General features: G+C 35.8%; 2 protein-coding genes and 1 long non-coding RNA gene across 5 annotated transcripts; 2 read left to right on the forward strand and 1 right to left on the reverse strand.

Annotated features, from left to right (window-relative positions):
- Nucleotides 1–42978: 42978 nt before the first annotated feature.
- Nucleotides 42979–55512, reverse strand: LOC121418159 (DNA-dependent metalloprotease SPRTN-like). Its single transcript, XM_041611880.1, has 8 exons — nucleotides 55446–55512; nucleotides 51237–51377; nucleotides 50298–50490; nucleotides 49138–49246; nucleotides 48302–48346; nucleotides 46343–46417; nucleotides 45639–45903; nucleotides 42979–44991 (listed from the first exon to the last, which is right to left on the reverse strand). Exons 2-8 carry the CDS (start codon nucleotides 51310–51312, stop codon nucleotides 43589–43591), a joined length of 2166 nt encoding a protein of 721 aa, XP_041467814.1. The 5' UTR covers nucleotides 51313–51377; nucleotides 55446–55512; the 3' UTR covers nucleotides 42979–43588.
- A 6732-nt stretch (nucleotides 55513–62244) lies between these two features.
- Nucleotides 62245–68600, forward strand: LOC121418160. Of its 2 annotated transcripts, XR_005970428.1 has the most exons (5): nucleotides 62245–62546; nucleotides 64836–64919; nucleotides 65185–65394; nucleotides 66374–67960; nucleotides 68259–68600. It is a non-coding gene; the product is annotated as an uncharacterized LOC121418160 (long non-coding RNA). The 2 variants fall into 2 exon arrangements; XR_005970427.1 differs by having other exon boundaries at nucleotides 66374–68600.
- Nucleotides 68601–74988: 6388 nt separating this feature from the next.
- On the forward strand, nucleotides 74989–92008 carry LOC121418161 (signal recognition particle 14 kDa protein-like). Of its 2 annotated transcripts, XM_041611882.1 has the most exons (6): nucleotides 75010–75134; nucleotides 77831–77986; nucleotides 81781–81853; nucleotides 83232–83353; nucleotides 84336–84368; nucleotides 89090–92008. In XM_041611882.1, the coding sequence occupies exons 2-6, from the start codon at nucleotides 77969–77971 to the stop codon at nucleotides 89183–89185; spliced, it is 342 nt and encodes a 113-aa protein (XP_041467816.1). In that variant the 5' UTR covers nucleotides 75010–75134; nucleotides 77831–77968; the 3' UTR covers nucleotides 89186–92008. The 2 variants fall into 2 exon arrangements, with proteins under 2 accessions (XP_041467815.1, XP_041467816.1); XM_041611881.1 differs by lacking the exon at nucleotides 77831–77986 and having other exon boundaries at nucleotides 74989–75134.
- The last annotated feature ends 47049 nt before the right edge of the window (nucleotides 92009–139057 follow it).

A 139057-nucleotide genomic window follows, 5' to 3' on the forward strand; every position in this document is an offset into this window, starting at 1 on the left:
TTTTCAAGGGAACGATTATTTCGAAGATGGGAGAAACACATACTTTTAAAAAGCAAAATCACGCCCCTCCCCCGAGAAAACAACATCATTTTTTAGATATTGCTATATTCTAATAAAACATTGATAACAGAAAAATATGATTCAAAGACAAAGAGATAGAGATGCTAAGGAAAGAGTGGACATACTAAAAACATGTTAAACACAATTATTTTTCGCAATTCTGAATCTGTGCAGAACACACATACTTCTGAAATTGTTTATGGATATAAATGATAAAGAGACAGTAAAAGCAAATAATGTCAGATAAAGAAAATAAGGATGTATTTGGAATAATATGCAATGAAAAGAGGCAGAGTGTAAAAAGCAGGGATGGAATGTGGAAGCATGAAAAGAAGAGAGTAAAAAGAAAACAGAGCTGTGCATGCTTCGAATAAGACGGTATCCATAAATAAAAATAATTCCGTGATGAATTCTGGAACGAGTTTCTCTAATGCGTTGTTCAATTTCGTGACTCGCAAGGATCTATCTTATTGCAATCCGATATTTGCTAGGGGATTCGAGAAAAAAAAGGTGGATGTCCTTGTGCATTTCTTATAAGAATCTTTGGAATTGACTGGTTCGAGATTGATGATGAATTATGTTTTCAATATGCTGGAGAGATTCGCGTGATATAAAATAAATTGAAATAAAGCGACAGCGTAAATGTAACGACATCCAATATAAAATGCTCATGTATAACATTATTTTGAAAGCTAAATCATTCTCTCTTTGTTCTCACGCAAAGCACAAAACGATTCTCAAACAATAAAGTTAATTTATCATCACCCTTACCCCACTTACACACACACACACGCACGCACACACACAACCAGGGTTGTCACATCTTCCCCTGGTTTAAAACATAACTATTTCTTCATATCCCGTAGTAATACGTGGGAAGGCAAGTCGTCCTCGTAAGCAGTAAATGCAGACATGACGCAGATGACGTTCCCGTGAAAAGAGCCCCCTGGTCAACACAACCAGACCAGTTGGTTAAAGGTAGGAGGGTTGCCTCCCTCATTATCGCTCATTATTCTAATTATCGACTCATTATTCTTTTAAATTGGAATGGTAATAAACAAAACCTAATCAGTTGCTTGGCAGGGAGAAAAAGCCTTCCAGGAATGTTGTGATTTCACATCCAATCCATACAATAACTCTCAATGTTTTAATCGAGTTTCTCACAATCATGGGTAGCGACGCCAGAGGCGGTGGAGAGAGTCAAAATTATTCCCTAATTCGACTCTCAGTCGTGAATAAATTATTTTCAGTCACGCCTCACATATCCTTAAGCGCAAATAGTTCACCTGTAAAAGAAAACATTAGTATTCCTTACAAAAAACATAGTGACCTGTTTCAAGGGGAGCACCAAGATTCGACGGCAAAACAAACTAAACATAGCTCAGCTCCCCATGTTAGTATTCTCATATTTGCCGATATTCCATTTATGGTGTCTTTGTAACAACACAAAATACCGAAGAAAATTATAAAGCATTACTAATAAATTAAATAGAATCACATTCTATTCCTGATGTCTCTGATAGGATGAATTAAGTATCTTTATGAAAAAAATGGGGCAAGATGGGGGAAGAGAGGGGGTAACTAAACAAAAGGAATCGAATTTCGGGGTTTAAGTAGGGTATTGTGTGGGAGGGTGAGGGAGGATGTGCGCGTAAAACACCAATCAAAATTTACTTTAAAACAAAACAAAGATCACAATGTACCTTTAAAATATATATATATATATATAATTCAATTACTATACACTCGTCATATGAGATGTCACAAAACTTATTATAAAAGTCCAATGTTATTTACATCAAAAATTCATTTTTATTTATTTCATGCAAGATGAAAAAAACAATGTATTATGCTTTAATTATTGGAGGGTTGTGCAGGGAATCGAACCCTGGACTTTTCCAATATATAGTCGGGTGTCTTCGACCACTCGACCACGGCACCTAAGTAGTATATTCAATATTCACATAACTGAATTTCTATACTAAACCTCACATAGATACCTCCCCGACTCCAGCTGCAAAACTTTATGTCCTACGGCATCCCCCTCCCCCGAAAATACACACAAGAATGCACCGAAATCTGTATTCTCATCATAGAGGTAGCCAGCCCCCCCCCCCCTTCGATCTCATCATCACTATCACGACCATTATACGCGCCGACGACGCCACGAGTGCATTGCCATTTTCTTTCAAGCCCGGCCAAGTGCTCGTTACGCCATTAGTACGGTTGAGTAATATCTTCAAGCCATCAACAATGGATACCATGTTTGATTAAATTTTCCTGTTTGTTTTCTGCGGTCCCGTGAGTGGCCTCCCTCTTCATTTACATTTAGGGCTCTAGTCATGCTTAGTTAGCTGTATAGACTTGATATATCGACCATAGACTTGCTTGTTATCAGCCCTTACAGAAGAAGTTGAGCTCTGCTAAACATGTCTGCCGGCGATTTTGAATATATTCACTTCCTTCCAGCTAGCGCCTGTTAGTACTACTATCAATTTAGATAATTTTCCTTAATTCCAATACAGACGACTCATTTTTATCTTTATACGCATTAACAAAAATGTAATATAAATTGTTAATTGTACAGCGATGTACAATTCATATTCATACCAACATGTCAAATACTTGCCAAGCTACCAGTATAATTCCTATTCCAACATGTCCAAAAAGGAAAATTATGTCGCTTAGAATTAATTATTCATCAATTCATGAGAATGCGTAATTGCATCCGGTAGCTTTGGTGTGTGTGTTTTAAATAATGTATCACATCATTTTCATAACGTTTGGGAGCTCTTCGTATAGTTTGCAGCCGAACATTAGTAGCATGGAACAATTATCCAAGTTTGGACTCGACCTCCTCTCATAAACAAGCGGAGCTTTAAATTTTCATATCGGCACTGAAGTGAGTGCCGTCACCATCGCCGCCACGACTGAAGCCACCCGGCGCCGCCGACGTCGGAAAAGATACGCCTTTATTAATTATGTCGTATAGCCCAATATACAGGCGAGAAAAAACTCAACATTCGAGAATGAACATTTAGCATTACATGGAATGGTAAAATCGAATTTTGCGCAACGTATATTCTCGTCATGTAATGAATAATTCTCAACATAAGCATGGTTCCCCGCACATACTACTTGACTGCAGTAGGCAGTGGCTAGCCTCATCAACGAGCCATCATTTGGTTATTTTCATGAATATTTATTGTATTTTGAAGAGTAAACAGAGTTTTGGAGCAGTAATTTCAAAAGAAGTAAACTCTTCAAGAAATGACACACAACAACTAAAAAAAAGTGATTGTAATTTGTAAACAATTTCCCCCAGAAGTCAATCGTGGCTTTAACGATTCTGAAGGACTCGTTATCTTTTCAACGGGGAATGTTCCCTAAGCTAAGTGCTAAACTGTATTCAAGCAAAGCAAATAAATTGTCGCTATAATATTAATGGACCGTAAAGTAAGAGAAACATCGATTCCGCTATTAGAGAGCTAATTGATTTCTACACTGAATACGATTATGACAACAGCCATCCCAGGCTATTAACTTAATTCAAATCTAATAGTTTGCCGCAATTATCAGCAAACATTTTGTGCATCGCTTTGAACGCATACATTAGGCGATATGATTTTCAATTGTTGTTTATTCAGAAGTCAGCTCAGCACACCTCTTTGTGAGAGAAATTATCTTTTGAATTTTTCAAGAAAGGAGGGATTTCATTTCATCCAATGTCTGGGTCCCCCCCCCCCCTCAAAATCCAATCACTTTCACATTAACGCTTTAAGAAAGCGGAGGCCTTATCGAGTTTTTCTTTGATCGGTTGTATGTAATTCACATTACATCCTAGCTTTCCCAAACTTTAAGGTAGGTTAATTTTTTATCCATTGACACTTTCAACAGTGGTTGGCTAATTAACAATGGGGTTTTGAAAAAAAAAACGGGGGGCATTGCCCAGGCCTTTGGTTCAGCCCTCCTACTCCTTTCAACATTTCGCACTACCTGACCAGGGACGTGAGAGGGATAGACGAAGTAGTGAGAAATATACATAGCGGGTTACGAAACGTGGCATTATCTAAATAATAATGAATATATATAATTGTAATTTTCAACACCATTGTAATAAGCATGATACAATTACTGGCCTGTGGTTGAAATGGATAAAAATCAACGAGGCTTTGGAGGGTAATGGAAAAGTATTCCCCATTTTTGGTCAAAATGAATTTCAATAGAACATTTCGTTGTGGCCATCCATCTATAGATACGACATGATTAATATTGACTGTGAGTATGCAAAGTCGAACCTGTCGTGGACCGGACATTGTCCTACAAGTAATAATCATTATCGATGCGTTTAATGAGTTAAGTAACCACGGATAATTTTTATAATCATATCAATCACTCTCCCGCACACTCATTCACAGTTAGGTCATATTTTATCATGTTTCGATTATCATATGACTCGAGATACTCGTTAATAACGATGTCTTGTCAAATTGGGAAAACGCTACAGCACCAGTCATAAACGGTCTTTTCTCTTTTAAAATGTATGCAATAATTCAACATCGGCAAGGACTATTGTGTTTATAAAAGATATAAAGATGAACAGCTAGAAAGCGGACAGTGGACTACAGCTGCCCCTCCTCTTCCCCATTTTAAGGACAATTACTTACAATACAATACACTGTAAAAACTGTGGTGTTACAACTGACAACAGTTGGTGTTAATAGAGGACCACACCCTGAGGTGTTAAAACTACACCCTAGAGATTGAACATAACACCAAAGAGTGTAAATATAACAACCAAAGGTGTTGTAATAACACCACCAATTTAACACCGGTGTAAAACAACTGGTATGGTCCTCTATGTACACCGGTTAACACCACAGTTTTTGCTGGGTATAAAGAACTGAAAGAGTACAAATTTAACAGTCCTAACAGCAGTTCTAATGATTGTATTATTTGTTGCACTTCTCATTGCTAGTCAGATAATCAGATATTAAGACCGAACGAATTAATTATCCTTTATACGGGGCATCCTGGATGAAAAGTGCACTCATCGTAATGGATTAGGCATGTAAACCGCCATTGGGAAAACTGTAAAAGTATTATGTATACAATTTTCTTACATGTATAACAAATCGTGATGTTAATAAGGCTTCCATAAGCATTGAAATCATTCGCATTTGAACCCTATTTGAGAAAATAAAATGTTACTCAAATAAAATAGTTTAAAGAATATTACTTTCATTGAATATGATAATCATAATTAGTCCTCTCCTAATTTGAGTAAAAACGTATGTGTGACGGTACTGGCATCATGTTTGTCAAACCCTGTACAACACAAGTCACATGATCGCTTGTTCTGCCATGTCAGAAATCAGGCGTCAATTCTATACCATTCTTGTATTGGGTTTCGGATTTTAACCCGCAGGAATCTAGTCATTGGTCTCATGTTCAAGGTAATACTTTACGTTACCATGGTTACAGTCACATCAACAAAACCGACTCAAAACCGACCGATGGTTTGTCATTCGAAATAGCGTGATGTCTTTGATCGGTCTGGAGACAGTTTCGTTGGTGAGACTGTATCATTACCTGGAATACCCAGAAATAGGATGAGCATTGCAAGGTACGTCAGGAGAAAGAGAGAACGAGGAAAAAACTCAATGCATGACAAGAAACACGAGACATTGCAAAGTTGCAGCACACCGTGATCCGATTGCTAAATTTTAGTTACCCATTTTAATAAATGCTTTAAATCTTGAGTGGACATGGTAGAGACTTTTTACACGATTGGGTTGGGGATAAATAGCATTTTTGGTACGTCACGATTGTTCAACACTGGCAAGAAAGCTGGGTTGAGCGGTAAACGGCATTACATAATGGAGTGACGAAATACAACATGGACGCTTGGAAAGGAGATAAGTTGCAATGTTGATGAGAACCTTGATAATGGCTGTGATCCGCTTGAAAAATTTGCAACCCTCTTTATATATTTTTTTTTAATCTTGAGTGAAACTTGTGGAAATGCCGACTTAAATAAAATCATTATGGGGTGAGTGATGAACGAGGTTATTAGTGTAAGACGTCACGGTCACTTTGACCCAGACAAGAAAGCCGAGAAGTGGTAATAATGAATAAATGATGTGCATCGTGATCCGATTGTGCTTTTTTTTAGCCTACTGGGATATTTATTAATTTTGACTAATCATGGTGGAGGTGAGTTTATACATGATTGGGGAGGGGATGGCACGGGAATGAGAGATAAATGATAAATTGGATGGAGAGTTGAACGTCGTCACTGTTGCTTTTACCCTGACAAGAAAGCAGAGAAGTTTTCATATCTGATCTGGTTCTGATTATTACACATTGTAATGATTTTTTTTTTAATTGAGTAGACATGGTACCACTTTTGGTTCCATGAAATTTGCTCCGGCGACGATTGCTCCCATCAAAATGTGCACGTTGAGCCAATCATAAAATCTGACCTCCAAACTAAATAAACCCTATACTTTTCTTTACCTTAACCTGACCTAAAAACACTATTACAATCCTACATCTAACCGTAGGCCCTCTGAAATATTAGGACCTGAGCGAATGTCGTGTCACCACCATGTGCACGGCCACGCTTTTTTTTTTTGGGGGGGGGGGTAAAGATGAAAAATATTTGATACGTGGCAAAAGGGGGGGGTATAAAAGGGGGTTAGTTAGTTAGTTAATAGGTTTATGGCGAGAAAATGCAAATGTATCAAGAGATAGGCGACATTCAACAAGATTAAGCAGACAAATGTAATATCTTGACGAGATAATGCATCAAGTTACAACTAAATTTATTCCAAAGAATTCTAACTTGTCGACGTATATCCCCACGTCTTCCTCAGGAATACACGATAAACGAACAATGTCAAGTTATTGAATAACTGATGCAATATTATTCGCGATTATATTCAATCGCAAGCACGACTTTCTACATAATGGTGGAGATGTTAAGGGATTGGATGGTGACAGGCGACACGGTCGCTTTCTTGAAAGAAAGTTTGTGAGAGACGTGTCTTCAGACTATAGATCGACAGTAAACAAGATCGGTAAGATAAAGAAAGAATGTTTGTCCAACTCTTATACTTGACCTCTATGTTTACACTCCGATTAAACTCTGTATAACACAAAGTAATAAATATTGAGCCTCGTATTTCCTTCGGCCCTGGCCTGAGCAGCAAATGATGGTGCTACTTTTGCTATTTTCATCCACTTTTTTTCCAGGTGATTGGTAACCCTATTCAACCACGTCCTTTTTCAATATGGACACTAAATCTGTAACTGCCACCAGCAATATCTTTTATAAGATTTAGAAAGAATAATGCCATGTACGGGATTTCTGAACTTCTAACTCCTTTATGGACTTTCACTTTTTCAAATGCAGGACAGTGTCACCCTTTTGCAAATAGTACAGACAGCCATGACAGAAGTTAAGGAAAACACACTTAAAGTGTCACTTTCTATCAAATTGAGGACCACCGATCGGAAGTACGCATGCGCAGAACATATGTGTTCCAAGATGCTGAGTATCTGAGAATGAAGAACATGCGGTGAATTGTTGGTATTTGAATGTATTCAGACTTAAATATCACAATAAAAGGGAAACTATTCTAGGATGAAGCCATTACCATACTTTTCAGAACAGTAAATACCTAGTATATGGAAATGAAAAACAAAAAAGTTATAGGCCGGAGGGATCATAGCCCAGATGTTAATGAATTATAATTTTTTTCCATTGCGGGACTGTTTTGGATTGTTTGTTTGTCTTTGCTTCGGTTTGTTCGTTGTTTGCAGGGGGATGCTTGGCATGAAATATAACACTACAGGTAGACACCCACTTCTGTCGATTGCATTTTCTCCACAAAATAAATGCATCTATAATAACTTTATGATGATCATAATGACATCTTCAATCATTTTCCTCCACGTCATTTTTCATTCCTCTTCTAGTTTTACTTGAGGTGAAAGAATGTTCTATTATTGAAATCGACGTACTTCTATCCAAATGTGAAAATCCACTTCACGACACTTAAATTCAATTTCAAATTCATTCACATCTCTTAAAAACAGGATACAATGCATTGAGAACCAAATAAATGCAATAAAATAAAACAATGACAATTGTAAAATTTAGACAAAATAACAAGAAACATGAATGTGTGAGGAAAGTAGCAAAAAAGTCATTGGCCTATCAAGGCTACTCACTGATTCACACTCATTTCTGATACTTATATAAAACAAAACAAAATCTTCCAATCAACTTTCGAGATTGCAAAAAAAAATCAAACCAATATGTTCCAAGCAAATATAATACTTAAAAAAAAGATAAACGATTTATAAATGCAGAATATAAGTTTTGCAAATGTATCTGTAATGGCCGAAATGTCATCCATATTTATATATTTCTCTTGATATCGACATGTTGATACAGGGAAACGTTATAATAATCGGGCAATCCATCTCATTTCTTCTTCTTTTTTTCTTAATTTACCCCATATTTGTGTATTTTAATTCCATACCGACAATAGTTTTCCATTGTTTGCAATCATCACTTAAATGTCATGTTTCTAAATCAAGATGCGTATAGCGTATTTCTTACATCTGTTCAATTTCTGCGAATGACGTCACTGCTGTGTGGCTGCACTGCGCTTTTACAAAAGGGAATGAAGATTTATTGTAGAGCAACGTCATAACATACGGTAAATCTTGATTTCTTTCGACCAAGCACAATTCGTTTACACAGTATTTGAGGAGGTAGGGCAAAATGGCGTGGATGCTCATATCGGAAGGACAGATTTTACAAATAATGAATGTTTATTTATATAGGCCTACCTGAGGTGTTTTAATCACTGCTACAACTATAATCATAATAACGCTTTTATTTTACCTGTGAACTGCATGGGGAAATTAAGAATGTCGGAAAATAAAAATTATATGGTTTCACTGGTGATATTTCTTTTCGCTAAAACATACACGAATTGGCCCTATAATATTGGGGCAGTCTCCAAAATATCAACTCATAACCCATCACCTGCAGCATTTGTTCTAGAATTCCAAAACAAGTAGTTCTTTATCTTTTTTCTACAGAACAAACAGCAACATTGACGCCGCGTGTCATCGTGTCATTTTGTAGAATAATGTAATTGGCATAAGCCGTGAGATACATAAACCGTCCCATGGGTGATAAAGTTTTATTTTTTCAGCTTGCCTGATTCAGTCGACACTGTCCCCAACGACACCAAATACGAAGTGTCTCACGCGTCATTACTTTGCTCCAATTTGCTTTTCTTTGCGTGTGTTTTTAGTCGCGATCTTTATTTCCCCAAAAAAGGACAATCTCCAGAGACTGTGCCATTTAAATCAGATTGATACCTTCTACAATGTAAACTGAATGTCGTCAGGTGTCGTAGTTTGTGGCTTCTTCTGTTGGCTCCTTTTTCAGAGTTTGGGGGTTCGAGTCAAACTTAGTAATAACATCTTTCGGCACTGCACCGATCTACAGTTGCCTTCTCCATCGTACCAGATCTTACATGGGTACCTAGAATCATACGAAATCTCTGAAATGAGAGGTGTGTCATTGTGAAATTATGCCTGGCGTGAGTGATATGGTAATGAAATATATGTAATATTACACGCTACAAAAATGTAAATACTTTTACTGCATGCTATCATACTTTCATGCTGGATTCGATTTCTCGAAAAAAAATCAACTTTCTAGTCTTATGCGATGAAATTTATTTTCACGATTATACGTGTCTGAAATGTTTACAGTAATAATACCGTTTACCAGTGACAGAAGTAAAGCAAGCGAGATCAATATATCTCCGTCATCACTGGCTTTGATTTTCCCATCAAGATCTATAACTTCGCAACTCTGTAACCAAAACCCAACTGCAAGTCCATGTCAACAGTGGGTAAAAAAGTTACAATCATTTGAAAATATCATTGTAACGCTTCACATTACCATGAATAGAGACCCTTGCTAAAGAAATAGTTTAAATAGCAGTCTCTCGATCCTTGGGTATTAACAATGCATTAGCAGGCTAGTGTACTTTTGGCGGAAATATTGTGGCAGACCTGATATTACTGTACTTTAAAAGTAAATTATTCTATTAACAAAAATATGCATTACTGAAGTACAAAAAAATAAGAGTTTACAGCCATGTCTTTCATACATCACATGTACTTGGTAGCAACAAAATGTGGGTGCCCAGGGTTACATCCTGGACCCGCTATGTTTTTTTTTCTATATTGACAATTTAATTTAACTTATGCAAGTTGTATGTTAGAAATGAACAGACACTGCTTACATCCACGGTCCAGAAATGTTGTTGCCGTATGCTCTTGATGTTTTTTTTTTCTTGTCGATGTTCAAGAAGGGAAATACTTAAGTTTCACAAGAGAAAGCATGATGGGATCTATTTCAATGGGCATTGGATACAAACAATTGCATCCACAAGACGGATGATGAGAATGATAACGATGACATATTGTATGAAAACAAACTAAAAAAAAAATTATTTTGTATCTAAAGTAATTTCAAACTTCATAGTTTTTATTCAAATTTTGAAATACGCTTCACATTCTTTATCTTAGATTCCATTCAATTGTTAGCAGAATTGTATGTATATAAAAAGGTCAAAATTTCGGAACTTCGTTCAGCCCCATAGGCCATGTCTGTCCACCTCAAAATTGTTGGTTCGTAACGCTACTGCTGACGAGGCTTGTATACGTAGCTGTATACAAAACATGCATACAGCGACAATGCAACTGCCGCTTAATACCTCAGTCACTACGGCGTCCGTAAGGCGAGTGGAAAACAAACGTTTTATCATGATTAGTATATACCAGCTACAATTATAGGTGGTTTGAGTAAAAAATGAACAAAACGGTTGTTTTCGACTCGTCGTACGGCTGTCGTAGAACAAATGCGACTGAGTTGTAAATGTCGAAGTTTGGATAAGGCACGAGGCGAATGCCACAAAAGACAAGGATGAAATGAGTAAATAAAACGAATTATAACTTGTTTGGATAACTTTTCTACAATTTAATCAAAACTATTTTCAGCAAAGACGCCAGACCTTATCAATACAGTAATTCAATCATTTTTTCTGTGCAAACCACTTGTTAAAATTTATGCAATTGCTTATTATTTTCTCGTAAAATATTGTTCTCTGAGCTCTCTCTCTCTCTTTCTCTGTCTCTCTCTGTCTTTAAATGCAAAGTTAGAATAGAATGATTATATAATGGGCCTTTTAATATCTCTCTTTCTATCTCTCTCAATATATTTTTGAACAAAATATGTTGGTATAGTTTATATCCAAGCAAAAATTATATTTGATAAAAAGAACAAAGCTGTTTTTAATTACTATTATTCAAGTACAGCAATGACTAGTTTAACATCTACTATAGATTTCTATACAAAATATTTCATCAAAATTGATTTTACTTACAATTTTCTAAACAAAAGTGGTGCAGAAACAGTAAAAAGCTACGTTTTCACTCATAGATCTTTTCACAAGCCTTAGAACATACAAAAGAGCATAAAAAGTAACTTACTAAACAAAAAGAAAAACTAACGAATCTATCAACACTACTCTAATTCGCCACCCGCCGATATTAAAAAAAGAAACAATGTTTGAAATCCCAACAAAAAACCAACATAATATATCAAGATAAAATGCAGTTCGTCAACAAATCAATCTTATATGAAAGAAAGTTGAAGATTTATATAGTCAACCTACACTCTCACTGAAAAGCGAAAGTACTATTAGGCTACACTCTTAAAAGGTTGGGCAACATACTGTCCACACAACAAAAGGTTATTTAACTTTATCCAATTCTGGGTAGTTTTAAACCAACAATTTGTTCTTTTGGGTTAAAACTACACAGTATTGGTTGAAATTACCCAGAGTTGGACATTTTTTAACCAATTAATGTGCGGACAGAACGGTTGCCCAACATTTAAAGAATGTATACTTTCTGTTTATTCGTATACTGTAATGCATGTAGAATCATAGTTTACAAGTATTCAAATTACTGTTTTAAAAAAATCAGTAAAACAGACTAATGTATGACAATATTTTGTTTCAAAATAAAACAGCACCACCCACAAAAATAACAATCAATTTTTTTCGTAATCAAGAAAATTAGTAAATAAGCCCGGATTTATTTTACCTTAAAGTTACTCAATATCTACTGTAGATCACAAAAGAAAGGTATTTTCCCATCTGTAATAATCATTTCCGTCAGTTACGGAAGAACTTAAGATTTTTATGGACCAACGTTTCCAATATAAAAAATATATAAGTAAACTTTTCAAATTGGCATTATGTTCATCGGTGTTAAATTGTCACCTATTTTGACAAGTAATAATCCGACCTTGATTTGAAAATGAAAATGTAACTAAAATAAATGCAAGAATAGCACCCACTTACCCAATGTCTACTTGGCAATTTCCTGAAGATCAGCATAAATATTTTCGACATTTCTGATTCGTAAATCGATACAATATCCTAATAAAAAAGATGAAGATTTCATTCATTTTGCATCGATTAAAAAAATGCATGCATTGATGCGTATTGCTGCATTAGTGTTTTGACAAGTTATGGTAATATTTTTTCAGACATTGACAGGTAATATCCCTCAAATGCACGCAAGCAACAAGTGTCAAGCAAATTTGATTCTAGCAAAAACAAATTTAAAAAAATTTGGAATTATACCCGCAAGAATGATGATAAACTCGATCGTTTAACATCTAACGTAGATCGATAACAAACATTTCTAATTTCCTGACTTGTGATTATCATTGGAATCTTCAAATAATAAAGATTTTGAAGTTTCCGTAAGCTACACTGTATGAATGCCACTCTCACAGGAGATGACATGTGTAAACTATTCACCCCCCCCCCCCCGGATATTTTCCACGTATTCAAACACAGGGAGCAGATGAATTTCAGGAAAGGGCGAAGGTGGATAAGTATGATTACACTTTAAGGATATGAGTCAAGTAACAAAAGCTTTTGAACATTTTCCTCATTTAGAACAGACTCACATCTAAGCCATCATCAATTTCCAATCCATCCCTACACCCCATAGTTTTAAATCAGCACATCGGCAGAAGTAGGTCTATTCAGACAAAACCTGTACATTGCTGACATGTATTCAGATTTTACCATCACTATTACCACCTACATTTTTTGCAATTAATCATATTATTATGCATTATACTACTATTATAAACCTCACATACCGCCCTTTCACACGGTAAAAAAAAATCATAATTTGAATGCTGATTCCTGTGAAAAATAAGGCTAATGACGAATTTTAGCACGTGTGAAACAAAACAAGAACATGATTAGAATCACGAACGCTAATCACAATCACGAATTCAAATTATACTCCGGAGATGAAATCCAGTTACGGTACGAATTTTGCGTGTGAATGGCTTGTTCTCAAAAACATCTTTTGGGGGCGGAGCTTACGTGACCTTTCAAGCACTTCCGTAGAATTGTCATGCACATTCGTAGTTAGTATTTGCGATGCAGTGCTTTGATTGACAAGTCACCAAGGACACGCCTTCGCTCGGGAATTCGAATTCAAATCACATTTTTCGAGTGAGCGTGTGAAAGGTCCGATGATTTTAGAGACGAATTTCAATCATTATATGATTCAAGAAAAGTTAGGGCACGCGCCCTTTTCAATCCTTCAGATTGTGAGATTCATGAGAGTGTGTTTTGTATTCTCTTAACGTTAATGGAAATTCAATGAATGACGCATCTGCCAAAGGCAAAAGGAATACAAAAATTGTGAGGGTTTTTTTTTCCTCTCCTCCCTCCAAAGACTGACTAACTGCTTCTGGCTAGGTCAATGACTATCGACACCGTGGGGTATAGTTAGACAATGCAATTTCGCAAGCACTTGTGATCCCCGACGGAATTATTTTATTTTTGAAATGCCCGGAATGGATAAAAAAAAAAGATAAAGAACGGGCGAGCAAGAATACGATGAGAGACGCGAGAGTGGGAATAAGCGAGGGTGCTCAGGTATTCAGATAAAATAGCGAGCTTAGGCAAGGATTTGTAGAGACGATACGAGAGAAAACACAAAAGTAGGACAAGGCGTGCACAAAAGAGAGCTAGAGGCAGAGGCCAACATGGACTACATCATGGACATTGCATAATGAACATTTTTTTTAATATTATGGTTGTTATTTTGTCTTGTTTGTGTAACTAACTTGTGTTTATGAGATTTGCAATCAGCTAATAATCATTTGTAAATTTTGGGATTTATTTTAATTTGCTATTATAAAAACAGGAATATAAAAAAAACATTAAATAGGAATATTATCTTTCGATACAGGGATATTGCTTTGTGTAAGGGGAATTTACAATGGTATATTTAATTTTGGAGCCGAATTTCCAATTTCTTCATCAAAGTTTCAACTATATACAAGTGGGGACAGTGCCTGTCAACTCCATCCCAATGGTTGGCGCTGTGAGTGAATAGGCGATGATGGGGATGGGGGGAGGGCGCGCAGGGACAGGGAAACTAATACCCCCCCCCCATGTTGGGCTTCTTTAACGGTGCCAGGTAAAAATGGCAGAGGTAATAATGGCAGAGGTAAAAATGGCAGAGGTAAAAATGGCAGAGGTAAAAATGGCAGAGGTAAAAATGGCAGAGGTAAAAATGGCAAAGGTAAAAATGGCAGAGGTAAAAATGGCAGAGGTAAAATTGGCAGAGGTAAAAATGGCAAAGGTAAAAATGGCAGAGGTAAAAATGGCAGAGGTAAAAATGATAAAGATAGGCTACATTATGATTATCATCCATGACCGGATTCTTGTCGACGAAATGGGCTATAAAAACTGATTAAATATTATGTTGTTTTTCATCATTTAAGATCTAAACTCAATCATTTTCTTGCCAAAATGATTTCAATTAGTGACTGCGCGATGAAAGGATCTTAAGCTCGTAAGCAGAACAACGCTTTACATACAAACCCAACGATTTTTAAAATGTAAACACCAATGTGTGCAGCCACTAACCCTCTGAAACGAACAAGTTCGGGTCTACGTCGAACTACTTTCATAATTTAAACTGGATTAAAAAAAATAACTGAACATTCTGTAATAAAAGTATTTTTTTAAATTTCCATATCATGATGGATCATGATGAATAGATCCGCCAGTGATGTCACTGGCGGATCCATGGGGCACATGCAGCTGGCCCGTGGCCCCCCCTTGAGAGGTAATTATTAAAATCTGAGCAAATATGCTAACTCAAGTGTGCCCCCTTTTTAAAGCGAGACCCTTTACTGCTTGCTATTTATTTTGTTTACGAGTTAGTAGGCGGAAAACTTTTTTGCATGTCATTTTTCAGGAAAATGTGCCCCCCCTTGGAAAATCCTGGATGTGCCCCTGATTAATGTGATACGTTAAATGTAAATGATACAATTATTGTTCAGTCTTTATAGAGCAATACCTCAATGCAGCTAGTCCAAGTGGATGCCAGGTTCCCAAAGGGTTTGACGTCATATATGGGAAGCTGCCCCATGACATTTTATGCACTAAAAATGGTTCATAATTGCTTTAAAAATATTTCAGGAGCGTCAGTGAAATGATCTGTCGCTTGATATAAACTGAAGATAAAAAAAAAATTGGATTTTTCTAGAAAATTACATTTCATTAATATTTTCTATACACCAAATATTGGAAAGCTGCTCGCAAATGACGTCACCATTGAAATATAAAAGTATAGCTTTTTAAATCTTTGATTGATTTCCTAAAACCCTCACCATTATCATTTTATTTTTTTTTTTGCTATTCTACAATGACTTTTAACCGAGGTTGAACTTCCCCTGTAATGAATTAAGTTCAATTGCGATCAAGAGTGTGCTTCAAATTTGAATACTAATACAGCGATTTGACATGAGAAGGCCATCCATGAGAGTCCAGAAAAAATAGGATATTCTAGCCAAAAGATTATCAATTTGGTGCAGACGATCTATCTATGATTTTAAGAATGTCACCCTTTCCATTATTTTTATTTTCTTCAAACCTTTCTTAGTTAATCTATGTAGGGCTTACATGCGGGGGCTTTTTGATTTTTTTTCATGGGGGTTGAAGACTCTTTTTACCTATACCATTATGACCTCTGCCATTTTTACCTCTGCCATTTTTACCTCAGCCATTATTACCTCTGCCATTTTTACCTCTGCCATTTTTACCTCTGCCATTTTTACCTCTGCCATTATTACCTCTGCCATTTTTACCTCTGCCATTATTACCTCTGCCATTTTTACCTCTGCCATTTTTACCTCTGCCATTATTACCTCTGCCATTTTTACCTCTGCCATTTTTACCTTTGCCATTTTTACCTCTGCCATTTTTACCTCTGCCACTTTTACCTCTGCCATTTTTACCTCTGCCATTATTACCTCTGCCATTTTTACCTCTGCCATTTTTACCTCTGCCATTATTACCTCTGCCATTTTTACCTCTGCCATTTTTACCTTTGCCATTTTTACCTCTGCCATTTTTACCTCTGCCATTTTTACACCGAGCCTCTTTAACATGGTGGCTTCCCTCTCATAGAGCCCATACTAGACCTCTCTAATGCGTCTTTGGTCAAGGAACTTCGAACACACAAGAAAAGTCAGACGTGTGTTCCCGATTTATTTACATCCCCTATCCTTTTACCCCCAAAGCCCCCCCCCCATCCACCCCTCCCCCAAGCATCCCCTTCATTTTCCTCTATACGACGCAAAAGTGGCAATTTGAAGATGTGTCTGAAAAGACAACTGTAATACTCCAAGCACCTGTCGTTTGGGGATATCACTCTGCAAAAATATAAAGCCTGGGGGTTGAACAGGAGATAACTAATTGATTAGTTTGGAACGCGGGTCAGTGTTTTACAAAGCTCGACTGTCGTAAAGCAGCCCCAACAAAACTGAGAGAAAATAATATGTTCTAATATATTTTTTACGAGTCATTTTTGTGTACATACGATGTAATTATATGTTACATGGATACAAATGACCCCCCCCCCCCCGCTCCCTATCCATTATCATATCATCACTATCATCATCACTAGTTTCATCAACACCATTATCATCACCATCATCATAAACATCATTACCATCAACAATATCATCACCACCACCACCATCATCATTATCATCACTAGTATCATTATCATCATCATCATCACTTTCATCAATAACATAATCATCATCACCACCACCACCAACACCACCTCCATCATCACTCATCATCAATAACGGTAAAATCCACTGCAGATTGTTTCACCTCTATACATATAGGTATATGTGGCAAAGTCAAAGACGTCAGGGGAGGGGGGGCAACTCAGTATAATAGTCTTCAATAAACTATTAACAAATTTTGACGAGAAAACAGGAGAAATAGATCGGTGAAACTTGAAAAACATTCAAATCGAAAATGAGCAATTCATTAGATTTCGTCATGTGATCGATAGTTCTGTTTATACAGGCGAATTGGTAAATCATTGATTTCTCTTGGGACCAGCTCTTCAACGCTTCGTTAAAACTCATTTTTCATGATTTTCCCTTTTTGGTTTTTTTTTAAGAAATGAAATTTACAGACAAGAAAATGATAGGGAAGGAATAAAACCCACACACACAACTCTATTCGATATTTTCTTTCATACAAAATCTATATTACCTTTTAACAGAAGAATTGGGATGTTGGTCACGTGGGAAATGCATTCTAGAGCATTCTAATCAACTTTCACAAACTATAGTAAGTAATCTATTTTCCCGCTAGTCATTTTAGTAAAAGTCGCATTTATCTTATCATATCGGGGAGGTTTTACTGTTTGTTTATGCTTCCATTTGTTTTGTACATTTGCAAATAAGCATATCAAATTCAAAAGTTTGTAATCCTTTCCATTCCAAAAATTCATAGTAATATTCATACTTACAAATTAGACACAATTTTACCTTCCCTCTCAGTCTCTCTCCTTCTATCTCTCTTTCTTCTCCCATTTCACTTTTATTATATCTTTTACACACCCAACACTCAACCCTCACTTCACACACGCAAATCCTCAACCAATGCGCACATTAACAAATTAATACTTTTTTTTCCTCTTTCTTATACGCGCCTCATCACAACATATAATTTATCATCTATTTTTGTAGGATTTTTTCCTCTTTATTTTTTTTTCGTTTATTCTAAAACTAAAGGATTAGCATAATTTCACCTGTCAAAACCCAGCTAACCACCACCTTGCCACTTAGCAGACACTTTACTACTGTAAAGCTATCAAAACGATCAAACAGCTTTTACATAGCATTTTAATTTCCATTGCATACATCTAAACGGGTTTGCTTGTTTGCTTATCAATCGTCTTCATCGATCCATTTAATTAAAAAAGACCCTTTCTTTTTTCCACAAAGTCACATTGAGTGGAGCGCAAAATTTGCTTTAAGCTTACCGCTAATTAGTTTAAGCCACGATAGAAGCACAGAATTAAAGAGAGTCACTAACACAAGCACCCACACTCACTTACACACGCACACACATGAAAATATGATTGAGCATGCGCTCATTATGGTGGAAAAACATATTTGTAGGTGTAGACTGCAATTGAAGGCGCCGATTTGTAAATGCTTTCAGACAAAATAAAGATGAACGATGTCAGCACCACCAACCCATCCCCCCCCCCCTCATCCCTCCCCCTTTCGTTAATCATTTGATTTTAAAATATAAATCAGAGTCCCTACCTTCCCTCTGTTATTTACTAAGTCTTTATCATTCTCTCATTCTTCAATTTCTCTTTCCCATCTCTCTCTCTCTCTTTCTACCCCCTCCTTTGCGAGTCCCTTCCTTCCCGTATTACCCCTCCCTCTCACCTCCCCTCTCTCGAACTCTCTTTCTATATTATACACCCTAAAAAATAAAGTGCTAATTCAGCACTTAATGTCCTTGTATAGTGACTTTACTTTAAGACTTAAAGTAAAGTCACTATACAAGGACATTAAGTGCTGAATTAGCACTTTATTTTTTAGGGTGTATAATATAGAAAGAGAGTTCGAGAGAGGGGAGGTGATTAAGTGCTGGTTTAGTCATTCAAATTTGAACGAGAAAATAAGCACTCAAAGTGCTAAATTAGCACTTCATTTTCATTAGCACTTCATTTTTCAGAGTGTACATCCCCGTCAATGTTCGAACCCCATTCGCAATGATCAGACTATCCCTCATAAGCTCACTTCTGAATATTTCACATGATGGCATGAACCTCGTAAATTTCCTATACCAATTATGAATGTGTCATCGAAACAAACCCGTAACTTTTCCATTGCAAATTTTGGCAGAGAAGAAACGGTGTCCAATAAAACACCTCTGCATATTCCTCCCAACCCCCGGCTAACGAAGATTGTCCCATATCCCTCAATGCGATGCAGCAGAGATGTGTATGGTTCTAAGTTTCACGCTGCCAAACTGCATTACATTTCGTCAGCGTGATTACTGCCAACTTTATTTTTCCCTCTGCATGACGTGGTTGAAAAAACGCCCATTTTTTTTTCATTTCCAAACCATTCTCCTGATTTTTGTTTTCCATCAAGTGGTGTTGATGCCAAATCTCCCAGATGACTAAGAATAAGAGGACTTGCGCGATTATGTTGTTGAAGGATTTCTCACGTTTAGTTTCCCTGCTGTGTTCCAAAAATATTCATGATGGACAAGTTTCTGATAGCCAAAGAAGTTTGGTGGCGAAATCACAAAATCATGTAGAAATTTTGAAAATCAGACACGTACACTTTACGATACATGAATGCTCTTAATTATTGACTTTACTGACGAGGATTGACTTAATACGTGCCAGGCTTACAATCACAGCTCAAAATCATTTGATTAGCATCTTATGGCATTAACCCACTCAGACAACGGTTTATTCCCAAATCATCTACTAGTATTAAAATTCGTCAAATTGCCAACTCGTCTACTATCATTTGGTCCACCATCAGTTCGTCGACTATCCACATGGTCTAATTGTCAGTTCGTCCATTCATCATTTTGTCTAATAACCAGTTGGTCCAATAGCCATTTAGTCCATATACCATTTGGTCTAATTGGACCAAAATGATTGAAATTGAAATGGATTTTAAACCAACTGGTCATGAGACGAAATGGTGATTAGACGAAGTGATGATTGGACCAAATCCCAAATGGTTATTGGACCTAGTGGTTGTTAGACGAAATGTTGGTGGAAGGAATGGCATTAGACTAAATAAACATAGACCATATGGTGAGTGGACGAGTTGGCAGTAGACGAATTGGCAAATCGCTTTAAAAGCATGCCTATTTGATTGTCTATTGCAAAGAATAGCGGAGTGTGGTATATTTAACATACACGAAACATCAATGAAATCAATAAACAATATTACTTCACCAGGTTTCGGAAAATTCAATATGAATAAACCACTTTTCTCAATTATTGGTCTGTTCTTATATAGCCTTCATGCCAAACACGTCAAACATCATCGATATATACTTGAAAAAAGTGATTATTCCAAAACCACTCGCAGACGTGTGTCCGCAGTATCACATGTATGTACATGAAGTTACATGGTCTGCATAATTATGTTTGATGCCCACAGATTTCTGAGTTCCAAAACTTGAGGCAAATTGAAAACATTATTCATCATGTGAAAAAAAGGGCCTTCATGTACATGTATATTCATGGACTATCTCTGCTGGATAGACGTGTTACAGTGTGAACACGCTTACACAGTGGCCTATGAGTTAGGCCCAATATTGTTCACACTGTTAATGTATAATGCTCCAATTGAACAGTGTGAAGATATTTTCACACTGTGGACACCATGGCAGTGTGACTGTTCACAGCATGTTCACATGGTCGACTAAGTGAATATGTCATTCACACTGTTGAAAAGCTAAAATTTAACATTCAGTTGCACACACATGTTGAACATTAAAGCACTGTGTTTGCTCCAGTAGGGATAGCTTGTTTATTGATGAATATTATTAGAATCAGACGTGGTTTTCCCATAGAAGGCCTATTAATGTGATCAATTGAGTTGGTGGACCTTCTTTAGGTACCATCATCATTTCAAACCCCAGTGAAAGTCATGCTAACATCCTGAGTCAATTTTAGAGGTCATGGATAGAACTGTGTGATTCTCACCTTTCTGATCTCTTACGACAGATCGCCAAGTGTGAAACGTAATTACAAAGATTCATCCCATTCACGTGCACGGCCGACGCAAGAGCAATAATTCGAAAATACAAAAATCAAGTAGAGCTCAAGCTCCTATCTTTACTTTGAAATTCTAGATATCGTCAACGTTTATATCGCCAACTACACAAATTGTCAAAATAACCAATTTGCTGGTATTACATCCGATAGAGAATGACCAAGATAGGGTGGACTTATTACTTGTAACCATATTATTCGTTTCTTTTATTCGATCCTTTCACAATGATATGACATCTTAATTTAAAAGGAAATGAAGATAAACCAACCGCCATCACTGAGCATCCAGGTTTAAACCTATTCCCCATCGCATAGTTTAAGAATCTTTGAAATTGTTGTTTTCAATGTCATGCTATATTATTCGTTATATATACTACACAGCTGAGAATCGCAATCACAAATCAACAATTAATACACAGCCAAAACTCAGTTGTTGAAATTTGAAATCAGATGGTGAACCACACCGTTAAGGTGATAAAATTACACCTTAACCCTAATTCTCCCGGGGGGGCCATAATGCCCCCCCCCCCTCAACAATTTTCGCGATATATCTGCTGCGCGAAATTTTTTCACCTCGCAGCTCACTGACTTTTTACATTCAAGTCTCGCGCAAATTTTGAGACCAAAGTTGTGACGCCCGGGTACGCGGTTACGACATTACGCAACATTATGCAAGTGCATGTCAGACCCAAAATTGCTCATAAACGTGATTTCATGTACAAATCCAATGCAAATTGCGTATTTAGCCAAAATTCATAAATGTATCATTATTTCTACTTTTACTGATTAAACTTAATTAATTTTGCCTTGTTTATGATCAGAATTATGTCTGGAACAATTTCCATTGAAAAAACAATAAAAAACAAAAAGTAAAAAAACAAAGAAATACATAAGAAATTCATAAAACAATAAAATACATAAGAAATTTATTTCCAAACCAAAGTTTTTTTGAATTACGATTGTTAAGAATGCTACAAAGAAAATTTTTACCAAAAATTAGCATTCTAGGAGCTTTATTTAGTGAATTAGAGCAAAAAGTATGATTTATGCATAAATTAGCATAATTAATTCATATAAAATAAAATCTCATTATTTTGGAAAATTTTACCATACAGCCTTGTAGATTACATCGCACACTACCAGCGTGCAAATTTTTGCGTCGCTCGCGCGATCGGCGGCCGAGATCTTAAGGGGGGGCATAATGCCCCCCCCCCCCGGGAATGACAAGAATCAAAATACCCCGGGAGATTTAGGGTTAAAGAATGAACATAACACCGCAATTCCAAAGTGACAAAGGAATGTAATAACACCAAAAATAACGCTCAATCAAAATAAATCGTGTGGACTTCTAAATACACCAATCACCCCCGTAGTGTTTTGTTGTATACCACATGACCCCACTCAAATGCTATCTACCCCACCCTCTTCTACCCAATATACAAAAGGTATTCTACGCCTTTTGCTATCACCTAGCCAACATGCACGAAAACGCTAAAAGAATGGGTGTGTACCCATCTCGTCTCCATGCATCCTTTAATTTCCCTCCATGAGAAATCATTTTCAAGAATGCAAATAGAAGGTGACAGTGACACTGTATGGTGTCACCTGCCATTACCCGAGCTGCCTCTAGCAAAGCTACAAATAAAATATACACGCTCTGATGTACGCCATTGAGTTGGTACTGTCGGCTCGATTTGCGTAACACAGACGAGATAGACGTCCACGAGACTGTATAGGCCTACGACCCCCTCGTATTGTCGAAAGTTTCCGAAAAATAAAAATGGACTGAATTTCAAAGCCACAGGGGGTAAAGGAAACTGGTGTAAAATGTGCCAGGCTTGATAAAAAAATATATTGTGCTAGGTTTGTCTCTAGACCCCGTTGAAGTTTGACATAAAGCTAAAGAATCATGATCACTGAGAAGTAAAATCCCACTGATAGCATGGCATTTTCACGAAATTTCATTAAATTGAATATATTCGACATTTTCAAAAACAGAAATTCATTCACAAACCAATAATAAATTAAATGAACGAAGGCCTCTAAAAGGAACTCAAGCTTGCAAAACACCATAGCAAAAAAAGTAATAAGACAAAGAAACGATTTGTTTTGCTGAATAAACTGAAGAAAAAAAATCATCCTTCTCTCAGACTCGGAATTCAGTTGCCCCTCCTTTCACTCTTAAGAGGGTGAAAGTTTGCTCGTTTTCGACTGTCTATTGACTCTGGGTGCGTTTATTCGACACTTTTTTTACCCTAGAATCATGATTAGAATCATGATTCAAATCACGATTCTGCAGAATCACGATTGCGTTTAGTCGAAAGTGGAAATAAACGTCTTTCAAATCACAAACATGAAACACGGAAAAAGGGGCGTTTGGAAAGACGTTTCTGTAGAATCACGAACGAAAAGGGTCGTATAAACGATATCGTGATTTGAATCATGATTCTATGACGTCATTGTGTCGTGCTTCTTCCGGGTTCGACTCAAAGGCGCGCGCTGTGTTTCGTGCAGGTTAATTTTCGTGTAGCAGATTGCCAGTGTACTAGTACCAGTATATGCCAATTGTCATGTGCATTTAGGAATTATCATTCTGTGTATTGTACCCCGGGGTTGTACTGTAGCGTCATTTGTATATTTCACTCAGGGTGACCAGATTTCACAAAATGAAATACGGGACAATTGATAAACGAAGATCAACAACGAAGCCCACACAAAGTGTGGGCTTCTGAGAATCCATAGTATAATAATAAGACTTTTGAAAAAAATATAAAGAATTAGAAGGGAAGGTGAACGAAAGAATGAAGGAGAGAAAGAAAAGAGATGATTGGGAAGGAAAGAAAATAAAGGAAAACAGAAAAAATAACAGAAAGTTAGAATAAAAGGATGAAAGAAATAATAAAAGAGATAAAAAAGGTTTCCGTCATTCTTTGAAATGAATATAGAAAGAAAGAAAGGAAGGGAAGATTAATAAATGTCTCGCAAAATAAAGGAGACAATTAAAGGGGGAAAGGTGAGAAAAAGAAGGAGGAAAGAATGAAGGAAATAAACATGTTTCCTTCATTCTTTGAAAGAAACAAAAGAAAGAAAATAAAAATAAGGGAAAAGAATAAGAAGGGAAAAATGAAGAAAGGAATAAAGAATGGAAGGGAAGAATGAAGGGGAAGAGAACGAAAAAATAGAAAATAATGGAAGGAGAGAAAGAACGAAAAGAAACAGGAGACAAAGAGAGAAGGAAGCCAAGGTAATTATAAGGAAAGAAAGAATGAAGGAAATAAAAAAAGTATATTGGATAAAGAAGGAAAGAAAGAAAAATGAACAGAGAGAGAGAGAGAAAAGAAAATGTCGAGGAAAGAAAGATAGGAAATAAAGATAGATGGAACAAAAAAGGGCAAGCAGAAAGGATAGGGTATATATAAAATAAAGAAAAGGGAAAAGTTCAAACTTCAAGTAAACAAAAAATCCAATCATCTAATAAAAATCATAACTTTATTTGGTGTTTTTTTAAATGTATTTTTAAAATTTTAAACATAAAATGTTTTAGAAATGAATAAAATTTCAAAGTGAAACATATTGTCAAACTTAAAAATTAGATGAAACATCGCGGCATCGTGCACACCAAGACTCAAAACGAAAGCTGAAACGACTAGATCTATGAAAAGTCAATAACATTTTCCTCCGATTACATCTCCAAATCATTAAACTGAGAATCCATAGTATAATTATAAGAATTTCCCGCGCCGATTTTGTGATTATTTTGGTGGAAAAACTGTTTATCATGTGAGGTGTTTGCACCATTGAGAATTTGCTTCGATCCTCCATGCCTAGCTAGTAGCCTGCCACACACAGGCAGGAGGCCAGTTCGTTTGCAATGTATTAGCAAGGAAATCATCGCAGAACTTGCAAAAGTTTACAGTTATCGATTTAATTGTTGTCCCTGCTTCGTCAGCTGTTGGTTATTTAATGAAAATTCGTCACTTTTAAATGTATTAACTACATTTTGTTCAATATTCTGAAATACGGGACAATCCCGGGAAATACAGGACGTCTGGTCACCCTGATTTCACTGTTTTCATCAATCATGTCTTCAAGTTCCAAAGGCACAATTTGGACTGACGACGAACTCAGGGCTCTGCTTGGGCTTTGGGCTCAGCCTGAAGCACAAGCATCCCTTACCGGGATTCACAGAAATATAAGACGATCTACGAGTCCCTTTCAGCGGCGCTTGCAAGGGAGGGATTTCAACGGAGATGTGGCACCGCCTGTCGAGACAAAATTAACAGAATTCGTGCCCAGTACTACGGCTACCGAACACCATTTTTGATGAACCGACAAGATTGAATACAAGTAAACAAAAACAATACGAGGTACAATACACGGAATTCTGGAAGTAAAAGATTTATTTTTCGGAAGCCGAGTTGCACTTGCACAAACGATCGCGCGTTAGCTCCGGTGGCAGCAAAAATCTAGCAGCCGACGTGAAGTTAGATACACGCGCGAAAATGTTGACCTATACTTCCTGGGTCAAACTGCGCACTGTGATGCGCACTGGATCGGCCCGAATTCAGGGAGAAACAGCGTTAGAAAGCTGGTCGTATAAACGCTGATTCTGTCGGATCGTGATTCATGTTGCTGTTTTGAATCATGATTCAAATCGTGATTCCAATCATGATTCTGGGTTGAGGTCGCATAAACGCAGCCTCTCTATTGACAACATACTCCAAACCCCAGAGTACACTTAAGGAGGACGGGAAAATCCCAAGGAGGACATAATGTTAATTGACTCACGTAGGGATAGTCATCTTTTAGCTCACAGTGATCCTATGCACTTGGTAAATGAAAATCATTCACCCGAGCGATGTAGTCAAAGCCATTATTTGGAGAGGAAGAAAAAATGCAGTTGCATATGTATCATACACTAATGCTCATTATTCATATCCTGATAACGATGTCATATCATGGACATACGGTCATTTCATCCTCGTGCCTAATCGAATTGCAACTTACTCCCAACTATTTAGGATATGATTAACAATGTGCTACATCAACATTGCTGATCTTTCCATCTCACTCTCAACTGCAACTTGGTACAAGAGAAAATCACTAAATTCTCTACCCCCCCCCCCCCCCGAGGAAAAAAATATTTTTTTTAATATAAAAATGTACATTAGAAAAATATTTTATTATTTAGTGATTTCTTGCAAAAAAAATTGACGGAAAATCGTAATTGGGGTCCCCTTCCCTAAGAAAAATCACTGAATCCGCCAACGAAAACATTGTTGGTATACTAATGGACCTATCACGTAATAGGTCCATGGTATACTGGATGTATATAAACACTTAATTCCTGGAGCCCAAAGAATCTCAAAATCTATACCAACATCTATTTTATTGCTATGGCCAATAAACAGTTAGAGTTACGTAATATGGCATGAAATCGTTACAAATGAGACGGTCTCTGAAAATAGAACACAACAAAAAACATCATTGTACTTATTTATTTGAAAATATTTGTTCAGGTACAAAAGATCGGTAAAAACTGTTTTCCATAAATGATCGGATGAAAACACAACTTAATCACAACTTAACAAATAAAATAACATCAATATTATACTTATAAATACAATTAAATTCTGAGTCACTATCGAGGCAAAGCTTAGTAATAACAAAAATAAACAAATGTATTTTTACATTTCCATATCACCTCATAGGCCTATACATTACAACAACAACAAAAACATGACATTTGAAGAATATGAGGGGATTAACTTCAGACACAAAAATATGGTACGGGTTTCCGCAGACTCGTATTATTTTTATACTTCCTAAAATTTTTCAATGTTCTTTGCATTATGGACAGACATTTTAAGCCTTTCAAAAAAATCAATCTCCAAAACCATCATTTTTCGATTAAAAAAAACCCTATTCAAATTAGCATTAAGCGATGGTTTATCTTATAGTTATTATTTTATAATCAATAAATTTATTTTAAATTTGAAAGTTTCATTGCAGTGAACAAAATTAGCGCTTTTGTTTCGAGACAATGCCTGATGTTTCGGTAAAGAAGGGGCCGTAGGATGATTTTGAAAGTGTGGGCATGGTGGAAGCCGGAAGTGGGGAAGGGCAAGCTGATCGTGCAAAATAAAATCACAATCAGATCGTCATTTGAAACACGTTTATTGAATAAAAGTGGGGCACCGCCCCCCCCCCCTCCGGTCCTGCGGCACCTGTAAAGTATTTTAATTGTACCAAATCTTTCAACAACAAAAAAACCTTTATTTACCAAGATCTTTGATAAGTTTTCCCACTTCAAGACTGACTATTCTCTTTAAAATTCTCATTCAAACTAACCTGGTGGTGATTATAATTCTAATGTCATTATCCAGTTATTATCGCATTATCTCGTTTTCTCCCGCGAATGATCACGCGCCAGGGTATACACAAGTCATGTACATGACCTAGAAACGAGATATAGTATGGAGGATAATACTAATTGAGAGACACGGAGAGAAGTAGGGAGGACGGAACAGAGAATGGAAGCACAGGAGGAGATGGTGAAAGGGATAGCGCGGGTGAAAGATAAACGGCACTGGCGTATTGGGGGGTTGGGGCCATGGCCACCATCATCCTCCCCCCCCCCACACGCGCGCGCACACACACACAAAATGTTCCAAGATAATAAAAAAATGAAAAGGGGAAAATGAAAAAAATTGTATGAAATGATTAATAGATATGACGTTATTTTATGAATATTATTATGTCTACTCAAAATATATCACAAAATCAAATTCACATTTCAACAAGTTTTTAAATTTCGCTATATACTTCTATGAAATTTTGTGACACATTCAAAGTTGTGTCCATCAATTGTTTTGGCTCAATACACTGCTAGGACAGAGTGTGGACGATGGTGGATACGGTGAAAACAATAGCTATGCAGAGAAAAGTGTACATAGACAGACAAATAATCGGTGACAATATTCAATCGAAGCCGGATGAAAAATAACATTGACGGGCATAGGGGGATTTGCATGGTTTTGTAAAATCGTGATGTCAAAATTTTGTATGCAACCTTCCCAGTATTAAATCCCTTTTAAGGCATTGTTAAATTTCATTCACAATCTAAACATACACTTCAACTTGACTGTTAGATTTACAGCTTATGTCTTTCAAACTTTAGGTCAGACATCATAAATCACCTGGGATTATTTTGCCAATAAGATATAAGAACTGCAAAATCTTTGAACTCTTTTAAGACTAAATTCAAATTATCTCTATTAAAATCTTATAATGTACCCTCAAATTAAATCTAATTCATCATCTCTGTCAAGTCATCATTATTTCTATAAAGACTATAATTAAAACATAAATTAATCATCTTTTTTTTAATTGAAAAAAAAAATCTGACACAAGTCCTTCTCAGTTGTGCTCGGTTTTGAACCTCATACATTATTTGTGTCTATCCTCTCATCTTTTTTCTCTTTCTCTCCTGTCCGCTTATCCGCCTTCCTACCGCTTATTTATTTACGGCATCAATCACATTTTTCGCGTATTATATTCTTTCCAGGTCATTTTATATATATTTTTTTCCTTTTATACACATCGTTGAATCCAGTTTGCTTGAGTCCACGATGGCATGTGTTCTACCTACGTTCAGCAGCACCCATCCATCTTCTCAGGGCATTCTCCCCTTTTTCTTTTCTTTTTCGGGGGGGGGGGGGTGGGGAAGGGTGGATATATTTCAGGACGGGTTGTTTTGTCCTATACAAACTATATTTTTTGATAACTTCGTATTTATTTTGTGAGTATTATTTCTCTCTCATTTTTTTTTTTTTCTCATTTGATTACATAAGTCTGTATTTGTACTTTGTTATTGGTTGTGTTATCTATTTTTTGAGGGGCCCACATTGTACAAGCATTTCTTTTTAGTGGGTCCCTCCATTTCCATCTTAATTTAATTTCTATTGAAAAATAGTATACTTATTTAAAACCTCCAATGTGTTGCCCAAATTGTATAAGTGTTTTTCACAACATATGTATTATTACTTTTGTTTCTTTGCAACGGATACAAATACTTATGTCTATATATGGTATACAATTTGTTTTTGTTTGATGGAAGTGAAATGAATAAAATTGAATTGAATTGAATTGCCAATGTCATAAGCGTCCCGGGGTAAGCTTGAATTAGTATTTAGTACAACCGTCTATGGAAGGAAAATGATGAATTTGTACATGTTGAAAGCACGTAAACCATGTTTATGAAAAAAAAACATTTCCAGGATTTCCTCTTTAAATATTATTGTAGACAATGATAGCATGAAGGACATGCAGGAACCCACAGCGCTGACTTTTTGCAAACTCCAACAAAGTTACTGAATCCCTTTAAAGTCGGTATGGAGTAGGGCTTAATAACAGATCAAACTTCAGTGAAGTTCAGTCTTCATGATTATACCAGCTGGAAAGATGATATATGGTTCTCAAGATACATGTATACGTAAATAGAATACGATACTATTTAAAACATGCATGTTATATCTATTATTCTATTTCCAGTCATGATGAACGTGAAGATCATACATATACGTAGTCAGTGTTGCAGTAGAGACTAATAAATGAGAAACTACATTCATTCTAAACTTCGAATGTGGATTGTGAACATATGTTATGTTTAACTAAATTCATACTCTCTATACCGAGTTTTCGTGATATTCATCACATTCTAAAATGTTGTTTGTAAAATCTGCGACATTGATGATGAAAAGAATAGTTGCATAATTTTTTTTTCACACATAGGCCTATAGCTGAAACATGAAGAGATTAAGATAAACACATGAATACCTGTCTGTGATTATTGTCAACTAACTCTGAACATTCTAGCTGAAAAAAAAGGTTTTAACTCTGCTACTTTTAATGTCTAAAATAATTTGTTTAAGCATCCGCTTTTGGGTTTGTACATACACAGCAAAAACTGTGGTGTTAGGACCACACCAGTTATTTTACACCGGTGTTAAATTGGTGGTGTTAGTTTTACACCTATAGGTGTTATTACAACACCTTTGGTTGTTACATTCACACTCTTTGGTGTTATGTTCAATCTCTAAGGTGTAATTTTAACACCTCAGGGTGTGGTCCTCTATTAACACCAATTGGTGTCAGTTTTAACACCACAGTTTTTACAGCGTAGGCTTACTGAGATTAATCATTCATATTTTACCGAACATCAACTACTCTAAAAAGCACTAATATGACAAACGATATACATTCCAAACAGATAAAACATCACTTTCAATGCAGGCACTAAGCAAATTAAGATATCTTTCATTTAATTCAACACGTAACAATAACATGAGCCAATACAATATTTGTCAATCATTCTCATCGCATCTCTTTGCATCAATATAAATTCTTTATAGGGATTTTCGATACCCCCCCCCCCCCCCACTCCCCTTCATTCTGTTCGACAGTTTGCAATATACCTACCGATATAAACATATTAATCTCAACAAATATTAACAAGTGCTTAATATAATAGTCATAAATGTATGATTACAGCACGCTTAATGGGCAGTTAGCGGTTATAAGATTATTTCTAACCATATTGTTGGTCTTGAGCGTATTTCATGAAACCATTTTCAATGACAAATTCCCACCGAGCCAAAGAGATACAATGGTTATATAGTAGCTTATAACAGTCTGTGAAAATCGTTCTTTCACTACTCATGCTGTGAACTTCGTGTTGTTTTCAATGGGAATGATTCTTAAATTGTAGTCCCATTATGGTCTAGTTGGTGACCATAATAATAGACTCAACATAATAATGTTCCAATGACGTAACGAACGCAAATGACTGTTAGTCTTCATAGAATATAATCTACGTGGGTTTGTGACCATAATTATTTTTAACATCCACTAATATTGTTTTAAATGTCCATTCGAAATGTGCACATTTGCTCTTTTTAATGGAGATTAGACCAAATGGTACAGTGTGCATGGCAATATATACACGAGTTTGTTGGCTGCATGGTCCTTAGTACATTGAGTGGGATCCATTTAATAGAACAAAATGTTCATATTTTCTGAAGACAAACGTTACGCCGTGTAGTACATAAAATCGTTCTCCTTTATATAAACTGATGAATGCAAAGTTTGAGGATTTATAAAACAATATTCAATAATGATTATAGTAACGATGACATTGACGACGGCGATGATTGTGACAGCAAAAATATTTCCAACAAGCAACTAATCAAATTAAAATAAACTATAAGCAATTGGAATATACACTTTATACCTGACAAGAACAATGAAAGTATAGAGGTCATACAATCCATGGCCGCTGTCAGGATGGTTACAAGACCCCTCCCCTCCCCCTCACCTAAAGCCAAACAATTGCAGCACTCACGAATAATGAGGTTCCACGAGTTCCAGGGGTCACGTGGGGTCAATAGGGGGAATCCCCAATCGGCGCGGTGTCACGCGGTATATAGGTTGGTCGACCACGCCCATTTCTACCTGCCATAGAGAATGGTGTTCGCGACCTCAAAGCAAATAAAAGTGGGTGTATGAGCTTTTATTGTCGAATGCACGATTTGTCAAGTGGAAATCGTTTTCATGCATAATGGACAATCATTTTTGTGGCATGTGTTTAGTAGACAAAGCACTGTTTGGGGCGTTATCACTACGCTATCCATGAACACTTCTAGCTTTCTCGTACTGGGTAGTGCCAGGTGGTAGTGGTACACACATGGAATCTCACTGATTTCTACACCTTTACAAGAGCATTTATAAATGGACGATGGGCCCTCAAATATCAATGTTTTGAATTGTTACTGGCATATAAACTATGAAGGTTTTCTCACCTGAAAATTTATGTTCATAGCCAGGGATGTATAGCCTGTCTGCTTGATGGGTTTTTTCTTTCAGTTTATACCAATTAGCAAGAGATTATGTCGTTCTTGGCAGTTCCAGGTGTTATGGTAAACACATGAAATGTAATTGATTTTGACACATGTGCATATCAAATTCTTTTCTCAAGCATTTATTAAGGATGATTGGCCTTCACATGTTTTATTTTTTACTGGCATATTCCTTAGGCCAGGCCTATAATTGTAAGCACCTGGTGGGCAGAACTTATACTGAAAAGTGCTTTGGACATAACATGGGAAAGTGCTATAGGGGGTTTGTAAATGCCAAATGTATTTCTGTAAATGTAAAGGCCGAAATGTTCTGTAATTATGTTTTCAAACATTTTAACAATAGCTTTATCTAGGCATAGAAATATCTGAATAATCAAATTCTACTTTTTTCTTGTGACACTGCTAGAGCTACAACCATAAACACTCCAATACTAAAGATATAATTATGGAACGAAATTGATATGAATATGATGGTGGGTTGCTGAATTGGACTCACCTGTGCCAGGGGCAACTATGTTCAGCAGACAGCAAACAAGGGCAACGGGGGTTGGCATGCAGGGCACAGCGGCACGAAACGATCCATGTTTCTCCCTAACGCTTATTATAACATCCTTAGGTTTGGTCCCACCGCTGGCCGACCTGTGGTAGGTGGGGTTTGTGTCCTTGATTGTCACTCGATGGCCCTTCTTCTCCCCGTTGGTCCCGCTGCTGCTTCCCTCCTCTTTCAACATACCTGCCCGTTGCTCCGTCTGCAGGCACGATCTGCTGGTCCCCGCAGCTCCAGGTTCGGTGGTCTCACCGCTGCTACCACCACCACCGGCGGAGGTGCTCGGCCCAGCATCGGGCTCCTCCTCGCAACGATCGTAGTCGTTAGATAAGGGAACGCATCCTTCTGCTTCAGCCATGAGTTCTGGCTCCCTAGACAATAAAATCCTAGACCAGTTCCAACAAAACTAAAGAAGTGAGATAGAAATCCACTGAACTAAGACTCCAAAATAACCTGTGAGAAAAGGCGACAAAGATAAACTGATCGCAATAATGTTATCTAAGCTCAGGTGGTTTTCGCGCACAATTCGTGTTCGCTCGATTAGTTGTCCACGTGTAAACAAACCACAATAATCGACACTCCAACTCGTCGAGATGGATGTGTGTGGAGCTTCAAAGACAAATGTTACGATATCCAGATTTTTATACAATACGACTTTCCTCGGTCGGCAACGAAGTCCGCTATTTCATACGAGAGACGGGCAAACTTGACGAAAGCTCGAGAAGCAAGTATCACCAATGACGTGAAATCATGAATTTTTCGTTGTCGGATGAAAAATTAGTGCAATATTTTCTGTGGCAGCGCAGACAGGCGAACATTCACCTCCACTGCGCTCTGAGTGCAACGTGTGTTTAGTGTGTCAGGCGGAGTGCGACGTTTCGTTTCAGGAAAAAGGATGTCAACAAAGGAAAAATAGGGCAGCTATTCTCCCTCATAACTATATAGTTTATATTACTAGTAATCATATTTATGCTCACTTGCCATGCTTGCTAATACACAGGATACTTTAAAACGTTGCTCGGGATCTAGAATTTCCGAAATATAAGCTATGTGTTCGCAGTTTAATACAGAGAAATAAATATATTGTGGGGTTAATAATGTGAAGGTGCAAAAGTTGGCGGGGTCAGCATGGCGTAGGCCTATGGGGCAAAATTTCTATTTAAAAAAAAGTTGCGATCGAGCGAAGCAAGCTAACAAAATTTTGAATTATTTTAAAAAATCTAATTTTGTGATAGAGTTTGACAAAATATTAATTATTTTACCACTTTTCCTTTCCTTTTTTTTTAATCTATAGGTAGTGAAATTTGTGGTGGTCCGAACTACCATAATCTACCACCCCCCCCCCCCATCTGTACGCCAGTCAAGGAAATTTCTCCATCTGTCTGTAAATTGATATACTAAACTAAACCATTGTTATCGGGTTCTACATTCAAATTCAAATGCATTTGTCCGTGAACCCGGACTCCGAAGGTATCAGGACGAATATCATCATTTTGTTTGTTTCTTTATTACAAATGAGACATAGATTACAAAACAATATTGAGATGAAGAATAATATTGGTAATTAATCGTGTTATTCTTTCTGCCATGTTTAATGCTTGCCAAATGCCATAAGAACAAAATATATCAATACTGGGACGAATAACATTATCATTCTGTTCTTTGTAAGTGAGACATAGATTACCAAACAATTGAAATGAAGAGTTGCACCAATAATTAATCATGTTATTCTGACTATCATGTCTAATGTGCTTGCCAAATGCCATACGAAATAATTGGGACGAATAACATTATAATTTTATTTGTTTCTGCTTTGTTAGTGAGACATATTACCAAACAATACTGAGATGAAGAGTTACACAAATAATCATATTATTCTGTCTAACATGTCTAATGATTGCCAATGCATTAAGGAAAAAATCAAATTGTCAGAATATGCAGTCTGAAGCTTAAAGGATGAGTGCACTCCAACAAAATGTTAATTTGAATATAAAAAAAATCTTCCAAGCACAACAGTAATAATTTCACCAAAATCGGATGCAAAATAAGAAAGTAATGACATTTTAGATTTTCGCTTAATTTCACAAAACAGTTCTCTGCACATCCCGGGTGGTATTCAAATGAGGGAACTGATGACATCACTCACTCACTATTTCCTTTGTATTTTATTATATGAAATATTCGAATTTTCTCCCAATTGTCCTGTGAAACAAAGTTTTATTCCTCCATGAACATGTGGAATTATTATAATTTAACAGTTTAATGGTTCAGTCAAGTTGTCAAATCTGTAAAAAAATGAAATATTGTATAATTCAAACAATAAAAAACAAAAGAAATGGTGAATGAGGGACATAGTTGTTTATCTCATTTGCATGTGACTAACTTGCGCATATAACTATTTTGTGAAAATAAGCGAAACTTTTAAATGTCATAACTTACTTATTTTACTTCCGATTTTGATGAAATTTTCAGCATTATGCTTGTCTGAGTTTTCTCTATTGATTCAAATCAACATTTTCTGAGTTGGACTTGACCTTTCAGGGTCAATAATCATGATAATGTGAATTATACTCGAGTATCATTTAACAATCCAATGGTGGAGTGGTCGTCCATTTTCCAGCCATATTTAAAGGGCATTTTACAGCACGTATCTTACAGATTCAGAAATAGGATAGAAAGCTACATATGAATATTTTTTTTAATGGCTCGCTCTAAGCTCGAATTATTTCTGCACTTTCACAAAATTAATATTCTCGGTACACAACAGTGTTCAAACAATTCTGTTGAACCAGGGAGTTGGTTGAACAATCAGTTCATAAAAAACTCGCGCTTCGCGGTCCCATTATTCATTTAGCAATACATGGATTCCGTTTATGATTACAGAAAGTGCGTAAAATATTCCGTGTTCAAGTATGATTATTAGATTTATTTGACTAGCTCTTCACATGATTTGATAAGTGTATACGACATGCATCCTCTTTCATACTACATCTACAAGCATTCATTCTCATTTTTTCGGTCTCACTTTAATTTCTTTTGTTTTATTATTATTATTTATATTTGCATCCTGCTCATAATACAAAAAGGTGTGGTGTAATGAAGCAAAAAAAAAATGAGGGAGCCAAATATAGATCAAAATTTTCAACAACAAAAATGTGAGCAGCGAAGCGAGCAAGCAAAAATTGTCCCGTTAATTAAAAAAATCTGATTTTGTGAGAATTATTGATATTATATTACGAAAAATATTATTTCATCCCTTTTCTTCCTTCCTTCTTTCTTTTCCCCACTATATTCCTTGCATTGTCATAAATATTTGGGGGGGGGTCCAATGCCACTCATCTGTACGTCTGTTATAAAAAGTACTTTATGTTCAGTTCTTAGGTCTTAATCTGAAAAGAAATCGGTTATTTGATAATAAACAGGCGTTGAAAAGTCCTTTTGGGGCAGGTCAGTATAGTGAAAATTTTCAGCTCGCGCTTCGCGCTTGCACTATTTATTAAGTGAAATATGGATTATTTATGACTACTAGTGCTTGAAAATATCGATTTCTATAGTAATATAAAAAAAAAATCAGCTCGTGCTTGGCGCTCACATTATTTGATTAGACTTCGTAAAGTCCCACAGTCCTGAAAATATTCGCCGGTTTTAGGGGAAGTATATAAAAAAAGATCAGCTCTCGCTTCGCGCTCTTATCAATTATTTAGGTCTTTTGGATTATCTAATCTTGTAAAAACAATCAAAACTAACATAACTTAAACTTTAGTTTTTTTGTAGGACTATTTCCACCCCCCCAAAAAAAAAAAATCCAAAAGCTTTAACGACTGGCGAAATAGCAGATATTTGTGTTGCCCCCCCCCCCCGACAATACTGGATCTGCCTTGAACACCCCCGTCCTGTCAGGCAATGTCGTCTCATTATTCTGTGCAGGGGATTTTTTTTTTGTATATAATTGCTTGTATGAAATAAATTTAAAAGGGGACACAGTAAAATACGTAATTGCGAAGGTTCGTAATTCCGAAACACGCAAATTGCCTATACCTAGATGTTCGTTAATCCGAAAATGTAAAAGGGTTCGTTAATCCGAACATTTGTGGCGTTATTCCAAAGGTTCGATAATCCGAAAACAAAATAAGGTTCGTTGTTCCGAAGGTTTGTTAGTCCGCCGAACGAAATAAGGTTAGTTAATCATTTAGCTTTCGGACAAACGAACCTTCGGAATTACGAACCTCATTTCGTTTTCGGACTAACGAACCTTCGGAATAACGAACCTTCGGAATATCCGAACCTTCGGAATAACGAAGCTTCGGAATTACGAATGTATGCGGTAAAATGCATTGTCTACGATAAAAGGCTCTGTGTAAAACAAGTTTGCGCCATCGTACGTTATTGTGGGTAAACGTTGCCAATATAACAGCAGAGGTAAAAGTGGGCGTGTCACTTTCTTTTAAAAAGGGGCGTGGCTCATTTTGTAAGAGTACCCTGGGAATTGAGAGGACTTTTGGGAGGGGGGAGGTTGGCGTTCACGATACAGAATATGAATAGTATCATTTGTAAAAAGGCAATTGATTATATTACATTTGCCCAAAAGGTTATTGATGTACAATATTTCACTTGATTGAAATGTATGCATTTTCTTGTCAGATCTCCATGGGTAATTGTGAATATATCTGCCGTATGCATCATAGTCAAATGAGCTTCGTCCACTCTCGATCAGGGTCAGGATGTTCAGGCTCAGCTTTCAAAGAAGATTTTATAGTATAGTAATTTGAATAACATCTTTAATTAACATCTTTTTGAATCAGTTATTACAAAAGAAGGAGTGTATAATTTCAATTATTGATGTTTATGTGAAGAAAAAAAAGAGAGGCTTAACCAAGTCTGCGTTCAGAAGCAATATGTACAGATGAGGGACGGCACAGGAGGGGATAACTACCCCCCCCCCTATGATCTTCCAAGGAAAAGTCCGACCCCAACAAAAAAGTTAAATTGAATAGAAAGAGGAAATCCAGCAAGCTTAACACTGACAATTTCATCAAAATCGGATGTAAAATACGAAAATTATGACATTTTTTAAGTTTCGCTTAATTTCACATAACAGTTATACGCACATGCTGGTTTGTATGCAAATGAGAGGACTGATGATATCACTCACTATTTCTTTTGTATTTCATTATTATACAGTATGAAATTTTCTATTTTTTTCCTCATTGCCATATGAAACAAAAGTTTTATTCCTCCCTAAACATGTAGAATTATTATGGTTTTAACGTTTTACGGTTCATTGAGTTGGTGCTTATTGTCAAATCGGTAAAAAATGAAATAGTGTACACAATTATTCAAACAATAAAAAAGAAAAGAAATAGCGAGAGACATCATCGACTCTCTCACTTACATGCCACTGGGTTGTGCATAATTATAACCGTTTTGTGAAAAATAAGCGAAACTTTAAATATCGTAATTTTCAGCGTATTGCTTGTTTGATTTTTCTCTATTTACATTTTTCTTGGGTGGACTTAACCTTTCATAAAAGGCAACATAGGCTAAACATAGATGAAGAGAATTTAAGAAAGAATCCGCTGCCCCTGCACCGAGATTGAATAATTAAGACGACAAAGTCCCGGGATGCTTGACCAAAAAAAGAATACCTGACAATTACCAACGAGGGTAGACCCGTCGCCCCCCCCCCCCCTTCCCGCGATTCAGAGATATATCGCAGGAATAATAATTCATCCAAGGCCGGATCTCAGGTATATGATACCATGGACCTACAATAAACCATACATCGAATAGATGGGCCTTGCGAGGGTCCAATAAAAATTCACGCCCTTTAAACAAACGAGGCCTGTATTTCCGCATTCATTACCGCACGAGTCATCAATCTTGTCTTCCCTATTCATATTTACATTTGAGAGATGAAACCCCCAATCGAGGGAATTCGCATACCCACCTTTAACCCCGGACTTTAACTCGTGCTTTGCCCACTGGTGTTTCATTATATAACCACTTGAATACCAACAGTTTTGTCTTGCTTATTAGTCTGTTATCAGCAAAATTATATCTAAAGAAATATTTGTATTATTAATATTTGTCAAATAGCCATAGCTTAATTTGAAATCAACTCAAATCCCCGTGATTTCTGTGTATCACGGCATTTGGTTGAAACCATTTTTTCCCTACAAAAATGGGTATATTACCATTTGGTCTAAATATTGAGGAAGAGGGGCGGCACCAAAGGGGCGACTGTCCTTATGAATTATCAAGTACTGTAGGAAAAAAGTGAATAGTGAAGGAAGATGAGGATAAAAAGGAAAGATCTGGGTCGTGCAACTCTACATGAGTTACCACTGATATTCAATATTGAGAAAAGGTCACCCCCTCCTCTTATCAAAAATATACTTGAACCGCCCCCCCCCCCCGGTCTGGCCAAAACAACTCTTCAAATAACGAGACCCTAAAATCGTTTGTGCTCGGGTTTTCCCCGATTTCACCTTGTCTTTTGTTTTCTTATTATGCCCTTCGCCTTCTTTGCTGTCAATTTTCGTTTTTAAATACTTTATTTGGTAAGTATAAAATTATAAAATATAAAGTATAAAAGTATAAAATTATAATCACGCTTTCAGCTTTTAGTGGTTGCTTTCCTAATAGAATGATAATCGCAAAAAACTAAGATGAATCGAAAGACATTAATGATTTCCCCACATCTTACCCTCCGACCAATAATGTAGATTTATATATCATAATTATTGCTAATAATTCGGGCTTAAATTTTCATCACAGAAGAATATTCAATTATTAAATTAGTCAATCAATCAATTAACTCAACCAATCCAATAATCACCCAGCCACACACAGAATAACAAGATAATTATGCCCCCGCACAAATGAGTATTCCTGACGTTTATAAGACTGTCTAATCGAACTTTCATGAGCACGTTTAATCCGATATTCGGGGGGGGGGGGGGTCATCAGGCAGTCAAAATGTTTATGCAGAGAATCCAAATGATTCGAGCTCATTCTTGCAGATCTTGACCAAAAAAATAAAAAATAATGGATGGTTTTGCTCTATTTTATATAATGAACCAAATTCTCAATCATGCATGGAACGGGCTGAAAATTTCACGATAATCCTTGTTCGTAAATTTCTTATATGTACTACTTTTTTTCTATAAGACAATTTTTAGACGTAGTATTAGTACTAGTAGTAGTAGTAGTAGTAGTAGTAGTAGTAGTAGTAGTAGTAGTAGTAGTAGTAGTAGTAGTAGTAGTAGTAGTAGTAGTAGTAGTAGTATTTGTTGTTGTATATGATGGTGCTGTTTAATCTCTCTTTGAAACAGAAAAATCAAACATTACTGATAAAGGCTCTAGAAATCCTCAATGAAAAATATACTAGTAATAGTCAAATTGTCACCATGAATCAACAGTGAAAAAATAATTCATTGGTAAATATACAGTACTTTTGTAAGATTGGAATGTTGGTGGATATAACAAATATCTTGAAACATACATCTACTTTGCCATGCTTTTGTCATTTATATGCTAGTCAAGAATGAAACCTTGATCGGTTTGGAGATGGTTTCGAATGTAGTATAGAGTACCGAAATTATGACGTCACAATAAACTTTTTGTTTGCATTTCAGCATTTTTTATACCATATTTCGGTAGTGCATTATGAAAAATCCCCACTACCAAGATATGACATCACGAATACATACAATTGAAGTCAATGTTATATTTTATACTAACTTTTATACTAACTTTTAGAACCAATATGACTTCAATGGGGCTAATTATGTATTCATGAGGTCATACTGGGGCCCCCGGCATGGACCGATTCTCACCAAATTTTGGTAGTGGGGGTTTTTCATCATGCTCTATCAAAATATGATAAAGTGCTGAAATGCAAAAGTGAAAATTGATGATATCACACTTCGGTACTCTATAAGGTTGTGTGTAACTTTACAAACAGCTTTATAAATGACTCCCGGACCTGTCATTTATATCTACCTTATCAATTTGGACATTCTACCTCAAATCTATACTTTAAGACATTGCATTCTTTGCAGAGAATTTTGCAGGTGAAAAAATCAGGAAGAAATCTATTTTCAAAATACACTGTATATAAAATCTCTCTCATAAATCTAAAACTCAGTGTTGAGATGGTAAACAAATGACTGATTTATTCTTCTATATAAAATATATTCATCTGTGACATGATATCATAAGCATTGTAATCAATTACGATACATAAAGATTAAAAGTTCAACGTGTAATCTTACAAGAGCATAATTATTACTGATGTCGTACATAAGTCATAATATGCATCAACCACATACATGTAATTTATTTGATTTGTATGGCACGGTAAAATTTAGAGCCGGGTCTTTCCTACAGCCTGCAAGCACATTTCATTACTAATCTCAATGTTTCTTCATAAACAAAACAACAGAACTTCAGAGAAAGCAGCATAATGCCTGTATTATATTAAGAATAGCAGGATTTCTATAGCACTTTTTGCCTCAGGATTCACACAGTTAACAGTTACCCTCAACTTTGGCTCGAGCTGCCACTTTATTATCAGTGCTGAACGCATTCAAGCAATCAATCCTACCAGGTATCCATATACCACACTTGGATCGATTGCAGCACATTGTGGATCGGTTTCTTGCTGAAGGTTATTAGTTTATGCCATGGCTGGGATTTGAACCCATGGGCCTCTGTTTCAAAGTCTAGAGACAAATCTACTTGAGCTTGATTCCTGAAAGTCTTCACCACATATTTCTCTGCAGCCCCATTTAGTTGATATATAATAGCACACAAGAATTAGCAATGAAAAAGATGAATGCAAGATTTCTACAGGAAAGATGCAGATTTTTTTTGTAAGGTACTTCAATAACCTGGACCCTGGTACAAGAATTTTACATCTAAATATGGCAAGGTCATTGCTAGATTAATACTGATATTATGTCTCATAACATAAAGGATTACAGTACTAACTTAATGAATTGTAATATGCTAATAAGGTTCTGCTAACATCTACAAAAATCAACCAATGCATTAATTTTGCATCTGGACAGTCCCACATTAAAAAAAAAATTAATTACCTAGCTTCATATTTGATAAAAGTAAAAACAACTGACTTCTTTGATGAAATGAAGCCCATTAGTCTCAAATTTCAAACCTCTTTAGATGTATTTAAGAAACATTCAAGAACTTACCTTTATTCAATGTAGATATATTATGTTCTATTTTAGCATTATTTGACGTCATATTCATTTCTGCTATGTATGTGCCATGATATAGTTTTCTATGTAAATTGAATAATTCAAACAAAAGAAAGGAGAAACAAATAATCGAAAGCTTGCAAAAATGATTAAATAATAAGAAAGTTATGAGTACTTGTATTTTAAAACTGATAACATTAGGTACATGGGAAGAATGTAAACATGATGATCTGGCTCACTAATACATACACTTGAGGCAAATGCCAATATTAGCGCTTTGGCAAGATATAAGTATTTAGTTTTCCTTTTTAGCAAATGAGTAGCCAGAAAGATAGAAAGAAATAAAGTTGGACAGTTTTTCCTCCTCAAGATCAAAATAACCTCAAAAGAGGCAAAAATATGAAGAGCCTATATCTACAATAACTGACTATACTGTACATGGTCATGGTATGGAAAGATAAAGAATATCCTAGTAATAAATCCACATATGAACTCTCTCCTCCAACAAGATATACATGTACTGAATAAGTGAAAAAGTCAGTAAGCCAGGCATTAGTTTCCATATATATCCAATGTCAAAGCAACCAGTAAAAATCGTTTCTATTCAATTAAAGATAAAAATTCATCAGAAACCCTGAGTTAACTAAGATTATACACACCCATATCTACAGACTTAAAGCAGGTGATATTCAGGCAATATTATCTTTGCTTGTAACACATGACATAGGGTTAAAGATAAATTCCAGTTTTGGTAACGATCTCAAAATGACTTTTACAGAATCTAATATAATGACCACCCAAGTGTCTGTTTGTATGAATAAAAAATATGTGCCAAAGGATTCTGGAAGAAATTGTGTAATTGCTGAGAAATAAAGCAAAATAAGCGCGGATTTGGTCACTTCCGTCGGATCTTTATTCCAGCAATAATAATTCACTGTCCCATGTGTGCCTATCTGTGTTGGCGATCTTCAGTGTGATCGTATTTCAGCTTAGATTTTATGATTTCACAAAGTTCAGTTTACGTAAATGCACCAGATCTACATCCACAATGATATACATGTAGTCATACTTAACCTTGGTTTTACAGACTTTCTCATGAAATTAGTGTTTTACTGCAACTACTATCATTTAGCTTTAACTATATTCTTCTACAATGGTTGTGTAAAATTTTGCTAAAAATTAACAATTATTAGGTTTTTTTAGATTAGAATTGCCGAGTACAGCATCATATTATTAATTCTTTTTAGTGTGAATTATCTACTCAGAGTATTCAGATACAATCAATTCTTTGAATATCTATATACATTTCTGATTCTGTAAAAACTTTAGTGAAGATTTGAAATGACAGCAGATATCAGTCCATGGCATTTGCATTTGCTCATACAGTGTTTATGCATTTAGGATTGAGATACGAAAACCTGATTCAAAAACATTTAGTCTGATATTTCATAATGATGATCGGTAGAAAAGGGAACAAGTGAGGGTAAAAGGTCATAATCTAAGGTACATCTATCAAGGTACAATCAAAATACACTTTGACGGTTGAATGAATTTCAAGAAAATAATGCATCACAGTTGAACGTGAGACATGTATCCAGATGAGAGTTGATCTTTCTCTCCTCTATCTGGAGGTTACACACAGGACAAGGCACTTTCTTTGGTCCAACCTCCTCAACTAGTCCCGCATCATCCTCAGCAGTCAGGTTGATGACCGCCCCATCCACAGTTACTGTCGATGCCTTCCTGTCGCTCTCTCGGGCAGCTGTCTGCCAGGGATGCTCACAAAATGACGATTGTGGAGGGGTTTGGCCAATATTGCTTCCGCGGAGTGATTTTCCTTTTGATTTTCCATACAGAGGTGGCGTTACTCGTCCAAATCGCCTGTTTCCAGTTACCTGGTTGCCAGAACTTCCAGAGGATAGATGGCTAAGGTCTTTCCATATCCCATTTGTGATTCCTGAACCTATTGGCTGAGCAATAACATCATCATCATCATCACTGTCTCCTTGGATATAGATACCCCCTCTGTCATTGTGGAGTGAAGGACTGTTCTCTTTGTTGGAACCACTATTTGTTCTTGAAGACACCCCATCCTCAACAATAATTGCATCACTGTCTTCATCATAACTATTTCCATGAGAAACTCTGGGACATTTGGAAGACCTATTCATTGCTTCGTCATCATCAGAATCACTATCAAACATGGCTTGCAGATCCACAAGTCTTGCCCGTTTCTTCCTCTTTCCCTCACTTGATCCTCCACCTATCCTATCCCGTGTCCTTACTACCTGAACACTGTTGATGGGAGTCCTTTCTCCATCACCTTTCTTGGCTGATGATATTGCTTTTTTGCCCAAGAATTCAGAAGTATTGTTCTGTTCCCCGCCACGTCGTCTGATATCTGACCCAACTAGACTTTTGCTGGAAGACAAAGTATCCCCCAAATTCTTTGAAGAATGAACGCCTTCTTTCCTTCCCACTGCAGATACGACTGGTATAAACTTTCCAGTTCTATTTGGAATGGATCCTTTGCCCTTCATAGTCTGACCAGAATTGCATGTTTTCCCTTCGGCTGTGCCAGCATAATCAGAATCACTCACGACACGACCACTGGCTGTTGCAACAACAGGTGTGAATCTAGGCTTCTTTTGAAAACCACCGACAGCTGAAGAATTGTTTGGATGTGATGGAGGACCGGAGCTGCTGGATGAAGACTTGGTTGTGTTGGCAGGATCATCTGACCACTTCTTGGTGAAGAACGATGATATATCTTTACTCTCTGATGATTTCTTTCGCTCTTTAGGCTGTTCTACATGTTTATCACTCACAGAAGAACCGGATGAAGAGGTGGATGATGAGTTGTTTGAAGATGAAGTTGTAGGATTTCCCAGGGAATGCCCTTTTCCAGAGAAAGGGATGAAACTCCTGATGTCTTTCGTTTTGATCCCTTGCTGATCTACGTCACACAAAAACAAAAAAAGACATCTGAAATAGGCCTTGGACATATCTTATTTTATGTCTCTATATTTTTCATGGTTACACCATTTTGATAAATATTTATGTTTGTGCATTTGAGACAATATTTTACAGAAAAGGTATTACTAGTGCAACTTTAAGGAAAATAGTGCTGCAATCTTGGGTAAATGTTTCCATATGCTTTTATTAAAGTACATGTAGTATTAGGGATTTTCATTTCATGTTTCATACTACACATTGGAATGCAACATCTAAAAAGTAACTCCATGTTAGGAATTGAAAATAATTGTACAACTTTATTTATTTCCATTCTTCTACAATTGTTAAATATTGCAATTGTGTTTTACCATAACGTTAAGTTACACTGAATGGAACAGAAGAACTTTGGGTTATAGTTACTTTCTTTCCAGCATCAATGTGACTTTCCTTATCCTAATACTTGTATTTGTTCTTTAAATGTTTCCAGATTATGGAGAAAATAACCATTGAAAAAAATACCTATAAAAGCAGCACATATTTCTTGCTTCTGCGAATATATGTAAGTGAGACAAAAATGCAAGGATCCTATGACATACATGAATCAGAACATCCTTTCCCTGAAACCAAAATTTCCTTTGATCATCATACCTTTAGTACTGGCCTCCTCACTGCTCTCTCCTTGTCCCTTCTTTCCCCCTTTCTTCTGTCCATACCCCTCAGGTTCCTTGACCTTGGTGTAAGTTCCCCCACAGGAGCGCTGGTGTTCACCCCACCAAGGGTCCCTCGGAGAGGGCGCCCTGTTCATTGATCGCTTAACATAGCCAAAGTAAGGTTTCCGTTGCCGGCAAGGACCGTCACAGCGCCACCAGTGTTGGCGATAGGAATCCACCTCATCATGGAAAGTGTGGTAGATCTGTAGGAAGGTGTCACCAAAGTATCAACAACTATCTAATTTTAAACCGCAGTTCTCTGACATGATTTTGCAAACATGTACATCCATTTTCATAATGAAAAGCATTGTCTCTGTTTCTTAAAATTATTTTGGATATTATAAACATATGAAATAATCTTTAGTTTGCATTAGAAGTAAATATATATTTTATCATTCTGCCATATGAAGAAAATTGATTGTCTTTTTTTTTGTGGCAGAACATAAGTCGATTCTGGAAAAGGTCATCACCTCAAGCACTCCATTCAGCGAATTCTAGGAGTGATGAGGGCAAAATCGCCTGTCATTCTCATGTATTTTCCTAGCTGAATATCATCTTGGAACATTTTTTTTCGACATAAATTACTTTTCAAACTTAAAATCAGATACAATTTGTGATCTGTTATAAAAGAGGTCTACTCACACTAATATGGGTACCAGTAGCTGCATTGATTCTATTCATGTGCTTGCAGAATTCAGGCCCGTGACCATCATGGTCCTAAGGAGGAAAGGAGACACAAATTCATCGTTAATTTCCAATGGATTTGAGTTGTTATAGTAGTATACTGTGAACAGAACAAAAAATCACCCAAAACGAAGTTGTCCTTGATATTGATTGCTCCATCAACATTATCATCATCTCTCTTTGAGCATTCGCATCACCAAAATTATTGCCTGTATCATCACTGCCATCAACATCATCACCATATAAACTTTCTTCATCACCAACATTGACACCACCACTGTATCATCACATTCATCATAATCATCACGCCAAACTACCAACATTTTCATAGATTTTCCATCATCAGTACAAACACAATTATGGTCAAAATTATCTGTCCTTATTCATTCTAAAAACTTGAATTCATATATGGTCAACATAGCTTAGAGTCTTAGACCCATTCTCGTCCAATTTCTCAAACTGGTTTCCCTTGATGAACTAGTTTAGGAAACCAGTTTAGAGGATCGCTTTGCCAGCATTCTCATCTCAATCTCCTGAACTGGGGGGTGTTTTGCAAAGATTTATTAAAGTATGACTTAAATGTCTAATTGCCTGCTGTATAAAAGGCCTAACCGCATTCGTCACATCAGGCAAAGAGGACACGCACTGCTGCCTATTGATCAATTAGATAGCACGTTGCATTTCAGATACGCGTCAGCGTCTAAGTCATAGTAAAATCTTTGTGAAATACCCCCCAGGTTTGAAAACCACTTCACATAAAATGGTCTTGGGAATGCTCTCAGGGTCACATGTTACACATGAAATTTGAAACCGCAGGGTATGCATTCTACATACAGTGTGTACTCAGTAGTGGGCCATACATACACACACTCTTTTAATTCAGTGCGAAGTTTAACGACTCAAAGCGGTCTTGAAAACCACATCACAAGGTGGTTTTCCAAACTGGTTTGGAAGACTACTTAAGATCGCTTCAAGCGTTCCCATTACAAGTCATACTGGTTTCTACTAAACTCGTTTCCATTAAACCAATTTAAGAAAGTAGATGAGGACTTGGTTTTAGTTAGGGCTGTTATCAATAACCTCTTTATCACTAGTCTTGTCGATAATCGCTTGTTTTTTGCCACTTAGCGATATTGATAACCTTTCTCTTGTTATCAATAATACCCGCTATAATGTAGAAACATGACAATGATTTTCTGCGATTTCACAAAATTCAGAGAAACAGCCTTTTGAACGTGGCATTTCAAATGGAAAATCATGGAAAACATATTTTTCCTCAAAATGCACAGAACAGCAACAGAAATTACTCCAAAATCTCAACAAAATACAAATATTTACCACAAAACGCGGCCTCACTTTGCTATAATAATGACAATCCAAACATCATGACTGCACTCAACTCCATTCAATCGTATATCTAAAACATTCACAAGCGCAAGCTCAATTTTAGCAAAGTACCAATGTAGAAGGCAATATGCTGCTGTGTGTTGCTGGCCTCTATGTTCAAAGATTTCCACACGTTATCAAAATGTTGGATAAGCGAAAGACGTTGACTGCTCAGAACGATGTCCAAAATGCCCCCAAATTATCGATAAAATTTAATACAACCCTAAAATAATGCTAATAACGTGAAAGGTAAGGATGAATTTATGCTAAATATGTTTGTTAAAAGATGTTATAAAATGTTTACATCCAATGAACGCGGATTTTAAAGCGTTCTTAGTACAGTGGCAGATACAAATTTTGACCAATGCGAGTATTGTGTCATCTTTATAATGCATTAAAAAATGTGTATTGATTATGATCTTTTGTCGATAGTAATCGATATCGGTAAGATATTTTTAGTGATATATCGACAGAGAATTTTATTAATGATAACAGCCCTAGTCTTAGTACTTAATATCTTTGTTCACTCACCTTGTTGTTCTGTGTAACAAACAGATATGCATGGATCATTTCATGCTGGGGAAAGAAATTGAAATTGAAAATTAATGTTCATTGGGTTTACTATAAAGGCTCAAAATATGATAGCATGTTAATTAAAACTTATGCAAACAATTAAACCTTAAAAGCATAAGGAAAATGCAAACACATCTGAAATATCTAGAAGACTAACACATGAGGATCTCTAATAAACCACAAATTTGTCACTCTCCACCCAGGTGTTAAATGGGTACCCAGTAGGATGTCAGAGTCAATGTGATTAGATTGGCATGTGTGCACCCATAAACAGTTGCATGGCCAGGATACTCCCCAGGGAGTGGAGATGATGCATTTGTGGCACAGTGATGGATCCTATGACCGGGGTAATAATAATTACAATGTAAAGCACTTAGAAACCAAAGTATAAAGCATTATATTACTGTAACTAATATCACAAAATAATCTATATATTTGATATTTGGTCTGCTAAAAACCATAAGATGGGTTCATTGGAACTAAAGCCTGGTAAACAATATGGTTGAATATACATTGGGGTAACTCAGTAAAATACGTAAGATTGTAAGAGATAAGAAGCAGTTTCACTGTATTTTTTTTAATGCTGTACCAAATACATGTAGGCTTCACTGCAGAATACCCTAATATTTGTTTAGAAAGATTGCATTTACTGTATGCACACAATTAAAGTGGAATGTCTAGTCTACTCAGACTACTGTGAAATATTATTTGGCAATTGTTCATCAAGAAGTATTATTTGTTTTAATGGTACTGCATACTTATTAGCAATTATTTTTTGCTAAACATCATCTTACCAGCAGAGTTTCAACAAGATCTTTTCTTGGTCTGAGTTTCAGCAAAGGCTGGCTGAGACGAACAGAACACAGACCACCATATCCTTCATAACAGCAAACTCCTGCACATCTGTGTTAAACGACAGAGAAACATAATCTTGAACAATCTATATTCTTTAAAACAATATTTTGATTTGTTAGCTACTGCCTTTTAACTTATTTATATGGCAACAGCCAATTTTTTGTAATTCAGGTACATTATCAAAGAAGTGCATTTAATCAACTAAGCTACTTAAAGACTAATGACTGGTTGAATCCGATGACTGGGGTAATATTATTAGACACGTTGTTCTAATGTATTAAGCGCTATATAAAAGGGGATTATTATAAAAAGAAAATGCACTTGACTTTAAGATCTATCAAAACAACCCCATGGGCCATTTCACAACTTTTGGTGAAATATATCCAGCTGTGAAAGGCTGGTTTTAAGCATTATTGGAAGAGCAGGCCTTAATTGTTTAAACATTTGGTGCAATGCCTCTTTTCCAGAGGGGAAATTTGTACAACAGCACAAATTGGAGCCAAAAAAAGGCACAAAAGTATGGAAGGCCAATTACATGGGGCACCAAGGGCAGTCCACAGAGCATACACAGCCATGGCCTTTGATTGCTTTGGATTAATTAAAAGGGAAAGTTCACCAAGAAAAAAGTTTATTGCATAATAGCAGAAAAAACAATTAAAAATATAATTGAATGTCTGTGGAAGAACAGTTGGTTTAAAAATTTATTTTAATTTTAATTTATTTATTTTTGACATCATATGCAAGCAGCTTCACCATTTATTGTGTGGTAGTAAAATCAATAAAATGTAATTTTCTCAAAAAATGAAAATGGGTTTATTGTACCTTCAGTTTATCAGCAGAAAAATAATTTCACACCCAGAGCCGAGAGAAAGACCTTTTTACTCATCATGAAACATCAAAAGGTTGAATTTATGCATGATATATTACATAATACATGGGGCAGATGCTCGTATATGACACTACAAATCAAAAATTCTAATAACTTTCTTAATATCTCATTTATTTTCCTCAAACCTTCATCAATATCTGTCATTATTTCTGGTATTTTTTACGACAAACTTTTCTTCACAGTCCTTCAGGCGCTAGAAGAGTAACTCACAATGTCATCCTAGGACTCCATCTGACCTCTACACCAGCCAGCCGACCCCAGAAAAACTGATCATTGAACTGCAGGAAGAGGGCTCTCACATCTGGGTTGGGGTCAATAAGCTCCCATCTCTCGTCTACAATGCCAATGGGTTTGGTACCAGAGGAGCGTCTATCGTTTGTTGTTGATGCTGGCTCAATAACAGCTGTAAAGGGTAACATATCTATCATGATAATATCCTCACATCCTAAGTTTTGCTCTTTCAATTGAAGAGCCATTGGCCCGTATTCTGAGGTCAGGTTTAACTTAGACTATGGTCTAACAGTGCTAAAATTATGGGGAGCCAAAAATTCTGTTTATATTGCATATTTCTTATGTTAACTATTTTGTTTCCTTTGTGCTGACAGAGTGAAGAAAAAGAGTTGTGTTATCATGCCCAGACAATTACAAACAATTTGGTCATGGTGTCGTATGAGTTAATAAACCCGGGTTCTGAATAACGGCCGATGAAAAGAAATGTTTATGCGATCATGTTTGTTATGGTTTGTTATGTTTGTAATGATTTGTTATGGTCTGATAGTAATGTTATCAAAATGTTGAAAGCAAGATCATTTTCCAAATTCACCATGGCCTATCACTTACACTAGATGTGATGTAAGAATTGAGAATGAATTGAGAATGAGAAACATGTGAATATTTAAGACAATTTAATTTCTTATAACTGTATTACATTGCCATGGTTAGACCCTCTTTTTATTTTCTTGCCCCCCCCCCCCCTGTCAAGTATCTCTTTCTCTCTCGACCCCTCATTTTCTCTCCTCCTCTTTCCTCTGTCTCCCTCTCTAATTCCCATTACACTCTCACTCTCTAATTTCAAAATTTTACTTAAACACACACACATTTGGGGGGGGGATGCTTAAAAAAAAAAAACTTAGTACTGCAGATTCTCACCTATCTCTGTAGCAGTTTCACTATCAAATTGGAACTGCAGCAGACGAGCCAACTCGGCATCTGATGTAGCATCCATGCTGCTATGTGGTTTTAGATGACCTCACCATGAAATCCACAAACTTATTCATTTCAGAGAAAAATCTGTTGGAAAAAGGAAAAGGAAATGAAAGTCGCAAAGACTTAAAGTTAGTTGTCGACTGTCAAACTTATTAGAAAATTTATTTATTTTGGCAAGTGATGCAGGATAATTGCAACATCAGTCAGAGCCCACAGATAGGCTATACTAATGAGCAAATACTATTGACAAGAATCAGTCAAACCCTCTCAAGACTGAATCATCCTCCCTACAACGTACAAAATCTTGTGAATTGCAACACTTTCTTTAAGAATTTAACCACTTTATTCTCAAGTCAAATTAAATATCATTGCACCATTAGAATTGGAGTCTGAGTAGGGGAGATCAAGGTTAGTTGGAACGTGGGGTACGTTGAAACATTGTAATTTTCTCTAATGCCTGTAAAATAAATTTAAGCAATACTGCCCTCAATTTATTGCTATTAATAAAACGTTTTTAATCTATGAATTTTTCTTCAAAACGGCAATTCGTAATACCGCTATGTACGTGTATGTCATATCAAAGCAGGTTTAAGGGTCAAGCCTATTCTATTGTATTGCAGTGCTTACAATATGGATACATGACATCGGTCTGGTAAGACAACTCTCATTTTTCTTATCTTTTGGGGGGAAACTATCATACATGTACCTTTATATATAATACAAAAATTATTCCCAAGTTACTAATAAAAAATAAATTGCAACTATATGGAAATTAGTAATTTTGGTCACAAAACTGATATTTTAATGATTTTTTAAAGTGTGTGCTCTGTACAACATTGGCATACCATAGTCCTACCTGTAGATTCCCCACAGGCAAGATGTAGGCCTAATGCAGTGAACAAGTGACTAGTAGTAGATCTAGTCCTATAATAATGGCATTAATGGCCCGCCATACCCGGCACGTACGTACGCACTACTGAACTACCGTTAAAGGGGAAGTTCACCCTGACAAAAAAACAGTTTATTGTAAAAATAGCAGAAAAAATAATAAAAAATATTGCCAAAGGTTTGAGAAATTCATCAAGTAATCAAAAAGTTATTAGAATTTCAATTATTTGATTTGTGACGTCATATGCGAGCAGCAATCCTACAAAGCGAATGGTAAAAAATCAATGAAACATCATTTTCTCAGAAAATTGAAAATGGTTTTCACTACCTTTTGTATACCAATAGACAAATCATTTCACACCCAATCATGAATAGAAAACAAAATTAAGTCATCAGGAACCATACAAAATTTGAAATTCATGCATTTTATATTACATAACACATGGGGCAGTAACCCAGGGAACTCCCGACCGCGTAGCGGTCGGGAGCCCAGGATCGTACGTGCAATTTGGCATACTCACCTGACAAGCGTGAAGTATGGTCAAAATAATTCTCCGAATAAATAGTTAAAACAGAAATCAAGCACTTACCACGATTATATGGATGGTGGTCTAACGAGTGGCAGTTTTTCTGACAACTGGGCACAGACTGGAACCTCAAAAAAACGAAAAGTTCTCTCCTTCTACCCCCATCACGATCGGCCATTTTGTTACAATTCATAACAAAAATATTTTTACCATACTTCACGCTTGTCAGGTGAGTATGCCAAATTGCACGTACGATCCTGGGCTCCCGCCCGCTATGCGGGCGGGAGTTCCCTGGGTTAATGGGGCAGCTGCTCGTTTATGACGTCACAAATCCAAAACTTTGAACTCTAGGTAATAACTTTCTCACTCTTTACGGATTTTCCTCATAATACCTTCACCAATATTTTTTACTATTTTTTCTGCTATTTTTACAACAAATTTTTCTTCAGGGTGAACTTCCCCTTTAACAGCAGTCGTGGAGCTGTTGCCTGAAGTTAACAACCTAAAATAATCTAGACCCCTAAAATACAGTAGGGCCTATCACTTATATCATAACCTTGTTCATTGAATGAGTGTTGTTCACTGCAACCATCCTGCCTGTGGGGAATCTACAGGTAGGACGATGGCATGCCAATGCTGTACAGAGCACACACTTTAAAAAATCATTAAAATATCACTTATGTGACCAAAATTACTAATTTCCATACAGATGCAATTTATTTTTCATTTGTAACTTGGGAATAATTTTTGTCTTCACTAGAGCACTCAAATTTCAAAAACTTGAATTTTGGGCATATTATTGTGTATGCCCTCTATTGGTGGAAAGTAATATGGCAAGAAAATTTTCATTTTTTTATCTCTATTTTTAATTAAGAAAAAAATTATTTAAAGGATCAAATTTACTTAAGGGCCAAGTTGTATGATGAATAGGTGTTATCACTCATTCAATGAACAAGGTTATAATATAACCTTGTTCTCAGTTATATCTCCATGTGTGGCGAAATAAGGGTGGCAATGTTTGGCTTATTTTCTCTTTTTCTTTGGGGCAAATGCTTGATTTTTTTACACTGACAGTTTCCATTACACCTATTATTCATACAACTTGGCTCTTATTTAAATTTGATTCTTTAAATCATTTTTTTCTTAATTAAAAATGGAGATCAAAAAATGAAAATTTTCTTGCCATATTACTTTCCACCAATAGAGGGCGTACACAAATATATGCCCAAAATTCAAGTTTTTGAGCGCTCTGGTGAATGAAAAAAATTATTCCCAAGTTACTAATGAAAAATAAATTGCAACTGTATGGAAATTAGTAATTTTGGTCACAAAAGTGATATTTTAATGATCTTTTTAAAAGTGTGTGCTCTGTACAATATTGCCTTGGCACACCCATGGGTTCATATCGTCTCGCGAGCGAAGGATTATCAGTCATACGCACGCGACACACCACTACACTTCGAAAATACAGTGGGCTTTTGCCCACATAAAAATATTATGTATAAATAAATATTCCACATCCTGCTATGACACTTACCGAATCATTTAGATCCTTCCGTGACTTCTCCTTGAAGTTTCTTTCTAAAAATATGTATATTTTCTTGATCTTTAGTGAAGATTTTACGGAGATAGAAATCAGTCAGCGTTGATATCAATTTTCTCCTGAAGAGGGCGCGCGATTTATATTCATATCAAAGACACGACAAGGGAAAGAATAGGCACCTACACTATTTTACACGCATATCGACGCAAGGCATTACGCAAAGTCCGTGAAGTGTCCAATCTTTTCATTGTATAGACTTTATACCGTATACGTATTATTGACGTTCGTCAAAGCTTGTACTGCTGGTTTCTTTCCAGGCACGTATATTATTTTCATTTTTTTTTATCAGTCATCTTTTTAAATTAATGCAAATGAGTGTTATCATCACCAATAATAATCATTAATTATGTTTTTTGAAGGCATTTCATTAATTGGTGCCCATAATTAGTAAATTAATCATGAGGATTGCGCATTCAAAGAATTTAGATACAGTTATAAAATTACCGAGGAGCTGAATCAAGGTTGTGAAATTATTAGCGCCACCAACGGGCTTCCTTGTATTTCCGTGGAAGAGACAAGCGAAGTCACTTTCGAGGCCGAGGTAAGCAAAATGTGCTTTTTTTATCGGATTATTATTTTATTATTATTTTTATATTCAACAAACTCTTGCTACTTACCGGCAAGAGCCCCGGTGCGTAGCGAGAAGGAGCTTCGGCAAATATTACTTCAGCAATGAAGCGATGATTGCCGACTACTTCGAAATCCAGGGTCAAACACGGTCTATTGTACGAGGTTAGTACATACTAACCTCGTACAATGTGTGAGTGGCCTTGGCATATAGACTTGTAAATTGTAATGGAAACTGTCAGTGTAAAAAAATCAAGCATTTGTCCCCCCAAAAAAGAGAAAATAAGCCAAACATTGCCACCCTTATTTTGCCACACTGGAGATATAACTGAGAACAAGGTTATATCATAACCTTGTTCATTGAATGAGTGGGGCCTATTGCCTTTTATTTTACCTGGAAATGAATATTGATTGACATGGAATTCGGCATGTGGGACTGAAGAATTCAGAAAACGTCCCAACGCAAGCCAAGGCCGGGAATTTTTACTAGGCTTAGATGGATTAGTCGAGTAATATTGTTTATTTGTCCTAAATTGATACCGATAATAGTATTTAGTATATACTTACTGAGGATACTGACAGTTTTTTAGTGATGATGTAACAACTATACTTTCGTGTAGGCCTAGGTCCTAGCTAGTCCGAGTTGTCGGATCACCGGTATCGGTTAAAAGATTAATCCGGCGTCTCGTCGCGTCGGACAACACGGGATGACGAACAGGCGCGGCGAGCGGATTTGCAATAATAATGTTCGCAATTAGGACAAAAATGACCCAAGCCAAAGCCAAAGGCTTGAAATATCATCCTGTCAGCCCTATATACCAAGTTAAAGCTTTACGCTGTTAAGGGTTACCGTCAAAAAGTCTCTTAATGTTTACTTTGGCTAAATCTCCAACATGGCCAAAGCTACGGGGTACTCTGTCCCATACCCCACGCAGTAGGGGCTCTTCATCTCCCTTCATTTGTATAACCTCTAGCATAGGCGGATCCAGGGGGGCTAACATATCAATTTGTTGTGTACAAAAAACGCTCCTTTTATAAGGCATAGAAATGGGACGTTTAACGCACAGTCACTAATACGCGCCGCTGTCTTCGCATCGTGCAGGCAATCTACGTGTATAATGGCGGGCTGCTACATTGCGGTGCAGGGGTGTTCAACTTACATATCGTGAGCGCACTCAGCTGCGTGTTTTCACTTCTTCTCCTTTCTCTCCTTTTCTTGTCATTTTTCCTCGCATTACTTGTTTTCATAAATTTCCCTCTCACTTTCCTTGTTTTCTCACTCCCTTCAGTTTTGTAACTCTTCTTGATCACTTGCATTCATTGGCACACCCCCCGGTCAAAAATGGTACGGTCCTATCCAACATACACTCAAGTCGTCGCTGTACGAATAATGAAAACGTGCAAAATTCTTCACGCGCTGCGTTGCCTAGCTATGCGTGTGTACTGTGTACACACAATGCCATCGGCTGAACCCGCCAAACTATAGTGACCAATTATTGCAAAAGCTTTTGCAAATGTGAAAAGTGACAGAGGTTTTTTTTATCCAATCAAAATAATTCTTAGGTATTCGCAATCTACAGCATTTTCTGCAAAATGTCTTTTTTTGATAGGGTCTATTGTGACGTATATATTTTTTTACAACAATGTGAAGTCGCACCAAACGTTTCGTTTCCTGCACTTGCCCATTGGCTCATGTACAAATGGATTTCCAAAATCATCAAGAAAGGTTCCAAAAACCTCAAAAGTGACAGAACTTAATTTGACTAAAATTAAATGAAAATCATATCATGTTCAAGGTGAGAATCTGCTCTATTCTATTCTGTTTTGATAGATAACCTTGTTGACGCGTTTGGGAGATATCTTAGCAAATCCGTCAAAAAAGTCGTATTTTTCTAATATTCTCCATAGGGAAATAATTTAACACGCTACGCACTGCAAAAAAGGAGCGCAAACAAATTGATATGGGGCCCGTCCCCCCCCCCCCCTATTGGCGGAGCAAAACGGAGAGAAAAAAGGGTAAAGAAAGAAAAAAAAGAACAAGGGAAAGAGAGAGGGAAAAAAAGAAGGAGAATACAAGAGGAAGAATACGAGTGAATAAGAGGAATGGGCTTGGAAAATAATTAAGAAAATCTTTCATGTACCTAAAATATAAAAAAATTTCGCTAGCGCTTTGCGCTCGTATTGCCTATTAGGTGATTAACATATTTTGTTCAATATGGAGTTTAAATATCAAGTTTGGAAGTCAATATACAAAAAAAGATCATCTCGGAAATCGAACTTTCATTATTTTGTGTGATTTACAAATTGATTTTTTTTAAGTGCACTGTAAAAATGTCAGTTTTATGGTCTGAATCAAAGATCTGAATACTTCTGCTCGCGCTGCGCGCTCGCAAATTTTGATTTACTAGTATCAGGTTCCTATTATTTTCGTGTATTCCATAAAGTTTTCAAAATATCCCTTTTCAGGTCTGATTGTCAAAACGTATCAGCTAGCGCTGCACGCTCGCATTTTGATTGGCGAGACAGCGTATACAAAATTTAGGCTCGCAATTTGCACTCGTATCGTATTAATGGTTCATATTAATTGATGCATCCTAGTTATGATTACAAAAGTGCTTGAAATGTTCAGTTTTCAAGCCATCATAATCAGATTTCGCGCCCTCATTATGCATTAGTCGTAATTTAATAATTTAATTGTCCCGTTTTGTTTCATCTCGCGCTTAGCAAGAAGAATAGGAAGACAGTCTCCATTAGGATGTGCCGGTCCTATGTCAAAACTGAAAGTAATAATAATGAAAATATCAGCTCTTTATTAAGTGCAATCCATATCCACCTCACAATTTTCCTACAAAGTACTTAAAATATAGAGCTGAAATTGACTCTTTTTTCAGATCGGAATATCAAATAGTTTAAGCTGGCGCTTTGCGCTCGCTTTGATTTTTACGATAAAAAATATAGAATGCCTATTCTAGATCTAAATATGAAACAAGCGCGCGCATGGTTATTCGATACTCAACTTATTCTCCATTTAAATCATTATCTATAGTTTCAGATCACAATATCACAATTTTTCTACTCGCGCTTTGTGCTCGATCGCATTTATAAATGTAGAAAGATCCCCTATTACTCATTCTTTTCATGATTTAAAAAAACATGAATAGAGTGTCCCGTTTTTAGGTCTTAATCTCGATTTTTGGCGCTCGCATCAATTGTTTAGTTATACATGTTTTCCATTTTTTTACATAGAAATGTCAATTTTTTCAGCTCGCGCTTCGCGCTCGCATTATTTGATTGTTGAAATTTGTAACGTCTTCATGGCTAAGTGGCAGTCCTAAACATGTACCTTTTCGATCAGTTCAAAACGCATGTGATAATTTCTGCTCGCATTATGTAAGTAAGGAAGCTCCCCAATTACTCATCCTTTTCATGGTTTACAGAACATGAGTAGAGTGTCTCGTTCAGTATTTCTAAATCTCGAAATTTTCAGCTCGCGCTTCGCTCTCGCATCAATTGTTTAGTTATATACCTATTCTGTTTAAAGGACAAGTCCACCCCAACAAAAAGTTGGTTTGAATAAAAAGAGAAAAATTTAACAAGCATATCACTGAAAATGTCATCAAAATCCGTCTGTAAAATAAGAAAGTTATGGCATTTTAAAGTTTCGCTTCATTTCACAAAACAGTTATGTGCACATCTCGGTCGGTATACAAATGAGGAACTGATGACATAACTCACTCACTAATTATTTTGTATTTTATTATATGAAATATGAAATATTTTTATTTTCTCGTCATTGTCATGTGAAATGAAGTTTCATCCCTCCCTGAACACGTGGAATGCCATTATTTTAACATTTTGTGCTTCAGACAAGGAGGTCCTAATCGTCAAATTCGTAAAAACTGGAATATTGTATAATTCAAACAATAAAAAACAAAAGAAATATTGAGTGAGTGACATCATCGACTCTCTAATTTGGATGAAACTGGCTCGTTCATATAACTATTTTGTTAAAAATAAGCAAAACTTTGAAATGTCATAACTTTCTTATTTTACATCCGATTTTGATGAAATTTTCACCATTGTGCTTGTCTTATTTTTCTCTATTGATTCAAATCAACATTTTTCTGAGGTGGACTTGACCTTTAAGTTACAAAAAGTGCTTAGAATTTCGATTCTTTGGGTAAAAATGTCAAAAAATTTCAGCTCACGCTTCGCGATAGCATTATTTGAGTTAAATATGAAACGTCTTCTACTACAGGTGGTCGCATTTCATTAGTTGGGTATACAAAAAGGGTGGCGTATGAATAATTTTCCACCCGGTGCCATTGATAAATTGTTGCTTCATCACAGCATCTTGACCAAATTTATTGAGTAAGGTCTCATTTTGAAGCTAGAACTTTAGGCTAAATATATTCATATGAATTAGATCAATACAATATCAGGAACAAAAACTATAGCACATTAAGTCTGAAGTAACAGGGGTGGCGGAGCCGGTGGATGTAATATGACTGTTATCCTCATATTTCTGGGCGTTTTAACCCTAATTCTCCCGGGGGCCATAATGCCCCCCCCGCCTCGACAAATTTTTTGACCTTGCAGCTCACTGATTTTTTACTTTCAAGTCTTGCGCAAATTTTGAGACCTAATTTGTGACGCCCGGGTACGCGGTTACGACATTACGCAATATTATGTAAGTGCATGTCAGACCCAAAATTGCTCATAAACGTGATTTCATGTACACATCCAGTGCAAATTGTGTGTTTAGCCAGAATTCATAAATGTATCATTATTTCTACTTTTACTGATTAAACCTAATTACTTTTGCCTTGTTTATGATCAGAATTAAGTCTGGAACGATTTCCATCGAAAAAAAACAATAAAAAAAGTAAAAAACATGGACATACATAAGATAATTAAAAAACAATAAAATACATAAGAAATCGGTCTTGGTACCAGAATTTTTTTCATTCATAATTGTTAGGAATGCTATAAAAAAATATTTTCACCAAAAAATAGCATTCTAGGAGCTTTATTTAGTGAATCAGAGCAAAACGTATGATTTCATGAATAAATTAGCATAATTAATTCATGTAAAAAATAAAAATATATGAATTCAGTAAAATTTGCCAATGCAACTGCGTATATTATGTCATTCTCTACCATCATGCAAATTTTCGTTGTGATCGCGCAATCCGCAGCTGAGATCTTAAGGGGGCATAATGCCCCCTCCCCGGGAATGACAAGAATCAAAATACCCCGGGAGATATTGGGTTAAAGCAGGGAACAACTAAATGTCATAAAAAATTGTCAATTTTGAAAATATGCAGGAATGAAATACATGTGTATGTCAGCTTTGATCTGCAACCTATAGTAAACTGGAGAAATTTGGTTAATTATCTAATTTGTAATCTTAATATTTAGTACAAAATTAATGTGTATTATATTGCAACCAGGCGCGTACGCAAGGGGGGGGTTTCGGGGGTTCAAACCCCCCCCCCTTTTCGTTTCGGTTTTTTTTTTTGCTTGTCTCCCCAGAGGTCGGTCTGGTCAAGGAGTTATCGGGCAAGAGCCTGATAACTCCTTGGTCTGGTTACGGAGAGTTCCCCTACCCAATAATGTATATGACAGCAATAATGAACAGAATCTCATGTTTCCGACGAAAAACACAGAAAAAATTTCCGCTCGCTTCGCTCGCTCCATTTTATTATATCTTTTATTTCCGCATGTCGCCGACATGATCACGGTATCGCCATTAACAAGGCCATACATGATTATCATGATGTATACTTATGAATACAAGTGAACCAAGACAAAGACATACGTTTTCTCACAAAATATTTTTTACCGATATGAAAACCAAAAAGACGGAAAACGCTAAAATGTCGGTTAGCTCGCTCCGCTCACTCGTAATAATTTATGAAATTCCATAAGTATCTAGTCTCCTGTTCAAGGCCGTATTATGAGTGTTACGAATAGAAGGACATGTAGCATCGACTAATACTTGATTTACTAACAAACTATTGACAAGAAATGTATGTTTTGACGGGAAAACGCGAAAATTTCGGCTCGCTCACTCCGCTCGCTCGTAATCATTTATGAAATTTCTTAAGTTTCTAGTCTCTTGATCAAGGCCATATCATGAGACTTACGAGCAGAAGGACATGTATCATCAACTAATATGTAATCATTACCAACAAGCTATTGAGAAGAATTGTATGTTTTGACGGAAAAACGCAAACATTTCGGCTCGCTTGCTCCGCTCGCTCGTAATTATTCATGACATTTCTCAAGTTTCTAGTGTTCTGATCAAGGCCATATCCAGGCGCGTAGCCAGGGGGGGGGGCGGTCGCCCCCCCAAAAAAAAAACGTCCCCAAAAAGAAAAAAAAAGAAGGGAAAAAAGGAGAGGAGAAAAGGAAAAGGGAAGGAAGGAAAGGGAAGGGAAGAAAGGTAGCTTTGTGTTTTTTCTATTTATTCTTTATTTTTTTCTCAAAAGAGAAACTCCTTCACTCTTCTTGCTTTAAATTCATATATGAATTTTGCTTCCGCGCTGCGCGCGGTTAAATGACAATATTGAAGTTCTCCATTGTTCCCCCACCTTTTCTCTAACCCTGTTTTTCCACCTCAGCTATGTGCTTCTTGCCAGTTAAAGTTAAAATTGTATACATTAGGGCATGAATTTGAGTAAGGTTAGGCCGAAGTAAATGTATGAAGTTATCTTTTTTTTTCAATTGATCGCGCAACTTCTGGTCTGGTCGGCTCCGAGCGGGTAAAATCTTTATATCAGTTTCTGCCGTCACCTCCATAAAGTCAGCTTCTCCCGCTTTTCAGCTCATTACTATAAACAACCATAAATCACAGAAGTTTCAACTTTATGCGCACTATTTTCCTTGTAATGAAGTTCAATAATCTTAGAAAATCAATTGAATTAGAGACGATTGGGTATTAGAGATATCTACATTTGATGAAACGTCCGCCCTTTGAAATTTCAGAGTTTCATTGCTCATCGCGGGGAGAAATATCTTCCTCTACCAATCTTCTCCTCTGTTTTGCGAGTTAAAAATATGCACTGATGCTAAATTGTTTGTAATCAAATCTGATCTTTCCAAAGAGAGTTTAATATATCTTTGAGAATACCCTTTTCTCGGGACCCTTTTTATGGCAAGAAAAATTGATAAATCACATTAGCTTCCGCGCTTCGCGCGGAGTTATTATCATTTTAATTTCCTCCATTGTATACCTCTTTTGTGCGTTTACAATCACTTTTGAAAACAAGGTTCAAAATCGCAATATAGTCAACCGAATTGGAGGTACTAGAGACAAGAGAAACGGCTCCTTTTCATTTTAATTTATGAAACACTAAGGCCCGAATTCACGAAAAACCTAGCTCCTGGTTTTTGGTGGTTTAAACCCCCTCCTGGTTTAAACCCCGAGCTGGGTTTTTCATTTGCGTTTCACAAAAGAGGTTTAAACCCCGAGGGGGTTTAAATGCGTCATAAAACGTCATGAAACGTCATATTTTTTAGTCTGCTCTTATCTTAGATGTGGTTTAAACCATGGTTTAATTTTATGAGCATGCGCACTTGAGGAGTTTGTGAAAAATCCGTGAAGCAAAGAAAATTTTTCTTGCGGTCCTGGACCTGACAAGTGGTCTTCTTGATTAGAAATTCGTAAGTATTCTTCTTTGAATTCGTAAAAAAAATTCCCGCTTTCCTTCTCTGGAATATATTGATACGTTTTAAGCAGTTATATGAAATTGGTAGTGTTGTTTTTCATGATTGCGAACGAGGTTTTGGTATTGACAAGTCCAGACGATGCACTTTATCGTCGCGTGTGTATTGCCACAGTCCCATCCGTGCATGTAAGTGTTGGGATATTTTGTCGCTGTGTTGTTGAACGAGTTGAAGGTGCTCAGCCGCGGGCCGGCCGGGCTTACTTTTATGAGCTTCACGAGGATATTTATATTATTATGCCATCTATCAGTCAAGGAAACTCCCGCTTTTGCGAGAGCGACAGAATCTCGATTAACAGGGATTTGTGGTCGCATGACGTAATCTTTTAGGATCTCACCGAATAGCTTTCCTGTACAAAGTGAATGGGGTTTTTTGACATACCCTCACTAAAAAATTCATATAAAAAAAGCACCACGGTGGCGGATTTTTATTTTCAAATATGTTAAAGAAAACTAAATTTCTCATCTATATTCCAAAAAATAGAATTCGCCACCGTGGTGCTTAGACGCTATTGAAGAAAGAAGACACATTTATGCTGAAAAAATGCAAGCAAAAGTTCTCGTAAGAGGAGGTTAGTCTCTGCGTTCAGCCTTTGTGCCGCGATACTCCGCTGCATGTTGTAGCCGAACGCGTGGTGTGTGTGTACAAAGTGTACAAAGTGTGCATAGAGCTATGGTCCCTATGGTACTACCATGGACATTCCATGATCATGCTGAAAGTTATTTTGGGTACGGCATTACGTAATATATGATAAGAAAGACTTGGAAAATATATTCGTTCCTATGGTAATAACCTCTAACCAGCTCTCCGGCGATTTAGTGCTATGGAAAATGGATATGCAGTTCTCGATAATGTTCATAATCTAAACCATTGATCTCACACCTGTTCACTGCTAGCATGGATCATGTCGAATGGAGAATGGTCATGATTATAATGACATCATGATATTCTCATCTGGGCTGGACGTTTGAGGGAAGTTTGGACATGGATCGAGCTGACAGGCAGACTTTTATAATGCACTTGATTTGGTGACCGCTAGCCCCAATACTTTGCAGTATGTATGTTTTGAAGGTGAATACAGTATACTTTTTTCCAATTTGTTGGCTTCGTCAACCAGCCAATGATTGTTTTAGGACAGACCTGTATTCGGCATGTTTTGAAATTGCATATCGACGTAATAATTTCCATGACTTCCGCCGGCACTGGTAGTGGAAATAATATTATAATGAATTGATTATGGATTGTGCATCAGATCATAAGCTGAATGCTGAGGTGGAATTAACATGAAAGTTGGATATTACGGATATGACGGTGGATCCAAAAATATGGTCTTATTACGGTACATTTAACGTCAGGATTAAGGGTAAGTGATGAACGAAAATCAAATTGAATGCTTGACAATAAATAAGAGAGAGAAAGAGAGAGAGGGGGAGAGAGAGGCACATGCTCTAAAGATAACAATGTCCCGAAGAATGCACGGTTGTATCATGGAGCTAACAGCTCTATGGTTGTATACACGCGTACACATTTTCACCGCTCTTACAGAGTGTTCGCACACATACATAAGGGTCTGAAAACAGCCGAGAAAGACTACACAGGGCGAAGGTTTTCAGCGGTGATTCACGCTTCGGTGAACGCAACTATCTCGAAAAAGGGACGTTTCAAACGATCTCGGAAAAGCGGGAGTTTCCCTGACTGTCTATATCTAAATTTGTCAATGTCAAGATGAAACATAATTTTTGTACTATTTGGTGCATTTTAAGAGGAGAAACTCAGAGTCAGAAAGATTTTTTTTTTCAATTTGATTTTGAATTTGCCTTGACTAAACTTCGTAGGCCTACTAAAAAGCCTAAATAAGTAAATTGCATTTCAAATTCAAAATATACATTTGTAGATCGAGACCTACCTTTTTGCTTTCGGCACAGGCCAATTTTTGAGGCTGTACATGTAGGAATATTAAAGAGTTGATTACTCAAAATTTGGTCTTTTCACTTGCAAATAGAGAAAGTAGAGCCCCCCCCCCACCAAAAAAAAAATTAAGTTAAGTCGTTAGGCCTAGGCCTAATTTTGAAAGGCATATTCCAGTTTCAAACAAATTATTACAATATTTTTTTATTTATTTATCATTCACAGTGTTTACTGTGAGATTTGCATTTAAAAAGTGATAAACCAATGAATATTTTTTTTTAAATAAATTTTTTTTTTTATTTGACCACTGTTTCACAGAATTACATCGGCGTCAGAGGTACCATACAGTGTAGGTCTCTATGGATTATCTCCATCTTCTTCACAGCTTTAAATTACTAAGAGGTATGACTATGATTATTAATTTGATTTACATTGTTTTGATTTGTTTAAAAGTATTATTGAAATGATTTAAGATATCGAACATGAAATATTTAGACTGAAGAAATGAAATGGCTTGAATGTAGTTTTTGTTAATCTCTGGAAGTAAATTAAGATTGTAGTAATTATGTTGGCAGATCAAATCTACATGCACATGTACAGTTTGGAATGATTATAAAGATCACAAAATAAAAGAATTAAAAATAATATTCAACTCTTCTGCATACAGCTACCTTTCCCAAGACATTGTGGGCTACATGATGCTAAAAATCCATCAAAATCGTACAAGGATGGGCCATTTCGAGATCAGTATCGACTGTCAAAAGAAACCGTCACCAATATGCTGGAAGCCGAAATGAAGAGGGACACACAGCTCAGAGGATAGATCAACTTCCTGTTTATTTGCAGGTGTTGACAACTCTCCATTTTTATGCAGTGGGTAAGTAATTTAATTTTTCATAAACTATTATTGAATGTTTCTTGGCACTGTTAAATCTAAATGACTGAGATTGTTTCTATAATTTTAGGACTCCAGATAAAGCTGATGACATAACAATATCTAGAAATCAGAGAAGGAGCACATAAATAAGAGTATCATTTCAGCAACAGTCAAGTACCTATGAATTGCATAATATAAAAATTCCAAAACTACCACAGCAGTAGTGAAGCTCTGCTTTTACAACTGTTATGTCAGGTTAGAGTTATAAATTTTGCCATTAACCCGTGGTAGAGCTTCATGAGGTTCACCAAACTTGTACACAAAATTTTGAAATTTTGAGTATAAAATTATGCTAATTTATGCAAAATTCATAATCACAAAAAATGCTTCTGTATTTGTAGACCAATTTTGATTTTTTTTTCATCCGTCTGGTAGAGCTACATGTACATGAGGGTCGCCAAATTTCCACACAGACTTGAAATTTTGACTAGAAAATTATTTGTGTTAATTTATGCAAAATTTATTCATATATCAGAAAAAATGCTTCTGTGTCACTTCTCTATTAATTTCAATTCTGTTTCCTCAATTTATGTCACAAATATAATTCACTAGTGACGACTTGGCTGAAATTAAAAATTGATGGTACATTGTTCGGGTACTGTACAACCCAATTATTTTTTTTTAACTTTAATCAAAAGATGTGCAAAACTTCAAGGTAAAAAGTCATTAAAGCATTGGGCAAAAAATTATTCAATAGTTGTTTTTGAAAGTCAGCAATGCTGCTATATTGAATCGCATAATGATGGCGAGACTGCCAAAGGCGTTCCACTTGTTAAAATATATTGGAGAAAATTGTATGATATTTGTACAAGATGAATATTCATTGTTTATCATCTGTATGTGCTTCAATGAAATGTTTTAAATTACCTCAAAACAATCACCTCACCCATCAACCATATGGTTTGTTTTTATTTTACAGGATCATTTTAAAAGATGCATGGTGATGAGGCAGCAATATAGCAGTCATCAATGTGTCAGAAGCTAAAGCAAGAAGGAAGAGGCAATACATGAAGATTCCTACAAGAGAAGAAGTTGAAGCAACTCGGAGACAGTTCTATCTAACTGTTAGATTTCCAGGAGTGAAAGGTGCAATTGATGGGACACATGTCTACATCAAGAGCCGGGGGGGGGGGGGGGATTGGGCCATATGCTTCTTATATACCCCTTCCAACTTCATGTGGAGAGGAATGCCTATAACAATGGCAAAAGCATTAAGAACATAGAAACACAGAGTTCATTCAAATTTATGAAGAATACTTTACTTCTTTATTTGTTAATAAATTGATTATTATAACCCTGTGATTCCTGCAGCTTAGCTTCAGCAACCTCTCTTTCTTTATTCAAAACGTCCATTCGTAGTTTGTGCTCCTTCAAGCTCATATCGTGTCTTTCAATCTCATTTCATGCTTTTCAATCTCATATCATGTTCTTTCACTCTCATCTTGTACTCTTTATAAAGTCGAGACCATGTTTCTTCCATTGAACTTCAATTCTAATGGCATGCACTTCTACCAGCTCAAACTCTTCTGACAGATGATTCTTTTTTCCTTGAGATGGGTAATTCAAATTCCATTTTGCAGAACAAAGGTTTGTGGTATTGCTGCAGGGTTAAAATTCAATATTGAAATGCATTTAAGTACATAACATATAGTAACAGTACAGTTGTAAAACACATACTATAAATCATGTTGTCAAAGATGTATGTTGTTTAACGTACTGGTAACTCTCTACTTGATAGGTTCAGCTTCTGACACCAATGTACATTGTGTTTTCTGATTGTTCTCGGAACCATAAATTGAATTTTTGAAAACATTAAAGACTTAATTATAAAAATTTCTTTAAAAACAGACAACAATGCAATGCATTCTTTTCAGAAGTATACAATATTCAGTGCACAGTTCATTGAATTGCTTGAATCTGGTAACACACATATATTGAAGCCCTTTTCATACTTCAAATGATTCACCCTCCCAGTTCAGTTTTATAAATCCCTCTTCACCTCTAAATACCTTACTACATATCTGTAGTATATTCAGATTATTTTGTGTGTACCAGTGTATTGTGCATCCAATTGATCTTGTAATTACATGTACATGTACTTGTACTTCATTTGGGGATCATGTTTAATTTGCTACAGTATTTAACATCTATTTCAACTACTTCTGATATATGAGTCTGGCCAAAAAATATTCTGGCAGAAAGGGTCAATGGAAAAGGGAAAAAAAGGCATGGTAATTTTAATGATACTAAATTACCTTGAAGAGGAATGCGATTTCGAAGAAATTCCACCAGTCTGGGAATGTTTCCTTGATACCTCAGACAAATGAATTTGTAGAATTTGTCCTTGTTGTGAAATAAATAGATGAACTTCTGTTCTTTTGCAGATTTATAAATATCAACAATGTGTCACATTCATCTCAGTTGGGTTTTATTATTTTGTTTCAAGGAAAGTGATGAATACTCTTGATAATGTAATTATATTATGATTTGGGAAGTATTTTGAGAGGTCCACTATGTGAGATAGTTTTTATTAAAAAAAGCTTCAACTGGACATGGAGTTTTCACATTTGCAATCATTATTTGTGTATTAATTGCAACAAGCATAAAAAAGAAGAATGACCTTTCATTTTGTGAGGATGCATTTCCTAATTTAAGAACTGTTTATTTCAATAGATTATCAAACATTTTTGTTTCATAAAATATTTAAAAGATAAATGTTCTTTACACGGTTGATTTATTGAGATATGTCTTTCAGTCAATGATGGATTTGAAGTGGAGGGGGGGGGGACAGGATGTTTGATTAGGTTTTATTTAAAATTCTTATATGCAAGAGTATTTTCTAATCATGTATTACAATAAGGATTAAGAATGCAAGTTTATAGTGCTTGCTTCAAAGGATTTTCACTAGTAGGAAAATTGTATTCTGCACTTTTGTTATAAGTACCCCCTTATATATATTATGGGGGGATGTCAGATATATTGTGAGAAATATTCACCCAGAATGGGAAAACGAAATCAGAGTAGATGCACTTGGTTGTTTGGGTGGTGTAACTTGAGGCAGTGCTGGATTTGAAGTTGCCGTATTCCATGGTTGAGGGAAATAAAGATGATAGTTTAATTCTGGGAATGCTTTATATTTATATAGATTTTCAACAAAATTAAATGCATAAATGATCTACACTAACTTATTAAAAGAATTTTGTATGTATGAAAATGAATTAATTGGAGAATTAAATTAATAAAAAAAATCACTTCAAAAAACAAAATCTATTTTTAATTAATGTCAACACAGTTACAAAAATAAGCGTGAAGGGAGTGAAGTCAAAGTAGATGCACTGGCTTTGCTAGGTGTTATTGGAACTTGATCTATACATGACCTGCAATGTATATATATATATATATATATTTTTTTTTTTTTATTGGGGGGGAGAAACATTGTTCATTGGATTAATACATTATATGTACATGTACTGAGAATATTATATGCCTATCGAATGTCCACTCTAATGAATTTGACATTTGAAAATATTTCCATTATATTTTTTTGCCAAGGTATTTTGTTGTACAATCATTAAGACAGGAAATAGTTACATGCTTGTATATTGAAATTTTCATGATTTCTCTATGTACACCGCCTTGAAATATTGAAATAAAAAAATAGCTAACTTTAAAATATTTAAACTGCTTTGATGTAAGATGCTTCTTATTACAGGTTTTCTGTTGATGCATTTTTGAAAGAGCAAGGGGAGGGGGTGACAGAGAGAAAAAGGTAGTAGGATGGTGAATGTGTGTGCAGTAGCGTACCTAGGATTTTCCACAGGGGGGGGGGCAAAATCGTCCGCAAAAAAAATGACAAAAAGGGGTCTTCAATCACAAAAGGATTTCGTACCAGAAAAAAATGGACAAGCAAAAAAAAAAAGTTCTCGTCGGGGGGGGGGCAGGGATAGGTCCCTTGCATGGGTTGTGACTCGTCAGGGGGGGGGGGCAGTCTGCCTCCCGTAGGTACGCTGGTGTGTGAGAGAGATATAGAAAGAAAATGAGCGGTAACAAGAGAAAGATTATGAGAACGAGAGAGAACACTTCATCACTTTCACTTCAATATTGTGTAACTATTGAGAAAAGTTTCAAATTGAAATGAGAAATAGAAATTGATATAATTTATTTTGATAAAAAATATTCAGGAAATATATATGATAAACCTCTATTTTTTTGGGGGGAATAAAATAAACTTCTAATTCTAGCTACAACTACCCCACCCCCAAAAAGGTTATCTTTCCAAAAGTCGGGTCATCTCGTCCCAAATATATGTTTTATTTCGATTTTGAATGACCTTGTATTTTTCACCATCATAAAAGAACTAAACTATTTTGAGTAGGGATTTCAGCCAATGTTCCAGTGATCCACAAATATTTATTTTTTATGCGTGCTAGAGTTATAGGATGCACTTTTGATTACCATTAACAAAATAAAGTCAAGATTTAGGGAATAAATCAGGGCGGTCTCAATTTTAAGAAAGGAAAATAAGCAAATTGGAGGAGTTTACTTCAGAAAATTGGGGCGTGTTCTTTCTAGAATTTACATTTGAATTTAATTTTTTTGATATTTTTGGAGATGGAACTGGATTCAAAGGTCGTTTCGCAATTTCGATTATGACGTAAGAACAGCTGATCGACAATCTTTGTTATGATTGTTGTTTTTATACTGAAAAAGCATTAGAAGACCCATATATTTTTTTCGAATATTGGTTGCCGGACGACTGTACGGGCATGCGCGTTGTTAACTCTCAGCTCAGCCTCAACTAAACTTAGCGATCGAGATCGTAGACATGCAAAATCAACAGCTTATTTTCATATTAAATGCCGCTTAACACCAAAAAGGCAAGTATTAAGAGAAAGCGATCTGATAAGATACTACTTAATCTTGAAACTGATGAAGTAATTATATTCATACTTCAAGTTTCATCGGGTAATCTTTATATTACATCTGTTTGTTGTCATTTTCTTTTCAGCCGAATTAAATTTATTCAATGATTAAAAACATGACATCGATGTTTACGGATGGGACCGACATGAGATTATCGTCGACGCGCAGACGACCGCAATGGTTGAGACAAATTTTCATTTTTATTGCATTTTGTGATGTATATAAAAATAGCGGATGTACAATACAATTCGACTCATCAAACAATGAATACGTTTTTAATGTACTTTCATTTCATGTAATCGACTGAGATTGCAAATTTCGGTATTTTATACCCCAGACTCTGGATTTTCGAACCCTGTTTGCCGTGGTCAGCAAAGACGTAGCAGACAACATACGCTCTTACTGAGCATGCTCAGAACCGTGGACTAAAATTAAACCATGGTTTAAACCATGGTTTAATTTTAAACCATGGACTAAAGAAACCATCGTTCGTGAAACAGAGAGGGGGTTTAAACCCCCTCGGGGTTTAAACCATGGACATATTTCATCTCGGAAATCGAACTTTCATTATTTTGTGTGATTTACAAATTGATTTTTTTTAAAGTGCTCTATAAAAATGTCAGTTTTATGGTCTGACTATTAACATTTACTGCTCGCGCTGCGCGCTCGCAAATTTCGATTTATCAGGTACCTATATTATTTTCGTGTATTCCATAAAGTTTTGATAATATCCCTTTTCAGGTCTGATTGGGGGAAAGATGATTTGCTTTTGCATGCCCCATTTTGTGGAATAGCCTCCTTGAAGATATATAAAAATATGTTCCTCTGTCGAAACTTTAAAAAATCTTCTAAAAACTTTTTTTTTATTTATCTCTTTATGCGCCTTGAGCACACTACAGAGTGGATTTGGCGCTTTATAAGTCACATTATTATTATTATTATCTAAATTATTATTATTATTATATGAAATATGAATTCTTCTACTTTTCTCATTGTCATGTGAGACAAAGTTTTATTCCTCCCTGAACATGTGGAATTACCATCTTATATTGGCTCACTTAAGTGCAGGCGCGCCGGAACACTTTCAGTTTTGGGGGGGCAAAATCCCGAAGGGGGCACAATATTTTTGACAACGTGAGATACCGAAGCGATCGAGGGGGAGAGGCTATGGGACCCCCCCCCACGGTAAGGATTTTGTGTAAAATGGAGTATAAAAGTTGCGTTTCTAAGTGCATTCAAAAATAAATTTCTTGAGAATTAAACAGTCTTGGAGTTCTTTTTGCTCCTTCTGTTTCCTCCGGCCGGCCGGCCCTTCTGACCCAGCCTGGTGTTTCTTCGTGACCAGGGTCGCAGTTCCAGCAAATTACGAGCCTTATTGCAAACGAAATTGTTTCAAACCAGTGTAATATAGGCCTTTTAAAGACTTTAAGATGACAAACATGACCGTACGCAGCTGGGGGCCGCCGATCGAGAGGGCAAAATTCACCAAAAGTGTGCACGAAATCCTTCAATTTCATTCTAGAAAATGCAAAAGCTCCCCCATCACAAATCCCCTCGCTCATACGCTTCTTCGAAAATTTAGGTCTTGCAGCCCCACCCACTCCCGGGTTTTTTTTTTTTTTTTATTTTTGCAAACGTCCATGAATAACAAAAGCTGGGATGAACCAGAGAACATAGCTGCCATCTCGATCTGACTAGTAACAGGTAATGGGAAGAAATTTTGGAATCTAAAATACATAAGTGCTATATATGAGCTGAAATATTATCAGACAAAACGCCTTCCTATCATGCCAATGAAAAGGAATAGAGGAAATACGGGGCTGTGAAAATATCTTAAGATTTTTTTTATAGTAGAGCACTACTGTAACGCTTATTTTTTCTTTTATATTATTTACATTTTTATTCATATCTCGGATAATATCTTCTGGTCAAGAAGACACTTTCACAGATGATTTTATTTTGTTCATGTCCAAACATTATCGCTAAGTTGCTTTCGAGTGGGATTCACCATTTTTACAAATTATAAATTATAATCCTCTACACATGATTATTCTGAGTGTAATTTTCTGATAACATGTCTATATTGAGTTGAAATGACCTTGGTATTTTCTTTAGGGCACTGAATTGTTATTATTATTTGTTTGGCGTCACCTGTGCCTGGGAGGCGAAAAGCGAACTGAATCACTATGATCCACAGGTCTCTCCTCCCGATATAACTGATTGGAGGGGGGGTGCAGGTGGACCTCGACACCGGGGTTTCCCCCTACTCTTATACGAATAGTGCAGTGGGTTCTTAGCGTGCAAAGGTGGTGACTCTCCTCTACACGGGGCCTCCATTTAACGTCCTATCCGAGGGACGGAGTGTTTTCCATTGTAACATAGCCTGCATCTATGAAACATGGGAGAGACGTTTACACACAACGCACTGACTTCAGTCATCCGCCCAGCCAGGGTGGACTCGAACCTACGTTCTTTGGTTCGACTTCGACGGAAAGACTGACGCGTTCCAACACCGCTTTCTTGTTATCACTGTATTAACTAAATTTAAATTTAGTTGAAAATGAAATAATTGAAACAAGTTTCTCGAGATGTTATGGTTTCTGGGCTTGATAGCTATGACATAGATTCCATATCTTGCTCGAGTAACTAGTGTTCACGCGCGTTAGTTATATCGGGTCCGGTCTGAGCGTTTCTGGGCGACCGTGCGTTTGTTAGACGACACAGCCAGCATCTTAGAATTATAAACCTAATCATTGGTGGACCACTATCAATTTACCATTCGCTTTTAGTCTGAAATGTATTCATTAAAAGGTTAAACGTTATCACACTGTAATAAGATGGAAAAGGGGCTTATCAAAGCTATGTTTCACAGAGGAACTGTTCGTCAAAAGACGCGAGGCTTACTATGATAATGTATTTGCCCCGTCAGGGGCAAAAATTTTTCATTTTTGACAATAGAAATGACAATTTTCAGGCAGAAAAGTGCCTTCATTTACTTTTGTCCTTAAATAATTTATCATTTTTCATCTTTCAGGGGGGCACGTTGGGGGGGCAAAATCTCGTTTTGCCCCCCAAAATTTTATTTGGGGGGGCAAGTGCCCCCCCTGCCCCCCCGCTTCCGGCGCCCTTGCTTAAGTGGTCCTTAATGTTAAAAATTGAATATTGTATAATTCAAACAGTAAAAAAACAAAAGAAATAATGAGTGATGGACGCCATCGACTCTCTCAGCATTTGCATGTCACTGAGTTGTGCATATCACTGTTTTGTGAAAAGTATAAGTGAAACTTTAAAATGTCATAACTTTCTTATTTTACATCCGATTTCGATGAAATTTGCAGCGTTATGTTTGTTAGATTTTTCTCTAATGATGCAAATCACCATTTTTCTGGTGACCGGTGGACTTGACCTTCAAAGGACGCCACATTGGTTCTAAAACTAGGGACCCAAATTGACTAAGTTAGGGGCCTTAATTCGGTCTTTAAAATCGGGGGGGGGGGTTAAGTTTAGGGGCGCAATGTTGATTAATGGGCGCTTATAATTGACCCGAAACTAAAGGCACAAAATTGACCTAAAGCTATGTTGAACTCGAGGGGATTCCAAATTCGTTCTTCATTAGTATTCCATATAATTCATAGGGCGATTGGTGTTTGGGGTCGAAAATGAGAGAGACAAGGTGCCAATGTATGGAACCGCCGCTGATTATGATATTGAACTGAAAGTCGCCAAAGTGACCTAAATCATGCTAAATATCTTAGGGCCGCCAACTCAAAGTGAGAGGCTCCATATTGACCTGAAATAAATCATTTTTAGTGAGGTATGCATCAAATTCATGATTTTTTTTAAAGTGCTGAAAATAATTTGTTCTCGATCAGATATTATCGCAACTTATTTTGAACTTGCGCTCGCATTGTTTATTAACTGACAATATGTACGTATCGACCCTCGTCATTATTTTTTTTAATGAAAACTTTACCTTTCGGGTCAGAAAAGCAAGTTCAACACACTTAATGCTCCCTTTGATAAATGGATTGTGTTTGTGATTTTCAAAACTACTTAAACTGTTATTGATTTAGTTCCTCTTTATAGTTTGGATTACAAATCAGTAAAATTAAATCAAAATTTTGATTTTAATCAGACTTTGTACACTTCGTACAAATTCAAATGAAATTAAATTCATACAAATTCTGGCTACGGAGGCCCGGAGCGAGGGAGCACCTCAAAAGGAAAAGGGGGGGGGGGGGCGGGGGGTGTGACTGGAAGTGTGTGTGTATTTTAGTTTTGTCAGACGTGTATCAATCAGATATGATTATTTACGTCTGGGACCGACCTTTAACGTCACCATCCGAAAGACGTGACCTGGGGAGCGTTTCATCAATATTTTCATCCGACATGTCAGATCTGACATCTTTCCATGATTTTGATTGGCTGAGAGGCACTGTTCCTATGGTAACTGTCGGATAAAATGGGACTTGTCGGATAAAACGTCCGACAAGTCCTTTCATGAAACGCCCCCCAGGGCTCGAACCTCGAACCTCTGCATCAATTTGTAACTTCCCCACAGCTTGGATGACAGGCGCACGCCACAACGCCCAACTGGAAGGAAATATATTTTTCCTTCATGAACACCATACGTGTACAAGACCACACGTATACGTTTACGAAGAACGCATGACAGACGCAAATTTCTTTCATTTTTAAACCAAGTTCCCAAGGAAAAATACTGAAAAGTCGCCATGGTACTCCTTGATAATGATCAGGTAAGTATTAGGAAATCGCTTCACCTCGAAAAGAGCCGTTGATATGGAAGGTTTATCAACATATTCTTTGTTTGCAACATATGTCGCGTTTCGTGAGCGGAGCGCGGAAACGAGAGAGCGGTCTACCCGCAGGTTCGGGTGGGTATGTGAGTACCGGTAGCTTTTTAGGCCACCGCTGTCATGGCTGTTGTACTGCGAGACTACAATCTACAATACATGTAAAAAGATTGACAAAGCAAAGGCAGAGCCAATTAATGAATAATGGGGGGGGGGGAGTCTGGAATTGCAATGTCTAAAGACAGTACTAGAGCTAGACAGTAGAGGCGCATGGCCAATATGGGAGACTCTCCAATTGGGGAGACAATCTCCCACATTGCCATTGGCCTATCATTGGAGGCTTGCTTTGCAAAAGGACAAAAGAAACAACATCAACAAAAGCATGATTTTTTCCACCCAAAATTTTTGTCTCACTGAGGTCAGAAGCCCATATGTTTTGTGTGTGATTGACAACAAAAATCCTTATCAAAACAAAAGTAAAGTAGAAGGTGAAAAGGGGTAATTTGTCATGAGGAATCTGCTTATCACATTTTTCTTTGCCGCCAAGGTAATCTTTTTGCCGCAAATGTAAACAAAGGAAATTAGTCTCCAAAACTGGAGACTGTCTCTGAAATTGGATACCCAAATTCTTTACAAAAGTCTCTGATATTGGAGATAATTTCCCACATTGGAGACAGTCTCCAATACACAACGAACAATTGTCCATAGACTGTGTACAACGGATAGATCGTCTCCGCACAGCGATTCGAAGACCGCTGATTGGTCAATCGCGCAGATCACGTCATGACCACGTGGTCCCAAAAATAATTCCTTTGGACTGCGTGCGGAAGTATCGATAGCGATAACGATATCCGGTAATGTTGTGTACGTGGTAAATGGTCTTGGTTCATGATCCGATTGCTCCGGTATCGATCGAAAATTATCGAAACTGCAATTTCATGCATATTCACGTGACGCTCCGAAACCCGGAAGCCAATTGACTTTGTGCACGTTGCGATAGACTCTACAAATTCCAAGGAACACAATGACATATAGACGCTAATTCGTAAAATTTTGATGGAAAAGCAAGAAGTATTCGAAATTCGCTTACCTGTGCGGTATCGGTGAGAAAATAGATCCTCCGAGAATACCTTTCATAATTCATATAAAATATAGGAAAATTGAAATTCTAGGTCGATTTTGGTACGAAGTGATAGGGAATTGCACACTTGTTTTGGTGGAATTCTGTGTGGGGAAACAAAAGGCTTGCACTGCGCATGCTTACTATATTTTCATTCATAAATTGGTTCTCGGCAGTGGCTGGATGACGTGATGTAATAAGCAAAAATGTACACAACCGCTACGTTTACGCTCCGCTATCCGTTGTACACAATTGTTTACTGTGCAATATTGGCCGTGCGTCTCTACTGCTAGAGTTGCAGCAAACAATTACATGTATTTTGTGACTTGTGAGAAAGTCTTTAAAATCAAGTTGGCTTGTACAGTTGTAGCCCAGGAGCTCACCGTGTATTTACCCATACGGGACAAGGGTAGATTATGGTCAAAATATCTACCAAGATAAATTGTGAAAACAGAAATTATGCACATATGGATGAAGGTCTAACGAGTGGTAGAATCCTGACATTGAGAAACCTCAAAAAAATGAAAAGTTCTCTCCTCCCCAGTCTCGATCGGCCGTTTTTGTTGTGAATCATAACAAAATGGCCGATCGAGACTGGAGTAGAAGGCGCTCCCTGGGTTAGTTGGCTTGCAGTTGCACCTCACTCAGTGCAGGCAAAATCAAGTTAGCTTGCACAAGCGATGTTCGTGCAGGTTCCACTCCACTACGCTCCACCTGCCTGAACATCGAGGTACAAAACTCGCTCGGATACTCTGAGCTGAGTGGCAAAGGTGGGAAAAAAAATGATATTGTAAAAATCATCATACGTAGAATAAACGACATCAAAAAAGAATAAAAGCATATTTTCTTACTTTACACCCTAATTTCACTCCTTATCCATCCTGTGGTTAGCCTCAAAATTGTTGATTTAGAGACACATAAATAATTTGCTGCCGATTTCAAAACATCGCATCAGCAAGGGTCTTAGCTCGGACCCTCGCTCATGCAATGTTTTGAAATCGGCAGCGAATTATTTATATATGTGAGGAACTCGATGTTGGCTCTAAATTCCCAATTTTGAGGCTAACCGGAGGATGGAAATAGAGGGAAATTAGGGTGTGAAGTAAGAAATTACCATAAACTTGGGTGACTTTTTGGATGACTTTGGACACAACACTACAGAGAGGGCTGTTGTTTCGTTTAATATATTAATTGGGGTGAAAGTTACATTTATATAGCGCTTAGAAACCAACATATGAAGTGCTATATAAATGTTACTATCACCAACTTTACTAATTAACAAAACAACACCCCTCTCTGTTGTGTCCAAAGTCACCCCAGTTTATGGTAAGCTTTTATTCTTTTTTGATGCAAGCTTTTTTGATGTAAGCTTTTATTCTTTTTTGATACAGTACAAGATAGACCTGGAAACTTGACTGCAGACACAACTGTATTTTTCCAGTAGATGCGGTATAAAGATGCTGTCTTGACATATAATTGTTACAATAAATATGCATTTTTTCCCACCTTTGCCACTCAGAGTATCCGAGCGAGTTTTGTACCTTGATGTTCGGGTAGCTGGAGCATAGTGTAGCGGTAGTAAAGTGGATTTGAGCCTGTATGAACATCACTTGAGGTAGCTAGTGAGATGTGCCAATCCTAGTATTTTGCTGTCTGAATGATGCAGATACAGAAGGTTAATTGCCACGATGTTATAGATCTGGTACATTGAAATAAACATGTCTTATCTTTGTGAAATCTTGAAGTTTTAGCTGAAAACCGATAATTCTGGACTGGTGATAATCACTAACATAGGAAAGCACATGTTGGACAGTGTATTAATATTGGTCGGAAAAATACCCAACATTTGATGGAATTCCTTCTTCAGGGTAGACCTGTGTCCTTCATGATACAGGCGATTTGTGTGTCTGGTGCATGTGCTGGATGGTGCAGATGAACAAAAATAAAATCACAGGTGCAAGTAAACACAATGGCTGGCATTTTAGGCTGCCTGTATCACCATCAGTCTTTGCCAGAAGTACTCGACTGATGGGGCGGAAATAACGACAGGTGGTAGGGTATTCCATGTCTTCACAGTGCACAAAGAGAAAGACTGTCTATGCTGTTCAGTTCTAGAGAGAGGCAGCTGATAGCCTTGTTGCTCCCCGGACAGGCGTGATGTAAGATGTAGTGTTGATATCAACAATGTTGTGGTGTATTTTGAAGAAATGAACCAGACTTCTCACCTTTGCTATAGTGAGTGCCAAGTCAGCTCCCTCAACATTTCGTTTGTACACTGGATGTATTGTGATGTCTGTTGAGGGCAAATCTTGCAGCTCTTCTCTGGATCATCTCAAGCTTATAGATGTTTCTCTCGGTGTATGGATCCCAGATTGGTGCTGCACATTCCACAAGGGGTCTCACGAGGGAAATGTAAGCCATTGTCTTGAGTTGATCCTCAAGAAGGCAAGGGTAGTGTTGGCTTTACTGCAGATGTTGTCTACATGCTTATTCCATGCTCATGTTTCTCATTTCTCAGCAATTACGCATTTTCTTCCAGATCCACTTGGCACATATTTATTATTCATGCAAACACTTGGTGGTTATTTTATTGGATTCTGTTTGAACTCATTTTTTAGTTCAGGCCTCGAAATAATCGACGGCCATGGATGCCCCTATTACTGGCTGTCATGCCCTTCTTCTTCTTGCTAAAAGTTGCGGCCACTAAAAATGTGCCCTTTTTGATGTGGCCGTGGTGCCCTTTTTTTTTATAAATGTGCCCTTTTTCTGATATATATAATGTGCCCTTTTGAAAGTCTGCACCTTTTTTTCTGAGCGAGGAAAACTTTTCTCCGATCTCAAAAAGTATTCAATACCTTAGCTTTACCAGCGACGTCCAGTGCATGTATGCAGTCTAGTCCGAAGCCGCGCCGAACGATGAGCTAGCTATACACAGCTGGCCGGCCGGCCGGCCGCTAGCGCGCTTTACATATGCTATGTAAGCTGCAGCATAAGAATGGATGAGCGCGAGCTCCGTATGTGTACTACACAAATGTCGCGCGCGCTGTACTGTCCTGGCGAGCGTGCGCGGTGCGTAAGTACAGTACTTTGAATGGGAGTGTTTCATAAAGCTGTTAGTCAGTAATGAAACTTTCTTTTAAAACCTTATACAGTGAGTGTTGTCAGACTATTAAAGTTCATTTTTTCTTAAGTAAATAATGTGGTTTGGTAATGAATCTGATGTATAACATCGACTATGGAAAGCCCCCCCCACGCCGCGAAACTGTAACACCTACAAATAATTTATTACATGCCCCTTAAAAAGTGGCCTTGGTGCCCTCTGCTGTCTGGCCTCAGTGAAAAAGTGCCCCTCAAAAAAGTTGCCTTGCCCCCCAAAAAATCCTATTTCAAGGCCTGTGAGTTCATTACCAAAACTGGTGTTTATCTATGATTTCAATCAGAAATTGATGTTTTGACTTGTTATTGTAAATGAAAATTAACTAAGTCTGAAGAGTAAACTCCCCAAATATCGGACGGTTCAAAATATCGGATGAAAATGACTTCAAATCCCTCTCCATAACTACATGTTAAATTGACCTGCACTGGCAGGGGACTTGCATGCATAACTGCCCGGGGGGGGGGGGGGCCACTTGCATTGACGAGTGGATACCTTGCGCGACCCCCCAAAACATGTATGAAAGAAGATGGATTTATGTGATAGGCAAGTTCTTATTTTATAAAATTGAAAGTTTGCGGCATTTCTAGTAGGATATTCATGAATATTACAATTCAATTTTAAAACGAAAGTCTTTTAGAACAGACATAAAAAGTCCCACTTCATATTACTTAAGAGGGTTTAAATCCAATACCACCAGACCATATTGGTTAAAATCATGAATTATATTTCAAATTTTAAGGGGTGCAGCCACAAAGGGAAATGGTTGCATTTGTGTAGTCTGGCTCACCTGGCCTTTGTACAGTACAAAGAACAATTGCAAGCCAGTGCCATCATGTTAGGACAATGCAGTATTAATGTGTAGGGTACCCCAGTGAGCTCCAGACCTTGATCTGTTTGAAATTCATCCATCACTCGTTAATGGAATTTATTGACAACATGTAATTGAAAAAGATAACAAAATAAATGAAATATGACATGAAATATGTTCTACCCACTGTGAGGATATTCAAGTTTGAGGGTTTAGAATTGATTTTGCTACAAAGAAATGAATGTCTTAGGTATTGTTACATCTGTATCTGTATTGTATCTGGATCACCGGAGAAAGGAAACTTTCAAGCTCGGAAGTTAGAAGTACCGATAATTGTATAGGTAGATTTTATTCAATCTGCATAATCAGAAAAGAAATGAAAAAACATAAGTATGCTGCAAAATACACTTATTATAACTCCTTGCTATGTTGTCATTTAGAAATAAATTTGTTCAAACTAAAATCAAGTCTTCATTGACTAATTATTTGTGTACCGAAACTCTCTTAAAAGAAATAGTTCCTTTCATCTAAATATTAAATGTGAACATTCTTCAAAAGAATTCAGTACCTCTGATGACTATATAATTATTCATGAGTCTGTGTGCAGTAAAATAGGGCTTATTTTATGTAAAGTATCGCCTTATATCATTTGCTCTCAAAGTCTTATCTAATCCATTCTCAATAGTCCTAAATGGTTTTGTCTTTATCAAACCCTATGAGAGCTGATAAGCTACAACTAAAATCACCCTCATGCTTTGCACACATTAAATAAACTGCCAGCTACATCACCACCATCATGGTTTATGAATTAATGCAAAATGTTTAAGCTAAACGTCAATTTCTCCTGATAGGTCATAAGACTTCTTTATCTAAACTTCATTCTCAAAATCTGTAATAAACTAACATCCATTCACCAAATACGGTTTGTTTACATCTCTTACGCCCTCTACGTCTTTACGCTACTATACTCATTAGCATAATTTGCCTGATTTACTTTCATTGACACATAAGCACCCTTACGCTAAATTGACCTTGACTTTCTATGCAATGAAGCAAAAATAATTTCCCTTTTTTTACATTAACTAAACAAAATATCATTCTTTCTAAGACATATACAGATACAATGAGTATTAATTATGTAAACTTACTTCTTGTTTGGCATTCTAACTGCTTCAGTTTGGGGTAATTATTGGTTATTCTGACATATCGTCGAAGAAAAACATTCACGTTTTCTAGCTTTCGGCAAGTGCGCTGACCTCATGCGGTCGATTTAAAAATTCAAATCTAAAAGGAAAAATCTAAAGAAAAAAGGTTTGCTCGGCAAACCAGTATCTCTGATTCAAATAAGGTAGATGTTTATGTAATTGCAATATCATTCTGTTACAACATAAAACTTGTAATGTTGTTAAAGGTTAAAGTAAATCATGTGATGTATGAAACTGTTTTGAAATTTCAAGTATTTTACAATCTTTTCACTGAATGTTATATTTTTTTTTACCCACAGTTCTTAGCAGAATTAACCAAACTCTTTCAGAAGTGTAGGACATCTGGATCGGTCTACATAACAATGAAGCAATGTGAGTTTCTTATATTTTAATGGGAAATATTAGTATTAATGCAAATACATTTTTACTTTGTTTTTCTTCATTATAATCATCATATTCTGACATTTTTTCTCTCTTTTTCAGATAACCCAGTAATTGATACAGTTCATATAGATTATATGAAGAGTACTTTTGATAATTTTTACAAATATACTTCTTAACATTTATTCATGTCATTCACGGTCATGCTTGGTATCTGTATGCGTAATATTCAGTTCCCTGAATTTATAGCTTGCATAAATGCATAGGATTGATGATTGAATGTTTTTGAACAATTTTAAAGATATAAATTGTTCATGTACATGTAGTCTTGTAGATGAAGAAATTACGGTATAGTGAGTGATTGTATTAACGACCGGCTTTGTATTACCGAACGTGCATGTCTTACATGTCAGAAAACAATTTTATACCCCCCAAATCTGCAACATCTTTCCAGTTCTAAAGGGAACTTGAATAGAAAGATGATGAAAATAGTCAAAACCATTATCAAAGTCTTAATATTCTCACAAAACAGAGATAAAATAGAAAATAAATGAAAAAATAAAAAGGGTGACATAAATCAAAATAAAACATTGGACGATACATGTTACTCTACTACTTTTGAACTGTTTTAAATAATTTTCAATTACCTGTAAAAATTGTGATTATATGTGATTTTGAATACCAATAAAACACATAATTGAAAAAAAAACAAAAAATTCTTAATATTCTAAAAATACATGTAAAATATGGTCTAAATAGCTTATCAGTGTTTTTGTTGTTTTCTCAACTTTTCCCATAGAAAACACACATTCGGTAATAAGATACCTTTTTAAGTGACTAAAAGTTATAGTTTGTAGGTAATTGTGTATTTATGGTGAATTTCATGAGAATAATGTGTTTAAAGACAAATTCCAGTAGTTGCAGTAAACACTGATTTCATGAGAAATTCTGTAAAACCAGGCTTAATTATCAGAATATCATCGAGGATCTAGATCTGGTACAGTTACATAAACTGAACTTTGTGAAATCTTGAAATCTGCGCTGAAAAACGTTCGCACTGAAGATCACCAACACAGATAGGCACACGTGGGACAGTGTATTATTATTGCTGGAATAAAGACCCGACGGAAGTGACCGAATCCGTGCTTATTTTGCTTATATCCCAGCAATTACACAATTTCTCCCAGAATCCTTTGGCACATATTTTTTATTCATACAAACAGACACTTGGGTGGTCATTATATTAGATTCTGTAAAAAGTCATTTTGAGATCGTTACCAAAACTGGAATTTATCTTTAATACGATTGAGTTCATAAAAAGTGTTTAGTAATATGATCCACTACCATACTTTGTTTTTCAATAATACAGATTATGGTCAAACTAAACCCAAGCCAAAGGCAGCCAAAGGAGAAAGAGTATCAGTGTCGGACCAATCAGAACATAAATGCTTGTTCAGAGCAACCAATGGCAAAAAGAAATTATCTACAGTGGTAAGTTGAGCACTACATTTCAATTAAGGTTTGTTTCATCTTAAAGGATTAAGCTTTCAAGATTGCAGAGTTTAGTTGAGAAATTGAATTGGGTTTAAAATTCAGGAAGTACAGGGATGGTATTATAAGGCTGTTAGTAAAGTTACGCTCAACTTTACAGGCAACTGGAACATATTAGGTGTTCTATCAGTTCCATAGACATGGTTGGCACCATGTTGGGATATATCATATAGCACAAGAAATGGTCACCAGTTGTGGCTTTAGAAATTTGTTACATGTACAAACAGCTTCATGACATACCTGCTCGTAGGAATAATAGCATGTGTCACCATGCTTAATTAAAAAGTGTTCAATTTTAATTCCAGGAAACCGGGCTTTCAAAGCCTTCATTTGTTTTGCAACACAAGTTTCAAGTAGAATTTCCTCTCTAACATCCTGAAGCAGGGGCGGATCCAGGATTTTTCAAAAGGGGGGGGCACATTTTTCTGAGGAAAAATTTGACAAGCCAAAAAAAAAGGGTCTTCACTTTCAAAGGAGGTGGGGCACACTTCTGTTTTAATGGTATTTTACATTACAAATTATAATTTTTCATAGGGCTATTGCAGATTTCATATATCTGAACTTGTTCATGTCTAGAGGAAAGTATTAAATCTTGTGATTTCTCTCAAGTAGAAGGGCTCCCTCTTTGGCAAGGTACAGTGTAGTTGTGTAGTAACTTTTACTGTTCTACACAATTTGAGAAAGAGAGCAAGCATGTACATTTCTTTTGTGGTGGAGGGATTCAATGTCAAAAAATTGGTTCTTGTGAATGAGAAATGCCAAACATGGATGAAGAACCAGTCAGTATTTATCATTTTCAGCAACAAAAGCATCTTTATTAATTATGTTTAAAGACCAATGTAATAACCACCTCTGTGACTTGCACAATGTTTGATGACTTCACCTTTTCTAACCACACTTCTTGTTTTAATTTACTTCACAGATTAGTTCAAAAGATGTAACCAAATTCCAGATGGTGAGTAGCCCATTCTAATTATAGGTTTTTCAAAAATGACTATTTCACAGTCGTAACAACAATGTGAAATAAAGCTAGGAACTTCTTTTCAGTCTTTGTTTTGCCCCAGCAAAAGCCTTGGTAGTAATACTAGTGTGCCTTGATAGCATTGGCGGCGGAAGCAAAAAATTTTAGGAGGGGACAACCAAAAATTTTTTGACAAGCAAAAAAAAAAACAAAAAGTTCTCAACCAAAAAATTTTAGGGACGTAGGAAAATGAATTGACAAGCAAAAAAAAAAGAAAAAAAAAAGGTCATCATCAACAAATTTAGGGGGGGACCGTCCCCCTCCTCAAATTTAGGGGGGAAAAGTCCCCCCCGCTCCGCCGCCTATGCTTGATAGTGCTATATAAATGCATATTTTCTATTTCAGTGTGTATTTATTGTAAAATCTAAAATTTGGACCGATATATATATATATATACAAACTGATTGACAAGTATAAGTAGATACTTTTATTGAATAAATCCCTATTATATAAACTGGAGGACATTAAGGGGTAGGTCAAATCAACAATGCCCTTGATGAATTTTGCAAGTGTTGCATGAAATTTTATGACTGCGTTACTTCTTGACATTTTACATTTATTCTTTCACGTCTATTGACACCATTTCTGCCGAAATCTGTCACACTGATACAGTGCTGTGCAGCTTTTAATACATGCTTGTAAACCCATAAATTGCTCAAGAACATGATTTTTTTTCACAAAATTATTGCAAATTGTATGAATATTGAATGTAAGATTATTTTACTCTTGCATGTTTATATGTATTCATTCTAGATGTTTATGATTGCAAAAAGGTTCCCAGAAAAAGTTAATTAAAAATATAAAGTACATGTACATTAAGAATAAACAATGGAATGCAGATGATGTTTTTTGTAGATATTTGTCAGATAAGTTAAAATAAACAATTAAAAATTATCATTCTACTAGGTAATAATAGTGAGTTCAAGTAAAAAAAATGATTTCATACACTAAAAACTTTAAAAAAAAACCTGGTCTGAAATAACCTATTAAAATATGAGGTTAAGGCTATTTGTCATTCATCAAAACATGTATTTTTGTATGTTGTACATTTTTCTTGGATAAATTTCTGCACGAATGAACTGTTTTGTATGAAGATGAATTGTGCATGTTTGATGTTGATATCAAATTAAAAATATAAATAATAAGTAATAATAATATAGGATTTGTATAGCGCACGTATCTTCCTTTGCTAGGTGTTCTAGGCGCTCCTATATTACCCTGGCTAAGCTAGTCTACCGATTCTGGTGCGCACAGCTTTTTTGAGGAATTACTTCCTGCCGGTACCCATTTACCTCACCTGGGTCGAGTGCAGCACAATGTGGATGAATTTCTTGCTGAAGGAAAACATGCCATGGCTATGATTCGAACCCATGACTCTCTGTTTGAAAGGCGAGAGTCAGAACCACTAGACCACGACGCGCCCACGCGTATTGATTCTATTGAGCATACTCTCATTACTCCGTAATTAGGTAACAAAAAAGACACCTTGGATGTTCACAACAAGAATTGGCATGCACATCACCTGTGAAGTACGCATGTAATCTCCTAGATTGGATAGGTTCATGTAATTTTACCAAATTTACTCATATTTGTTTTTAATTAATTGATATTGCTAATTAATGCATAGAATAATAGTTTTGCTGTTAATCTTGAAATATAGCTTCAAAACTACAAAAGTTTGGTCTGGACACTCTTTTTAGGATTCCTTATCAACTCGTATTAAAAGAAATGGTCTTATCAAATTTATATATTTTTTATTGTTTTTAAAATTTCTTTTTTACTTTGTTTTTTATTGTTTTTTAAGGAAATCATTGGCGGCACTATTTCAGTCATAATTGATATGAAATCAGTTGCTCTTAATCAGTATAGGTAAAATAACTACATTTATGTATTCTGGCTACATGCAAGATTTGTATTGGATTTTGTACATGAAATCATGGTTTTGAGCAAATTTGGGTCTGACTTGCACATATGAAATTTTGCATAACTTTGGATGCGCATAACAGATTTATTTCCAAAAATGAAGAAGGGGGCTAGGTAAGTTTAAAGCTTGAGAATTGGTGAAGTAACCTTCTGGACCACTGCTTTGATTTGCAACTTGCACAATTCATACAGATTGCAGTTGAAATATGTATACTGAACAAGAGCTCCTCACTTGATGTAAAAAAAAATGGAAAAGCGCCATCTATCTATCATTTATGACCATGTTCACTCACAAGTAAAAGAAAATGTGAGGGATAATCATGTTGATCCAAGAAAGCAGAAAAATGTGATCAATCTTCTCATTACCGAATTGCCGTCACTGCTGAATCAAAGCAAACACTCGACCATGTTGTTTCCCACTCATTGGGCCGCCACGTATGTTAGTCGCCAGTGTGTTGACTTGCATCAAGGGGCTAATCAACTTGGTAATGACAGTTTGATGCATCGTTAGGCAGCAGGGAAACATGCAGCTTTATCTTGGCCCCAGGCTAAAAATTAATTGAAGATGGTCAGAGTGAATTAGAAGAAGATAAGGGATTGGGTGCCCCGAAGGGATTGGATAGTAAAATGAAGGTGCTTGGGGGTGCCCCTGAACTTTTAAAACCTGTGATGAGTTGATTGAGAGATTAAGATTCAAAGCTCACCTGTTTACTTTAATAGATGTTGCGACAGGTAATGGTGATGACGCTGTTTGCTAGACTTAGGGACAGAAATAGATGTCCGATTATTTATGTAGGTTAAATTTAAACACTGATATTTAGAGCAGAGTATTGCTTGGATTCACTTCACCACAAAGCAATTACTTGGTTTGATGACTGCCCGTGGGATTCGCTAATGTTGTTTTATAAATGTTGTCGACTGCATTATGTGGATTGATTAGGAGAACAGAAATTATCCAAGGTGTAAGCAGTGTAATAAATGTGCATGTATAAATAAAATTGACTTTAATAACTTTGAGGGATATTACATGTATCAACTTTGTGTGGGATTGTTTGACTTGCATATAAAACAAGGTCCACTTTGAAGAGTTAAAATCTTTAATAAAGTTTAAGTTATTCAATGTGTTGAAAAATCTTTGGTTACTTGCTTGCCCATTATTTCATTTTGTTATTTTTATGTTTTCGATCTTTGTTTCAGTTTTCCTTCACGTGTGGTTGAGGGATGTGTGATAGAGGTACATATAAATGTACAATAGTCAAAATTTTACTTTTTGGATCATGTAGGCATGATATTGAAGTTTGCTATTTTTCCTGTACAGGGTTAGGTTTATGTAGAGACAGTGAAATATTATACACATAATAATAATATATAAAATTTATAAAGCGCTTTATACGGATGTTTCAAAGCACAAAGAAAGAAGAAAAGAAAAGAAAGAAGAATATAAGTACAAGGTATCTCAGTAAAAGAAGTTACAATTGTAATCGGCGAATATACAAATTAGATATAACGGGTGAGTAAATTCAAATAATCCGACTTAAAATATCTAAACACAATATGATTAAGAATGCAAATCAACTGAGGGGTATAGTTTAGTATGTTAGTATAGTTTCATACAAGACACAATGTTAGCGAAAGATAGGATGGTAAAACTTTTTAAAAGAGATGGGTTTTAAGGAGGGACTTAACCATCAATGGGGAGATTATTCCATGTAGTCGGTAAATATAAAAACACTGATAACACTGGTTTTATCATCTTACATACATGCTTTGGAATCATGTGGGATGAATCATATGAGTGATGGAATCTCGGTAGGGTATCATGACAGGATTTGTTAGATGTTTTATCATCCTTTCATGAAATGTCCCCCAGGTCTCAATACATTGCAAGCTGGTTTAAAACTAAAAGGAATTGATGATACAACGCCCACAATGGTATTATGGTTAATTCAGCTTACACATTATCTTCTTCTCTGCACCAGAAAACAGTCTCCATTTTCTGTTTAAAAAAAATAATAACAATATAAATTCTGTTTTCTTCTGTGTTCTTAGCATCAGAAATCCCCATATTTTGTTTTTCAGTTATATTCACACTAAATATGATTTATTTTAAGCTGTGAATATCCTAGATAGAATGAAGTTTCCATTATTAAAACACATTGGGCCATATTCTGAACTCGGGTTTAAATTAAACCCTGGTGTAAAGTTGTGATTTAACTATGGAGAGCCAATTGGGGTACAAATTTCTAACAGCACACATCCAATTAACTCATTAGAAACCTAATGATAACTGAAGTATATGTATTTTGAAGTATTTTTCATCATTATGAAAACAAACGGAAACAAAATAGTAAAAAATGTCAAATATAAACAGAATGTTAAATTTTTTGGCTCCCCATAATTTTAGCACAGACTTAGACCATGGTCTAATTTAAACCTGACTTCAGAATATGGGCCATTGCAGATAAAGCTGAATTAGCAATCACATGCTATTGCTAAACACTGTGAAATTGTCTGATTGACAGATATTGATAGTTGTCACTTAGTATATTTTAGTAATTCAAATATTTTGGCATGAAAAAATTGTGTTTTTGCAGTGAATTCCGCATTCTTTTCAAATTCCTTCAATCTTTTCTGGTTTTTGTATCGTAGAAAAGAGGACTTTACCGTTTACAAACTTGTCAACGTGTGTTTAGCCATTTTCTACTTTCCGTATTCTTGTTATTTACTTGCAGGCTTACGCAAATGTGATGAAACTCAACATGGATGGACTGAAGAAAAGAGATAAAAGATCGGCCAAAAGCAAAAGCAAGACCACTAAAGCTACTTAATGTTTGATGCCAGTGCCAAATGATAGAGACATTTCTTGATCAACATTCATACCGAGGATTGCATATCAGATAGAGAGATAAAGCAGCCCTGGATAAGGAAAGGACTTGAACCTTGTTTGGTATTAGAGATGGAGAGATTATGATGCAGAATATTGATGGCAAGGTCTTCAGCAAGTTTTTTTGGCAGACTCTGAATTCTAGGAGTGGCTGTCTTTGTTACCTACTGCAATATCAAAGTACTTCAACAGAATTTATTGCTGTTGGATGATTTTGTACCAGTCTGTAGATACATTTGTGTCATAACACAATTTTGTATTTAGGGTTGCCAAATGAGGTGAGCCATGTTATTTTTTTGGGGGAAAATGAGTTCATATATTTCATGATGTTTATGAAAGAAAGTGATATTTTGATTCTCTGAAGAATGTTTACTTCCTGGTCTAGTGATAAGAGTACAGTATACACACATGACGAATTGCCCCCCCCTTCCCCTAGAAAAAAACCCCAACAAACACCTGCCTGCCTGCAAAGTTTCATTTTAGATGTGAGCACCAAAATGGGAGACCACCCTCCCCCCTTTAAATCTCTTTTCCTATCTTTGACCTGAGAAAGTTATAAATATTAAGCTTCTTTTTTTGAGATGTACGAACATTCATTGAAATTCATTTTTGAAATTGTATTTTATTATTTTTTATTCACTATTGTATATGCTGGATTGAGTTAATCTGTTAACAATCATTTCATAGTGTGGTCATCTGATCTAAACTAGAGGTCATTGACTTACATGTACATGCTATGACAATACTATCCTAGATGTATGTGTCTCGATATATGGGGGGGGGGGGTCATACAAAAGATGTGCTAAAAACTAAAAATGATATTGCCGCAACTGTTTTTTTTTATTATTCAAGGGCATGCATGTACAAGTAACTTTTTTATATACTAAGAATGGTGCATTCAAATGCATTTATTACTCAAACTTTAATCTCTATTTTCATGTTTGTGAACCAACTTAAAATTGTCTATTTTCACTCTCATTTAAGGAAGAGAGAGGCTGGCCAAAAAGAAACCCAAAAAAGTATAACCTACAAAACATAATTACCAATTTGTAAGTGTTCATAAACAAGATGTTATTCACCTCATTAGACTTGACCGAAATAGATTTATTTTATTTTCTGCAGCAAAATATGCAATCTCATTTGTGCATGGATTAGAAACTCATTCATTTTGATGTGCACCAAAGCACAGAGCATTTTACTTCATGGATACAGCTTCAAAACATAACAAATTTTGATTTTTTTTTTGTATGGCTTTACATTTAAACATAAATTCTGTCAAGCTCTTCAGATATTAGACATGGTCTCATTCATTTGTGCTAATTTGTTTGGAGGAGCTATTATTAGAACAACTCACTTGCTCATTAGTGAAATGACTTTGGTGGTTGTTTTAGATTGCAATCTTTATGAGTTTTTTTTATGTGTATATATTTTCAGTTTCCCTTTCTCCACAGAAACCTGTACTTCTCTTCAATTCCCACCTACATACATTAAAATTGTCTTGTTTTTGTGAATCATTCAAGAATTTTTGTCTGTTCTTACTGATATTCATACGCTACATAAACTATAAGAATAATAGACTTCATAACAGGGCAGAGGGGACTGCTACCACCCCTCCCCCCATGATTTTCAGCTGGTGAAAGATATAAAAAGAAGAAGAAAAGATGGAAAAGAAACTTGAGTCTCAAAAACTATAAATCTTGGGCCTGTAACACAAAGCTTTGCAATCATTGAAATTGAATTTTTTATGATTGCTCATTGCATTGACTTCAATGTACAATCAATCATGAAAATCAAGCGTACCATTAATCGCTAACGTTTTTGTCACAGAACCGTGGATTTTGTCACTCTATATTACCTGTTATTCAATTAAATGTACAAATACTCGTATGTCATCTTCAGTTCATCTTACCCCCCCCCCCTCCTTTCCCCTCGAATTCTGACACCACCTATGCTTCATATATCTTTCTTAGGAAGATGTTCCCTCCACCCCTTACCCATTTCAGACTATGATGAAATTATACAAAAGAGCAACCGTCATAACACAAGGGAATGGGGGATAAACATTGATGTATGAATGAAGGTGGAGAGTACTTATAGGTGGTTGATGTAAAATGTCAGGACCTTCCGCAAAGTTCACTTCCATGATTCTTGTGACATTGTGATCTTTTATTATTCCCAGGGCCCTCGTGTAAATCAGTTTACGTACCTGAAGGAACTATACTGGTAAAAGAAAAGTGAAATAGATAAATAAATAAATACATTCTGATGATAAGCACCACAGCAATGCAGTCAACAGGATGCAATATAAGATTTGATGATTTCAAGTCATTTGGTGCTATTCTCATCTAGTTAAACATTTTGTTGACTTTTTACTACAAATCACACATTTTAAAGTGACAATTGTACACTCATTAATGAGATACTAAGCAAGTAAGCATACATGTAACTACCCTTGATATTATGATTACTTGAAATATAAAATATCAGTTGCAATACTCTTCGGTTTTCCAAGATATCTTGACAAATCTTGTATTCCAGACAATTACCATTGGAGTTGGCTTCAATTATAAGATGATCATTATTGCAACACTTGTTTGCTTGAGAATCATGCATACATGTAGCTTGTCATTTTCAAGTGTACACTTTGTGAAGTTTAACTTTTATTTCTTTACAAAAAGCTGTATGAACCAACCCAGGAGTATGTTGAATCCATCTTCTTTACATTAGGTTTCAATTGTATTTCACATGCTGTCTTGCATGTTGTCTTCACAAACCAAAAGCTGCCTTTTCATTCCGATGAAATTAGGTTTTGCAATTTTATGTTAATCATACAAAATCATTATATTCAATTCTTGCATGTACCCGACTATTTTTTTAATTCAATGTATTTTATTATTTAAATACAAACAATTTATTCATATGCATGAGAAGCTAATAGCGATTATTATGTACATGTATGTATCATTTTTTTCCCTTATTGTTCATAAATTTTGAATATTGACTATATACTGTGCGTATCAAAAAAAAGTTTACACTTAGAAAAAAAAAAGTAAAATTATACATTTATGATATCCTGATCAATTTCCCACATTTAAACATTGGTACAGGTCCATTTAAGCAATTGACGATATAACTGTCGAAAAATGTTTCCGCTTGAGTGAGCACCACTTACTTTTGAAAAGTTAGTGAAAAATGATTTGCGCAGAACTTTGAAAGAGTTATGCCAATAAAAGTAGACCTTGTTCATGAAGAACACGTTGAATTAGCAAGTAGAATTGATTTGAAGATATCTTTTTCACTTGTTTCCTTGCCAAAAACACTTCGAAGAGTGCATTGCGCCCCACCCCACTCCCCCACACACCGAGGCCATCGTGAGGATATTTGCCTTACACTGAGCTGTGATTTACATGAAATGGCTTAGGCTTGACTTTCATTTTGTTAATCATTGTCAAGCTTGGGAAAAGTGTAGAGAAACAAGTATTAATGAAAAATGAAATGTAAACCCACTTTAAATGATAAAAACTTAGTCAAAAAATGCAGGAGATGTCTTAACATAAACTTATGTTCAGATTCAGTTATGTCCTCAGATCCAGCTTTCACAAAAAGGCTAAAGGTTGTGCTTACTAAGTGTTGAAATATAATTTTTGGGTGGCAAAATCGTTACAAAATACTTGAATGTATCCGTTTTATTCCAATTGACCAAAAGTGCAAGGGAAATGTATGAGAAATGTTTCGCAGGGTAAGTTTGGTTTCGCCCTTTCCCCTTGACACAGCGTGAAAACGAGCATTTCTGCGCAAACAGATTTCTGCGAGCTTTACAAAAATGGACAGTGCTCACTCAAATGTAACATCATGTCAAAACCTTCACTTTCATTTGATAGATGAGACCCAAACCCAAGATTACATGTGAAAAAATTACCAACATGTATATATTTTTTAATTCCCAGGGCTTTTTCAAAGTGTAAACTTTTTTTTGATACACACTGTAGACTAATCAATTTAATTTTGTTTTGATAGTCTCATTGAAGTTTTGGTGGATATATTCTACTTTTTCCGTGATATCACATTCAACTTGTGTTTTTTTCTTTGTCATGTGTAAAATGCATGCATGATTTTATTTGAATGATATCTATTTATTTGTGTATTGTTCAGGTAAAAATAAATTTCTCAGTAAATACAAATGAAATACATGATACAGACTGCATTGTTCATGTTGATTGCTTTGGTTTTTTAGCAGACAATTAAAATGGAAGTTCACTTTGAGGAAAAGTTTGTTGTAAAAATAGCAGAAAACTTATGAAAAAAATATTAGGTTTGAGGAAAATCCATTAAAGGTAATAAGAAAGTTTTTAGAATTTTAAGTTTTGGATTTGTGACGTCATAAACGAGCAGCTGATTGATTAAAATTCTAATAACTTTTTAATCTTTGATGGATTTTCCTCAAACCTTCGCCTATAATTATTTACTATTTTTTCTGCTTTTTTTACAATATTTTTTTTTGTCTGGGTAAACATGCCTTTTTTAAGTGGTTTGTGAATTATAGGTTGGTAAATTGGTTGGTTGGTAGGTGGGTTTTTGTTTGAATGATTGATTAATTTGTTGAATAATTCATCGATTGTCAATTTGTTGAGTAATTGGTTGGTTGATATGTTGATTGATTGACAGATTTGTGGAAGTATTAATTAATTCGATGATAAATTAATCGATTGGTGGATTGTTTTGTTGAAAAATCAATTGATTGATTAATCAATCGATTGATTGTGTGAGTGAGTGAGTGATTGGGTTGACGAGAGTGTATGACTGAATGATAAGTTAAATTAACAAATGATGAATATAGAAATAAAGTCATGGTAACTTACTTAGTCCATGAATTTACTCGTTGGTATTTCATGTCATGTTCATTCATGTTGATTGAATAAAAATTCATGTATTCCACCATAATTGCGGATCGTGCAGAAATAATACCACTAGAACAAAGCAGAGATCAGCACTCTGTTAAACATCAATTGTGAATCACATTAAAAAGAGAAAATATGTTTACAAAAATAAATGAATAATTAGTACTATCCCCCCCCCCCAAAAAAAAAAAAAAATGTATGAATAAGAACTTTTTTTTAAGACCAAGATAAATATTTTTTGAAAATTACGTAAATAAATAAGATGGCGACGAAACTACAGTGCGTATAAAAAAAACGGGACAGTTTTGAAAATTCTACAAAAAATTGGTTTCAAAATATATCTATATTTTGATGTTAATAGATGATCTGAGATCTTATCTTTGAAATGCCATTTAAAAAATAAATATATTCATGCTTGAGCGAACACGGGACGTTTTTGTCTCTGGTTCAAAAAGAGGCTTGCGCCAAAAGGACAGAAATGAGAAATTTGATAAGACTTTTGGCTGATCAGCAGACTTCCTCTTAATCTTTTCATTATCTTTGCCATAATTTTCGAATTATGCTGTCAAATTTCATTTACAAATTTATTTATTTACCTGAATTATTTTGTTTTTCATTTAAACTTCTTTTACCTTTGAATTTTCCTTCATAAGTAACAAAAGACTTTTTGTCAACCCAGGTAAGAAGATTTGCATTATTAATTTGAAGAATTTGTAATTATCCTTTTATTATGCGAAACAAATTATGTTATGGTACCTATAAAAGACACGAATCCTATTTTCAAGGGGTTATTGAATCCTTCAACAAGTTATAATTATTTGCTTGACAGGACAAACAGGAAAGGATTAATGTCTTTCAATGGCAATGGTGTATTGAGTCAATTTTGAAGGAGCAAGATATGGCAGATCGGATAAAATGTATTAATAAGTTGTGAAGCGAGCAAGCAAAAATTTTCACATTTTTATTAAAATATCAAATTTTGTGATTTTGACATAGTATTCATAAAATGATATCATGTTTCACTTTCTATGTTTTCTGTTATTTTCCTTTCCACTTTTTTTATGGGGGGGGGGGCGAGAGAGCACCCCGAGCCCCAACCCATCAGTATGCCACTGTTCAAAGGCACCATAACCTTTGTAGTGCACAATGAAAGGATTTGAAAAAAAACTCTCCCATACTAAGGTTTAAAAAAAATGTTCTTGCCTATAGAAGGAATATTCAAAGCTAAAAGAGAACATATTACTAGTAAAAGGACCAACAACAGAAATATTCAAGCAAATAAGTAGATTTGGAAATGAATTTTGACCGCATAATTTGAATATTATGGCAAAGATAATGAAAATGTTAAGAGGACGTCTGCTGATTAGCAAGAAGTCCGACCATCATATTTATCATTTTATGCCATTTTGGCGCAAGCCTCCTTTTTAACCCCGGCTCAAAAATTCCGTGTTCGCTCAAGCATGAACGAAACTAAATTAATTTAACGACATTTGAAGGATAAGACCTCAGAGCACCTATTGACACCAAAATATAGAGATAGTAATTTGAAACAAAAATTTTATAGACTTTTCAAATCTGTCCCGGTTTTTTTTTATACGCATTCCCGGTTTTTTTTTATACGCACTGTATAAGTACATAGGTAAATATAAATGAAACTGTATTTCTGAAAAGAGTACTTGAAATATCCACTTGCATGTGCTTTTAAAAGTGGCTAATTAGACCAATCTTAGAGGAAAAAGTTGAACATTTGTCAAAAAAATAAGATTTTGACGATATATTAAAAAAAAACAATGTCATAATCTCAACCTCCGTGATACCGCCCCTGTTACATGTAAGTATTCGTAGCTCCAAGCGGTGCGAATATTTCGTATTAAATATATAAGATGCGATGTACAGCATGTACCTTATGTATATACCCAAATTCAGAAAGTTATTTGACGGAGACGTGATCGGAAAGGGAAAGTATAACAATATTGACCTTCTCACTGTCACGGTCGCTCGATGATGTTTGGAAACAAGGGACCAACAAGTCCTGTCCTTGTACACCTATTGAGATAACCAGTAGGTTCCTCAAGAACCACTCGTCTCTTGATATTCCATCGGGATCCCTCTCATATACGTATTACTTCCATGGGAAGCGGCGGAAAGAAAGAATATCGATATTTCGGGGGCAAATTTCATAAAGAGTTACAAAATTGTAACTTTGCCACTATAGCAAGTAACATGGTAATATGACCCAGCCGGTAAAAGTATCCAGTAGAGCATAATGAGCCCAAAATTTTGAGCGGCCGTATGAAATCCAATAATCAAATTGAGAAGAAAAAAATGTGACATCCGATATGTCATCTTGCACTCCCCCCCCCCCTAAAAAAGAAAATGATGCCGCCCCTGGTATTATGTTTATATAATTCAGGTCAATACAAAATTAGAATCATTTTGGACGGAAAAGCCTATTTTACCATGATTCAGTTCCTACATTCCCCCTCAGTTTTATTTTCTTTTTTTTTTAATCTAAAGTAGATGGTAACTTATCGATTTCTAGTAGTGTCACAAGGGGAACATTTCATGGAACAAGTTTTCACTGATTTCGATTTAATATTGTTTTGAGCTACTGCAAGTCCTTGCAACTGATTGATTTAGAGCAAATTAGTCATTGAAGGTCACTCACAAAACTCTTCATTAAACGCCCCCAGGTGAATTTTAGATTTTTAATATTTGGACAGTGAAGACACATTTCTCATTGGGGTCGAGAGACTATGTATAGATCATCATGATTCAATTTTACTCAAAATGATATATGTATATCTTTTTACTTAGAAGATCTTTCGGTATTTAAACATTAAAATATATCTCTGTTTCGGTGCAATGTCTTTGAATATCAATTTCCCGGTTGTTCATCAATTTATGTTTACATTGTGCTATCTCATGAAATAAGAATAATAAATATGATATCAGTAGATATTTGATTTGGAAATTAAATTAATAGCAAGATTGAAAACATTGATGTTCCATCGCTTGTATTTTTTGACAAAGAAAAACAAACATAATCCTCCCCTTCTGACGTATTCCATTATCAGTTATTATTCGCTGTTTCTCTCTGTTTCATATTGCATTAAAAGAGGTCGAAGGAAGCTTTGTAAAATGACACTTTTATTTGACAACCTTCGAATAGGCGATCAAATACTTGGATAGATCAGTTTAACGCTTCTTTCAACCCTTTGTCATAAATAAACAACATCCACAGATAAGAGGTATTCAATATCAAGAATCGTTTATATACATTCACTCCGTACAATACAAGTGAGGCAAAACTACTGTTGCTTTTGTTGTAATTGATATATTTGACTGTCATATTGGTGGCGCACTTCCCCTCCCACGGACATTGCAAAATGAAAGGTTGCAGTTCGTGAGATAAGGGGTTCATGGTCACGTCAATGAAAACCCTTTATTTACAATAATAATAGGTGGGTAGCAGTCAGCATTATTACAAATCCATAGACATGATAAATAGGGCAATGGGGTCGTTCACTGTATTTGAAATTTGTAACAATTAGCAAACCTTTGATAGTGAAACCTTTTTAAAGTCCTGACGGTATATAAATATTTTAATTATTTTTTCAGGGAATTTCACCTCAGTGCGGAAACTACTTTTGAGGTACACGAATAATCATTTAATTAATTGTATTTTTGGCGATTTTAAAGAACGAGACGAAGAGAGAGTGGGAAAGTTATTGAAGTAGTGAAAAAGTGGAATATTTCTACTTATTTATAGTGTCGTTGTTTCTTACTTTTCTCTTCTTTTTTATTTCATAAAGATTGAAATCTTGGCATCCGATTGCCGACATGAACACCGGAGCAAGGAATTGCATGACATTCATAGCGCTCAGAGATTTTGAATACTTTTCGCATCGTCAATGATCTGAAAGGTGCACAAATACACACTCATCATATATCACCTTTTGATACCATTGCAGCTCGTGTGCATGAAACAAATTTGGCAATATCTTCGGTTACTGATGTCAATATTGCCATCACGGTCCTATTTTGGCAGAAAGCGCGCAGAAAGGGATGATCGGATATTATTTGTCTGATATTAATTTCATCCTTTCCGATTTTCTAATTTTCGCACGTCAGCTTTGTCCAACGTTTTACACTGCCCCCAAAAAATCCTTCCGATGATTAAATGTCGTTCGCTCTTTTTATTAACTGATTGCTTCGCAGGATAAGGGGAAGAAGGAAGAGAAATATAATGAATATAAGGAAAAGGAACAGCAGCTTAATTAGTAGCCATTATTGCAATAAAGACAGCAGCAATGCCAGCCGTGGGGGCAGAAGTATTAGTAGAAGAAATAGAAGTAGTAGTAGTAGTAGCAGTAGTAGTAGTAGTAGTAGTAGTAGTAGTAGTAGTAGTAGTAGTAGTAGTAGTAGTAGTAGTAGTAGTAGAAGTAGTAGTAGTAGTAGTAGTAGTAGTAGTAGTAGTAGTAGTAGTAGTAGTAGTAGTAGTAGTAGTATTAGTAGCAGCAGCAGCAGTAGTAGTAGTGGTGGTGGTAGTAGTAGTAGTAGTAGTAGTAGTAGTAGCAGTAGTAGTAGTAGTAGTAGTAGTAGTAGTAGTAGTAGTAGTAGTAGTAGTAGTAGTAGTAGTAGTAGTAGTAGTAGTAGTAGTAGTAGTAGTAGCAGCAGCAGCAGCAGCAGCAGCAGTAGTAGTGGTGGTGGTGGTAGTAGTCGTCGTCACGGTCGTCGTGAGTTTAACCAATAAGTATGAAATTTGATATTGACCATGCACAAGGACTACTTATTCATGCCTTGGTTTTATCACAAGTTTGAAAATCACCAAATCTATAGCCGAGATGAAACATTACCCAAATCGTTTGACTAATGCCACAGTTACGCCGGCAAAACCGACTCGAGCCCGAACAAAATATACCTCATTACCATAACCATTATCATCTGTCGGTTTAGAGTCAGTGTTCTTGGTGTGACGGGATAAGGACTACCTGAATGGGGTCTTATGGGTAATACATTTACTGTAAGTATCTTTTTAATTGTCATTACATGTATTATTTGAAATATCTTATTTTCCTTCAATGATATAAAACCTTTTTTGATTCCTGATGATATTATTATTATTGCTTTATGTATGAAAAATGTGACCTCAATGCTTCTTCGCCCTTTTCTCTCTGTTTCCCTTCCACCTTCAATTTCTTTTCTTCTCTCTCTCTCTCTCCATATTCTCTTTCGCTCTTTCCTTCTATCTCCCTCTCTCTTCCCTCTTCTTGCTCTTCTTTTTTCCCCTCTACATCTCACATTCCATCTGTCAGCTCTATCTGTCCCTCTTTACAAACAAACTCACACTCACCATATTCTTGTATTATTTTTTACAATATTATCAGGTTTAAATTAACATATTTCTTTCAAACGCGAAAATCTAAAATGATCATTGTAACACATTAGGTATATTTACGTGTATTTTGCTATTTGATCAGTGAGTATCGATTTGAATTTATTATACTTTGTTACATATATGCCTATATTGAAATTTGTTTGTAGTACTATAAGTTATTTTTACCTTGTTATTGATGATTTTGTTTGAAATGTAAACTTTTGCAATTCGGCCTTTGCCGCAAAGAAAGTATTTTTAATAAGCCATTTTGAATCATTGTTTGGTTTATTGAGATTCGTAATCTTCTTAATTACCAAGGCTATAAAATCTGAAATTCTTTACGTATTTAAGATGCAACACGAAATACTATGTACCTACGTCATCGGCTTCCTCATTTGCATACAGGCCAGGGGCGACTTTTATTGTGTCATCTGACAACTTGTCAGATCTGAATTTTCCGAGAATGTGATTTGCTGAAAAGCACATTATCTCATATCAGATTTTTTTTATGTTTCTTTATTGTCGTTGAGGTCGATTTGGCCTTTACAACAGATAAAAAAAGATCTCTCCGCCGGCAAATCTCTATGCTGACAAATACACTAAAATATCTCCTGAAATCATGAGCAGAATATCAGATAATCTCCCACATTCAAGGCTGACAATTCGAAGTATATTTAGTCTGGTTCATACCATTTTGCTATTAACCCTGGAGATGAGCTAAACGATACACACTCGGAGAAAATCAGGGGAATATGGAGTAGGAGGAGGAGGAAGAAGAAGAAGAAGGGGAAAAGAGGGGGGATGGGAAAAAGGCACAATAAAAAGTAGATAAGGAAAAGTAGGGGGTAAAACGATATTATAGGAATATAAAAGACAAAGTAATAAGGGAATAAAAGAAAGGTAGACAAACATAGGAGAAAAAAAGATGGATAGGGGGGGGAGATGATGGACTGAGTACATGTGACCTCATGGGAGTGATTACGTGACGTCACACCTTCCCACCTGAGACCAAGCCGCTTCAAGACCCATTTTGGACAGATCGATGGAACGAAACAGAAAGTACATTATGTGAAGAAGTTGTAGGACGAGATGACAGTGAAGGTCATATCCACTGTATAACTCCCCCTTCAATACTGGATAAAATCCTTTTGAGGGTTTTAAAGGTTAGTCCTTATACGGGATTTTTTGGATCATACTGATAGGCCAGCCAATATTTCTTGTGATTACTTCTTGTAAAATGACCATGACATCATTGTCTTTAATGAACATTGTATCAGGGAGTTAGGAGTAATCCCTGATTGTAACATTATAATACGAAATATAAAATTCTCGTCGATTTGAAAATCCATGTCTACATCCTGTTATTGTAACAACCAAAAAAAAAGTTAAGCCATTGTGAAGACAATACAAAATCAGATGTATAATAAAAATTTAACGTCACTTTTTATTCTTTGGTTAAATTTCTGTCATTATACAACATTATAAATTATAACAGGAAAAGAAGGAACTTGTATGATGTCACAAAGCCATTCCCAATATTATGAACTCTATTACATATTTTGTTTTGGTTCATATTCTGCATGCTTTGATAAACATGATATCAAAGAAATCACAATAAAATGATTATTCATTTTCCTCCATATAATTTCACGTTTCCTTCTTTGATATATATATTGTCTAAAAATATGTTTATTTTTTTTTCATAATAAACAAATAAAAGGAGATATGGAAATATGCCGGATAAATGGGGGCCGCAAACCCGGCGGTCATGAACACCACTCGCCATAATATAGGGGCCAATAGTTCCTATACTCGAGGGTCATCTAGGCATAAAACGGAAAGGGGGTCACTATTTACAATGGACCATGATGACCATTATTCAAATAGCTCACCATGAGGGTAATTAATCATAGAACCACTATTAAAAATACTATATACAATCCGACGTTAGGGTCATTATTCATATTGCTAAAGAAAAATTACTAACCATGATATGCATTCGGGGCCAATCATCGAAGATTCTACTTAAGGGTCACTTGTCTGAGGGTTGTTTTTTTTTTATATCGTGACCCATTTATTCGATTACCAAAAGTGAACCTTTGTAAATGATACTTCGTATAAACCTAAAGCAAACCTACTTTAGTCATAGTCCCACTCATTGAACGCATCGTCGTTTATCGTGTCTTTTCTGAGCAATACATACACGTTATGTTTCTATTGGATCTTTGATGAGTTTTCAAGCGTTGTGCTTTTCTAATTCAAGTCAATTTGATCTCAGGGGAGAATGCTCCATTAAAAGAAATTAAAGCATTGCCGGGAGATGGCGCTAACTCCAATTTAACGTTCAAATTCAAATCAAGAAAAAGATCAATGAACAAATTTAATGACGGTCACCACTTATTTCTAGGATTTAAAATAATTTTTGGATGATCTTGGCGTTGTGCATGCGCCTGTAACACAATCTACTTGGTGGAAGTTGATGCAGAGGTTCGAGCCCTGGTCAAGTTTTTCCAGCCACACATTTTCCAATACAAATAAGTACCGGATCTTACTTTAATCTTCCTTTTATCAGGGCAGCTATTATCAATACAATTCCCTTTTCCAGCTTTTACGTTTCTTTGATGATAAAGATCAATTTCCTCCCAATGAAGTTTAGATTTACATGTAGAAATAGTCACCTGAAAATAGCACGGGTGTGGGTAGTACATCAATTAAGATGAGGGAACTTTATCATTAACCTTGACATTGAAAAACTTGTCAATGTAGGGAGGAAAAGGTTTCCTGTCATCAACTCGAAAACAGTTGAACGGATACAAACGAGGCACTATCTTAAAGTAAACCTTTGAGTTGGCGTCATTCATGTAAAAACTGAGCAATGCAATTGTAATAACGGTGATGTGAAAATAATATAATAATAATAATTCAATGGTTATATAGCGCCTATCAAAATTTCTCTAAGCGCTTTACATCACAAAACCTAACTACTTAACTTAATAAACTAAACTCACTTATCAACTTACATAACTAAACTTCCAACGTAACTACCTTACATATCTAAAATACTAACTTAACTACGGACATAATCATACTATTTACGGAAGAGATATGTCTTAAGTGCTACTTTAAATGAACTTAGAGAAGAATGGCATCTTAAGCTAAGAAGAAATGAGTTCCAGAGTGTAGGAGTCACAACTGAATGCATATTTAGATTTACAAAATGTCCTTTGTTCGTAGTTCATAATGTGATAAGCATACACAATGAGTTGAGGGATGACTTTAGGTGCTGTAAAACTAGTTGTCGATACTAGAACGTTATTTGAGAAATCACTGGAGCTTTTGAATGTGCTCACTGCAGCGACTACGGCGTTTTATATCCGTCATAATGATAAACTTATAACAGGAGATTGACCCGGGCGAATGTTCTGAACCCCCGAGTCTAAACCTCGTCATGACTTGTGACCAAATATAGTTCCAATCGCTATCAGGAAATTGGTGAAAGTGCCATGAATCGCGACATCTGGGCCCCGTCTTACAAAGAGTTACGATCGATCTGATCAATCGCAACTATGGATGGCCAGCCACGTCAACATCTATTATGCATGTTTGTTCAAAATATTTTCTAGCTATGATGTATATTCACGCATTCATTGTTTTCTTGAAAATTCACAGCACTTCTCTTTGTATACAGAGGACATTGTGCAAATTTTTCGTAGAAAAAATTATGACACTGATGGATTTCCATACAGTTACGATTGATCGGATCAATCGTGTCTCTTTGTAAGACGAGACCCTGTGCCCCGTTTTACGAAGAGTTGCGATTGATCCAATCAACCACAACCATGCATGGCAAGCCAGTAACGCCAACATCTTAAATGCATGTTTTGTTCAAACTTATAATAATGATGCATATTAATGCATTCATCATTTTCTTGAGAATTGATTGTGCCCCACTTTGTTTACAAAGGACATTGTGTTGATTACCTTTAGAAATATTATGATCGACATTGATGTATTTCCATACAGTTGATGTTGATCGGATCAATCGATCATAACTCTTTGTAAGACGGGGCCCTAATGTCACAAGCCGTGAAGAGTACCCCGTGTCGTAGTTTGAAAATTACACCTTGATCAAAATAATGTTATAAATACATTTTATCAATCGGCGAGAAGGGACAATGTTCAGAATACCGCCCGGAATTCCTCATTCAATTACATTTCTTAATGATGATAACAATAATAAATATACCTGTACACCAAGTACGGCCTTCGATCAGAGGTTAGAAAACTCAGCGACGCAATTGCGTCCTTCGGGAACCATACCTCCAACTACAGTATACCTCTTCTAACGGATATTTGTTCTCCATCTCTGTTTATTGTCATAATCTTGAAATGACGCGTCATGACGGTTTAAGAGGAGCTCATCTAAAGATGACGATGATATCTGTCGAGAAAGACAAAAATGATTATTACAAAAATATCAAGCAGAGAATTTAAAGAAGAATATTCAAATTTTGATTTGGAAAATTATTTCTCAACGGGAAGAAGGACGGCGGGAATTTGGAGCAATGAGTTGTGGTCAATTTGGTTGCTACCCCGATTGTCCTACTGTTTCCTATCTACGGAAGAAGTGAAGGCGGTAGAAAGCAAAATAATGGATTAGCAAAGCACTTTGACACCCCCAGTTATTTCCGATTGCAAGAAATGGATTTGCATTTAGACATTTAGGCGACCTACACCATGTACACAAGGTATTTAGCATAACCATAACTGCTTCCTTTTTTCTTTCAAATGCTTTTGATTTACATGAAAAGGTCAAAGAATGACGATATTTCTTTTTTAGAAGTAGTATAAATCTTTCTTTAGAGATTACTCCATTGACTTTTGACTATATTACACCTAAGTGACAGTCCTCTAATGTAACAGCTCTTATAATAATGAGCATTCCTATTACATTGTGAATCTGTCGTTTCTGGTACAACCTTAGCAGACTGTTGTTTCTTTGCGCCTTCCTCTTCAAATTCTGATAAATATTTCCTTCATTATCCCAATTACCAACAATTTCGTCATTCTTTGCGTAATATCCTTGACATCATCGTTATTCGCACAAATGTCACGTCTGTTATAACCAGCACTCAGCTATATAATAAGAACTTCTCTTTTTTTTCTTCTTCCGATTCTACTGTTTCTTCTTTCTTTTTTTTCTCTCTCTCTTTCCTTCATGTCTGTTCTTTCTTTCTTCCTGTCCTTTCTTTGTCTTCTTCCTCCTACGCTAATTCTTCCGTTTTAAGTACCGGCGAATGGAAATGATAATTTATGTTTTTGGTTTAAAGTTGTTGGAATTGTAACGGAATTTATTTCCAGAGTTCTTTTTAATCATCGTCCCTTTTCCTGCTTTTCGGATTTGGTAGTAGGAGACAAAAAATATTGTCATTTTCAATACGACAAGATTTTATGGACCCATTCTTTCCACCCTCATCCTCCGCCCCATATTCATGATATTCTAATTTTGTAATAGTTTGGGGACATCGATGAAATTGTGAACATTCATTTTAAGCAAATTCAAACAAATTCTTGGCTCAAGCCGATCTAGTCCACAGCAACTTGTACAAAAGGAAATAAAAAATTGGAATCAATTAGAGATATCAAGATGACCCGACCACCTCCTTTTTTCATCATCCTTTCTTCCCATCTGTCATTCTCTTGTTTCGCTAGGGGTTGGTGGCTGGAGGAAGCAGATGCAGTTAGTAACATCAGCTCTATTTTAAGTCGTTTTGTTATGTCAGTAGACAGATGGTGATCAGGCATGAAGCTTCGATCACGCCGAAGGCGCTGTAAAAACATGATTGATCTCCAAGCAGGAGACCAATATCATTTTGGGACACGAAATAACAGGACTTAATAATGGCATTGCATGTGCGTCTCTTGCTACAACGATTGTAACTTCAAGACCCATTGTTTTTAACACAATTTTTAAACAGTCGGGATCTTATAAAACTGTTATAGTTTGTAAATGTATTTTTACATCATAAACGATTTAAACAAGCAATTCCCCGAACCCTTGAACAACAGAACAGCCCTTAACTATTTCAGCAATGTTTAAAGATATATCGGTTCTCTCAACCGAAACTATAATTGCTTGTAGAAGTGCCTCTATATCACAATTTGCTACACATTTCTAGCTCTTCTAATATATTCTTTACTCCCTCACTACATTTTGTGATCTGGCAGTTTTGAAAAAAAGTTACAGGTTCTTCTTGGTCTTGCATGTTGACAGTAAATTATAATCATATCATTATTTTCATTATCCTAATTTCGGCTATCAATATTACCGTCATTAAAGTTTTCTCTGTTTAGTGGTTTAATGTTCCTCTGACGAAAATAACACAAAACATAAGATTTAGCAAGGATCTACCGTCCACCAGTATATTATAAGCTAGCAGCAAAATAGTACATTCGTATCACGATAGTTATTTTACACCCCACCCCAATAAAATAGAAGAAAATAAGAAGAATAATAATGATCAAATTCACACCACGTATCCATGCACCACTTAATTTTTCTATAATGATATCGATGAGTTCATATCAGGAGTGACGGGTAAGAAAATGTATCAGCATGTTTTGACAGTTTGGACAATGCCACAAAATGTCATCACTAATTCTGACTGGGCCGCATCGCATGACCATTATAATGCGATATTATCTACAATACGAGGTCACAAAGCGACAGGACAAGGGAATCATCTCAATTTGACACTAATTGACTGATATCCATATACCTTCTCTGACAGATACCATCATTTTCCTCTCTTTTCAGCCTTTGTCATTATATTTTTATCCAATATAATTTATGTTGACTCGATTGCATTGAATATCAATTCCAAATAATTTTATTTTGTAAATTTTCGGTGGTCCTTCCCCTTCGTCAGGGAAAAAGTAAATACATAATATAATTCTTGACGCTGTTAACTTCATATATATATAGGGACTATACCCCCGCTTCGAAATTCGATTGATGATTTTATGAATAACTAGTGCTCCTCACTTTCTTTTTATTTTATAGTAAACTCACAGCAGCAAATTACTTTCTGCTTCCGCATCGCTCTATAATTAGACAAGATCTTGAAAATCGATAAATATAAACCTCTTAAGATTTCGTGATGTGATTTTTGTCACTTTGTTTCGTGGCTCATTTCAACTTCCGTAATCCCAGTGGAAATTTGGTATCGGATATTCAACTCCATAAGATTGTAATAAAGTTATAATGACAAATAAATGCTGGGAAAATCGATATAGAAATTACTTTTTGCTAAAAACGTGGGAAAATCTCAATATAAAAAGAAGAAATTTTGTCAACCGATTTATCGTGCAACGCAATACCAAGGCAATCATAAAACGAATCCCAATAAAAAAAAACACACCCCAAACCTCTGCACTTGAACCCTCCCCAATATGCAACTTCCCCGAAGGGCTAGAACATAGAGCAGTCCCATTTTGCTAGAATTTTAACAAATATTAACTTTTATCATCCAGCTCAACTTTTTTAACACTTAATCATATGTAATTGCAATATTTCATCGTCCGTGTACTTATTGGAAATTATATACATTCTTGTTAAAAGATAACATTTTGAATGATTGCTTATACGTTTAGGAATAGAAGTTAGAAGAGGAGAAATTATTGATGGAGAATGTGATTGTTCATGATGCGGTGCCGTGCCAAATTTATCCAAATATGTCTGATTTAAGTTTTCAAAAGATAAATTTTAAAAAGCTGATGCGATTTTAGTATTTCTCTGTCACAAATAAGCACATTTTATCTTTGTATATATACCTTTGTGGAGCGTTGTGGCCCAGTGGATTAGTCTCCGGACTTTGAAACAAAGGATCATGGGTTCGAATCCCAGCCATGGCGTAAATTCCTTCGGAAAATTTATACACATTGTGCTGCACTCAACCCAGGTGAGGTGAATAGGTACCTGGCAGGAATTTATTCCTTGAAATGCGTGTGTGCTGTAATCTCAGTAATTACGGCTGCCAAGCTACAGCTTGGGTAATAATATCCAGGTCCTTTGGAAGCGCAGAGACATTATTTATAATTGTGATATGCGCTATACAAGAACTGTTTATTATTATTATTATTATTATGTTGGACTGCGAGTAGTGGTATATCTCCAACTTATTTTCATTATTATTCTAGTCCTGTTAACTTTGCCAATTTCAACTTTATGTGCTTGCTCAAGTCACATACTTCTCAACTTATTTTACCACGTAATTGGTTTTCGGTAAACATGCATCTATTCACCGAATTCGCATTCGATAGTTGATTATTCCCGAGAGCCATGGTTGTCTGTATGTTAATTTCTAATACTTTTCCTTATTATAATGCCTTTTCGATCGAATAATGTCAGGATGTTTTGGCACTATAATACAGGAAGGAGAGAAACATTTACAGACAACATTTTCTACCATTGGTGACTGTACTGCAACTTGATAGCACATCTTGGAATGATAATTGTACGAAGCGATTCCTAAAACAGACGCCCCTTTTGCATCGCCTTGGGGGGCCTTAGTTTGTTCACATTAAACAACCCTTCTTCGGTTGCATCAAACTTTTTGAGGATATTTGTCTCGGCTCTCGTAATCAGTATTAAAAAACTGTCTCTGGTTCTATCCTGAGCGCGAAAAAGATTGTCTTCCCCGAAATACCGCCTCATCAATCATTCTTCTATCTACATTTTACAAGAGTCGACGGTATGATATCCATGGCCGTAATTTTAGTGAGTGCTGGGGCAATGTACCTCGCCCCCTGTCCCTCTAATGGCGGAAAAGATTTGATGGGAAGCAAGGAAATAGATTGCCCAATCTGGATTTTGAGCATATCTTCTTAATCCACTTTGGTAAGCCTATACCCCACACACTAACATACCCATAAAAAGCATTAGGAGCCCGATCATGACAATTATGTTTCTTTCGAGATTATGCAATATCTTTTTCATTTCAAATAAACACTTGAGAGTAAAATGTCACGAAGGACATCCAAGAATACTTGTCAAAGGTATTTTTATGCCCCTTTGATCGGGACTATCTAACTCAGATGTGTTTGTTTCAGACCCTCACCTCACGCCAACGGGCGGATCGAGGGAGGTTGGCAGACTTTTGTATTTTTTCCTTTTCTTTTTCTTGTATTATTATCTTGGCAATTGCTTCTAGCTTCTTTGGAAAAGACCTTTTGTACTTTCAGGGCTTAGCCCCCTTTGGTCAATCTTTGGATCCACCCCTACATAATTACACATGCCCCGTGATTTTCGACGAGAAATACTTTTTTTTTACTTGAAAGGAAATGTGTGCTTTCGATTGCAACCATGACCAGTTGTACGTTTGCTGTTGGTTTGTGATGTGGGTGTGTCTGTGTGTGCGCGAGAGAGAATGAGGTTGCGGGAAGGTAGGGTGTTTTGTGAGTTTATGTCATATGCACACAAAAAACTCACCACTCACATTTTTTTTTTTTGGAATAATGTTTTTATTCTGATTTCATTAACATAACATTTCAATTTAACATTTCAAATCATATATAATACTTTACACTTCATATTTTCACTTTTTTCCACTAACTTAACAAAATCATGAGTCATATATATCTTTAAAAAAAATCAACATTGAAATCAGTTATTATAAAAATATAATATATACACACATACACACACACACCCTCATTTACGCACTCACACACATCCAGCCAACACCACCACAGCGCACACACTAATCTAGATCTGGACGTTAGTTACTTGTTTGGAAACCCCTTCATCATTCCTCTCTGTTTTCACCTATTCAGAGACAGGGCTGATGTAGGGGTTTCCAAACAAGTAACTACTAACGTCCATATCTAGACTACCACACACACACGCACGCTAGCACACACCTTGAGACCACGCCTTAATTCGTCAACATAGCCGCGTGACAAGGACAAATTTCGTTTAATTTGCTCACTTATTGTTGAGCTGATGTATTGAAGTTGAATTGAAAGAATAGAAGACTGTAGAAAGTCAATTGTAATGAATGTGAGTGAGAAAGTTGCTTTACCCTCCAAGGTCGCCTAAATTAATTTGGGCAACACTGCGAACGAATTAATCAAATAGCAAAACATTTTCATCATCTTAATGTGGCATATTGAAAGAGGATAGGAACAAAATATGTATTCACATTCTACCGTGGTAGGAATGTAATTACATGAAATATTTTGATTCGGTTCTCAGATCAGGATACTAATTACCTTGATTACTAATGCCACGTACTCGAAAATATTTTGAAGATGAACAGTGATCAAGGCCCATGAAAAGCGGGGAGGGGGGGGGGGGCTGGGGAATCGCTACTTTCACTTTCATTCTGGATTGAAGATTTTTTTTCCTTTTTTTTTTTGCTCGTCGAATTTTTCAAAACCAAAAATCCCCATTATTACACATACAAGCACCATCTGTTTGAAATCGTTTACATACAGGACCCTCACTGTGATACTTCATGGGTATGAAAATAGTGTTGGAAAATCATGTTCGGAAAGTTTTCATTCAGTGCTTACTTATCCTCGAACAATTAAACCTTCAACTACCATGAAAGCGGTTAAGACATAATAGATTTATTTTCCATATACTACAACAGCGTGTGATCCAAGATCCACTATAGACGAGCTATTTGACCGACGAAATCTGATGGAGCTTTCCTAGGTAGGTAAGAGATCTTGGATGTTGACGAATTGGCTGCGTGCATGTGCCGGTCATTTATTTGGCCTCACGTGTAGATGACCGGTGATGAGCTGTCATGAGTAAAGTATAATGACCGGCCTTGGATCTCAGACGAGAATATTTTGTCATATAACAAGGCTGCTGTCTTGTGAATATTTAGGGGCCAAATAGACATATTGCTAGGACATTATAATGACCCAAAGTTGTGTTACCTTTGAAACAAACCTATTCCAGGGGTATACTTCGTGTGTCTAATGCCCGAGATGATGCTTTTCATATTATGTATGTTATTACGATTTCTTGTACTCATCGAGCTTAGAAAATATTTAAAGTGGACTGAATGAAAACGGCTGCTTTTGTCTGGTTTAGCTTTGGTATTACCTTCGGATCTATGGTCAAATTTTATTGTAACATTTTGAGAATGTGATTTGCTTTGCGACTTTGTGAATTTAAGAGAAGGATGACATTTGCTTTTTTCTCATTTTTGTAACAAATCGGATTGATTCTTTCTGGGATCGTTCAAGAGAGGAGATGTGTTTGGATAGGGTCCTATCCTAGCTGTGTAGGCCTAATCTAGGTGTGGTCTCGCAAAGGTAGAGTATGATCTCTAATAGGCCTAGCAGAACTTGAGCAATGATAAGTAGCGTCTTAAGAATATCAGGACTCATACTGCTTTGATTATTGTAAGGTGAGTTTGGCTGCTCCATCCGAGATCGCTCTTACTCAGAAAGCTGAAGTGCTTGGTTTGCTTACATTTCGTACAAAGTGACACCAGGGGCCTGTTGCATAAAACTTTGTACCTGAGAAAACTCTGGTAAAAACTGAAAACTAAGGTTAGTCTGATTTCTGCCATTGACTTTAGCACAGGGCACAAACTCCGGTAAAAACAACCTGATTTTTCTCAGGTAAAAAGTTTTATGCAACGGGCCCAAGGTATGCTATATGAAGCTTCACGCGAATTTGTAAATCTCTTGTGATGCGCTATGATTCACATTAATGTGGTTGAAATCTATTCCCCTGGTTTGTTAACATTTGTCAAGGTCCGTCTAGAGAATGACTAGATCATTTGCAGGCGATAATCAGTAAATAATTTGGTGGCACTTCTGACCTTGTGGTGAATATCTTTCGTATAAAACCGGAACAGATGTGGGACGTTAAGTATCTTTTGGTGTTCCACTTATTACAGGCTGTTGGTAAGAGTGTTTTCTATTTACACGTACCAATCGTTGTGGATGGACATTACATACATTCGCTTTAATGATGCACCGTTTTCCCAGGATTTCATTCAACAGAATTAAAATTTATCTCACCGCAGTACGAATGTCGTATGACCGATAAATCAGATTCGTGTTGGCCGGATACCAGATGCAGTGTCTCATGCGTCGAGTGTAATCTGAATCATCTGGTGGTGTATGATCGCCTGCTGGAAATCTCAGAGTTCTGACAAGCGTTTAATGAAAGACTTGTTGGTCGGATCTTTTAGCCGACAGTTACCATAGTGACAGACGGACACCTGTGTTTGTCACTGGCAGCCATTCAAAATCAAGGTCTATCTTCAGATCTGACAACTTGTCAGACAACCTAATTGTTGATGAAACGCTCCTCAGTTCGCCATCTGAAGCTCTTCGGGTAGACCATCAAGTGATTGTCAGATTAATTGTTGCCACAGTCAGTCCTATGCGGGTTAGCCTTATGTTTAGTTAGCTGCAGTTAACGACCATAAACAGTCATCGAACACTTATCTGATTGGAACCTTCGGCTAAATACTTCTGATGTCCATTTAGCACCTCTCACCAGAGAGCGATATTCATCACCGATTTCCAACCGGAGTAAATTAGGGCTTATATCCTGAAAACAAGTGTGAGAAGATTAAACACTTCGAGACTTGTGATAGGATTCTGCGGTGAAATTAATACCTCAAAATCTTCAATCAATCTGGAAGGTCATGAAAGGGTCATCCTTATCCTTCAATCTGATCGGTGTCTGATCTGTACTAGTTTTTTTATCCAAAATTTTATTTTAAAAAAGGGAAGATCTCCAAAGAAATCCAAACAAAACAAAAAATGAGTTTTCATCGAAACTTATCGAGACGCTGGGACATTTTCACTCATGGAGCGTGTTTCATGAAGCATCTTGACAGTGATTTTTCACTGACTGGTTTGTTCTGAGCCAATCAGATGCAAGGATTTCAGTAGCTTATACCAGTTGTCAATGAAATCACAATTTTTTCACGTAATGCTTCTCAGATCTGCTTCTGACAAAGCTCCAATGATTAGTGGAATAATGATAATAATAAGGCATTTATATAGCGCCATCTATTTAGAAATATTCTACTCCGAGGCGCGATTTTATTATTATTATTACCCCGGCTTTAGCTCGAGCTGCATTTCAGCGCTCATGCATTCAAGGAATTAATTCTGCCGGGTACCCATTCACCTCACCTAAGTTGAGTGCAGCACCATGTGGATGAGTTTCTTGCTGAAGGAAATTACGCCATGGCTGGGAATGGGTGGATTAACGCCATTACAGATTATATACTTTACATGTGTGTATCGCTAGGAGGAAAAACAAATTGTTTAAAACAAAAACGAAATGCGAATAACGTTAAAGGTTTACATCTATCCCCCTATAGGTCGCAGTCTATTCCACATTAATTGATGTCTCTTCTCCATTAATAGTGTTATGATTCAGTCACAACGAAAAAAATTCCAGCCGATCAGTGGAATGCCATCGAAAATAACGTAATGGCTTTGATCGGTCTGGGATCAGTTTGTTGGTGTGACTGTTGCCCATTATATTGGATTGGGTCTTTCCTTCAGAGTTTGGCAGCATCCATGCTTTTCTCTCCTCTCCTCCAAGTCTTTCATTTTTCAACGTAAATGCTGAACAATAACCTGACTCAGCTACTGTAAGATCCTGTAAATTTAGCTGACTCTTGTCCCGCTCTCCGATCTGACAAGATCACGAAAGTGAACTAATCTTCTCGCGATGTTAAAAACGTGGTCGTGAATCTGTGTCCAAACAAAATGGAACGCAAGATTGCAAGTCTGAAGTAGACCTCCAAACATAAAACACTCTCTGATTGGGTTAATTAGAATATCTCATTCGGAGGCGGTCGTGTGGTAGACCGCTTTAACCCAAGTCTCTAGTTACTGGTAATGAAGATTTTGTTTCTCGGCTCACGTGTGGGTAATCGTCGGGGAGCTTCTCCCCCACGATCTCATTTCGAAGTGACATACAAATTTCCCAAAGGAGACAAGGCAGGGTGTGATTGTTTTTGTGACAGTTCATTTTCCAGGGGTATTATGTCGTAATGTCATTTTCGAAACACTCATGTTCTTGAGAAGTCAGTTGTCAAGGAAAAGGATCGGATGGTTCATTATTTTTGACGTTTATCAAATCATGATCAGATACAATTCTCCGGAAGAGAGGGGTGATTTTTTTTTCGTATGAGTGATGAGTAACACACTATATCGGCCTTTTTTTCTGAGTTATGAAAATGAAAAAGGAGAGTATAAGGATGATTTTCAAAATAGGCTTTGTAATGATAAAAATTAATGACATGCAATCACATTCGTTTTCAAATTAGGGACACATTATTTATTTCTATTACCACTTAATGAAAAGCTCTGATTAGATATATCTTTAACAATTGTAATAGTTCCTTTTGGGCGGCAATAAAAATGATAACACCCCGCATCAATGTTTATTTCAATTATTTTATCAGGTTTGAAAATTAAATGAACAAATATTTGAGTTGATTTGTTTCTTAAACCATGAATTTTATACGATTTCTTTATCGAGAATAAAAAACGAAAGAAAAAGGGAATGATTACTGAAGTCGGAGAAATCACTGATCCATCTCCGTAATTTAGTGGTTAGGGCATTGGCGTTCAAAGCTAAAGGCCTGGGACCGATTCCCTGCGGAATTCATTGAAGTTCCAGCCCCAAATCCTATATTTTCTTATTTTCTTTTAAAAGACAGTCTACATCGAAAACATCAAAACCAGGGACCACGAAACTGTTCTTAATGTGAGGGGGTGCACTTTTATATACGTTTAATAAAAAAGTGCAATATATATATGTATTTTTTCATATATACACTGTTAAAAATAATTTTACAGGAAAAACAAGAAGATTTTGCAAAGAGCAATAACAGAATAATTCTGTAAATTCTTAAAACATGATTTTTTTTCCGCAATTTAACAGAACAGGTCTATTAAAAAGGGGAAAGGGTGTTTTATTTAAGGAAATTTGTAAGGTTCCATACACCAAATACCAATTTCCTGTAAGATTACGCAATCTGGTAAAATTACAGGTGTTCTCGAGACTCTGCTGCAGGAACTTCTTTTATTTTAAGGATAAAATTAACAGAGCAAAATGCTAAAAATCTGATCAATATCGGATAACAGATAACGAAGTAATTGATATTTAAAGATTTGCATTATTCCGGTGAAGCATGTCTTCATGAATATTTATTAGGTGGGCTGATGATGTCATATCCCCACTTGTTCTTTTGTATTTTATTATAAAAAATTAGGTTTATCAAAAAAAAAATTCTACCATGAACTAAAACAATTGGATTGACAACTGATTAAGAGCATTAGTTCTTTATTGCCACAACTTACATGTATTTCAGCATAATGGAGACACATCATTTACACATGTGTGAAAATTTCAACAATTATTATTTAATGAAATAACGTTATAAAAAGGAAAGAGTGGATATGACATCATCAGCCCACCTATAATGAATATTCATGACGATGTGCATATAACCTTTTCTCAAAATATTGATAAATTTTAAAATTCAATAACTTCGGTATGTGTTATCCGATTTTCGATAAATTTTTCAGCATTTCGCTTTGTGAATTTTACTTTATTTATTTAGATATAAATATTTTCAGCCCGGGCCATCCCTTTGATTTATTGAGAATGAAGTATCAAAAATTAAACTCTGTCGTTTAAGATATAATACACATCTTTAAACTGTTTAGACGAGTACTGTAAGGTTTGTCCGCGTTGCATGAATATTTTAATCAGCGTTTTTACAGTGTGGGGCTGCAGGTCCCCCCACTAGCATACCTGACGAGGTCTTCCTTGAAGACCTTTATTGCCCCCCCCCCTGACGAGCTTGAACTTGAAGACCTTTTTTTGGCTTGTCAAATTTTTGGCGGACGTTTTGCCCCCCCCCCCCCACTGTGGAAATCCTAGGTACACCATTGGTCCCCCCCCCCTTCCTGTTTCACGGCCTTTGGTATGGGCTTTATAGTAAGAAAATGAAGGCAATTTTGCAAAATCAACGACAAAATTAGGATTATGGAGAAAGAAATAAAGATTTATTACATCAGCTAAAGAGAATCCAGAGCCAAGTGCTTCGCCGTTGTGGTGCTAGGCCATGCCCACTCTCGATAAAAAAATCAATGACTTGGAAAACATCTGTCCTGGAAAGTCAAATATTTGACGTGATGTCTCAAGCTCGATCGTGCAAACATACAGAACTCCCTCTATGGAATAGACAATTTCAAAATGGCGGCCCATTTCCTCTTTCTTTTTTGTAGATGTATGTGGTACGGTCGCATCACATTCTACGTGCTGTAGATTCGGTCGATAGTAAAAGTAATGAAACTCGTTGGATTGTGGAAAGATTCGAGAGAACTGTTGCAAAACCAAGTCAGCAAATGAACAAAAGTTAATTTCCAGCCCCCGCGTGACAAAAATGATGTTTTCTTTTCCCCGAGTATGTATATTACAATCACGACAATGGTGAAGATGGTATATGCAAATGAGCACTCCTCAAACATTATCGGTATATTTCCATTTGAAAGAACCGGGTGGTGTTTCATAAAGCTGTTTGTAGAGTTACGCACAACTGAAACTTGTTCTTTGGTGCTAAATCAGTTACATAGGGAGATCATTTAGCAGAAGAAATGGTCAACAGTCGTGCGTAAAGTCATTCGTAACTTACGAACAGCCTTATGAAATGGGCCCCAGGGGCCTGTTCCATAAAACTTTTTACCAGAGAAAACTCTGGTAAAAGCTGAAAACTAAGGTTAGTCTGATTTCTGCCATTGAATTTAACACAGGGCAAAAACTCAGGTAAAAACAACCAGAGTTTTCTCAAGTAAAAAGTTTTATGCAATTGGCCCCAGGTTTAGAAGATACAGCTGGGTGCCGTTTCATATAGCTGTTCAAAAGTTAAGATCGACTTTAAGAACAACTGGTGATCCCTTCTTACGCGCTTAAACCATCGCCAACGAATAGTCCATTTTCCACAAGAAAGGATCACCAGTCGTTCTTTAAGTCGCTCTCAACTTACGAACAGCTTTATGAAACTGAAACACACACCCGGGTCGAGGGAGATACTCTTTCGTGCTTTTAAATGGGTTCATTAAAACAACAATAACTAAGAACCCGAACTGGCATTCATTAAAAACTTATCAGCTATCATGGAAAATTAAACTGAAAGTAAAACCAAACAAGAATCTATGCCAGATATAATGCTGAACATTTGTCAATTTGAAACGCTTCATTTTTATTGAAGAGGTTTCGGTACATAATATGCAACCAACACATGAAACGTTACTGGCATTATCAGATTTTTTTTTTATGAAAGAGGCACAAATTTAAGGGCACCTCTCCAAAATAATGTGTGTCGAATGTCACATAAAATTCACTGTAAAGAATATTCCCTTATTATTTTTTGTTTGTTTTTGATGCAAATATGACAAGAAGGGCCCTCTTGATTGAATCCAACAGGTTACAACATCGGCGATGAAATGTTCAGCATTACGCTTGTTTATTTATTTATTTACTTACTTATTTTATCTCTGTTTATGCAAATCAACTTTTAGGGGTATACTTTCCCTTTAATCGGAGACCGTATTGTCCATTTAACTGAATAATATCAAATATTCCTTTAAAAGAAAAAGAAAACAAAAAGCATGACATTCGCATTGGTTGGTATACACAATATCAATGAGAGAGCGGATGACGTAATACACTCAGTCTATTTGTATATTAGTAATAAATTTACTAATAAATTTCGTATTAAGTACTTTACTGTATTTGATAACGAAAACTTTTTCCGTCGATTATAATGAGATAAAGATAGATATACACACACACCCACACACAAAAGAAGATATTTTCACACGTTTTGTGATAAAACAAACCGTACTCTATATTATTGGACAGAAAGTTACCTCTGATATTGAGTCCTTGTAGTCGAATTAAGCATATACCTCAAACTTACCTCAAAGGACTAAGATTTTCGACAGAAGCAGCGTTTTAGAATCAGCCAACATGAATTCTATTTTCCAGACGTTTCTGATAATTGTCAAATCGGGTTTATTAAAAAAAAGGGGGGGCCTGACTGTGTCTTTTACGGCTAAGTGCCATTCCTATTTTGTATAGAACCGAAGTTTGATTCACTTTACATTTGAAAGGATTTCTAATTGTTTATGCTTAGTGGCTTACGCGCATGATCTATTAAAAACTTTGCGTTCCGCAATGGCGCAATGGAGCAGGTAGAATAGGGAACGCTCATTAAGTATGCAAATGAGACCAGACTAAAAATGTGTATGTCTTTTTATTGAATTCGTAAAAAATAAGTATTGCCACCCTTACATCACTGCACAAACACTGGACATTACAAAGTCAATGTGATTAATAATTAAGAAATATATTCCGACATGTATTCAATGACATTTGGTTTGAACGGAGAAATCTTTAAAATTCCAGTGACATTTACATGTAGAAAAAGTTACAAGTTGCATTCTTGTAGTCGAGAAGGTGAAACCGAAGACATGTCATGGTAGCCCAGCTCGAACTCAAGATCAATAATTTACAGACAATTTAAATAATCATTTAGAATTCTTTAAAATATCTAAACCTGACGATCAGCAGCGTCGATGATGCGAAAAAGGTAAGTGACCGTGTGTACACTCACAGCTTATATGCTATTCTGCTTTACAACTCTTCTACCCATGTATTAATATTCATGCTGCTTGAAGTACATTGTTGTTAATGGCAATGTAAATAGGGAGATGACTTAAGAGCCGTATCATATTTCTAATATTAGCTGTAGGATGATCCTCTTAGACCATAAAGATAAAGAATCCCCTGTCAGGATATGAAATCGTGAGTTTCATGTTGATTTCATAATGTCATAGGCCTATTTACCAATAGATACGAGGAAAGTATTTGAACTAAATTGGATTAATAACACAATCGTGTTAAGTGTTAGAGAAGAAGCAAATTATTTTATAAAACCTAAATTGGGGAATCTGTGTGTTCAATATCAAACGCTCGAAATTTTTAATTCAAACATGATCCTTTAACTGCTGGGGACACTTCATAACGCCATACATTCAGTGTGTGATTGATCGGCCTAATGGGGTCTTTTTACGGATTATGCATTGTCTATGAAACTACTATGATTTACTGTATCGGGGACACCCCCACTTTTCCGTGGTTTAAGTAAGATTAAAAAAAAATGAAGGTAAACCCACGCAAACACAGTACATAAACATAAAACACACACACGATGATCAGTGGGGTGAACGGTAAGAATAAGAATAGAATTGTTATGAAAAAGTTTAACTCTCTCCTACATAAATGCATAATCACCTCTTTCAAAAATGGGTATAGAGATAATTGAGGTCAATGACATCGAAATTCGATAAAAGTCTAACAGGGATTTTAAATAAATCCAAATTGACTGTAGATAGGGACCAATGGAATTCTGGATTTTGTTTGAAACCTACAAATTTAGTTTTGAATATCGATGATTTGAATTTGAATTCTTTGAGATTATAAAATGAAACTGTATGATTCAAAATAAATCCAGAATTCGATTGGTCCCCAACTAAAATAATTTTAAATCTCTGTAATTTAGAGTGGGAGTCTGAAACGCAATTAAATCCCAGTAATTATTTCGATTCTCTATACAGAAACACGATGAAATGCATAATAGATGAAATAACTTTCAACTTGTCATATGCCACTAAACATTTTCTACAAAAGCGATGACATTCTCCCGTTATCAAGCGATAGCTTAATTAAAAATGAAACTCCAAATTTAATCAAAAGCAAACAAAATTGATAACAGATCTCAGAGTAAGATTTTAATGAACAGGTACAGGAACTTTCATACTAAAAAAACGAAATTCTTGATTGAAAATTGGCAAAACTTTATTTTGTAGATTAGCTGCTACGATGGTTATTTTTCAGCTACAGTTTTGTTAATTATGATGATGTGTGATAAAGAAGTATCTGCTTAAGCCAACGACCATGTTATCTTATTCTTCTAATTGCATATTAAGCAACTATTTTAAAACACATAAGATTGTCTAGGAATTTTTGAGAGAAGTGTATTGTCTATAATTCAAGTATAGAAATAGTGGAAACTTATAGCTCATATCACAACCACTTCTAAATGAAAAAAATGCATATTCAGAACGCCATACAAAAAAAGGTATTGAATTCCCAAATATTGAGAGTTTTTTTATCACTGAACATTTTTCTTCAAGCTTTCGTAAAAACAAATTGAAAACAAAAATCCTCACAAGGGTCAAGCTTTGTGGTTTTATGAATGAATCACGACTAATCCAATGGCGTTATAAATCATGTGGTTTTTATATAGGTACTTGCTAAATGTAGTTTACTCCCAAGGGAATTGGAAATAGAACCACAAAATGGAGTATTCTTGTACTATTTAGACTTTGCTCAAAGCCTTCTTGTTTTTATATACAGCTCTAATTTACATGGTGACGTAAAGATGTTGAAACTAAATAGATAATAATTGCATTTCAATATTTTTAAGCTAATTTCTTGTATTGAACAATCAAATCTTTATTATTTCGGATCTGATTGCGCAATATTTTCATGTTTTCCCGTAAGAAGTCCATTGCAATTACACATTTAGAACAAAAAACAAAACCGAACAAAATGTTTCATGTATCTATTCTTACATGTCTAAGCCGGAAGGGAAGTTTGTTTAGAAGAAACGAAAGGGCAAATTTTGCAAACTATAGTACAATGAAACTTTAAAGAAGGAAAAGTTGCTTATAAGGACTGGAGTAGTTATTCACTTGAGAGGGAGATGAAATAGAAAATGCAATCTGGTGAACGGACAGCTAAATGAATAACTTTGAAAGTTCGCTGTACCAAAAGATTGGATACAATAAGTCGTCTAACCGTGGTGTTTGGTGACACAGCGAATCTATTTCTATATAACCTGACGGACCGACGTCTAAATAGGTTAAGGAAGAGGTCTTTTTCTTTTTTTCTTCTTTATCAACCACGAAGCGCAAAATCTATTCAGCCACGGTTCCGTACACTACATTTCACTTGAATTAGCTGTTATTCCATCTCACCGGTTCCTTGAAGGTTCTAATTCAATTTTCTCTTCTAAATTGTTTCCAGAATTTTGGTTACCAATTTGCATATTTCCAGTGCACTTCCTCTGGAGCGGCGAATCTGCCCAAAATACACGCAACTGAGCAGACACGGTGTAGCTTGTATCACTCTTTCGAAGAATTTCCGGTGAAAATAGTACGTGCCTTTGTTTCCGAACTGTCGGCCAACCCTTATATTTATAAACTGTTGTTGATGTTGATGGTTCACACGACCTTCATCGATGCTATTTTTTATAACCCCCACATTGTTAAACAATATATTGTTTAAATATTCAAACGTACTATGAAAAATATATGCAAGTAATACCTTAAGTACAGAAAGAGTATAAAAAAATAGTCGAACTTCGGACTCCACCTTTCTCTAAGGGAAGATAACCAATTAATGCAGAATGGAGAGAACTCCGCATAAATTAGGTGTGTCACGTGTGGTTTCTAATTGCAGTATAAGTGAGTGCATCAAATGAAGTCCTCTGTCAAGAAGCAGTATCAAATGTTAGTTGAGCTTTACTCCACCAGACTTCTGAGGACGGGAGAACAATAGAGAAAAAAAAAATGCTCCTAAGTTGCAATAACAAGCGGTTAGGATATGTGAGAAAACACTTTGCGTGTGAGGGTTTGTGTGCATGTGCGTGTGTGTATTTGTGCAAAGAGTTATGGTTATTTCTTAACCCTTGATACAAGTTGTTGCCACTAAATTCCCCGATCTCTCTTGGACTTATACGCTTTTTGTCATTTGTTTTCTTTCATTGAACTTTACATTATTATTATTGCTTATCTCAGAATCAGCAAACAGAAAAGAACCATCATATCAAAGGTGCTAAATAGAGTGATGTATTCGTATCTTTCTGAGTATTGATATCAAAACATTATATGTAATCTCCATTTTTGTACTTGAATATAAAACAAAACCAAAATCTCGATCGCGTCACTGTTCCCCCATTTTATTGCATCTTCCGGTTCTGGAGGAGGGATTGAAATCCAGGCTTGATCTCTATTTTTAGTCTTCTCACGTAGTATACTACACGGATCCAGACTTGGAAGTGCAATTTCTCATTCAATCGTGTCAATAGCGTTTTCTAATTTATCGTGTGACGTCATTTGTGTCTTCTGGAGCTATTGATACAGCATCTATGGATATTGCACTATATTGTGAACCAATATTACTGCATTCACTGGCTTTCTGAATGATGTCATGTATTCTTAAAATCAAATATCAACCTGCGTGATTGTGCCTGTGAAGAAGAACCCATTGATTTAGATCTAGCACTGATTGGAAAGGCAAATTCTGAAGCCCAATATAGTAAATGTTTCTTTTCAGAATATTGGCGAATGTCAATGACGTTCAATATATGAAATACGTATCAAATATTGTAAGAGCATGCAATATACTTTGCCAAAATAAACATCGGTAATCATGACCGTAGATGGGGAGCGCCAATGTGACCTTCAAAAATTTCGACTTATCACGCCACAATAATACGTACCACATCATTCCATTCATTTCCAGATGTTTTCATTGTTAAAGATAAATTCCAGTTTTGGTAACGATCACAAAATGACCACCCAAGTGTCTGTTTGTATGAATAAAAAAATATGTGCCAAAGGATTCTGGGAGAAATTGTGTAATTGCTGAGAAATAAGCAAAATAAGCGCGGATTCGGTCACTTCCGTCGGGTCTTTATTCCAGCAATAATAATACACTGTCCCATGTGTGCCTATCTGTGTTGGTGATCTTCAGTGTGAACATTTTTCAGCGTAGATTTCAAGATTTCACAAAGTTCAGTTTATGTAACTGTACCAGATCTAGATCCTCGATGATATTGTGACAATTAAGCCTGGTTTTACAGACTTTCTCATGAAATCAGTGTTTACTGCAACTACTGGTATTTCTCTTTAAATCCATTACTGAATCATGCCGGTATTTGTTAGCAGAAGGTTATCTGAAAAAAGTGTGCTGATAAGAAAAAGAAAGCTGTAACGTCGAGACCTTGGTTATAAAAGAGATAATTCCGAAATAGAGCTTTGAGTTTATCTAAAATATATGAATTGATGTCTCTAACAGGTTGAAACATTCAGTCTACTCGTTGAGTTGATATGGAGGTAAACTAACCCTAGAATATATATGTATACGATTCTATCCAAAATGTAAAGGTTATAGTTCACATATCGAATTGAATCAGTATCGATCTGATAATAATGCGTTGCAATCAAATTTATATATATATTGATGTTATTTTAGATTTGGTAACACCTCTCTCAAATCAATGCATTCTTCATCAACTTGGACAACAAGTTTTCATCAAAAGAAAAAAAGTCACTGATCTTCATTTTTCTCGGAGCCAATCAGATAAAAGGATTTCAGTAGCTTATAACAAAGAATTATTGAAATCCCCTACTATGTGTTTCAAGAAATGCTTCTGTACAACCCACCTTGCCGGACAGGCTGGATAAGATGCGATGGCTTAGTTGATAGAACATTGGTTTCGTAATCAGTTCATTGGTAAAGCGTTAATATTTCGGCCTCGGTCCATCGGAGAGCGTCATTCGATTATAAAGGTCAATTCCAAGGGATTTGATGATTGGAGAAAACGGTTATTTGTCTCAGATCACATGACATCAGGCCAAATTTGCATTCATCTAGGTTAGGGTTTGACGCCTCTTTGGGTTTTACTCTGATTAGAAAAGCTGAATGCACTCTGATTAGGCGTTATATTGTGATTAAGAAGCTGAATCATAGGAGTTTTTTTTATTCATCTTCACTTTTTGTCTAGATTTTCAGTTGAATACGTAACCAAGCTTTTTATTCATGTGAATCTGATTTCCGAACATTCGCTTAGTATGCCTATGTATGGGATGCATTGGATAACATGCGCAAAAGTTGGCTTACATGGGCACCTTTTTGCCCCCAATTGGTATATCTACCCCACTTTCATGACGATCATCCCGTGGTTCTCTAGTGTATGTTTTAGTGTATTTAGTATCTGACCATCGAAACAAACGTTGATCAAATAAGAAATCCATCTTCTAATATCAAAATATTTAAAATCCTATCAGCGAAAATCTATATACTATTAACATTTTCTTAGTATTGACATGCCATTATGATCGTAACGTTGTAGGGTTTATGTTCATATCTTAGTTAGATTACACTCTTGAAATAGTTGGACAAAACTTTTATCTAACCCTGGGCAACATACTTTCCACATAACTATTGGTTAAAATCATCCCAATTTGAATAATAAAAACTAATAATTGGGTAATAAATTTGCTCAATTGGATAATAATTGCCCAGAATATATATGTTTTACCAGCATACATCATCCAACACAGAGGACAGTATGTTGCATTTTAAGTGTGTTGTTAGTTATTGTAAGAATTCAAATTTTGCTTGGAATATCTTATTCTACAAAGAATTTTTCACAATTAAAACCCAGAAATATAGAAAAAAAATTTGTATTACTCTTTAATATCTGTTCCTCATTTAAGATGTTTAATGTGTCTTTCTTAAGAATATCATTGCGATAAGATAAATTGTTTCTATTATGTATAGATGAGCTTATTCAATTATACCAGTGTAAATTTCTTTGTAAGAATACATTCATTGTTAGAATGCATTCATGGTAAACGTCGTTATTCAATATGATAGTGACTTTTTGGTCGATTTCCATGGTGTAATATGTTATTAGGTCAGATAAGAATAAAGCTTGTTATAGAATGAGTATTAATGAGACACTCTTTATTCTAATGTTGTAACAGCTGTTCAAATTATACTAATTATGTACACTCGATTTCTCAAGCACCGACGGGGGAAAGTAATTCATTAACAGACTTATTTGAAGAAGAAGATAAATGACTAGAGGGATAGGAAGATTTGAGTTTTGTTTCATTTTCATGGACAACTTTTTGTATCTGAGATAGTTAAGTCTAGTTTAATTTTATTTCATTGTATTCTATTAGTGATTGCAAAAGCAAACAGATGTTGTAAATAAACGAACAAAGCTACAAAATCCAAATAAAATCACAATACCATTATTTTTTACGAGAGGAAATACACTTGGTAAAAGCTTTCCAGATAATAATAACACATAGAAAAAATAGAAATAAATATACAATAAATAGAATAATATACCAACAAACTACTCACCCAAACTGGTAGATTGTTAGAGTAGTTTAAGATAACGAGAAACAATTATAATTGTATTAACACCACGAATAAAATAATATTCAGCCTGTTTTTTGTGTATTTAGGCGAAAGTAAAGAAAAGATTCTGGTCCCCAAATAGTAATTCAAATAAAATAGAATTAAATTCGGACATTTGATTAATTATTTATTGATTTATTTATTTAGACAGGGTGGTCTTTTTAGTACATAAAAATTGCATTTCGAGAGGGCCCTGTAGTATATATTAAAAATGTAAAAAAAAGCTTCAACATTCCTTAAAAGCATTTTCAAATTAAAAATACAAGTTATAAATCAGGACAATTTAAATCTTTTTAAAAAATTGTGAAATCAAAAGAAGATGGATCAACTTACCTGTCAATATACCCTCTCCTACATGTGAAGAAAATGAAAAAAAGGACGCTATACAAAGAGATTGAATAAAAAGCTACCCAATATTGGGGCAAGGCGAACATGTATGTTTGTTGGGCAACAAAAAGCATTATATTATTTCGTAGAACCTACACAATACTCCCTTTTAACCCAATAAAGAGTCAGTCATTTTTAGAGTGAAAAGGTGAAATATGGAAGGATAAATCGTGTATGTTCAAGTTTTGTTCTTTTTAACCCGGAAACACGTAGTGCGTGCCCCCGCTTCTGGATACGCCTTCACATATTTTTCATAATTAAGGGGCAATTGTGTGGCGCCATTTAACGATGGCGTCTTTCAATATCCTCATCGATACTTGTACAATGGAGGGAAAATTATTCAATAACATCTCGATTGGCGACGAATTAAAAAAAAGTTTTAATCAGACCCCAAGCATATACCTATGACGTTTTTATTGATTCCGGCGAAACTCCAATTTCCTGCACTTTGTCATCTTGCGAGATAAAATAGAGGGATGCTAAGAAGTGAATGGGGGACTTGATTAAAAAACAATTCACGAAGTTCCAAAGGTTATTTATTTTCCAGGCTACATTAATGCCTGTATATCGGACGGGCGGTAAGAATAGGGCTAATACATGCCTGTGGTGATATAAGGACCAATTGTAAAGATTCGATGTACGTTTTATAGGCATGATGAAGTAGTAATAAGCTGAATACAAGATTACGTAAAGGATTTGGTGAGGTGAGTGCGACTTATCTAAAGTGTCTCTTATTGTGCATCTCTAACATAATTGCTTTTCAAGTCCTTCAATTTATAACGGATGTGCAAAAACAATTGGAAATTGAAAAATCAATTTTTACTTTATATATAAGTATATGAATAAATAATGAGATTCAATTTTTGTGAACAATGCTTACCAGTGATATTACAAAAAGACATGTGAAAGTAAAATAAAGGCATCGAATACGAGCAGGTTAAATGAGCACAACCAATAGGGATCGGTTGGGGGCTGAATACCCCGCCCCTTTATCTTCAAAAAGAATTTTAAAATGTCAAATCCATATATCTAATTATTATTCCTTACAGCAGTTTACTGTGTCGTGAATCAAATATAGCAGGTAATCTAATCTCGCCAATGACAATCACAGTTATGATATACTTTAAGATGAATAAATCAATCGCTTGATACTCAAGCATAAAACCTTTGAAATGTCATTAAAACTACTGCCTCACGGCATTTATTTTGCCAGTCAGGTTAACTTGGTGATGAATGGTAGCTTCCAAGTAAAGGTTTAATTTCATAGCACGTTTAGTTCCCATGACAATATAACAGTCATGGTCGAACTACCACTAGTAATGCTAGTGGTAAGTTTTATCGTCTGCTTCATACTATTTTATTTTCCTCTGTTTCAGAAGTATAGATTACTCGTATATTAAGTAGAAACCACAAGCTCTGATTGAACATGTTTAAGAAGAAAGGGAAAAGAAACCTAACAAGGAATCCCCTCCCAACTAAAAAACACCCACACAGGTTTGCAAACCCGGCTTCCACGTACATACGCTATTCCAAAGCTTAATAACTTGGCTGAGAGGGGGGGGGCCCTACTTTCCGGTAGAAAATTGATGGTATCTTCAATGTTTTTTCTGGTAACTACTCGTTTATTCTAAAATGATGCAAAATCACATTTTATTTTGCTGACAGACTGTAAACAGAAGGAGTTTCAAATTACTTGATTTGACTTGCTCGTTCCGAACCGATGCGAAAACCGTTCTTGCGCTCTCCTTCATAATATTTATTCTTCCGAGAACTTTAATGAACCACTGCTCCGTAACTCAATAAGTGTGCATATGCCCGGCTGGTTGAAAGGAGAGCTGTAACTGTTTATTGATCAGATATGAAAGTAAAACACTGATAAATTCAAACAATTAAAATGAATTTGAATTGCAAACACAGTTTATATTATGCTTTGTTGAGTGATGCCAGTGTGTTCACTGTCAGACCGGAAAACTTTTTTTTTTCGATTGAGCCGAAGCTAGTTAAATTCAGAAAAACAAATGAATGCATATATCTTACTTCGGGCACATCGTTGAATACATTTGATTGAGCATGCTACTTGTGTTTTTCATATAATATCAAAGGAATAACATGATTTCATACATTCTACTCACGTTTGCTAAGCTTATGGGCTTGATTTCATAATAAGAAGTGAGTATTGGCAAGGACGACAGACAGACCCCCCCCCCCTCTCTCTCTCTCCCTAACGCTCTAGAAAAAAAAATGAATAAATAAAACGGGATGAAAAATGACGGTTCGCTTGGCACCAAAATATCACTAAGTCCACCACATCCTACCTCCACCATGTTACACCAAACTTTACAAAACCTCCTTAGAATTACGATGTTACCGTCAACGTCTTCATTCCATTTAAAATCTCATCTAATCTCACCACCCAATTCATGTCAAATAGCTGCCTTATAGGGTGCACACAAAGTCTCTATGATTCGATTTCCCGCGGCAAGACACTGGATAAGATGTGTATTATGCGGCCAATACAAGACTCTAGAACGGGAAATCGCCGGGAGGGTGTATTGCTAAAGATGTTCTTGGCGTCTTGGGTATTTAGGATTGTCCAAAAAAAAGCAATACATACTTTTTTTTACCCCAAGCTTGAAATTTCACGACTTAATGTTGGCTTTGCTTTCAAGGCTACCGAATGTCACATTTGTTTAGTCACTCTCACTCTCAGAATTAATAATAGCAGTAACTGATATTATGATTCATCTATGTGTTTAAATAAGGTAACTACTATAGTATCATTGAAAACCTTGTTACCTATTTAAAGCTCATTTCACAACATGACACCCTATGGCAAAATAACCTATATATTTTGGACATAAAGTAACACCTATCATGGAAATTAATTAGAATTGTATGTATGTATATAAACTTATTGAAGAATATTTTGATTTAACATCTTTCTTTTTGTGCCCCTGGTTATGGTTTAATCCATCATTCATTTCATAACGGAATATGCCTACACTAACAATGCACTACAAAAACTCCGGTGTTGATTTAACACCAGAGAAGTATTGACCCAACACCAGTTTGGAATCAAACCGATGCTGCTTTAATCCTAATTGATGTTACACCTATCTGGTGTTAGACCAAAACCAAACTGGTTTTGTTTTAAACTTCTCTGGTGTGGATATAATAATAGATTGCGGGCTGCTGGTACATCATCATCGGATTTTTTTGCAGTGTGTGTCTTAAAATCAATACTTTCAAATGAGTTCAATGTAATCGAAACGTATTTTGTGAACCCCACAGGTACAAATTTTAGCTGCCTTTAATCAGTTTATCTAATACCTAAGTTTACAATTTGTAATGAACTTTCTGTCGATATCTGAAATATATATACTTAATTAATGTTTGTCATTGTCTACACAATGGTCAGTTTATGATATTTTCTTCCATGCCCGCCTCTTTGTTCAGTTGATATTTACTTTTGATTGATTGCATTTATTCTTTTTTCTTTCCAAAATTCAACTCTTTATGTTCTTTTCCTTGTTTAAGTTTAATATGCGGTACATTTTTCAAGATTTTTGCTTTTATTATTTCATGCAAGCTTCACACACCTATCACTTAAATTCTCAGTAATGTTTTGTTTGATTACTAGTATGTTTTATAATCCTATTTACTGTATTAATGTTCTTAGTCAATTATCACCATAATCCTGTGTATACCATATACAATTAAATACACTCATATAAGGGGGGTTCGCTGACACTTTTAATTTGCATATTTTGATATACATGTACTCTTCTCAATTTACTCAATTTAAATCAGAATTACATCTGTGTATTACCACTCTCACACTCATTTCTTCTGTCCTCATCCTCCCCCCACCCTCTTTCCCTACTCTAATGTATCCCCCCTTCCCCTTATCTCTACACTCTGGTCATCCTTTCCTTAATCTGTCAAGTTACCCAAAGTGTTTGTATTTTTATTTGTAAATAATGTATTTATAATGTTCGATTGCTATACCGTGTTATCATGTTACCGTGTTGATCCACGTTTGTACTCTCGGTCTTGCCCCCCCCCCCCTTTATCTCTCTCTTTTTCTGACCCTCTCTCTCCATATTATCTGTGTCTGTCTGTCTGTGTGTGTGTGTGTGCATCCATCTCTCTCCCTCCCCCTCCCTACTTATCTTTGCCCTTTCTCTCTCCCTCTCGCTCCCTTTCAGTACTTTATTCCTTGTCTCTTCCCTCTATTCTTTATCATGTCTGTTTTCTTTTTAGTTTTTAGTATCGTCCTGTATCTCTGTCATCTTTTTATCATTTCTCGCTATCACTCACCATCTTGTTATTATTTCCAATATTCTATTTTAACTTATTGTATTTACTCCTGCGAATGAGTCCCATTTCTCAAATGTTTGATATACTTTCTTAGGGGATCCACGCTCTACAAGCAATGCTTTTTAGTGGATCCCCTCATTTCCATATCAGATTCTGTTAAAACTATTTTACAAATATTTTGTAACTTGTAATTGATTTGTAATCATTGTTATCACATTTCATTTGTTTTTGTCTATATTTATAATGTATGTTTGATTTGTATTTGCTTGTAATGTTGATAATGGAAATGGAAAAATAAACTTGAACTTGAACTTGAACTTGAATCATTTTATTGTTATATTTTGTAAATCCAATGCAATTCAGTCTAAATGGCATGCTAAATGTTGATATTCTAATAAAAGCTTAGAACCTTAAAACCTCTCTCTCTCTCTCTATATATATATATATAGAGAGAGAGAGAGACCCATAAATGGTAAATGATAATACACAGTATATTAAAAAAAAGCATGCTCGTCATGTAATGATAGGTGTTGTAATGGGAAAATAATTTAATTTAATCTACAGTAGTAATAGCTAGGTTCATATATCGCTTTTTGTATGAGGATACAAAGCGCTTGCTATTATTACCCCGACTTCAGCTCGAGCTACCTTCACCTGTCGTTAGTGCATGCAAGGAATTAATCATGCCGGCTGCCCATTCACCTTTTCATATACTGTCCGCACAACTATTGGTGAAAATCTGTCCAAATTGGGTAATAAAAACTATTAATTAGGTAACAAATTTGCTCGATTGGATAATAATTGCCCAGAATATATATTTTTTCACCAACATACAGTACCCTACACAGTGGATAGTATGTTGCCCAACATTTTACGTGTGTTCCTTAAAAAGTACTAGACGCTGCACTCTTTACGATTCAGAATATTCCTGACTGCACCATTAAAGGTGCATAAAGCTTGTAAGCTACATATACTTACTACGAGAGTTGGTGTCTATCCGGCATAAAGTGGAATCGAAAGTTCTTGGTAATTTAAAGGTATGAGTGATAAATATCATTTACATGACCCTGATTATTTTCGTCCTACTTTCCTTTTAATTTTGTAAATATGCTGTTCAACTGAGTCAAGAAGACACCTCTAAAATCAATGGATTATGATCCATGTGAAATTACTGCTACTGAACATTATACTTTTCATCCATCTTGATTGATATCGTTAATATTGAGCGACAAGCAGATTTATTTAATTTCTACCGAGACCAAACATCTGCGACTCAATAATGAAACTCCCGCTAAGCTCACCTTGTATTAATGGTATCAAAGCAATGTAATATAATTCATGGTTTGAATCTTTATACGATTGCGGCACACCATTTAAATCGACATTCACAGTAAAAAAAAAAAAAGAAGGATGCATTCAGAAAAAAAATTATGATACTCTTCTTACATTAACAATATAAAGTTTAAGTAGATTATTTTTGAAAGTGTACGCGAGAGAAAATTCACCCAAATCACGTATCAAGGCAATTTTCTACGTCTGAACATGTTGAACTACTACATTGCGGAGACCAAGGTTCCGTAATCGGATTTGAAATTTGAGGAATATAATTTCTTTTTAAAATGTCATGGCACATAGCAAAACAGACGGCAGACTTTTCCTCACCATGTATAACGGAAAATTGAATTACAAACCTTTCTTTGGCCAACAAATTAAAATCATTGATAGAACGGTACTCATTGTGTTCCAATATATGTTTTTTTAAAAAAGGTTGAGCTTAGTCAATGAGAGTCCCTTTCACAAGTAACCAAATTAAGTGAGGCGTTCTGCTATGTAAAATTAAATTCGATAGTAACTGTATTCATGTGTCGACTTACTGCCAATACAATTGCAAATATTTGTATAATATTCACTTTTTGTTACATCAACTTCTCAATTCCCCCATGTTTTGTGATAGCCTCTCACATTAGCATTGAAATGTTTTATATCCTTAATTAATGGTACATTAATATCAACAGGTCTTGTCACTATTTATGTAACGGGAAATTATGTTTTCTTGTTTTCTGTCACATTCTCCAGCACAGCATGCCAATGGGTTGCCAAAATTTTCAAATCTCTTTGAGATAATGGCTTGTGACCGATAACATTAACAATTTATTAATGAAATATTTCATAATGAAAAGAAAAATATGTAAATACACATTGGTAAAATTATGAAAACGGTTATTTAATAAAGTACATTAAAATAACTATTCTCAGTATTTTTACGTCATCTTTCTCCTTTGAAATAAAGATCAAGTTTGAAGGGTAATTTTGGAAGAAAAGTCATGATAGTTCACTACTTGCGCCTTTATGAAAAAATGTTATTATTGTGGTGTTAGCCTTCTTGATTGTACATGTGCAATGTGGCCGGGCCCTATAAAAAAATACAACCACGGTAATAAAATGATTTATCAGAATAATTTTTTTTAAAGGTGAAAGTGAAATAGAGAGGCTGCACAATGATTTTGAAGATGGGGCTGACCATGAAAAAAATACAATCAGATGGTCATTTTCATTTGTTGCATTTTTGTACACAGTTTAGGAGAAAAAAAGCACGCATCACTGGTTCCGCCTGAAATAAAACTGAACTAGAATAAGAATTATTTGACATCATTAAAAATTTGATCAATATATAAAGCATATATATTTATATTAGCAACTTGTTGAGTAAATTGTATGCTCTTAAAATGTTGGGCAACATATTGTCCACACAAATGTTTTAAAAATTTATTCAGCTCTGTAGTTGTTCACCCAAAGCACACATTATTAGTTTAAAACTACCTAGAATTTGATAGATTTTCAACAAATTTTTGTGTGGACAGTATGTTGCCCGACTTTTTAAAAGTGTAACAAGTGGTCTAAGGATTTTTCGTTTTCTCCTCTAATTACCTTTTATTTTGAGTGGTAATCAAATATCTAATACCTAGCATATTGTTGATTAACATAACAGCATATTATATATATTATAGTAACGCCTTTTGAAAATTTTAGTTTTAAGAAATTTTCTGGATCTTTTTAAAAATTGGATGGGGGCTGTCCCGATTTATACCATACATTTCAATGACATCTATGCAGGCCATCTGGAATCCCTAATATTCGAAACTAATTTAATTATGAAGCATGGTGATAATGTGATTTTTTTTCTTTACCACTCCCGCAATAAAAAGTTTCTTCCCCATTCAGCCCTTCAGAATATCCTCCAGAAATCAAGTTCGAATTGCACATTGAGATGTTTAATGATAAACTGTTCTCCATTTTCCAAAAGGTTGTTGTTCATGTGTTACGGTCCACGGGCTATTTATCTTAGCGTACTAAATCCATTTGTGACCACTCTCCTATCCTTATTGTAGTATTGAAATTACTTTCATCAATGGCTCTTGATCTTTAATGACACCTTTAACTCTCAATATGCTACAGAAATGGCAACTCTATGGCATTTGTGTGCATTCCGTGGTGACGACATTTGGGCTATGGCGTGGTAAGAGCTACGAAGTTTAAGGTCGAAAGCTGCCACTTGTTTCCAATCGATCCAAGTCAAGGGGATGGTAACGCGACATCGTCGTCTCAGCTGGTCCATGTTTATTTTCAATCACTTCTCATCTAGTGCTTTATTTACTCAATAAGAGAGTGATGGGTAAGAGGAAAGTGTAAATTAAACCCTCTTCAGGTCACATGATCTTTCGATTACACCATAGCCTATGTACACCTCCAGAAGTTTATGCCAGTTACCTTGATTTGGCAAATAAATTGACTGTAACGGATGAATGTCTTTTAGATTGTAATCTGTATAAGAGTATTCTTATTTTCCAATCCTTTCGGGACGACCTACTTGATTAAATGCATAAAAGACTTGTTAAGTTTGACCTGGGAAAGGGATGGTACTCTCACCCTGAATGTCTTTTTACCCCTGAACGTCGCCGAGAAATTGGAGCTTAGTCTGAGGCTATGGGTTAGTATAAAGGTATCCAACTAATAGAACTGGCTTTAGATATCCTTACTTTAATGGAAATTGGATATATACTTTTTTCTGTTATTGATAGCACATTCAGATTCTGTGCTTGGGGTTGGTCTTGAATGAGAGAACATAGTTTTACCATGTGTTCCGAACAGATAACAGACATCATTTGGACAGAGGCCTACCAATTCATCTTGCAATTACATCATGATATTGAAGATCCTTCATACTTTAGGGTAATATCCCATCATTCTACTGATTGCTTCCAAAATACGACAGCTCTTCAAAATGGCCTGTCCACGAAACGCCAACGACTTCCGGCGGACCAATGTACAGTCCCACCCGTTGCTTGCTTTGTTGTAATGATTTCCTGATGGCGAGTTAGAGTCCCAGTCTTCTTTTTATTAATGTCTAACATTTCAAGGGTCAGTGAAATGAAGTGGTTGATTCCAAGAGGATATTGAAGGACAATCACAAGCTGGAGTGATTCAAGAATGTTTTAATAGAGAAGAATGTCTACTTTTTTATCAAAAAACAAATTGCCACTCAAAAAAAGACAATTATCTAAATTTGAAAAGAACTGGAAATTTTATGCACCTCCTTCATAATATCTTGTGCAACAAAAAACATTCAAAAGTTATGCCAAACTCATAAGCATTCATTCTTTGAATGATATTTTTAGAGAAGGTATAATGTGCACTTGCTATATTTGTTTGGTTGTTTGTTCTTGCTTGTTTTTCTTGTGTTTTATTTTTAATGTGTAAAGTGTTTGGTATTGCACAATCATGCGATTTTACTCAGATGAGTGCATGTCAAAAAGCTTTGGTATGTCTGTCTTTAATGTTATTTTTGTTTAGTGAAGTTATGAAAATAACAAACAGTGAATAGTAATAATAAAAACAAAAGCGTTCTTCATCTTGTATTGAAACCCCTTGAAACTTGCAGAGATCTATTGTTATATTTTCCTAAAATTGCAAAGATATGTGACAATTTATCTACTTCCCCAATTTGGATACGAATCACTACAAGTGGATTATGGTAGTTACAAAAAGTCTCATTAATGTTATTTAGGCATGTTTTGGGGTTAAGGGGTTTATTACCGAAAGGTTAATTTAGCAAAACTTTTTTTTCGGAAGCGCATTTAAGCGCATTTCAGCTTCAAGAATCGTAGCTCAATTGTACATTAACTCTAGGTCCCGTTGATATGCTATATTTTTGACAACTTACAAACATCATAATAAGACCTTGTGTTCCAAGAGGAGATAATCACTAACAGCATTTAAGATTGCTTCGTGCAAGTAACCTCAAGTTTACCTTCATAAACGACCATTTTCATCTTGCGAGTTCGATACAGGGGCTTAAGGGATCCTGAAAGTCTTCATTTATTATTCACACTACCGATTACCTAGCCGTGTGTTAAATTGACTTAAGTCCCCGATGTCATTTTCATTTTAATAATGACATTTTCACAAATATTGGAAGCGTCAGAAGCGACTACGGGGATCACACCAAGTGCATACTTAATCCAGCGGAAGTTAATTTACTTGGATTGTAATTTTTAAAAACCAGTCCGCTAAATAATATTCTGCATTTGAACGCACGCAAAATTTTAATGAATGTTGACGGTGATTGCGACTGCTTCAATTTTGGAACTAATGCCGAGAGAGTCCCTCTTTAGGGATTCGGTGTAAAACGATATCTAACAAGTGACAGAGGGATGATTAAATCCGTGGACTTTAAATCATATTTATTCGAAATGACAGTAATTATGACAACGGCAATAACGTAGGGGCGAGGAGCGGCGTACTAAAATCGAAGAACTTCGCAAACAGCCGAGCACGATCTTTGACAGTTAGGAGTGATTAATTTCTGTATTTCATTGAGAGTGAAGTGAGGGCTAAGCTTTCTCGTGGATCACCGTTTCATGTAGTTGGTTGCATTTATCTCAATTACTCCTCTGAGAGGAGTTCCGCGATTGAGATGAAGTGAAACGAGTGTTATACTGTGAAGTAGATTTTAACTGTTCTTTACTCTGTGGCTCCCTTTCCTTTCCTCTTTCTCACACACACACAGACACGCACGCACACCCCATTTTCTCTCTCCGTCACACGTACCCTCATACACCCTCCCCATGCATGTATATGCCGTCTTTCTCTCACACACATATACACACACTCACACGCGCGTGTGCATCCTCCCCTTCTCTCCCTCATTCGCTCTCACACTCACCTTTCGAAAAGCAACGCACATATATATACGCACACATTTTCTCACCCATCCACTTTTTCTGATTCCTTCCATGTAACATTTCTTTAAATCTTTGTCTCCTTCCATTGTCACCCTCGTCCCATCACTTATTGTTTTTCCTCATCCCCCTAAGGATCTTAGACTGTTATATCATATGAGAATGTTAAAACATTCATCTAATCATAGTGATGAGTCCCTTGAATATTATCATATTCTGAGAAATAATTGGCACATGATAATACTGTTTCAGAATCTGTATCACCAGAAGAAAATGAATGCCCAGGTTATGGCAATTTACACAGTGTGAACTCAAATATTAGATTAGACATTATTCATGACGCACCCACTTTGATCATTTTTCGAATAAGAGGGCGGGTAACAACGTCAACAGGCCAAATAGAGCGAGAGATAGATAACCGAATGGGGTAAGCGGTCTACCCCCACTCCAAATCGGCCATTCTGTAGTACTATCATGCTGCTTGTCACCTTAGTGTAAATATAGTTTCATCACTACAAAATAATACTTTGAAAAGCTACAAAAGTTAGAAAGGACATCTGGACAATATTTTGAACAATATATTCATGGAAAGTGTGTAACATGGTTGTGTAACACATATTATTATCACTGTCGCGCATTGGAATAATAAGAAGACATCTTCAATTTGAGTTTCTATTTTCAAACAGAATTAGTGCAAAGCCCGATATAGTATGATAGGGTAACTTGGGTAGAGACTATTCCAGAACCATCCCTCAGGAAATTTTTATGTGACTTTAGTTTCCAGAGTGATTACGCAGAGTTTTTAAATGGGTCAGCGATGTTTGAAGGGAGGTTGAAATGCAGAATATTCGGATGCGAGAGACATGTAGACAGATTCTGTTACACAAACCCACTATTCACTTCTATCTCAATTCAATTACAGGTTTCACTCAACAATTCTCGCAAACTTTATTTTGTTTCCCGGTTTTTCTTTCGTCTATCTTGCTAGAATATTATGTATGCGTTCTTTATCGTGTGCTTAAAATTGGATTTCATTATCCTCTTTTTTTTCCTCGCCCGAAGCGCAACGCAGTACCTCTGCAATGAAAATAACATCAGGTTCAATGAAAAAAAAAATATTCAAAGACATTCTCAAGCCCGCATTTACAATTTGCCTTACTAGATAATAATATTATGTAGATACTTCTTTGAATTCGAATAGCATCTATAAACACTCTGATTTTTGTTTACATCCGGGAATGTCCATTTGCACCCTACAATTAAGGTACGAAGTTTAGACGCTTTAGATTCTTCTGCATTCAAGAGATTGAAATATATTTTTTTATTTAACAAATAGTAATCTCTGCATCATTTGGGATGCAAAATAAAATACACCTGTACCCCTAAAGGTGCAAATTTATGGGTGCGAAATTTCACCAAAAAGTGGCTCCGAGTGTTCAAGCATGAACAATTAATCTACTAGTATGTATTTTTTAGTTGATGAAAGCTTATTGGTAAAAATAATCCACCATGATAACATAATATTAAAACTAGAAACCTTTAACAGGAAAGCGATTATTTCAAGCAGCCCCAAGCACACTGCTGACCTTCTGCAAATTCTAAGAAGAAAGAATTAAGTTGAGCCCAATTGTATAACGAATGTATGAATTCAAACTACTGACCGCTTGGACGCCTTAAAATCAATGACTTGTTTAGAAGGCCGTGTTCACATTTGAAAGTTCACTATATGGTCACGTTTTCCTTCTTCCAAAAATAAATAATAATACTCTTTCATTCGACCTTTATATCCTCTTTATAAAGATTTATCCATCGATCTATTTTTTCTTCATATCTACATATAGGCCCTAATTTACTAATTTGGACCCATGAGATTTTGTCGTAATCTACAGTGTGATTAATTACTTGCGATACAGACCAGCGGTAAATGGTTGACTCTAAAAAGTTGATCACGATGGGAATACTACATGACGTCATATTGTTGCTTAATTGGAAATTTGATGTGTTTTGATGACAAGGTTGCAAATATCAAATGTTTTTGCCGATCCATATATATATATATATATATATATATATATATATATATATCTTTATTTCAAGATAAAAGAATAAAGAGCGTTAAGTGCTTATTACGAGTGAAAGTAACTTCCGTTTCTGTTTAGAAAGAATAGAATTACTTTTTAAAGAAAAAGTGCTTATTGCGAGTGAAAGTAACTTCTGTTTCTGTTTATGGTAACTCCCGTAGGAACTCGACAGGAAAGCGTTTTGCTGGTAACCGCCAAGTTGGTGTATAACCATTTAGGAAACATTTTACGACCAGGTTGATCAGGCTGACCTTATAGACAACAGATATTACTCTCGGGCCTTTTTTTTATCAAAGTGGAGACAATGGAAGAGTAGGGATTCGAACTCACAACCTTGCGATTATGAGTCCAATGCTCTAACCACTGGACCACATAATCTGTGTGGTCATCTATGACTGCATAATGCTCTGATATGATATGATATATTGTTGTTTTATTGAGGCTACATGTATAAATCCCAGTATTAAGGTGATACATCTTTAGTTCGTAGCTTCTATCTGTTAAATTAATTATGGTTGAAGTTTCATCGGAAATATTTTCAGGAAAAGTTTATATTCTGTAACTGATAGTATTTATAAATACATTTATTATAGCGCCATGACCCCGATATGGACTTAGATGCTAAATTTATATAAGTAAACAATATTGTTATCATTATCATTATTATCATCATTGTTATTTTTTATCAATACTGATATCGTTTTTGTATTGTCATCATTATCTTTAAAGATTACCGGGATAATCAGATAAAAATTGAACTCGTGTGGAATAAACAGCCTATTAACTTGAATTACTATCGTATATCTTTTTTTATTCAATTTATTTATTTTAATGTAAACATTTATTTTCATTTATCTATATACTTTACGGATTCAACGATTCCTCTTTATAATTTATCCATTTATGTTATATACTTAGAATTTTGGAGTATTATTTTGACTTAAACCCACCGCAAAATCAATAGCTGTTTTAAACAAAATAAACTTTAAAGTCGTATTACTCTTTCTGTTGGACTTGTATGCATCCTTGGAGTCAATGAATAGAAAAATGTACAATGAATAACCTCGACGTGCTTAAACAATCGATATATTATTTAGGACCCTTTATCGAGACGGCACTTGACGACCCTTTTCGCTTGTATGAACTGGATA

The sequence above is a fragment of the Lytechinus variegatus genome, chromosome 7, assembly GCF_018143015.1.
Source record: "Lytechinus variegatus isolate NC3 chromosome 7, Lvar_3.0, whole genome shotgun sequence".
NCBI classification, from domain to species: Eukaryota; Metazoa; Echinodermata; class Echinoidea; order Temnopleuroida; family Toxopneustidae; genus Lytechinus; species Lytechinus variegatus.

Excerpts from the sequence above, each read along its gene's own strand:
- LOC121418161 (XM_041611881.1), top strand. The coding sequence starts at position 75,111 with ATGGTACTCCTTGATAATGATCAG. Across the intron at positions 81,854-83,231 it reads CTACATAACAATGAAGCAAT|ATTATGGTCAAACTAAACCC; the intron begins GTGAGTTTCTTA and ends TCAATAATACAG. Across the intron at positions 83,354-84,335 it reads AAAAGAAATTATCTACAGTG|ATTAGTTCAAAAGATGTAAC; the intron begins GTAAGTTGAGCA and ends TTTACTTCACAG.
- LOC121418159 (XM_041611880.1), bottom strand. The coding sequence starts at position 51,312 with ATGGATGCTACATCAGATGCCGAGTTGGCTCGTCTGCTGCAGTTCCAA. Across the intron at positions 45,904-46,342 it reads CTACTGGTACCCATATTAGT|ATCTACCACACTTTCCATGA; the intron begins GTGAGTAGACCT and ends ACCTTCCTACAG. Across the intron at positions 44,992-45,638 it reads TGAGGAGGCCAGTACTAAAG|ATCAGCAAGGGATCAAAACG; the intron begins GTATGATGATCA and ends TGTGTGACGTAG.